Source organism: Leopardus geoffroyi, chromosome D2, assembly GCF_018350155.1.
Source record: "Leopardus geoffroyi isolate Oge1 chromosome D2, O.geoffroyi_Oge1_pat1.0, whole genome shotgun sequence".
NCBI lineage: Eukaryota > Metazoa > Chordata > Mammalia > Carnivora > Felidae > Leopardus > Leopardus geoffroyi.
The window spans coordinates 84,842,543-84,986,721 of record NC_059334.1 but is presented as its reverse complement, the minus strand read 5'-3'; positions in this window follow the sequence as shown (position 1 = coordinate 84,986,721).

Below are 144,179 nucleotides of genomic sequence, written 5' to 3'. Positions count from 1 at the left end.
TCAGTGGCTGGGCGCCTGGGTGGCTCAGTCGCTTGAGTGTCTGAGTGGCTTAGGTCATGATCTCACGATTTGTGAGTTCCAGCCCCGTGTCGGGCTCTGTGCTGACAGCTCGGAGTCTGGAGCTTGCTTTGGACTCTGTGTCTCCCTCTCTCTCTGCCCCTCCCCTGCTCACGCTGTGTTTCTCTCTCTGTTTCAAAAATAAATAAACATTAAAAAAATTAAAGAAAATATCAGTGGCATCCTTTGCACTTACTTGTGTGGCCTTCACTTCTATCATTCGTTTGACTCTTTGCTCTGGACTGTGTTCCTGTTAGAGTTTATCCCATCTTGTGCATTTAAAACGTTTTTAGTGCCTGTATATTTCATTTCTGAGATGGTTATAACTGATTCTCTTTCATATGGATCTATTCTTATATCACTTATTTACTTTTTATTCCTAATTTAAAATTATTTATGGAGATATTGGATGCTTTACTTATTCCTTTAACATTTTAACCATGCTTGTCTTAAAGTTTTTGCTAGGCTTTTCTATAAACTTAGTTCTATCTGGAATGAATTCACACCGTTGTCTTTATTACATGTCTTCCTTTAAGCTTTGTTTTATTTGCTTTGAAATTTTTGTGTGCGGGCTCCTTTTGAGTGAGAGAATTAATTGTTTCTGTCGATTCCATTCTATTCACAGTCTCTCTGTTTCTCGTCTGTCCTCCCTGCGAGGTTTCGTCTGATGCCTGTGCACAGCTCATCGTGCCTTCAATGCCGATAGCAACTTTTGCTCTGCTCCGATACTGGGCATATTGCCGATACAGTCACAAAGCCAGTGAGGGGCAGGACTTGGCCTTGACCTCTTTTTAGTCTCCTTTTGTGGGTGGGGGGAGACGTGGAGTCACTCCCCCCACCACCCTCTCACCTTCAATAGCAGCGATTTTGGCTGTTTGCTTCTGCTGTTGTTGAGAAAGCTCTGTGGTCCCTTTCACCCTATTGGAGTTGCTGCCTGCTTCCGGGTGGGGGGCCCTGTGGGCCGCCAACGCCACTGCCCATGCCGTCTCGAGTGTCTGTTCCGTTCTGTGTCCGTCCAAGGTTTCTCTTGTTTTCCAGCCTGGCTATGTCATCTCGGTTCTGTTTGGAGTATTAACACGCCAGTTTATTTAGTTCTTCGCAGCAGAAGCGACTCTTCAACAGTGGACACTCTATTTGCTCAACTTGCTCTCTTGAGTTTCTTCTTTTCTTTCTCTTTTTTTATTTTTTTTTAATGCTTATTTATTTTTCAGAGAGAGACAGAGCACGAGTGGGGGAGGGACAGAGAGAGGGGGCGACACAGAATCCGAAGCAGGCTCCAGGCTCGGAGCTGTCAGCACAGAGCCCGAAGTGGGGCTCGAACCCACAAACCGTGAGATCATGACCTGAACCGAAGTCAGACGCTTAACCGACTGAGCCACCCGGGTGCCCCCTTATTTATTTTTTTAAATGTCTCTTTGTTTTTGAGAGAGAGAGAGAGAGAAAGAGAGGGGCAGTGAGAGAGGGGGATGGAGGAACTGACCGAAGCAGGCTCTGCACTGACAGCAGCAAGCCCGAGGGGGGGTTCGAACTCACCAACTATGAGACCATGACCTGAGCCGAAGTTGGATGCTCAACCGACTGAGCCACCCAGGTGCCCCAAGACATTTGTCTGAAACAAAAGGACTGTTGAGACAAGACATTTGTCTAAAACAAAAGGATTGTTGAGTATTTTGGGACTGACCCCTGTTCTATTCATGGAGACTCTTCATTAGCCCTTGTTGAGCCCCTATTTTGTGCCTGGAGCTCATCTCAGCTGAGGAGGTGCAGGCAGCTCAGTGACTTGTCCATTTTATCCTGTGAGAGGTTGGTGTAGCTGAGTGGATTCTCAGCCAGGGCCATTCCCAGTAGGCTCAGCTAGGAAAGGAAAATGGTTTTGTCTGGCAGACTGTGGAGGGCGGAAAGGACTGTGTGCATAATGGAAAAGCCGGACTGGAAGCTGGGATTGGGATTCAGGACCCCCATGGGTGAAAGGGCTGGTGTGGGGTCTTGTATGAGCCTCTCTTTCTCTTGTTTGGTTGTTGTCCTCTCTGAACTGAGGGTTTTGTTCTGGGTGCCCCTCTGAAGGTGCCTTCGCTTGTAAGGAGCCAAAGCCTTCTGGGGCACTGAGGGGTACCCTGGACGGGGTGTGCCCTGGGCCCACAGATTCCCGTTCTCACCTGCTGTGGTCATGGAGCCATTTCTGTCTTTTTGGTCTCCAGGGAGGGTTGCCCTGTCTTGACAGTTTTACATTTCACCCTCATCCCCCTTTTAGGATGTAAGGACTGTGGGGGGATCTCTGCTTCTGTTGTCTCCGGCTTATGGGGATTCACTGAGACCCCCGAGAGCAGAAATGGGGGCAGATCAAACTGAGGGGCATTGGGAAGGCTACATTTGGGGGATGTGGTGTGGGTGTGTCCCTCAAGGGTACTTGCATGTATGAGGCTCAAGAAAGGCAATGTCACCTTCACTATTCCAGGCGCACCAGGTGAAGACCAATGCTGAATTCTGCGGTTTAATTTAAAACAGAAAATCTTAGGGTGGCCTAGGCTTTAGGCTGCATGTATTATTATTTTCCAAGACTTTAAAAAAGTGTCTATTTATTTTGAGAGAGTTTATGTATAAATAAATGTTTATTTATTTGTGCATGCACATGAGCAGGGGAGAGGCAGAGAGAGAGGGAGAGAGAGAACCCACGTGGGCTCTGTGCTGTAAGCAAGGAGCCCGACGCGGGGCTTGATCTCAGGAACCTGAGCTGAAATCAAGAGTCGGATGCCTAATCGACTGAGCCACCCGGGCACCCCAGGCTGTGTGTATTGAATTCAGATTCCAGGTTTTGGCATCTTAAACAGGCTGCGTGGGCACGGGACGCAAGTTGGGGGTGTTCGCTCTGTTGGGGCAAAAAGCAGCCGCTGCTGTCTGTGACCCCATGGGGCATGCCAGCCAGGGGGCGCCCCTGTGCCCTTGCCTTCCTTCTGGAGATGCACGCCCTGCGTGGCTGTTCTCTGTGCTTTCTGAGCACAGGCCCCCGTCCCTGGCCACCCAGGGGGCTGAGCACAGGGCCGGAGGCAGCCTGAGGACAGGGCGGGCTGTGGGCAGGGCACGGGGGCTTTGCCAGGCCAGCTCTGTCCTCCTTCACAGGGCGTCTGAGCGCCTTCGAGCAGGCTCTTTGCAAGGCTGGCAGGGAGAGCTGCTCCCCCACGTCTCCTCCAAGGATGGTGCGGGTTATAAATTGTGTAACCCTGCAGAAGAGTTCACTTGATCGCGGTGTTTTACACTTTTCTCTGCAGAACGTTGGTGACTTAATTAACCCACGTGTAGATGTAGCGGCTGAAAGATACATTTCTCGTTGCATCTACAGCTCTTTTTTAGTCATCATACACTTAAATTGCAAATTCTCATGAACTGTAACCCAGTGTCTTATGGCTCTTGATTCTACATTTCCCTGTAGATCTTCTGTCTTTAAATGTGTCAGAGTTAGAGTATGTGGCTGTTAGGAAAAGGTATAGCTATATTAAACCACACGAAAGAAGCTCCATTGCAATAATGTGAGGAATATAGCTTAATGCCCCTAATGACAGACCATTCCAACTTGGGTTTCAAAGCCTGTTGTCCCCCCCCGCCCCGCCATGGTGCCCAGGTATCAGAGACACATCTGGCAGGGGGCACTTATCAGTACACGCACATGCTCATTCTCAAACAGGGTGAGACATTTCACATACTTCCTTGCCTACCCTGTCTTATAAAACTCTTGCTTCCCTCTGCGCAAACCCATTCTTTTCCTCTCCGTCTCCAGGAGACCCTCCACTAATAATTTAGAAAAGGTTATCTTATGACTTAACATTTTTTTTAAATTTAGAAACAATTTGATAGAGAATTCCTGAATTGTGATCAAAACTAGGAATGACTAACTTGTATATGACTGTTTCCCCTTAAGGGAGTTAAGAAGACATTTGCAAGTCCCTTCCCCCATCCTCCCCCCCCCCCAAAACCCCTCCCAATTGATTCTTTTGAGCTCAAAAAGTTGTATCATAAGCACATTTTTTATGGCTAAAAATCGGGGTTTACAAAGGGAAAACGACAAGCCTGTAATTGGCGTACTTGGTATGAAAGTTTGCTTGCATGGAAGAGATTCATGTTTGTAATTTCATTTTAGGAAACCATTCTAAGCATCCGGAGAAACCACGAGAGGGCAAGGGCTGTGGGAACTCTCTTTCCAGAGCCACCTGGTTTCAGATTCACCCATAAAAATGGAACCACATGGAGTTTTATTCCAGCGTTCTGGGATCCATGGACATTTCCACCCTACTGAAGATGGAATTCTAAGTGCAAACATTTGGCAGCTGACATTTTCTGAACACATTCACCATTGTGCTACACTTTTGCTTTTATTTTTGTGTTTGTTTAGTTTTTTTCTTTTTTTTTGGATCTCCACTCTGAGTTCCCAATTAGGCCTGTTTCATGCTTGGCTCCTTTGTACTTGTGTGCGCTACGTGTCGTTGGGGCTTAGCGACAGCCCGAACGCCTCGCGGACACAAGGAAGACAGTGCCGCGAATTAAGCGTGTCTTACATCCCTACCTGGCTGTTTTGTCTGTAGTCTCCTCATTCCTGCGCTCGCTACACCCCCCTCCTTTCTCTCCCCCTCTCTCCCTCTTCTCTCTCTCTCCTGGGTAGGTCACCATCACATTTCATACGCTCAACCTGTTCTCTCTCTGTTCAATGAGGACAGGAGGCAGAGGTCTTTGCTCTGACTGTAGGAAAGTTCTCTTTTGGCTCTAGTGTGTCTTATGAACAGCGCGAAGGGAGTCAAATGAGAGGTAATCTTATTTTCTGTACACATGTGCGCGTCAACGAGTGCTTTGCCCTCTGCCATTCTGTCTGCCCGCCTGCCTCTTTTTGTGTTTCTGCACAGACAGGGTTTTACCGTACGTACGGTTGTGAAAGCTGGCACCCCCTCCCCTGGGCACTCGTCCTGCGAGCCCATTTCTCTGCCGGCTGCACCGTGTGCACAGCAGGGCCGTGGCGTGATTGTCTCTCTTTCAGCCCCTCCTGATGGACACTCAGGTTATTTCTAGCCCTGCACTTCTGGAAAGCTGCTGCCATGGGCATCGGTGCTCGTGATCTGGGTGCATTTGTGAGATGATTTCTGTAGGACATGTTTATACGAACAGGGTAGAGGTCAGGGAGGCATGCAAACCAGTGTCCTGTGAGGAATAAAATTGGGAGCAGACAACCTGCCCTGTGCATTTGAGGAGACGGACATTAGTTGAATTGGGACTATCTCACATAGTCCTCGCCGTGGTCCCACGTAGGCAGATTGTGACAGTGGGGCTGATGCTCAACAGCTTGTGTCAGGCACCGGCTCTTTGGGTCCCGTCTGGAGCTCGTTCTCCTACAAAGCCCATCTTTGCTGACAGCCGGGTGTATTTAAGTGACGTTCTGGTTTAATCACCTGCAACAGCCGACCATGGTCACCTGACAAGGGTAACATCCTGAGCAGCAGCTCCTTGGAAGCTCTCATCCAGGGGATGACCACATTCGGCCATCACTCCTTCTTCTGCTTACATCCTTTGTAGCTTAGGTTTGTCTTTTTTAAACATTTTTATTTATTATTGAGAGACAGAGAGAGACAGACCATTAGCAGGGGAGGGGCAGAGGGAGAGGGAGACACAGAATCCGAAGCAGGCTCCAGGCTCTGAGCTGTCAGCACAGAGCCCGACGCAGAGCTTGAACCCACAAGGTATGAGATCACAACCTGAGCCAAAGTTGGATGCTCAATAGACTGAGCCACCCAGGCGCCCCACTTAGGTTTGTCTTAATGACATGTGCACATGGAGACTGGTCCTGTCCCCGACCTCCTGAGGGCTGGGGTCCCAGGCCCTGGGTGCTCCGTGCTCATCCAGGTGGAGCTCACACACATCACAGTTCTTCTGGCCAGAGATGCCCTTTCCTCTCTGGCTGAGGTCTGGTATCCTGGGTGACTTGGGGATTGAGGCAGTGGGAGTTTTGGGTTTAGAGTGGGTGGGGAGCTTGGGATGAAGGGAGCAAGGAAACATTGTAGGACAGGCAGGCTTGGCACCAGAAATGTGCTGGCGGAGGAAAGGTCTCACGCCTGCTCCAGGGAGGTGGTGTGAGGGACAGGCGGGTGTGGGCACCTCCCTCTAACGTGACCATGGCCACACCTTTAAGGCCAGCCTCCAGCTTAGGAGGATTCCAGAGTCAGGAAACTTCCCGCCCCTGCCCCTCCCGGCCGGTTCGGCCATCCTTATATTCCTTCTGGGATTCCCGAAGTGGAAACAAAGTCCTTCGGAGCATTTCTCCTTAAAGACGAGACTGAGGACAATGAAAGATCGACAGGCTGCTCCCGGTGTAAGACACTCAGGGTGGGTGCCCTGGCAGCAAGGAGATGCAGATGGTGCCCTCCGTCCTACCACCGGCATCCCCGGGGACCTGCTGCCCCATTTGGGTGGCCAGTTCTCCTTCTCGGCCTGCACCCCACAGTCAGCATTCTCAGGTGGGGAGGTCTGAGGAGGGTGGCTGTCCCCACCTGACTTGGAGCCCTCAACTGGTCAGTGGCTCAGGCCAGGGACGGTCACTGGAACGGCCAGCCCTTCAGAGCACTGTGATTTGCCTCACTCAGCTTTTGCCCCAGGTGGCTGGGTGGACACTTTTGTGAAGAAGAAACTGTCCATTGGGAAGCCAGCCCAGGACGAGGTGGTATGTTGATGTGGGTGATGTTGACAGGAGCCACTTAGGGCAATGCCGGTAGCCGGGCGCCCTCCCTGCTCCGCATTCAGCCGAAATAGCCTCAGGTGCCAGGGGCTGAAGGAGACTCATCTCCATTCACTTTACTAGTTTTTATCTGTGCCAACTGTGGGCGAGGCTGGGGTTGTGCAGGTCAGTAAGGCAAGACCTCCACCTGACCAGTCTGCAAGAGAATGTGTGTGGGGCTCAGGTGGGCCCCACGGAGGCCAGGAGGGCATCGAATTGGCCCAGAGGGTGGGCAGTCTTCCCGGGCAGGTGATCCCAAGGTGTGCTTGCTCTCAAAGCTTAAATAGGAGACAGCCCACCTCTCCCAACACTGGAGTCCCTGACAAGACACTCCTTAGAAGGATTGTTGGGTTCTGAGAACTTAGGGCACCAGCCAACAGCACCTGACCAGCACCAACAAAGTAGATGGCACCAAGCTCCAGATGAATGTGCAGAATAACACCAAGAATTAAGGTGGATACGCATTGACCTGTGGGTCCCCCCGACCCCAAACGCTGCTGACTGATGGTGGGGACACCAGGCGTGGTCTCCGAGCGGCATCTGGAGAAGGGAGCTGCTCTAGTGTCTGAAGTCAAACCTTCCCCACAAATAGCTAAGAAAGGCATGATGCATTGCTTCTTGGAGCTCTGCTGGCCGGACGTTGTTGATGACGTAATTTCCGTCTCAGAATGGAGACTGGACTTTGCAGCCTAATGGGCAGAATTCATTTCTCTTTCCTTTCCCCCCCAGATTCATTGTAATCAAGTGTACATATATTTGCCTCTTGTCCTTAAAAAGCTGTTACATTTAAATTTTTTTTTTTTTTTTGCTTTTGTACTGTCGTTTCAAAGAATCAAACAATTTTTAATAATCAGCGTTAGGAGCTTAAGATAACATTGGTTGAATTTTTCACATTCAAAGGCAAGTTTCAACCTTTAATACCCACCAAACTTCAATTAATTTATTTCCTCTTTAAGGACCTAAAGGCAATCTGAATCATTTTTACTGTCATGTAACATCCCCAAACAATATTTTATGAGGCTGAGTTTAGTTTGTGGTTAATAGATTCGGGCTTAGTTAAGGCTTGCACATGGGCACCTCCTTGTTTTAGAAATGTCTGTTTATTATCAGTTTAATGTGGATGAGAGTACTTATTCACTCTTCAGAAACCCTTTATGACTCCTAATTAAAGTCTTTGTCTGAACAGAAAATAATTAATACATAAAATGAAGCCACGGGAAAGAGACAACTGTGAAATAGTTACTTGGTTGTGTGTTGAGCGGTATTTAATCATTAGAGTAACACAGTGTTTGCACTTTTGGAAAGAAAACAAGGCACAGGCTTCATGTTTATTTAACACTTTGACTAGTCCTTCTTGGAGGTATGAAATGAGTCTTCTGGAGCGCCACCACAGTAAATCACGTGTTCTGAAAATTACTGGGTCTTAAACAGTAGTGTCATTTTAAGCCTAAATAGTTTGGTGGTGTTCCCGCGTATAAAAGTGACCTCTTAGAACAACATCGATGGTTTACGCTGAAAGACAAGTTAAGGAAATAAAAATAAGACATAAAATACAGTGCTGCCAGGATGCCATTTCTTTTATTTTGGTTTCGGCTTGAAATCTGACGCTCTTCATGGGCACGGGCATAGTTAGTGCCACCAGAGAGGGGTCTGAGTTTGCGCCTCACAGATAAGCCAGGCCCCTTTGGCCCGTGAAGGCTTCTGGGGAGGGCTGCAGCCTTTTGTGGGCGCTGAGAAGTTGCGGGTCCCCAAAAGGTGGAGATAAGTCTGTATGAAATGAGATCTCATTAGTGGGCATATGAGGGCAGAGTGGAAATTCACAGCACGGTCTTTTCACAGGAACCGTAAATAAAGGTGACTGGCTGGCCCAAGGGATTGGTCACGGGACAAGGAATTTTCACCTCTGGGTCACTGCTTCCAACACACCACGACAGAGACTTTCAGTTCTTGAGTGCGGGGAGGAGCGAGTGGGGAAGGAGTGGGGACTCTCAGCTTGGGTCTGCCTCCGGCATGAGGAATGTGGGTGTCCCGGAGAGAAGGTGGACAGGCCCAGAGGTGGGTGACAGTGGAAGGATGGCCCTGGTACTAGCCTGTGGCCTCTGGCTTGGGTCTGGCTCTGGACAAGTGGGCGTGGGGCCACGGAGGAGGACAAAGGAGGAAGGAGGAAGGCCGGGAGATCTGGACTCCTAGCACTTTGCTCTGGCTTTTCCGAAATGCCTCTGTATTTCACTTGCTCAAGGAGGGGCAGTTCCATATTTTTCAAGAGGCTCAGGGACACTCCTGGCCCGGCCTTTCCAGTGGGTCCTCAGCTGCTACACGTGCTTTGGCTCAGAGCACATGACCAGTTTCTTGAATTTTTATAGAGATTCCTGTCGCCCTCACAGAGCCAAGGGTGAATCCCACCACACTTCTCTCCCCCTCATATGTCAGATATTCATTTCAGAAAACTCGGAACGTACAGAGAAGCAGAAATTGTAAAATAGAAAATGTCAGCGGCGATCCCACGGCCTGGTCACAACCGCCATTCTCATTTTTGTGCATCAGTCTGTCCTCTGGCGATGTTTCTCATATACTTGTGTTCAACCATACATGCTGCTTTATACTTATTAGAACATGATTCTTCAATCTTTTGTTGAGTGTATGTGCCATATTTATGAAACTGATCTCCTACCGTTGGACATTTAGCTGTTTCCAATGTTGTGCCGTCCTAAAGTCCCCAGCTGTCTTTGACTTATCAAGGTGGGCATCTCAGTCTCCTGGGTTTCCCTGGGGAGCCCATCTGTGACACGCCCATCGTGGAATGGGGGTCCCCCATTCATCTGCACTCTACTCAACCTGCCCCTGCAACTCGGAATGGAGTCCTCACTCCTCACCTACACATCCAATTCACCAAGCTTTTCTTCACACCTACCATAAGCAGGACACCTGGCTGAGCATGTGCGGGATGGAGTGAGGATCACCCAGCCCAGGCCATAAGTAGCTTCCGGTGTATAGGGGGGCAGAAGGAAGACAAGACCCATGTCTACCATCCAAACTGACTGCCATAAAGGAGAGGTGAGTCATGTGCTATTGGGTGCAGATGAAGAGGCTACTTGGATTTTGAGATTGAGTGGGAAGGTGTTTTGGACCAGGTGGTAGTTCAACTGAATTTTGAGGAATGGATGAGGGTCAGGTGTCATGAGAGCAGGAGGAAGCGGGAGAGCTCAGGGGGCAAGCTCAAAGGCTGGGATACTCAGACTCATGGGGTGTGTTGTCTGCCGAAGAAGTACAAATGGCACTGGGACCTACTCATCAGTAGGGTTTTCATTGCCATGGTGGGGACAGGAGACTGCTGAAGAGGTAGGGGCATCCTGATTTGAGTTACGAAGGAGCCTGTTGGCCAAAAAAGTACAGAAAAGGAGATGGAATGTTTTGACTGGCCAGGGTATATTTTGTCTCCTCGTTCCCACATCTGGTGAACACAAAGTCAGTGTGTGAATTTCTCTAGGCACCATTAGCCTCTGTCCTAGTTGTGTCACATTCACCACGGCTGGGGGCAGCACTCATCCTGGAGATCACGGACTCTGCTGAGGCCTCTTGTCCCCCTGCTAATGTGATTGAGATAGCCCCTTATTCCCAAAGCCAAGGTTCAAGTTTTTGGCATGGGTCTCAAGCACATCTTTTTCTAGTGACAGTCAGAACATCTCAGGGGCTCCCTCCTAGCATGGAATATGTTTCCTTCTCTCAAGTCCCTAGCTTTGCAAGGACAGCAGGAAATCAAAGGGCTGAGGTTCTGATTCAGATATGAAGGGAGCCTAAAGGGGCCTCTTTTAGCATTTATTAAACCTCTGATGAACAGGCCACTGTAAGTCTAATTATTAATCTTTGGGAAACTTGACCCTGCAATTAACTAAGTAATAATTGCATTGTGGACCATCAAAAACCCCGCATTATTAATGAGCACTTAAGGTCAATATTCGTTCGCTTCACTTTATTGTCTGTGATATTTATCACTTGTAATATGACTTCCTGGTTAATTATACAGAATCATGCAGCATTCACTTTTGATTAATGTGGAAAGTTCATACAGACTTTGTTAAAAAAACATTTATTATGTGTGATGTATTATAATAAACCTTTTTTTCTCTGAGCTTTGTCCTATGTACATATGTTTTCAATATTTAGAAAATTTTCCTGTGTGGAGGAACTTCCTATACATGAAATTGAGAAAATTTAATAAATCATGTTAGCCACCTGCACCATATGTGTTTTTTATTGTGATACGATCTTCTTGTGGGAAGGTTGGGGTCATAACTTATGCAAGATGATAAACACATTTTAACTTGAAGGAACTGCTGTGAAATCGTATTCCAGGCGTCCCTTTATTGCACAGGGGACCACGAGGGGTAGTCGAAGGAGCATGTTCCTGGCGTCTCAAGACTTGGGCCGTAATTAGCTGTGTGACCTTGGGCAACTTACTCTGCATATCGTCATCTCATAAATTAATCTGTGTTCATTGATTAATACCTCCCCAGCCTCCCTCACTGAGTGGGCTGAAGGATCAAAGATTGCAGGCATGTGAGCAGGCTTTGTGCTGTGAAATATGCCACCCCAGGCTGTCCTGTGCGTTTGGGTAGGACCCCCTCCAATTCCTCTTGCAGCCATGGCGTTATCACTTGTCATTTCTGGGCAGACGTTGTTTCCAATTGAGAGCGGCCTTTTTGGTAAAGAACTCTTTGTGGCCTAAGCAAGCTTCTTGGAAGGGGGAGGGAAACCAGGTGGGTGCCTGTTAGGGGCTGAATTGTGCACTGTCCCCCAACCAAATTCACATCTTAAAGTCCTACCAGGGCCTCAGAGTGTTGACTGCATTGGGATATAGGGCGCTTAAAGGGGTGATTAAGGTAAAATGAGGTTGTACGGGTGGGCCATAATCTAGTACTACTAATCCGGCATGGAGGGGGTCCTTGGAAGAGAGGAGATTTGGACACAGGCACACACAGAACAAAGACTATGTGAGGACACAGGGAGGAGGTGCCCGTCTACACGCCAATGAGAGAAGCCAACCTTGAGTTAACACTACATGATGGGAGCCCTAGAAGACCGAGAGAGACATGTGTGTGGAGAACTACCCAAGGGCTGAGGTGCCTGCCCTCTCACTCCAGGGTCTGGACACAGCATTGCCTTGTTTGGCTTTCTTGGCACAAAAGGACTAGCCAGACCAGAGTGAACACCTTTTGGTCCTGCCGGTGGGGAGGGACAGAGAATGTGGCCTCACGGGTTCTCCTAAGCATCCAGTGATGGTACAGTGGAGCTTGGAGGGGAAGGGGTAAGACTACTTCCTGGCCCCACTCTGGGCAAAGGACCAAGCGGTCTTGCTGTCACTCCCCCAACACAGATCACGAGGAGACCCAAACCTTTGGCTCTTGCTTGAGATCCTGTCGATAAAGAGGTGGATTGGCAAAGGGTGGCTGTGTCCTGGGTCAGGCTGGCCATCATGGGTGAGGCCAAAGTCGGTGTCTGGGGCAAATACAGTCTAGATGTTTGATACTTGGCGCACTTTGTGTGCCGGTGTTGGAGGCGGTAGCTCTGATCAACACTGAGCATGGAATGTGTTTTCAGTTCCTGCTCATCTCTGCAAAATGCCCATAGTCCTTCAGGTCCAGGCAGCCCAGAAAAGGGATTCACGTGAAAGTTTTGCAGTCAATGAGAGCAAAGCAGGACTTCCAAACTCTGATGTGCAGCAGCAGGGCTGATGAGGAATGACCACAGCCATGGTTGAAAGGTGTATCACAAGCACATGGTCCAACCTGCAGCCTGACTGGTGCTGTCTCTTGTGTGATGACAGATGTGTATCTTGTGGGAGTGTCTCCCCATCTTTGCAAAGGGGAGGCACTTTGTGCATTTGTGCACCAGCAGGAGATGGGCATGCACATTAAAAAACATACAATTTCTGGGACTTTCAGGTCAGAAGGAATATTCCAGAGCACCATGCCTTGTCGAGATGCGCCAAGAGGTGATCTGCTCCTCTCACCCATCTGCGTGTCGGAGGGTGATGTCATAAGGACACATGAGGAGAACTTACAGTCACCTGGAAAAGCAGGCAATGTGAATTTCGATGTCAGGTCACATGACTTCCCACTGCTGGATGCCATTAGATATGAATGGCAGGGGGCTTGACTGTTTGGACCCATGGTGTGTGTGGCTTTGCCAGCCAGTTAGCTATTGGGCAGTTGCTGTGGGATTAGGGGGAAAACAATAATGTTCCGTTAGAAGCACTTACCATGGAAATCACTCAACAAAAGAGGAAAGTCAGCAAGACTTACTCTAATAGTGGACTGAAGGCTGTGAAGGCTGGGTATTTGTGGGGGACGTATTTCCAAGTGCTTGGCACATGTGGACCTAGAAGGGTTATCTTTAGAAAGAGGAATCTTATTCTGTATGTCAAGTTTTCTTGGGCGAGGAGGTGGGGGGTCATGTGGAGTTACCCCGTGGGATAAAGCCTGACCTGCATCCACTTTCGGCCAACCCCCCCTCCCCCACCCCCCAGTCTACTTTCCTTCCTTCCCTTGGGCTGGGATCTGGTCACCTCACAGATGATGCCCCACCTGTCTCCTGGGGGGCAGCTCAGACCTAAAGGCCAGTCACCAATTTCCCGAGCCATCTTAGCTATGAAATATTCTCTTATTTAAAACATTTTTTTGATAAATTATCTGTCAACAGCAGATGAAGTTAACATTTCTTTTGATCAATAAAACAAATATTGAGGTTACGAGCTAAATGCTATCTAAATTTCTAAAGACTACTGCATACTTCGATGTTCATTCAACTCCAGCCCATCTGCTTTAACAAATTTTGCAGAGCTGTAATAATTATCATTCATAATATATGATGGGTTTGTACGAATTTCTTCCATGTGTGAAACCTATTTAATGTTAACATTCTCAAATTGGAGTTGGTTATAAATAATGCACCAAGAGATGTGAAATGGGGCAAATTATTTCTTTGTGTTGTACCTGTCAGGGCAACGGTTACATTTTTAGTATTTGTGACTAGTTTTGAACAACTTGGACCCAGATTACTTCTATCAAAGGGAGTAGGCTCTTTGTCCCACTTTATGTAAATTAAAAACCTTTAACCAATTTGTGGCCCAAAAAATAAATAGTGTAAAGAGCTGGCAGACAACATTTATTTTGTATGTACATTAATGGGCACTTCCATTTTTCCTGGAGGCCAGAATCCACTTTGAAATTCATGTTTGATAAATTCCCTGGCTTTCTGAGTAATTTAACCGTCTATAGGGCTGCTGATCCTCTGAGTGTATCGCTGAACCGTAGGGACTTGTGTACCATTTCTGCATATCCAAGTTCAAATATATGCTCAAGATTGGTTTAAATTTTAAGTTGTTGATCTTATTTCTGATAGATTTGTTAGCTTATTCTCCATTTCATTTCTGAAACCTGCTCCTAATCCTCAAATACTCTCTTCTTAAACACGTCTTTGCTAAATTCATTGATTGTGGTAGTAAAATGTATATTGAACGGCCGCCCTGCAAGCATGCCGTACCGTGAATATTGCTAGTGCCTTCGCTCAAAGACCGCAACAAGTTTTGATAACCTGGCTGTCAATTATCACCTGCCTTTTAATTTGTTCTTACTCTCGGATAGACTATTAGTTTCCACGTCTGTTGTGGAATTTCTTCGGATTTTTTCACCAGTTCGAAAAGAATTTTACTGATTTTCATGCTACCGGTGATGCCGTATAAAATGTAAGCCCACTTGAAAGTGTTTATGTTTGTTTTTATAATTCTTGACATTTTGTTGATATTATGAATATTGCTTTTTCAAATAATGTTTTAAAAACTCCTTCTTGCTGATCAATAGAAGTCAGCAACTGACTTTTTTTCCTTAGTTCACTTTAAAGGAGATTTTTAGCATTAAGCAAGAGAGTTCCAACAAACGTTGAATTTAAACCATTTGCCATGTTCTGAAACGACTTTCTCTTTTCTGAGTCTCCAAGCACTTTAAAATATATGTATTTTTTGAAGCTGTGACCCTCTCAGTCACCTTGGACTATAGCTTGCATTTGGCTGACAAGGAGATTCTGGGTCAGATGGTCAATGGGTGGCATGTCTAGGGGAGAGCTGGTTCTAGAACCCAGGAATGTCACACTGTGCGTCCCGACTGTGCAGAACAAGGCTTCTTTCTCCCCCAGCTGGATTGCTTTTTCGTGTTGTCTTTCTGAAAACAGCTCTTCCCATGAACTAGGTTTTAACCCACATCACAGGATATCATGTGTACTTCTGAACTCTTTCCTTCTTGCCCTCATCTGTTGGGGCTTCCCCAGCCAGGCCAAGCACACGTGTGGCAGGAGACCCTTTCTCTGCTTCTTTATGGCTCATTTCTTCTCATAAGTCAGCTCAGAATTTTGAGGCCTTACCTCGTTATATTTTTCTTCTCCGTGAGGAAATTAGTCTAAGGGAAAAAAAAAAAATCCATCTGTGTGGCCTGTTCAGCAAGACTTTAGGAACTTCCTCTCCTTAGTTTTCAGGCCCAACCTGACCAGCAGTGCCAGAATTCAAATTTACAGTCTCTGGGGCAACATTTTAATAGAGTTTTTGCTGGTGTTAAAGCTTAACTCTGGTGTTATACTCATACTCTACCATGGAGGTTTAACCACCCAATTTTATTAGCAGCAAAATAAAAGTATCAGGAAAATGAAATCGCAGTGTTTGTGTCTTGGGAGGGAGCAATCTTGCCCCCTTCTCCCACTGGTAATTTATATCTTCCAGGATCATGGTGCACGTAAACTTGGAGAGTGGGAAAAAAAGAAGCCATCTGAGAACATTTCTGACTTAAATGAATTATGTGTAGGGAAAGAATACCCAGCCCATATTATCTTTGCCTTTTAAGGAAAGAAAGCTTTGATATCAGGAGTATTTGAGACCGTTATGCACCCTGGACAAAGATTACTTTAGAGGCTAAATTAATAGATCTGGAACATGGAAATGAGAATAATGAATCTACCTCGTTCTAAAAATTTTTTTTTTCCAAATCATTTCTATTCTAAGCTTTTGGGCCTTCAGAAGAGTTTGGGTCCCATACTCTCCATGCTATTTCAGCGTGCCTTTGCTATACCGATCCCCTTCTGCATTGTAGACTATGTGTTGACCAAGGATGTTGATCTCACCTACGTGGTTTACATTTCCATGCTGTTGGATTCAAAATAGGAAAAGGAAACTGCATCCATGGCTCTTAAGAGGCACTGGATGGTATCGGTTCAATGGTTGAAGATTGGTCAGGGCATAATTTCTCACTTTCAATAGAGATCCCTGGACTCACCCTCAGGGAGCCTGTGCCCTGGCTCTGTCACTAACTTTCCTAAGTCACTTCAAGTTCAGTGACAGTTTCCTTTGTCCGTGATGTGGGGCTAATGATGCCCATGTCCTAGTTCTGTAGGGGGAAGCTGATGAAATAATAGGAGAAAGTGGTTCAAAAAGAATGAAATGTTCAACAGTCGCCCGGCCTCTGGGAAGGGCGTGTCACTGCGGACTTTTCACCTGTTCCAGCACTTTCTCCCCCAGATTGGAAGAAATTATCGGACTGCAAGATAATATGCCAAGCATCCAGTTAAATTTGCCTTTCAGGTGAACAACGGATAAAAATTGTTTGTATAAGTATGTCCTACATATTGCATGGGGTATACTTATACTAAAAAAATATTTGATCTGCGTTTCAGATTTAACTGGGAATCCGATATTTTCAGTGGCTAAGTCTGGCAACCTTCTTGCCTTTGCTCTACAAAGCCTTCCCTTCTCTCTAGGTGTCCCAGCAGGACCCAAGAACCCAGCCATTGGCTGTGGCACAGGATGGGGTGGCACTTGAAGTCAGAAGTCAGGTGTTCAGCTATGGCTATGGCCATGTATGGATCCACATTAGCATGTGATTTTTCTACCTGGGTGTCCAGCAAGTCGCTTGACCCTGTTGAGCTAAGTTTTAGCTTTAAGATGGACATTGGCACTCACTGCACAAGGCTGCAGTGAGGGCCCAACAAGCTGACGTAAGTGTTGGGGAAGCTTAAAGCATCTAGCACAGCAGTACCTTTGCGTGCCTTGCTCTGGGATGCGCAGCTGTCTATTTGATCTCTGTTTTAGGGATGGGTGGCCAGGTGCAATAAGAGGGTGGCTTGCTCAGGCATCTTTTCCAACAGAAAACATTGATACAACCTATTTCCCCCCGATTTAAGATTTTCTTACATCGGCTTCACGTGCATGATCAGAAAAGTGTTTTTATTTGCTTTGTCTGCGGCTTACAAGAGCTGAGTTTCTGGTTCCACTTTGGGAGCAGTCACAAAGGTGCCCGGCCCCTTATGCCTGCGCAAAGGAGTACACGGTTTGTGGGCCTGGCACCTAGAAAAGCCAGTCAGAGCCACCCGTCCCTGGCTGTCACAGTGTCTTACTCCTCCTCAAAAGCAATGAAGCATGCCATCGTCACTTCTAGAAGATGGCGGCAGGGGACCTGCGGGTGGGAGACATCCAGCTCTGGCTGTGTGTTCAGTAGCAGCCGCGGGAGGGCTGATTGGGCCAGGAGCCAACCAGGCAAGATGGCGGCAGGCGTAGCAGGAAGGGCTGGAAGCAGGGCAGATGTGGTGTGGGGCGAGGCTGGGGGCGGCTGGTGCTCCCCACCTGTGGGTTCTGCACTGGGGGTGTGGGGGTGGCCGCCCTCTGCCCTCTCTCCTCACTTGGGCATGTCCCTACCACCTGACACGCTCCGGTCTTTTCCTGGCTTCTTCAAAAGCCGGAGTTAACTTTTACAATTCCTCTCTTTTCCTCTCCACCAAGGCTTGTGTTTTCTCAGCCATTCTGGGCACTTCCCTTTCATTTCCTGGGAAAGGAAAGCTCAATCTGTCTTCTCCCGGCCGCGGTAATCCTCCCTGTCGAGCTGTGACTTGTTCACATCCACCCGTCAGATCCATCTGGTCCAGGCACCTTGTTGACTTTCTTATTGGCTCTTCCTCTCAGCTGCATTTGGCCTTCTGATGCTTTTGAGATTCCTTCTGCTCTGGTGGAGCTATTTGTAAGGTTTCCCCTGGGTCCTCTGAAGCGTCTGCTCTCTTCCCCCTTCTCCACTCTCCTTCCTGCACTCTCTTTGTTTGCCATTGTTATGGCAGGCTTTCCTGGGTAGAAAACCATTTTTCCTTTTCGGCTTAATTTTGCTTTATACTCACAAAAGAGTGCGGTTTTACTGTTCCCCACCCCCTGTGATTGATGGAAAAGGATATTGTACCAATTGATTGAGATAAAAAATTAGTGCTTCGCCATAGGGAAGCCAAATTAGCCATCAGAAGTAGGTGCATAGAGTATTTTAAGAGTTTTCTGATTAATTCTCATGACGTGAGACCTTTTGACACAAAGTTTTATGTGCTGCGATGTGGGAGGGGAAGAAGTGGCAACGGGTTATTACAGATTTTACTTTTACCTTTAGTTGATTTATTGGCCTTCTCTTTTGTGATAGGAAATAAGGACCTGCAGATCTCAGGGTGCCTCCTCTTGGAGAGAACAGTTCCTGTGTGTGCATTTTCCAGAATGCAGGCTCAGAATTTCAGGGACAAAGCCAAAAAGACTCGGAATAGAACTTTAGTCAAAATGCCTACAGTTGTGGAAACAAAACGGCAGAGAGAGGCCCTTCCAACTCAGATAGGTGTCACTCAGCACCTAAAAGTGACAGCTAATCAATTCTTTTATTGCCCATGCAGAAGGAGAAAATCCTAATTTAACAGAGTGTTGATGGCAAATAATTATTAACAAGAAACATTTTTGACAGTGACTCATTTGTTCCTATTTTAAAAACATAAAACCATGTTCTGTTTCTTAAAACCTGTTGTCACGTTCAAGGGTTCCTACTGCATCATTTAAGATTGAGTTTTATTACAATCTGCAGTCCAACCTAGTTTGGTACAGCAGCCGCTGTTTACTTTTCTGTTACAAAACCCAGCAGTCTCCGTTAGGGCATGTTGAAAATTTCCTTGGCTATCCTCTTGAATGCATGCTTTAAAAGTAAGGACTTTGTAAGTTGAAAACATTTGCTGATGGAAAGCAATGTTACATATGTGAGCCTGAATAGACAAACAGATGTATTGAATTCCTAGTTCCAGTTAATAGAGAAGTATTATGATGCCAGCACTGTTTTTATCTCGAAGAAGCTGCAAAAAACTTTGCATTAGTGGAAATATATTTAAATGTTTCTCACTAAAAATGCATATAGATGTGTTTGTGTGTGTGTGTGTGTATACACATTTACTTATTAAACATTTTTTTAATGTGTATTTATTTTTGAGAGAGAGAGAGAGAGATACAGAGAGACAGAGTGTGAGTGGAGGAGTGACAGAGAGAGAGGGAGACACAGAATCCGAAGCGGGCTCCAGGCTCTGATCTGTCAGCACAGAGCCCAATGCGGGGCTCGAACCCATGAACCGCGAGATCATGACCTGAGCCGAAGTCGGACGCTCAACCAACTGAGCCCCCCGGCACCCCCTTCACACACTTACTTATTGAGGTTAGTTTACGAATGCCTTGTATGAAACCACCACAAATTATGTGGAGGGCAAAAGCACGCTAATACGTCTTGGCAATTTGGGAGAAAAAGCTCTACTGATGCTTCTGATTGGAGCTGTTTCTGACGGGTCTCTTTTCCATTTTCCGTTTGTGACGGAAGGTTTGGCAAATCTATGTACGGCACATTTTCACTAATCTGTTAATCAAGTTTCAGTTCGTATGAATCATCTGGAAGCACATCAGACCCCTTGTCCAGCTCTTTGATTTGTAACCGCTCTGATAGCTTTTTATCTCTTCTGCTTTCAGGTTGAACTAGCCCAAGTCGTGAAGGATGCGCTGTGACTTCCTGCCCTTACCATGCGTGGGGGAGCAGGGGTGTGGGGAGCGGCATCGTCCCGCCAGGAGATGCAGCTCTGCAGGTAAGGGGTTGCCAGTTTTTCCGAATCAGAAGGCACTCTTCTGGGACAACCAGGGTGGCATGGGATCGCCCGTTATTTTGCAAGTCTTTCTTGTGGATGTTCTGTGTCTGGGGCCTCTGGCTGTACTGCCTAATGTTCCCAAACACGAATGCAAGTCAGATACACTCTACAGACACGCCAGGGGCACCTGCTTTGAGAGGGGTGATGAACAGATTCACCATGAAACCCTTGCTGTCTGCCTCCAGGTGGAAGGCGGCGGGCTGGCTTTCTCCGAAGACTGCTTCCTCCTGACTTTTGGTTGAATTGTTGCGAGCAAGAGTGGTGCTCATTAGATTGGAGCCGAAAGGGACATGGTGTGGCACACTTTGGAGCGGGTGGTCTGGGCCTGCTGGCCCCAGTCTTGCCCCCAGAATCCCAGGCCCCCAGCCCCCCAGCCCCCGAGCCCAGAGGGGTCCCTGGTGCTGGCCAGCCTGAAGCACGGGGCCCAGCAGGATGGGAGGGAATGACCCCGGAGAGCCAGCAGAAGGGGGCCTGGTGCTGCTATTGTGCGGCCTCCTAGCTCCTCAGTGCCAGAGCCCGGCTTCACTTATCATCCCCGTACGAGGGCAGGAGGGGAGCCGGCCGCTGTGTATCGCTGTGATCCCTCAGGGGTAAATTTTTAGCTGCAGAATTTATGAGTTGCACATTTATTTGATTTGGCTTTTGGTTAATTTTTTTTCTCCTCTTGTCAACCTGACAATATGAGGGCAGACGGATGCAGTCCCTGCAGCGGAGGCAGTAAACGGTGCTCAGGCTGCGGCTTGATAGGGGGCTTCTGGCTTTGCCCCTTCGCTCGCCTTCCCTCCTGCCCTTCTCTCCCCACCGCCGGCTCAGCAAGGCTCATGCGACCAGAACACTCCGCTCTAAATAAATAAATCCTGAAATAAATACGGGTGTGCGTCTCATTAACATTACCTGTCAAATCCCTGAGCACAGGACCCCAAATGGCCCCCTGGGCCTCCCAGTAATTTCTGTAAAGCACATAAAAAAAGATGATCAGTGGGTGTGTTTGTGGAAATCATTAGCAGGGTGGGGGAAGATATGCTTATAAGTCAATAATTCTTTTTGACAGAAACTTAGCCCCGGTTATGTGATGACTCCCCTTAATGGAAGGAAAAGACATATGGTCTGAGTTTTATGACAGATGTCAGGAATCCTGAAAAGTGGCAGAAGGAAGATCTTGGTTATTTTTTTTCCTTTTAACTGACATGGATGTATGGGACATTTTGTCAACTTAATGACTGTTTTCTTTGGTTCTTCTGATCACTCTGTGGCAGGAGAATATAGTGACCCACTTTTCAAAGGATGGTAAATACCGTTGAAGGCAAAATTCATGTTAAAAAGTCTAAGGACCAGATACTCAATCTGAACTCCTAAGAATCACTTAGTATTGGAGTTATGCCGCATTACCTCCACGGCGTGTTAATCTTTGGGGTTTAAAAGTCGGTGCAGTGAGATTCATATTTTAGCCCCGTGCTGAAATTTCTGTAGCTCATCTGTTGTTTATTCTGGAGAACGTGGAGTTAGCAGTTCAACCAGCCGAGGGGTTCTCTGGCTGTTTTGCTTTCTGCGATTTATGAACGTGACCCTCAGCGTGGCACCCTCTAAAAGGTGGGGTCATTGGATCCCAAGAAACACAGTGAGTTGCCAGAGCAGAGAGGTGATATACCGGCTCACGTGAGGCTCTTTATTATTTCTTTGAAGGAGTCACATCAAGTGCAGTACATGTAGAATTGTGTTTCCAGGAGAACAGATTATCGGCCATCAACAGACAAGGGTAGACACTGGGCCCTATATGAGGACACATTCCCAACTTATAAGCACTGGGTTTGATTCGGGAGGAAAGAAGGTAGGGAGTGCAGTACTTTGTAATCATTCGTTAGTCCTGGAAAGGTTCTTGAAGGTACTTGAATTACAAGGGAAAACAGCAGTTATAAAGCAGGCCATCCGCGCAAACAGCATGCTATGGCGGCTCCGGCCTTTGCTTGGGGTCCGTGGTTTCCTGGCCCTTGCCCTGACTTGCCAGCTGAAACGAACCCTACTTGGCATCAAGATGGCCTGGATTTTCTTCTTTCCTGTTTTTCTCTTTGGCACTGAAGCGATCCCAGCAGCTTTCTACCTGGCAACGCCTGCGTCGGTGAAGCGATGACCCCCGGTGTTTGATCAAGACTGGGGGTGTGAGTGCTTCTGGCTGCTTGGCTGGTTGGTGCGCTCACTGACTTGTGCAGACCACGTTTCAAAACTATTTCATTCAACACATCCACTTGTGCCGACTATCCACAGTCTTTTCTTTCTCTGCCTGCTGACCTCACGCCCTGTTCTGGCTCTGCTCACTGTCCTCCAAATGCCTCCTGTCTAACTGTCTCCCCGCATCCTCCTCTCTGACTTCCTTTCCTTGGTCTACCTTCATTCACCCCATTAATTTCCCTTCCTTCTCTGCCTTCTCTTACTGTTTCAATTCCTGTCCCTCACTTCTCTGGAGCAAGGGGGGATCTTTGGGCTTGGATCTGGGCGCCCTCCTGGGGGTGGTGATGGGGGGATCTGAGCTCCCTCCTGGAGGTTGTGGGTGTGGGAGATCTGGGTGCCCTCCTGGCCCGGGAACTCCCTGAGGTGGAGGCAGCTCCTCTGTGCCCCCAGTCGTCTGGGCCAAACCGGACATGGCTTTCCCATTCTGTGGAGAAGCAGGACGTTCTGCAGAGAAGACAATACTTTTCAATTGATTTTGAGCCCCTTCCACGTGTGTTGTTTTCACAAGTGCCGTCTCTAGCGTTTTGAGTATAGAGGTAGCCCTCTTTTTAGCAGCGAACAGTAAGACCGTCAGCACCCCACATTATGGGCTTCTAGTATCAGAATCGGGGTTACCTGGGCCATTTGGAGTAGACAGTTTCAGCTGAAGCTTTCCATTTTTATGTGTGATTGTGCACACGCAACCACAAGTCTGGGGGAGAGTCAGAGTGGGGAAATGTCGTTTAAAATTTTATTTTCTCATTTTATTAGGGTTGCCAGTTCTAGGAAGTTTTTATTTGGCTTTTCGCTCTGCTTATTTAAATGTAATTTAGTGTGCTTTCCCAAAAAGGGCAACTTCTGTTTCCTTTAAATGAATTGTTTAATTGTCTGATGGAATTCTTCGATGAAAACCTTCATATAAGAAATGGCAATATATTTAAATCAATTACACCGTTTCTCCTGTGTTGTTAGAAACCATTTTTGGCCCCTACGGTGTGGATCAGGTTTTCCTCGTTTCCAGGCCAATGCATACATCTTGCCATCATATACATTTTCAGTGAAGAGTGGCTTAAATGATCTGCTTTGTTCACTGCTTAATTATGTTATTTTACTGTTCCTGAAAACCTGACACAAGGCAAATTTACATTACTGTGCTCCTAATTAGCCAATAATCCTCAAGGATTTGAATGATACATACCCCAAGTAATTTCCTTCTTCACGAAATACGAGTTTCCTTGCGTCTGGTTAAGAAGGCAGTACCACAGCAGAAGGCATCTCGGTGATGACAGCCCTCAACATGTCTGTCTCCTGAGTCACACCGCGTTAAAAGCCACATAATGATTTCAGCAGTATCATAAAGCACATCATAGGAAATCAATAAATCCAGTATGCCGTTAGCGAAGATCTGCTCAGTTGTTCATCAGATGGTGAAGATCATCGTAGATGCTGCTTCTAGTTTTTAAATTAAGTCAGCTGTTCCTTTCTTTGCCTGTAATCCACACCCTGCCATATCTGCTTTATGCTTTTGGTTGGAAATGTGTCTATGTCCCCCAACGTAGGACCTACGTGGCCCCACGGGCAGTCTGTTGGCACTGGTGTGTGTTTACCTGAACCCTTCTGTCTCTGGACCTGGGATCATTGTCTCCCCTCAGACTACCATGTCCCCCTTTTCACTCACTGCTTTAGGTCACTACCAATCTCTGCCCCCTATTTCTTTCTTCCTAACAGAACCCTGTTTGGTTCAGTTCTTCTTTTTGTCGTCCTTGGTGAGGTGCTTCATGGGAGGTAGCCTGTATCTCCTTTCCCAGGGGTAGCTTCGGATTGGCCTAGCCACCACTTCTTAAACTGGACCATCATTCATTGTAAGAACTCTTACATCACAGCTCAACACACATGTAAGTAGAAATGCGTATGGAGATATTTATATCTACATCTGAACTCAAATTTCATTAAAAAAAATAAAGAGTTGGGACCTTCTCCATCGGTTTCATTACTTTCATTTTTTGATGCAAGGTCTAAGCCAGTCACGCTCGTTCCATTCACCCCCCTAGTGACTGTTTTAGGTGAAGACATGTGATAACAATGCTGGTCAATGAGAAGCTGGGGGGCTCCCATGAAAGATTTCAACTAATGACGAAGAGACTGTTCCTTCTGCCGGATGTTGGGCTGCTCACGTGTGACCGTGAGGTGGAGACGGGCCAAGGAAGGAGCTACGTCAAGGATGGCAGAGGGGAAGAAGAAAGGCAGCCCAGACGGATCCTCGACTGTGTTGCTGTATCCATCAGTGCTCTGCCAAGCATTTTAGGAACTTGTGTCTTGAGATAACCCCCCCCCCCCACCCCGTTGTTTAAGCCAGTTCAACTGGAGTTTTCTGTTACCTGCAATGAAGAGGTTCCTAACCAATATACTTCCTCACAGTGTCCAGGAATCAACGAATCTGAGCTAGACTCTGTGGTAAGGGATGTTAATGGACTAGTGTAGTCCAATTAAAACAATCAGGCGGACTTGGAAGCCTTTCGTGTCCTGTTAAGTCAACTGAACATTTGTGGCTTTAGTGACCCACGCGGCTGGTCTGACTCCACCGACCACTGGAATTTGCGATTTGACCTTTGTGGTTTTGGCTGTCTGTAGGTGACCTGGAAGGTCCCAGACATTCAGTCATTTATAATTTTGCTGAGCCTCACGTTTGGACTTTGTATGCCATGAAATGGATTTGGTGTGCCATGAATTCTTGACTGATGAGCCAGGGTGACACGCAGCAGCTTTATGATGTAGCTTTGTGGTGTTCCTCCCTCCTTCGTGGACTCATTAATTCTTGAAAAACGACTCAAACTCATTTTCTCATGATAAAGCGTTATGTACCCACCACCGTCCCCACACCGTCCTCACTCACAGTGCTCTTTGTTGATGCTGGAAATGAAGAGGCAGTGAAGAAAGGAGGGAGGAACAGCTAAGGGACTGAGTTCTGGACAAAGTCAAGAGTGAAAGGCAGGGGTTAGGGGCCCAAGCCCAGGCCAAGAAGGAATTCCTTTCAGAACTTACCTGGGGATGAGAAAGAATGTCCTAGAAAATTGTGGGAGCACCCCACCCTGTGACAAGGCTACTCACTGGAGGGGCCTGAGCATCAGCAGAAGTAGGGGGAACCATCTCTGATCGTGCACAGATTCCAGGTGAGCTTGTTGGAATTGGGTCCCTAGATGTGGGCTTGTGAAGGTCTTGGACTGTCCTCCATGAATGTCAGGGGTTTCTAACATGCAGCATGTGGACGTAGATGGTGGAAGACGCTCTGCTTTATAGGAGATGCAAATCCTTCATTGTTGTGAAGTTACAGTGATCATTTCATTTGCAACAGTCTTGTGTAATGTGCATCCTCGTGGGCTTGTATGGACTTTCCACTTGGTCTACTGTGACTCATCTTTGCTCAGGGACTGGGTGCTGGGTATATCAATTTCCATGGGGTCAGTGAATTAAACAATAATTTTTTTTTTATTTTTAAATTTTATTTATTGATTGGTTGATTGATTGATTGATTGAATTTCTATTTCAGTTAGCATGCAGGGCAATCTTGGTTTGAGAAGTAGAATTCAGTGGTTCATACAACACCCAGTGCTCATCCCAACAAGTGCCCTCCTTCATGCCCATCACCCGTCTAGCCCATCCCCCCCACCCACCTCCCTCCATCAATTCACAGTTTATTAAGTGCCTACAGAGTGAGGTGCTTGGTGGGTTCGAAGACACACAGGAATCAGAGGCAGCAAGAGGGGAAGTGAATCCTTTGCCGACAAGCGTGTAGACTGAAGATGTGGACCAAATTCTGGAGGTGGGGCTCCGGCCAGCGCTGGAGCAAAGGCTGAGCATTGCACACCTACTGTGCACTTCGCTGTGCAGCTAGGCGCTAGTCCGTGCTGAGTCTGCCTCCGAGCGCAGGACAGACACAAGGGCTCCGCATTACTGGAGGTGACGTACTGTTTGGAGCCATACCTGTAGTGCAGGTATCTGTTTCAGAGGGGTGAACAGCTGGTGGGAGAGTGCCGGGCACTGGAAGAGGGTGCTTCCAGAAGGTGGGGGCTGTGGAAGAGTCCAGACTGAAGAGCCTTTAGAGGGACGCCCAAAGCCAACGAGATGTGTTGAAAAATGTTTCTCTGTGGTCTGCCAGAGACGGGGGGCTTGGTTTTTTACAGCGAATTCTTAATGCTTCAATCATTTGTGTTGACTTCAGAGTTTTACATCTGGAATTTCTCAATTTGCTTATTAACACAGATATGTAATGCTTTGGTACGATGCCCAAGTTAATTAAAATTAATTAGAAATCGGTTATTTGATTGTGAACAGAAAAATTAGCAGTTGCGTCTGATAAAGGTAAATCTTTTCCTTGAAGAGTCAAAGCAGCTCTCCAAAGCACAGATTCCCCACGGGCACACAACCACCAGGAGAATTTTTGCTTCCTGTTGGGCCCCGACACTGAGACTATATGGTCATGCTTCACCTTCTAGAGGGTGCCCTTCCTCATCCTCGGAGGTGTTGGCCTGTGGGAAGCGGTCAGCTGGGGAGACCTCTTTCATTAAGCTCGGGCACCAATAATTTAAGATTTGTTGAAAATTGTTTTCTTTGATGCCTGTGTGTTGAAATTCCTGAGAAAACCCAGTGTACCCCTTGAGGTGTTACTTATACTGTAAAATCATTTGCTTTGGGGAGTCTTAGTTTACTTATTCACCTTTCTGAACTGAACTGCCAGAATCCAGAGTAGATAACAGTTGAATGTAAAGCGTTTTGTATTTCATCTGAAACTTAGAAATATGTGTGTGTCCCATAAAAAGCTTGGAGTTGTCAGATTTTTGAAGTTTAAATCGTTGTCGCAGGATTGCTTGAATTTTTTTTTTAATCCCTAAAGAAAATAATCCCAGCTAAGATGACTTTTCTCCAGGACTAAATTATAAGTGTCTTTAGGGCAGGAGAAGATCATGGGCTTTTTGCGTATTCCTATGGATTCTAGAATTTTCTATACGTTTGGTTCTATACGTTTGGTTCTTTAGGGCAGGAGAAGATCATGGGCTTTTTGCGTATTCCTATGGATTCTAGAATTTTCTATACGTTTGGTTCTTAGTGATGCGTTGGTTAAAGAATAAATGTGGAGTTCAACATCTCAAACACAAGTTGCTGGCCCTTGTGTGATGGTGACAGGACTTATTATCACCCAGGTGTCCCAGGACCTGAATACCCTGACTTCCAGCCTCGCTCAAGTTCCCGGCACTTCCAAAAGTGACAACATTGTCATTAGGAATTTGAGTTGATTGCAGATGACAACAAACTTAACAGAATGAAACTTTAAAAGTTAAAATTGGCAAAACAATTGCTATTGACTGAAACGGAGAGTGAGTTGGAATTTGGAACTCAATTATCTATAAACGTCGCTGCTGTGGTACCTGAACTATGCAGATGGTAAAAATCTGTGTCTAAAATGTCTTGCAAAACATGGAGGTTTTCAGCATCATTTGGAAACACTCCAAGGGGGCTGACGATGTGTCCGAATGTTTGTACGCAGTCACCGTATAGCTGATGTGCAAAACAAGAAGGGATGGGGCCCGAGGAAAAGCAGGTGAGTGTGATTCAGAACGAAATCCAAACTGTGTGAACGCAACCCTTGGTATAAGGATTATCATTTTTCATTCAAAATTTCGGCAGACAGCGGGCAAAATGTAATCACTTTTCAGCATTACTGTACTGCATAAGCGTATTAGAAAAGCTCTGTGATGGTAATCATGTAGTGAACTTGAAACCACCCCTAATTAAACTGTCTGCATCCCCAAGCATTTTCCTGTAATGATGTCAAACCGTGTAGCAATTAGCTGTACCTCTATGAATGTAAACACTGTTTGTAAATCATATAAACTTAACCTGGTTTGCTTATTGAAAATCTCCTAAAAAGGAATTAATTAGCTTTGTATGTTTTGGAATTGCAATTTATGGGATCATTTTGGAATCTTTCACTGAAATAAATTAATTTTTTTTCCTTGCGATTCGTACAAATGGAATCTCGCTTGCGGGGGCTGCAGGGGATAATACGGCACAGTTTCCTTAATCTTCATTCTGTCTCTGGGATGGCCGGGGAGTGTGGCATTTAGGGACAGGGGTTTACTGAGTTAGCTCGGTTTTAAGCTATTTTTCTCGAGAGGAAGGTATATATCATCTGAAGGCTGCATTTTTCTCCGTGTTTTCCACTTTCTCCAGCTGGTGCAGGATGTTTCAAGGCTCATCTGAATGTGAAGTTTGGGCACCGGAGAACCCTCAGTGGAGCCGCACGTCAGCCTAGAAGACACCAGCCCCAAGCTGTGTGGCCACAGCTCGGGAGCAATCACAGAATTCCAGGGAAGTGGCCAATTCCAGACAAAGAAATTGAACAAACAAAACGGGCAGTCAAGTGTTTTAACTCCGTGATCTTTCCTCCGCCGGCAAGGAGCACAAAAGAAAAGGCGCCAAGTTCACAATTTAGCATGCCTTTGTTACAGTTTTCTTGCGGAAACCTTGGGTCCTGGTGGTGGATGGTTTACCTGAGCCATCAGCTACATAGCACATTTATGGTTATTGTATTTTACAGGTTGATAGATTTTTATATTCTGTCCAAGTCAGGATCTTACACCACCTGGTTTATTATTTAGTAATTTACAGTGCAGTCAGGCATGTTTGGCTTAATGTAGGATAAACTTATAAATCTATTGTTCCTCCGCTTGCCGGGGTTGGTGTGCAATGAACTACAGAGCTGGATGCGTACATACATTTCAGCTCTGCTTTTTTCTTTGATAGGGAAGCAGGCAATAGATAACACAGTGACAGTAGCATCCCAGGGGACGGCAAAATGTGAGAGCTACACCACGTCAGGTTAGTAGGTCATTATTGTATGAGCCGTGAACCATTAATGGACTTCTATGCCCAGCTCAATCTGTGTCAGATTATAGCTCTTGGCAGGAGAATTGTTATCTAATAGCTAACTTTTCTTCCTCACTATCTTCTTATTAGTTCCTCTGATAAAAATGTGCACAGGTATATATTAATAGAGGGCCTCATTGGGGAGAGGCAAGATCTTGGCTATTTCCCCCCATTTCTGCAAACAATGCCTGTATGTCGACTCTGCTCAGGTAGTTCTTTAAGGGGATGCCATTTTTTCCCCAGTTATTTTGGGGCATCTTATAAAATACATAGCCAAATGCACTAATTGGTGCTAATTGATGCAGAAGACTCTGTGATTAATATTTTTTTGTTGATTGTGTCCAATGCAGAAATAGTGGCAGTGAAAGGAAGCAGTGAGGGAATTCGTCCCCTCGGCTCCCACCCTACTCTTCAAACAGTAAGATCCCGGATATGCTTCCACAGTCTGGGAAATAAAGCCCACCCCTTGTTCTTGAAATAATACACCGAAAGCAATGACTACGTGGCACTATATGCATCTTATCAAGTGTAAAAGAGACAAAAAACAAAAACAAAAACAAAAACCCATGCTGTTTATGTGTGGCTGCTGGTAAAAGTATGGATTTTTAGGAAACATATAAAGGATCCTTGGTTTTTGAGTTATAATGGCAAGAAGTTTGTATTGCATATCTGGGGCCTGTGGTAGAATATTTCCACCATCTTTTGGAGAAATAAAGGTCACCACATAGTTTGTTTCTTTCTTATAAGCCTCTTAGCCTCTTGGTTTGGGTGTGCATCTCCAAACAGTCACAGAGATGAGGAATTTCAAGATATTTTCCAGGAAAGATGACCATGTGGGGGACCTTGGGCTAAGATCATGGCCCCAAGTCCCTGGGCAGGGTTATCATTTTTGGAAACTCTCTATCATGTTAGGAATGTGAAAGGATATGGATTACAGATGCTAGGGAGAGTCTTTTCACTGGACGGGCAGAAAGCAGGTAAGCAGAGCTGATGGTCCAAAGAGGGAGACGTGAAGGATGCTGGGAACCCAGCCTTGGTCTGGCTTTGGACCTAAACCATGGGCTGCAGGTGCTGCTGATGAGTGGGCTGGAGGGACCCTGGCCGGAATCCTCCGGCTGCCACGGCTGTCACTTCACAGTGGCTGTGCCAGCAAAGGCCACGGATGGAAGCCACAGCTTTTTCATCCACAGACATGCCTCAGGGCATGGAGCACACCTGAAAGGGCTGTTAAAATGGGCTTCTGGGCATCTGGGTGGTTCAGTCAGTTAAGTGGCTGAATCTTGATCTCAGCTCAGGTCTTGATCTCAGGGTTGTGAGTTCAAGCCCCGCGTTGGGCTCCACACTGGGCATGAAGCCTACTTAAAAGAAAAAAAAAAAAAAGATTGACTTCTAATGATACTGTTTGATAACATTTTCCTCTTTGGCAGAGTATCTCTATAATGATGTTGAGTACTAAATTAATACCCCAATCTATTCTAATCCAAATCCAATTACTCATTCCTGAGTGCATATGTGCATGTGTGCATGAGTATTTATATATAAAGGATATGTTTTCCCAGCCCCCAACCTCCCCACAGATGGGCCTGGGATGCCTGATTCGCATGAGAGGTACCTGTGGGCTCTCTGTATTTTCAGAAGGCCTGCGACTGAACTGCAGGTGTTCTTTTTTACACACCCTTCTCACTCAACTATGGATTTTAGTTTTTTTTATTTATTTATTTTTGAGAGAGAGAGAGAGAGAGAGAGGAGCAGACAGAGGAGGAGAGAGAATTTCAAGCAGGTTCTGATTCCAGCACAGAGACTGATGTGGGGCTTGATCTCACAAACCGTGAAATCATGATGTGAGCCAAAATCAAGAGCTGGACACTTAACCGACTGAACCACCCAGGTGCCCCATCGACTATGGATTTGAGTTTAATAAAATGTACCATGCAGTGCATTACAGAAGTATTCAATGCAATTTTAATCTTGGCCATCTTTTTCTCCCATCTTTATTTTGGTATTGGTGACGCAAACGTCTGTAGGATAAAATGCGTGAAATGTTTTTCATTTAATGATGAATTCCTTATTTGCTTCATAGCTAACAATACTCGTCATAATGTTTATTATAAAAGCTCTAATTAATGAACCAATCTTTATAAAAGCTAAATTTATACCCTAAATCTTTCATTAAAACTATGACAGGTGTGTGAGGAGGCATGTTTTCACTTTGCGATCACCAAGTCTTTGGGAAGACACTTTGATCATGAATAAATTCTGACAAGGGACAAGACAGAACCACTACTCAGCCACTGAAATGGCTAAAATCTTACAAACTGACAAGGGCAAGTGTCGACAAAGACACAGAACAGCTAGAACACTTGCGTTGCCGGTGGAAGACAGAAACGGTACAGCTTGGCGATGTCTTATCAGGTTAAAGATGCAGCCCAGGAACCACACTCCCAGGAAAGAAAATGGAAACACATCTCCACACCAATGACTTGTACATGGCTGTTCATGGCAGTGTCATTCATAATAGCAAATGCACACACATGAAACACTGGAAACAACCAACTGTTCATCAGGACATGAGTGGATCAACACACTCATGTGGTACGTCCATACATACCAGGAAGGAAGTGCTGATGCACAAAACAACGTGGAAGAATCTCGAGAAGCCAGGGAAAGTGAAAGAGGCCAGATACAAAAGAAGAAAGATACATGGCATCATCACTAATACGACGTCACTTCCATGCAATTCTAGGAATGGAACATTGTCAGAAAGCGGGTATGTGGTTGCCAGGAGCAGGGATAGAGGGGTGTGAGGCTGCAGACAGGCAGGAGGGAACTTTCTGGGCTGATGGAAATGTAACAACAGGACTGTGGAAACCTGCCCAAGATCATCCAACTTCCAATTAGAATGGGTGGATTCCCTGACACATAAATCATTCCTCAGAAAGGCTGGTAAAAGTAGACAAGACTGATTATTTAAAATCAAATTCCTCTCTTTAAAAATATGACTTGAAAGCCAGAAGCCATCCTGGGAAAGACTGATGGTGTGTCTAAACTTATCTACGGTGCTGTGATGAAGTTAGAAGACACAGGAAGGGCTGGAGGAAATGATTTTAAGCTATGATTCATTAATTATCTCCATTTTAAAAGTAGTCTTACAAAAAAGAGTTAAATCAGTAGAAAACCATCAGATTAGGCCATTCACTTCACGGAAAAACCATCTGTTGGAAAAAATAACGTTAACTAACATTTGTTGAGCACTTACTGTCCTGACACTATTCGAAATGTTTCATATTTTTAATTGAAATATAATTGACATAATAAGTTGTACATGTTTAAAGTGTAAAATATGATAAGCTTTGACATATATATTCTTGTGAAACCATCACTATAGTCAAGATAATGAATATATCTGTCACCCCCAAATATATCAGCCTCTCCCCAAAAGGCCCCCCTGTGATTCTTCTCTGTTACCTGTCCATGGTACCACCATCCCTGGGCAATCACTGATCTGCTCTCTGTCACGGTATGTCGGTTGCATTTGCTAGAGTTTTCTGTACATGGTATTATACCATATGTACCTTTTGCTTCTCTAGCTTCTTTTACTCAGTGTAATTATTTTGGGATTCTTTCATGTTGTGCATCAACAGTTCCTTTATTTCCTTGAAAGAAATGATTTATTCATTTTGTTGCCGACTAGGATGTCATTGGATGGATGTGCTACGATTTATCTACTCACCTGAGGATGGGAATTTGGGTTGCTTCAGGTTTTTAGCTATTATCAATAGCTGCTGTGAACATTTGTGTACAAGTCTTATAGGAACACATGCTTTTCTTCTGGGTAAATCTGTGGGGGTGTAATGACCAGGTTGTACGGTGGGTGTGGTTTTTGGAGAAGTTGCCTGTTTTCTGAAGTGTTTGTATCGTTTTCCATCTCCACGAGCAGGGCATGAGATGTCCAGTTCGTCCAGAATCCTGGCTCGCGGTAGTCAGCCTTTGAAAATTTAAACACACCGACGTGCACATAGCCGTGAATTATTGTGGCTGTCACTGTGTGAGCACATTTTCATGAGCTTATTTTCAAAAGCATATCGTGAGTGACGTGTCTTTTCAAATCTTTTGCCTAGTTTTAAAAATTGAGTTTCTCCCCCTTATTATTGAGTTTTGAGAGTTCTGTATGTTTTCCAGCTCTACCTGGATAAAGTTCTTCATCAGATATATACTTTGCAAATATTGTCTCCCAGTCCATGGCTTCTCTTCTCATTCACTTGCCAGTGTCTGCTGCAGAACAGAGACTTTTTAATTATTACCAAGTGTATTTTATCAGTTGCTTTCCATGGATCATACTTTTGGTGTAGTCTCTAGGAAATCTTTTGTATCACTCAAGGTCCATCCAATTTTCTCCAGGGTTTTATTCCAGAAATTTCCTGGTTTTGGTTTTTTACATTTCAGCTTTTTCTCCGTTTAGAGGCAATTTTTGTATATAGTGCCTATGGCTGCCCTCCCTCCATGGAACTGTCTCTGCACATTTGTAAACAATTAATTGTCCATTTGTGGGTGGGTCTGTTTCGGGACTCTGTGGCATCGGTAAATCTCCTTGTCAATCTTCATGTCAACACTACACTATCCTGAGTACCACACTTTTAAAATAACCCTTGACATCAATTAGTCTTTGACCTTTGCTATTTTTCAAAGTTGTTTTGGCTCTCTTAGGTCTTTAGCATTTCCATACAAATTTTAGCATTGTCCGTTTAGCTTGCTCATTCCCACAAAAACACCCATGGGAATTTGGGTTGAGTTTGTGCTGAACTCATTGTTCAGTTTGCAGATAGACCATCAGTATTCAGCCACACCAAGTCTTCTGAGCCCCGAGCACGGTGCGTCTCCACATTTGGTTGGGTCTTCCCTCATTTCTCTCGGCCATATTCTGTAGTTTGCAGCGTGCTGGTCTCGTGCATCTTTTCTCAGATTTCTCCCTAAATATTTCATATATTTTGGCACTAAGGTACATGATGCTACTGTTTTTATTTCAAACTCTGACTGTTGATAGAACACGGAACCACAACCGGGTTCTGTTTTCTTGTTTTGCATCCTGCAACCTCGTAAATTCCGCCATTCATTTGAAGAGTGTTTGGTGGAATATACCAGATCGTCTAGGTAGGCACTCTGCAGATAGACAGTTTTGCTTCTTGCCTTTTCTTTTTTAAAGAATAGCTATTTACTTATTTTGAGAGAGAGAGCAAGCAAGTGCATGAGTGTGAACTGGGGAGGGACAGAGAGAGAGAGAGAGAGAGAGAGAATCCCAAGCAGGCTCCCTGCTGTTAGTGCAGAGCCCAACAAGGGACTCAGTCTCATGAACCGTGAGATCATGACCTGAGCCAAAATCAAGAGTTGGATTCTCAACTGACTGAGTCACCCAGGCACCCCTGCCTCTTCCTTTTCAATCTGGAAGACTTTTTTTTTTAATTTTAAGTTTTGAACGTTTCTTTATTTTTGAGAGAGAGAAAGAGAGATACAGACAGAGTGTGAGCAGGTGAGGAGCAGAGAGAGAGGGAGACACAGAATCCGAAGCAGGTTCCAGGCTCTGAGCTGTCAGCACAGAGCCTGACGTGGGGCTCTAACCCATGAACCATAAGATCATGACCTGAGCCGAAGTCGGCCACTTAACTGACTGAACCACCCAGGCGCCCCAATCTGGAAGACTTTTAATTGTTAATTTTTTCCTTGCCTTGCTGCCCTGGGTGGAACCCTGAGTGCGCTGTTGAATGAAGATGCTGGGCATAGATGTCCTTGTCTCATTGCCAGTCAGGAGGGGAGAGAAGGCAATCTTTCACCAAGTGTGATGTCAGCTCCAGGGCATTCATAGATATTCTTTTTCAGGTTTAGGAAATTCTTTCTATTCCATTTTTGCTGAAAATTTTTATCAGATGATCTCATGGTTTTCCCCTTTTTACTTTGTGCATATGGTGAATGGCATTTATTTTCAAGTGTTAAAAATCAACCTTGCATTCATGGGATAAACCCCAATTTGTTATGTTGTGTTATCTTTCTGACACAAGTGTTTACATTTATTATTTCATTTAATTTTATACCAACTCTATTTGGTACAAATACTATTATTATTCCTATTTCTCATATGAGGAAGCTGGGGCAGAGATGGCTTTGTTCCTTGACCAAGTCACGTAGCTAGTAAGAACTTGGATAGATCTGAGCTGGTGATCTACCCCAAAGCCGGAACGATTACATTCCAGGGTGCAAACTAGAATACCGCTGATGAATTTTCATCTGTATACATGGCCCTGATTAGATATCATAACAATACGTGGTATAGGTAAGGAAATAGATAAAACTAGACTTATAAACTTCTAGCAGGAATATGAGTTGATAGAAGCTTCCAGAGGACAGTTTGGCAATGTGTCTCAAAATGTAAACTTTGTGCTACGGAGATAATTCCATGCATGTGCAAAGATGTGTATGCAATGCTTTTCACTGTAACCTAGGAGATATTTTACATTTTGGAACATGTATGGATGAAATACTATGGAACTGTCATAATGATGATTTTTTTCACCTAGGTATTTTTCCACTTTAATAAATGCTATAAAAAAGGGCAGGTTGTAGGTCAGTGTATGTAGGGCAATCCCATTCATATAAAATGAATCTATCTGTTTATACCCATACATAGGGTCAAGAGAGAAGCCTGGAAGGTGCCCCCTCAGTAAGTAAAAACAATACAGTTATTTTTGTATGTTGTGGGGTGGAGGGTGGGACGGGAGTGGTACCAGGGCATCAGGAAATTGATGACTGAGAATCATTGGCACTTGGCTTTAAACCAGTAGAGTCTTTCCAGGGTTCTTGCAACTCTACACCCTTCATGCTAGCAGAGAACTCACTGTTTACAACTGATATCATGGTGGATGTTCATCTGTCTCCTGGGATTTTTCCCCTCTTTCTATTTGCAATAAGGACAATGTGTGCTTTCTTTTCCCCAGTAGCCCCATGTTTCCACATAGCACTCTGCTTTCATTATGTTGACATTCTTCTATGTATTTTGGTTTGAGGAAATCATATTTTGTAGCTGGAGAAGGTGACTCAGTTGGACAACAGCAGAGACCTGAACGCTTCTCATGCTCATGGCCGATTTCCATTGAGAATCTCACGCTTACTTTCTCTTTGGAGCCACAAAATAACGTATTTGTGAAATGCTCACCCACGCTAAGAACAAAGGGAGTTCTGGGCATGCTATGTATGTTTCATTTTTGGGTACTTTAATTCCTTTGCCTCAGTGAGCCATTTGGTTTCTTGAAAATAGGATCAGCACCGTTTAATACCGTGGGGGGCAAAAAATCTTTCCCCAGTCTGCATCTTCCAAATGACTGACTACTCCAGGTCACTCAATTTTTATCAGATTTTGGTATCTGAATTTCCCAACTTTAATCCAAATATGCTAGTTTGTTTACATCCTCTAATAATGGGACAAAGTGGATTCACTGGGTGGAAAAACATGACTGAAAAGATTAGATGGAATTTTCCAGCATGACTCTGGTGACACTTGGGTTCCAGGACGCAGCCTGCAGCTGGCTTTTGCTTGCCGGGGCCTCCCGTGGTGTTCTTCTCATCCTGCCAGTGCCCGTAGGAACGCCATTCATTTGCCTTCATAATTTGAGTGTATGCCTGGGTCTGCCTCTGGATCAAACACAAGCTTCAGGGAAGGGCTTGTGTCTCACTCTCATTTTTCCTCAACACTGAACTGAATGCTGTGCACATCATAGAATTTAAGTAAATGGTTTTGTCAGTGACAGGTGCAGGAAGTAGCCGCCGTTGGCATGAGTCAGCAGAGCATAACCACACTTGGCGTTGGGTCTGCGATCCTCCCCCTACATACTCTTAACTTGTAAAAGATGCAGAAGCATCCGCATCGCTGCAGACGCTCCCTCCTAAGAAGCTGCCAGCAGGGCACAGTCCTTGGGGAGAGAACATCTAGACCTCCCCCCCCCCCCCCCCCCCGCCTTTTAATTCTCTGGTGGTGTAAGAAGGCAGGGTAGCTGAGTATTCAGTGTGCTACACGGGCAGTTCTGGCCTTCACAAGGGGCAATATATTTTTTTTGCCCAGCTTGAGTCTATGCCCTTGGAATGTTTACTACCTGCTATAAATTCCTCTAAATAGAGACCATTTGGCTTAAAAGTATCTTCGTAAAAATGCCAAGCTTATGGGCAGGTTAAGTCAGCCACCTATTGATAACTAGGCACAACCCCAGATCTGGGGTACGTCCTCTACACTTTTTGATCATGAATACCCACCGTCAAAGTTCGGGCATGGCCGTCCAGCACAGGTCTGCTGATTTTAACTACCAGTTATATACGGTTATATATGGTATGATTGCTCTGACACATTATTTATGCTTTGAAACAAATGTGACTTATTAATTAAAATGAGATAAAATAAAAAGAACTGTGATTTCTTTTGTGTTTGTGTTCCCTCCTGGAGAAAAGGGACTGAAGGGCTCCCTGACATCCCAGATCAGCACATCGGATTAAGGCTCTGAGGGATGGGGACATCTTTGCAGCCAGACTTCTGCACCCGGGGAACATTCCTGATGCCCGTGGGCTTGAAGCGGCCCATTTGGTGGCAGCCCCTGGCTCTCTTGGTGACATGGCTCCTATAGGAGCAGGTAGGCCAAGGCCGAGCCATGGATTTCAGAGGGATTCGGGAGCACACTTCTTCCCATGGTGGGGGCCTCACTGATGACCGCTGGGCAGTGACCTGAGCCTGTGTGGCCAGCAGAAGCGATCTGCACTATCCACGCAGACAACAGCCACCAAACCAGTGGCTTGCTTGTGATCAAGACGTGGTCTAGCCTGGCTGGTGGTATAAACACATCTACCTATGTAGGGTTTCTGAGAGGTCATGGACAAATTTTCACAGGTCATGTCAATCGCTGTGTGGGAGTTAGCTCCTTTGAGGAATCCTGGGCTCTGTGCTCCCGTTCTCTGTGAAGAATGTCTCCTCCAAATAAGCCACCTCCTCCTTATTTTTCCTGTTTTATAATCTCTGACTGTTGAAGGTAGGAGTTGACGAGAGCAGGTGCACGTGTACCTGATGACCTCCCATGACCCCACCCCCATCATAGGATTAACGGCAAAGAAGGCGAGATCATGGATTTTCAGCTGTTTGGAAAAAATTTGCTCTCATCCAATGGGGTGGAACTCATTGGCATCTCTTTATTTACCTTTCATGAAATAGGCCTGACGTAACCTCCTTGCCTGTAATTCAAAAGACAGGCTATTGCAGGAATGGGGACTGAAATTTCAAGCCCCAGTCCTGGGGATCTGAGGACCAGTGGTCAGGTCTTCTTGTGCAAGGCTAGAGGCACCCACCATATGGCCTTGATCCGTGTGTGCCAGATAAAGCCCACCTCGAGCCAGGGCCTTTCCCTAGCCCCTGGATTCTGTATGTTTGACACACCCTCCTCACCTACCCCCTGCCTATGTGTGCATTGTTAGGTGTTCAGGTTCCAAGAGATTTATTGCTGCTGCTGCTGGTGCTGACAATGGTTTTTTGGGTGTTATTTGCAGACTCTCGGCCAGGAGAGTGTGGCTCTGTGAGGGTATGTGCATGTTCCACGGGTCCCTCAAGGATGCATATGATTACAGACCTTGTAGTTTGATTCCTAAGGCAGAAGAGTCATTTACAGTATTTTCCCTTCCTCCTGGAATTAATACCTCTTAAGTTGTTTAAAGAAATAGAGCACAGTCACCCTTTGAACAGGGTTATAATAACATGATCTTTAGAAGTTAAAAAACAGCTGGTTCTACTCGAATTCTAAATATATTAAAATAAACTTTGAAGTAAATAATCTTGAGTTTCTGTTTTCATAAATTACAGTGATAACATGTAAATTTCTCCATTCAGCTATCTTGACACAAGCCCTTTTGTGCTTCCCTCTTCCAAACTGTGAACCTATTACAGATTCTTTCAAATAAATTGTAAATATACTTCTCTTTAAAAATAGAGGCAATAAATCCGGCTGTATTTAGCTAATATAATCACGTGGCCTGAAAATGTGCAATGCCTAATATGGGCTACAAAAAAAAAAAATGTAGCCAAGTTGTTCCTCTCCCCTCCCCCTGCCCCCACTTCTCTCTCCTTTAAAAAAGGCAACATTAACTGTTTCACAAAAAGTTATTTGTTTCCTCTGGAAGCCCAGCCAGTGAGCTTTGGGGGATTAGGGATACATTTCACCTATAGGTTACATGAGCTTTTGTTATTTGTTTTCATACAAAATAAACCGCAGAGCTCTTGCTAATGTACAATTGTGCAGAGTTTTGGTGGGAATATTTCAAAAGTAGTGTGTATTTTCCCCTGATTATTTCCCCAGGTCCTTAGGGATACAATCCAATAGTGGGGTATTCCCTTAGGAAAATATGTTTCATTTATAAACTTTTTTTTCCCCTACAAAATGAAAACAGTTTTGGCTTAGCACACTGTTCTGGTCAAATTACGTGGCCAAATTCCATGGAAATGATGAGGGGTGACATTCAGACAAAGCCGCCGTTGGGCTCCAGGGATCTCGCGGGTAAGAGGACTCCCTTACAGACTTTTCACCCTGCCGCTGGTCCCCGCGATGTACCAATATTTAAATCTTTGAGTGTTTCAGATTGAGCGTACAACATATAAAGATACATAAAGTTGCAACGAGCAGAGCCTAATAGCTTTTTTAGACTCTAGAGAGATACAAAAAGACACAAATATAGATAAATGATCAAAAAGGAATAATTGCTCTACCAGCCCTTTGGGCTGCAGTATTTAACATATATCCCTTTTGCTCCCGGTACGCGTGGTTCTAGAATGTAAAAAGTAATTGCATTTTCCATTCTTCTTCCCTCTTCAATATACAAGCACCTCTAGAAACCTACTTGTAGAATATTATGTAGGTTTCTCTGCCTCATTTAGCTCCTTTTCTCTTAGGAAAACACATTATGACTTTGTACAAGCCTTGATCGATTTCTTAAGAGGCCTTATCTGATTGCTTTTATATTCTATTGATTTTTCTGAATTAAGTTTTATGGCCCTCAATTATTTTCTTGTATGATTGTTCACATCTACGTATGGTGTACCATATAATTACACAGTAGCGTGATTATGTTCTAGTTGATAATCCCATTTTAATATACGGCACTTTCCCTTTTTATGGAGATTATCTTCCATATGCAGACTGATCTGTTGAATTCCGTGCAATGAAGATAAACCCAAATCACAGAAGCACTTGCTCACTGTAGAGGCCACTATCACGCATTTGTGACATCTTGACAGAAGCGTTTATTGCAAAGTGCGGTGAACATCAGCTTCATTAGGAAAGCGTTTAACAATCATAGGAGATGATTTTTATAAACCTGCTGTTCAGCTGACTGGGGGATACCACTATCACAGCACAATTAAGTTTCAAATGGGTTTTGAACACTGATGGCTAATATAATTCAGCCCTAGCAGTAGACTGTTGCATTATACAATCATTTATCATTTGTGGGGAAATTCTGACAGTGCTGGAACGTGGGGGCCTCGATTAAACTGTCTCCTTTTACATAGTCTTCTGGAAACGAGCAGTCTCCTTCAGGTGATGTCTGAAGAAGAAGTTAAGACAAAAACAATTGGTTGAAGAGAAGTTTAATCAATTTATTACGCGAGTCAAGTGCTAGAAGATATTTTTCTTATACAGTACATGTCTATCAAAGCTGTCATAAGAGACACCACGAAGGCCGGAACGCTTTATGGCAAATAGATCACTGCTATTGTTCTAGGCGTTTGGAACCTTTTATGAATATAAATGTATGGGAGAGAGCATCACAGGATCTGTTTGCCCTCCTAAAATAATTTATATTCTGTACAGCACATGGCTGACTGATTTCCTCCTAACATTACAAACTGGTTGTGTTATTTCATATTGCTGAAATTTGTATTATTATTTTTTACATAAGAGAAGTCTTTTGATCTGCATTTATTAAGGACAAAGAGATGCCCAAGCTTAACCCAATCTGACATAAATGCTGCAATATGTTCATTTTCTTCCACTACAAATTCAATACATTCATATTCAGACTCCTTTATCTAATAGTGCTTATTAGATTGTTTTGGCTACAGCTGCAAAGCAATATATCACTGAAAAATAATAGGTATGTCTTTTTCAGACGATGATGTGATTTGCTTTAGCTACGCTAGCATGAAAATCTGTGCCATTTATTAATAAAAGACTATGTTAGATGAACTAACCTGCTTGACAGTTCTGAGAACAAAAGAGCTAATTTCTCTTTTGTTTGTTAGAAACACTTCGGCGCTATAATAGGGTTACGAAGGGTCAGAGAGCGCCGAGGCTCGGAACTGCTTCCTGCTTAATGATTTGTTTTACAGCATCTAATAAATTTTCAAACACGCATCAACATATTACTGATAAAGAATCTGGGGATGCAAACACAGATGATCTCTGGCTTAAGATGTGATCAAATTTTTATTGTTGAGTCAAGAGTCCAACTTTTTTTTTTCCTTTCTAATTTTTAACAAGAAGGCTCTAAGGATTGGTGTTCAGAGGACTTACGTGAAGTTCAAGGCTTCTCAAAGTCTTGGAGCTTGTGGTTTGTAGCTAGACAGCTGCAGGTTAATGGTTACAGGAATTCTCCAGTCTTGTCAAATATCTAAGCCTCATGCCTAATATGATGTATAGTACCACTACCTTCTAGAAAAAAAAAAGGAAGTCTTACTTTTTTCATTGTAAGTAGAGCGACGATTTATAAAGAGACATTGTTTTCTTGGCTGGGAGAAGTCACACGACTTCCCAGAAGGAGATGTCTGTGGGAGGTGTTACAGGATTGTTACTGTTTAATTCCTTCAAGGGAATCGCACTCGGGCCTTGCATTTGGGGGTGAACCCAGGACTTGCAGTGGTCCTCGGTTGTTCATTTCTTGAGTTGCTATGACTTCATTCTCCTTTGCTGGGTACAGAGGAAATTCCTACTGATACAGCACTTTTAAGACGGCGTTTATCTGCTGCATACACAGCGAGGGTTTGAAGATTGCTGCGTCTGCCAGTGGAGGCCCCTTATCTCACCAGGAGCATGCTATCTGCTACCAAAGAAGGCACTTGTTTTTTTTTTTTTTTTTTTTTTTCATGTGGTAGGAAGTTTAGCATAATGTTTAGTGAAACTCTACTCTAAAAATATTATTTCCAGCGCACCTGGGTGGCTCGGTCGGTTGAGCGTCTGACTTTGGCTCGGGTCATGATCTCACGGTTCGTGAGTTTGAGCCCTGTGTGGGGCTCTGTGCTGGAAGAATGTCAGCGAGAATGTCCAGAGCCTCTGGAGCCTCTGGAGAATGTCCAGAGCCTCCTCTGGACCCCCTGTCCCCCTCTCTGCCCATCCTCCCTGAAATGTCAGGGAATGTGCTGGAAATCCTACCCTAGCTAGGAGTTGGCACAACATCCCAGTGTGTGCCTGGCATGCACATGGTTACAGGAAAGAATACCATTTCTTTTTAAATTTTTTTTGGACAAATATTTAGTTTCCTCACTTCTCATGTGCATGATGGAAGGTGACTCTGCTCTCCCCCCAAATAAAAATAAACACTTAAAAAATGTATTATTTCCAAACATCTCAGAAACAAAAGTGAGCATCTTCAGAAAGAAATTCTTGTCTAGGTTAAGCTTGGAAGCCAGATCCTATGCATCCTTTATGGTTGTGGGGTCACACAGCTGCCCAGAGGCTGGTGACAAATGGGGATCTCCAGGAGGAGCTGTGCCCATGGTGTTAATATTAAGTACACTTAGGCACATACTGATAATGAAATACTAAGTAAGGAAAACAGTTGCTTAAGAATGTATCCTTTCTATCAACAACAGCTGTGTAATTTCCTTAAAAAAAATCTGAACGCAATGCTTTCTTATTTTCCAAGGATTGCATGAAACGCCCCACGAGGCGATGTAGAAATGTCAGGGAATGTGCTGGAAATCCTACCCTAGCTAGGAGTTGGCACAACATCCCAGTGTGTGCCTGGCATGCACATGGTTACAGGAAGGAATACTGTTTCTTTTTAATTTTTTTTTTGGACAAATATTTAGTTTCCTCACTTCTCATGTGCATGATGGAAGGTGACTAGTGATCTAATTCAATTTTTCTTTATAGGAGATGCAATCAAATGAGGCTTTTGCCTTGGTGACTCCAAAGAACGGCCAAAGCGCATTGGTCCTCAGCGGAGGTAATGGGAAGAACGCGGTGGTGGCTTTGGTTTAGTTTCTCAAGTGTCTTGACATCTAAATTTTCAGGGCAAGTGTGTTTGTCTTCAGTAAGCAGTAATTGTGCAGTTCATTGTGTGCAGGCGACAAGTGAGAAGGTCCCTTCTAACATGTAGGTGTTTTTAATCTGTTTCTAATGAAAGCTCCAGAAATATTTGCAGATGAAGGAGGCAGAGGAGCTTGTGTGAGTTCCAGAAAGCATCTCTGAGAACTGAGCCATGGCAGGCAGCACTGGCATGGTTTTCAGAAAGACCCGAGATGTAAGGAAGGTGATCGTGCCCACGATGTTGTGAAGGGGAAGAGAGAAGAGTCATCAGCATGTTCTGCCTCAACTCAAACATTTATTGTTTCTTTACGATGACATCGAATTTGGTGATGCAGACTGTGTTAGAACTTAACCTGGAGGATGTTGCCGGGGACACGAATTCAGGCTGTAGGTTGTTGGTTTCATGAGATCCCAAGCAGAGCTGAGGAGCTGGGACACAGTCCACAGGATTCCACGGATTGAACATCCCTAGGCCGGTAGTGAAGACGCCTCACCCAAAGCCCCGGGATCCTGCCCTGCTCTCCGTACGGTCATTAGCCTGTGGACAGCTGCTGGTGTCACTGTTCAGGGGCTGGTCTGAGAGTAGGTCTGAAGAGCCCATGAGGAGCCCAGTGTGAGCCTGGCCGATGGAATGATCCACTCCCAGGCAGGGGTGGGGGAAGACTGTGCCTCCTGGCAAAGGCTTCTGACAGGACTGACACAGAGCCAGAAGCTGGAGCAGCCACATATTTGAAATATATGAAATATAGACTTGGCTCCCATTTATGGTGGAGAATATTTTATTACTAGATCATTTTTCTTTAAAAGAAAATACATGTGTTAGAGGCCCTGTTTGAATCCATCTACTAATGTGTGTGTGTGTGTTTCCTTTTAGAGGTTATGTATTGCTGGGGTTGGCAAAAAAACTAATATTTTAATTATTTGTATCATAAAATTAGTATACTTTGTTATGGAAATGAGTGTTTTATTCAAGTCTGTCAACACTGTAAATTATTGAAACTTAAAAATACAACTGTAGTGTCATGTTTGACTAAGCGCTAAACTTAACATGCATTGGTACTATACCCAACTGGTTTCTAAGTGATGCAGTCCTACTTTTTTCGTTTTTTAGAAGTGTTCATTTATTTTTGAGAGAGAGACAGGGAGAGAGAGTGGGGGGAAGGGCAGAGAGAGGGAGACAGAGATGTGAGGCAGGTTCCCAGCTGTCAGCATAGAGCCCGATGAGGGGCCTGAACTCATGAGCCGTGAGATCATGACCTGAGCCGAAGTCAGGTGCTTAACCGGCTGAGCCACCCAGGGGCCCCTCCTACCTTTTTCATGTAAAGATAAATTATGGATACTGTCATTCTAGGAATCAGAAGTTACTAGTAGTTAAAGCATAGAACAGTTTTTTTAGAGAGAGAAAAAGTTAAAGTGAAGTATTCCACATGAAAATGTTTGAAAGAAACATAAAACTTAGGAAAAAATACGAGGAAAAGTTAGGGGTGATGTCAGATAAATCCTGATGATCAAAGAAATATTTACAACGCAGCAAAATACTTGGCTTTAAATAGAATGACATAAGAAAAAACACCTAAGGAAGATTATGAATATCTTTCCAAATCACTCACTATTCTTTGCATAGCATTTAATGAATAAACAGTACCTCAGTGAATGAACAGGCATAGTTTTTGTGTCCATCCTACACTACTGGGCTTTCGGAATCTTTCCAACTTTGGTCTGTCCTAAATAATGCTGCAGTGAACATGTGTGTAGTTATTTTTTGTAATTAGTTACTTCCTTAAAGCAAATTCCTATAAGTAAACCTGCTGGCTAAAGACAAGAAATGGTTTCAGATCTTTTGTTGGATGCAAGTGACACGGTGTCATCTACTGAGTAGAACATTTCCCCCATTTTATCTTAGCGTCATCTCTGCCAGAAAGCCCGCCAATATAAACGTGTGCTTCTGTCTCTGCACGCTCTGTTCTATTCCACTGATCTGCTTGCCTTTCCATGTGCACCAGAGTAAGTGAGGTTAGCTTGAGAAAAGTCTTGATAGCTGGTGGAATACGTTTGCCAGTCTAGTTTTTCTCCTCAAGACTGTCTTGGCTTTCCTTGACCTTCTGCCTTTCCATTTAAATATTAGAGGGGCACCTGGGTGGCTCAGTCTGTTAAGCACCCGACTTCGGCTCACAGCATGATCTCATGGCTCATGGGTTTGAGCCCCCCATCCGGCTCTGTGCTGACAGCTTGGAGCCTGGAGCCTGTTTTGAATTCTGTGTCTCCCTCTCTCTCTGCCCCTCACACCCTCACACTCTGTCTCTCTTTCAAAAATAAATAAACATTAAAAAAATTAAAAAATAAATATTAGAATTAGCCTGTCAGTTTTCACACACAAAAAAGTTCTGATTTTTGATTGGAAAAATACTGAATCTATAGGCCAATTTAGGGTGAATTTATAACTTTATCATACTGAATAGTCAAAGTTCTTCATTTATGTAGGTATTTTAAAATTTCTCTCAATGTTTTGTAATTTTCAGTATACAAATATTGCACATATTTTGTTAGATTTACTTCTTAATGTTTTCATATTAATTCATGCTGTTTTAAGAAATATCTTTAAAAATTTTTGTTTTCTTGGGGCGCCTGGGTGGTTCACTCAATTAAGATTCCAACTCTTGGTTATAGCTCAGGTCATGATCTCATGGTTCATGGGTTCAAGCCCCACATCAGGCTCAGAGCTGGCAGCACAGGGCCTGCTTGGGATTCTCTCTGTCCCTCTCTCTCTCTGCCCCTCCCCTGCTCATGTGCTCTCTCTCTCAAAATAAATAAATAAACTTAAAAAAATTTTGTTTTCTAATTGTTTTCTGAGTATACTGAAATATGTTTGATTTTTTATTGGTTGAAACATGTAAAATTGCCAATATTCAATTCAAAAATGGCAATTTCATATGACTCAATCTATTACATTGGCCTTGCCCAATCCTTAAGTAATACTAATAGTTTATTTATAGATCCAAGCCATTTTAGTCATTCTGATAGGTGAGAGTTGGTATCTCATTGTGGTTTTGATTTGTATTTCCCTGATGATGAGTGATGTTGAGCATCTTTTCATGTGTCTGTTAGCCATGTAGATGTAGAATAGAGAACCCAGAAATGGACCCACAAATATATGGCCAACTAGTCTTTGACAAAGCAGGAAAGAATATCCAATGGAAAAAGATAATCTCTTTAGCAAATGGTGCTGGGAGAACTGGACAGTGACATGCAGAAGAATGAAATTGGGCCACTTTCTTATATCACACACAGAAATAAATTCAAAACGGATGAAAGACCTAAATGTGAGACAGGAAGCCATCAAATCCTAGAGGAGAAAACAGGCAGCAACATTTTTGACCTTGGCCACAGCAACTTCTTACTTGATGTGCCTCTGGAGGTAAGGGAAATAAAAGCAAAAATGAGCTATTGGAAACTCATCAAGATAAAAAGCTTCTTCACAGCAAACAATCAACAAAACTAAAAGGCAACTGATGGAATGAGAGAAGATATTTGCAAATGACATATTGAATAAAGAGGCAGTATCCAAAAATCTGTAAAGAACTTACCAAACTCAACACCCCATAATCTAATGAAGAAATGGGCAGAAGACATGAATAGACACTTATTCCAAACAGCATGTTTAAAAAATTTCTTATTTATTTTGAGAGAGAGAAAAAGAGGGGGCAGTGGGGAAGGGCAGAGAGAGGAGAAAGAATCTCAAGCAGGCTCCACACTGATAATGGGGCTTGAACCCACGAATCTTAAGATCACGATCTGAGCTGAAATCAAGAGCTGATTGCTTAATTTACTGAGCCACCCAGGCACCCTGGTGATGTTGAGCATCTTGTTATGTGTTTTTTGCCAACCTTACATTTTCTTGGGTGAAGTGTCCATACCTTTGGCTTATTTTTAAACTGAGCTGTTTGTTTTCTTATTGTTAAATTTTGGGCATTCTCAATATATTTGAGATACAAGTCCTTTGCCAGATGTGTGACTTGAAATATTCCTTCCTGATCTGTGGCTTCTTTTTTTAATTTTTTTTTAACATTTATTTATTTTTGGGAGACAGAGACAGTATGAGCAGGGGAGGTGCAGAGAGAGAGAGGGAGACACAGAATACGAAGCAGGCTCCAGGCTCTGAGCTGTCAGCAAAGAGCCCGACACGGGGCTCGAACCCACGGACCATGAGATCATGACCTGAGCTGAAGTTGGATGCTTAACTGACTGAGCCACCCAGGCGCTCCTCCATGGCTTCTTTTTTTTATACTCTCAGTAATCTCTCTCACAGAAGGATTGTTTGGGGTAAGTGTTGATAATATAATTCTACTTTTTAACATGCAGAAATACAAGGGTGCCTGGGTGGCTCAGTTGGATTTGACTCTTACTTTTGGCTCAGGTCATGATCTCACAGTTTGTGGGCTTGAGCTCTGTGTTGGTCTCTATGCTGACAGCAGAACCTGCTTGGGATCTTCTCTCTCTCTTCTTCTCTCTCTGCACCTCCCCCACTCATTCTCTCTCTCTCTCTCTCAATATATAAATAAACAAAAAATAAAATTAAATTAAGAAATACAAAGCAGCTAAAATGGCCAAAACAATTTGGAAAAGAACAAAGTTGGAGGACTTGATTTTAAGAATTATTATAATTAAAATAGCGTGGTATTGGAAAAAGAATAGACCATGCAGACCAACAAAACAGAATAGAGAGGCTGGAAATAATGCCATATGAATAGAGTCAACTGATTTTTGACAAAGGTGCAAAGGCAGTTCAATGGAAAAAGAGAGCCTTAAAAAATAGCACTGAAAGATATCTGTAGATAATCCTGTTGGGAATTTGACAGCACTGCATTTAACCTATAGGTTAAGTTGGGAAGAACCAACATTTGAACACCATCAAGGCTTCCAATCCATGAACATGGGATATCTGTCCATTAATTTAGGTCTTCTTTGACTTCTTTCATTAGTGTTTTGTACTGTTCAACACACAGAACCTGCAAAGATCTTGTTAGATTTATAATTAATTTGCTATTATAAATGGTATTTAAATTTTTTGATTTCCAATTGTTTATTAATAGTAGAATTATGATTGAGTTTTGTATGCCAACTTAATTGTTTGCTGAACTCATTCATTATTTCTAGGAGCTTCTTTCGTAGATTCCTTGCTACTTTTTTTGCATAGACAATTGTGTCATCCGTGAATGGAGATAGTTTTTTCCTTTTCACCTGATCTATATCCCTTTCATCTCTTTTTCTTGCCTTATCGCACTAAATCTTCCAGTACAATGTTGAACGGGAGTGGTGAGAGGAAGCATGCTTTCCCTCTTCCCAATCTTAGGGGGAAACATTCAATTTTTCACCATGTTAGCTGTAGGTTTTTTTAAAAAAAATTTTATTGACTTATTTATTTACTTATTTATTTATTTAGTGTGTGTGTGTGTGTGTGAGAGAGAGAGAGAGAGAGAGAGAGAACATGAGAGAACAGGGGAGGGGCAGAGAGAGAGAGAGAGAGAGAGAGAAAGAGAGAGAATCCCAAGCAGGCTCTGTGTTTTCAGTTCAGAGCCCAACGCAGGACTTGATCCCACTACCATGAGATCATGACCTGAGCTGAAACCAAGAATAAGATGCTCAACCAACTGAGCCACCCAGGTGCTGCAGCTGTAGGGTTTTTTGGAAAAAAAAAATATTTGTTATTTGTTTTGCTTTTTATATGCTTTTTATTCCTTTAATGAAGCTCTCTCTCTTCTATGCCTAGTTTGCTGAAACTATTTATCAGGAATGTATATTGTCTTTTCCAAGAGCATTTTGGCATCTTTTGAGATGATCATGTGATGGCTTTAGTCTCAGTGTCTGTTTTCTGATTCAGACTCAATCTTGGATCCACACCATTGCCCAGCAATGTGCCTTTCTTGATTCTCTGGTCCCTCTCTGCTGAAAGTGTGGGCTCAGTGTGACTCTGCCCCTTCCCAGGGAGGAGAGTTTGCTCTCATTTGCTTCCCCCATCACTGTGGCAGCTTGTACCCTTCCCCAACCAATTAGAACTCCTATTCTTGGTGGAAACAGAAGAGAATGATCTTGGAGACGCTTCTTGTCCCTTTGTATTTCTACTGTTCTCTTGCCCCAGGTTTGCACACAATGGTCACTTTTAAGAGCTTGTTAAGTCCTTTGTTGTGTGATGAAAGAGCCCATGAGAGGGTGTGCACTCCTACCTGCGCTATGCAGCCCCTGGGGAGCCATACTGTCCTACTGGGGAGTCATTGGCCAATCTACAGAAAGACCTTCACTCATTGTCACCTGCTCTAGCTCAGCCCTTTTCCCCAGTGTCTATTCTAACTGGCCTGGGGAGTGCAGATTGGCACCTCTTCTCTCCCTGCAGGCACCATCCCACCTTAGGTTTTGGCTCAGTTAATTGTTCTGTGACTTCTGCTCTCTGATGGGTTCAAAAAAATTGTGGATTTAAAGTTAGTCTGTATTTTTTGTTAAAAAGTGTGGGAACAATGCTCCTTCCAGCTCTCTGTGTCTCAGGACAGAAGCTGTGGATCTTGTTGACAAAAGGGCTTGTCTTTAAATTATGATTGCATGTAAATTGTGTCAAATGGTTTTTCTACATCTCTTGAAGTAATCGTATGTGTGTGTGTAATTCACCACATAAACAAAATAAAGGATAAAATAACATGAAAAAATATATAGTATATTTATTTAAAATTTGGAAACAATTTTGAAATGATAACACACTTGCAGAAAATATTGGGAGTACAAAGAACTTGCTTTTTCTAAGGCATTTGCAAATAAATTGTTGACATGTTCCCCCCATTTTCCCTAAATACTTTTCAAACATATTTCTATAACAAGGACATTCTTCTATGAAACCATCTAAATCAAGATATCAACATTGATCTAGACTACATCTAATCCTCAGACCCTATTCAAGTTTTCCCAATTGTCTCAACAATATCTTTATAGCAAAAGCGTCCTTACAGGATCACCTGTTACATTTAGTTGTATGTTTTTCTATTTCTTTTGCTCTGGAAGTATTCCCCAGTCTTTCCATGACTTCTTGACTTTGACACTTTGGGAGATTACAGCCCGTTTGTTTTGTAGTGTCCCCCAATCTGGATTTGCCTAATATTTTCTTGCAATTAGATTGAAGTTCTGTTTCCTTTGTGGGAGTCTCCTGTGTTCTCACCCTGTCATATCAGGTGGCACATGATTCCACTTTGTTTCATTATTAATGATGTTTACTTTGACTACTTGATGACGATGGTGTCTGCCAGGTTTATCCACTGGAAACTTGCTAATTCTCCTTTGTGATTAATATTATTTTTGTGGGGAGGTACTTTGAAACCATGTATATCTTGTTCCTCATCAAGTTTTACACTAATTACTTAAATTAGTTTCTGAAAGGACTCGTGTTTCCTACTCCTCTCAATGGACCTCAGTCTGTTATGATCATCATTCACCTCAATGCTCAGATTGTCCCCAGTCTGTCCAGTGGGAGCTCATTTAAGCTGACTTGGGTGTCTGTTGGCTTGACACCACTCTTTTTTGAGCGTTTTCTTGCTTTCTGGCATAACAGTTTCAGGCTCATCTTGTGTTTACCCTGCTCAAGACCTAGAATGAGCTATTTCTCAGGACTTCTCATTTCTTTTAGTGGAAAGTGGTATTTAGAGGCTAAGGTCTCCTGCTGGATGTGCTTATTGCTGTTGGGGTGTCACTGCCCCCTAGCTCTCTCAAACAGAGCTAGGTGACAAGTATACACTGAAGGTACATATGTATATATGTGCATGTGTGTGCGTCTATATATGCATACACACAAGCATTTGTACGTACATTCATCGGATATGTATTTAATCCATTCATCTACCTGTCTGTCTACCCATCTATCTCTCTATCCACCTGTTATCTACATATTTAATCTTTACCCAAAACCACTGATTCACACTGATACATTCCTTTCTAAACCAACACCACAGTGTTCTTACTTTTCTGCATTCCCATGGTTGTAACTCTCTTCTTCAACCCTGAAAGAACTTTGGCTGTTTCTACCCTTGATGTTTTTTTGTTTGCTCAATCCATAGGATATAACTGATCTCCTGGCTCTGCCACCACTCTCTCCCCTGCCAGAATGTACTCTTTACCCTGCCGGTGCTCCAGGCCATCTGTCTCAGCAGATGCCTCCTTCACTGATGTCCTTCTCTAGTGCACTGTGGGACCCCCTCTGCCTTCTACCAAATACCTTCCTTGCTCTACCAAATGGTGTAGGACTGAGTTATTCAGGAAGGGAGCCGGGAAAGCAGAAGCAGAAACACATTCATTGATTTTAAATCCATACATGCCTAGAATAAACCCAACTTAGGTTTCATGAATTTTCCTTTTGGCATTTTTCTGCATTATTTTTGCTAATATCTTTAGTATTTCTGTGTCTCTTGGGAACAGTTGGCCAGTAGCTTTTCTTTCTTACAACATCCCTATCAGGCTTTGGCATGAAGGTCAAAATGGTCTCATAAGATGAGTTGGGAAGTGTCTTACCTTTTTCTGGTCTCTGGAAAATTTTCTATAAGATTGGTGTTATCTTCTCCCCAAAACAGTGAGAAGAATTCATTATTGAAACCATCTTGACCTGGAGATTTTGGGGGAGAGGGGAAATTTAAATTACAAATTAAATTTCTTTAGTAAATGTGTGGCTCTTCATATTTCTATTTCTTCTTTTATCAGCAAATTGCATTTTTATTGGGAGTATTTTTCTATATCATAATTTCCAAATTAATTTGTATAAAATTATTCATAATGTTCCCTCATCATCTTTTTAACATCTATAGTCTGTGTGGTGATGTTCCATTTTTTAATTCCTCATTTTGATAATCTGTGTTCCCTCTTTTCTAGAACAATGCTTTTAAGGAGTTGCCAGTTTTCTTAGATTTTAAAGGAACCATTTTTGGCTTTGATTTTTCTCTTCTGTCAAGCTGATTTGCATTTAAAAATATTTTTCCTAATTTTTTCTTTTACTTTTCTCTTATTCTTCTTTTTCTAACTACCTGAGATGCATAATTAAATCTTTTATTTTAAGCCTTTTAATTTATTTATATAAGCATTTAAGGCTATTAATTGCCCTCTAAGCATGCCTTTAGCTGCATCCTGTAAGATTATATTGTATTGCATGTTTTTATCCTTTAATGCAAAATATTTGATAATTTCCATTATTATGTGTTCTTGTATCTATTGGGTATTTAAAAATGTATTTCTGACTTTCCAATTAATTGAGGAGTTCCTGGCTATATTTTTGTTATTTCTCAGTTATTTCTTCTGTGCCCAGAGGATATACTCTGAATGATTTCAATCCTTGTAACTTTGTTGAGACTTGCTTTATAGTCCAGGATATGGCCAATCACCATGCTGCTTATATTTGTCTCTTCTGGAATTTTAGTTGTGAGTATTGGATCTTTGTTCTATGTCTTTATACCCATCATTTTCTCCCTGATTCTTGTCAGGCTTCATCCTTTCCTTCTATTTCTTTTTGTGTGGAGCTTCTCTAATTTATCCTATGTGTTATAGCAAATTTTATGCACTTTCCATGTGATTTTTACAGCTTCTAAAAAGTGTTTAAATGGGACTATTGGATTATTAGTTTTTTAGTAGTATTTATTCTCATATGTAGCTCTTTTCCCTTTTTCTCATGGTTTTCCCTTTCTTAGTCGGTTGTCTTATCTTGTATTTGCCTGTGAAGAATGCGAATGATTTTACTCTAGTTGTCCTCACTCTTCATATACTCTCTCCTGCCCTCAATCATAAAAACATCAACCTTTTTGTAGTTTATAGACAATTAAAAAGTAGAATATATGTGGAAGTGCTACAGATAGCAAAGCACCATATAATTTAAAGGTGAGAGTATTCATCACAGCAGTGCTCTGCCACAAGTTAGTAAGTCTTGAAAATCTGCAGACTCAGGGGAAACTAGAAAAGACACTAAAGCTACAAATGATATATGACCTAAGATGTCTTATAATAGTATACATTTTTAGATATACTTGGAACTTAAACACAAAAGAAAACTTCAGGCTTAAAAATCTAGGTCTTGCTCACTGGATTTTAGCAAAGGGTGGGGTTTTGAGTGAGACAGTGTTCTTTCTGGAGGACAGCCTCCCTTTGTCTCTTTGTTGTTCTTTCATGGAAAATACTGATGATCGTGTACTTGATTAACGGAGGGCCAATAAGATTTCCCTGTTACCTGACAACAAGTGTATGTTCATGCTCTGAAAGTGGATGGTAGATCAGTTGGGAATATTAACAGCGACATTGGTTAGCTGAGTCATTTAAGCAAGAAAGGCACTCATCTCCCAACTAGGGATTGTTGGAGGAGGGGCTCTCCTTTGCTTCATTAGCCCCCAAATGCCACCAAAAGACCATAACCGGTCTTACTTTCTGCCCTTATTCATAGCGTCTTCCATTACTTGCTAACTTGTGGTTGTTGGAATCCCTCCTGCTTATAAGGTAGGAAGAATTGGGGTGGGACTGAGTGACTACCCACTTCTCTTATCTGAAAACAAAATCATTCTCAGTGCCTCTCTCCCTGTCCCCAGCAAGCAGGCTTCCTCTTACAACTCCTGGCCCACCAGGCTCATGGATCTCCCTGGTTGCAAGGGAAAGGGAAGTTGTTGATTGGGTAGCTGTGTTCGTCAGGCAGACACTGATGGTGGTATGCCCCTGCCTTCCATCCGGGCTGGGATGCTTCCTGGTTCAGGTAATTAGCAGGACACATGTTATCACCATGTTATCCCGTGAAGTTGGAGATCTGTCCTTTAACTTGAAATGGTGTGTGCTGCCATGCATCAAGTGGCCATTCTGCTCCTGGCTGGAGGCATGGAGTCTGCCCTGGGTGCCCACTTCACCACCTGTTTCTGTAGACTTTCTGCGTGGCTCCTATGAGGTGGGGCTGTGCCCGACCCGGAGTTCCACACTACTGTCTTGCAGGGGAGGGGGAATTGGTGAGGAAGGGAAGGGTGAGGTGTGGCTGCCCTAGTCCATGTGATGGATGGGGCCCACACAGACTCTGCGCAGGAATCCGAGGGCTCTCAGGTCCAGGTTAAGGAACCATGGGGGACATTTTAGGAGACAGAGCATTTTCAAAATTTTAATTGTCTTTCTCTTATTTCAGTCTATTACACAAAGCCTTCCTTTCTGTTTCCACCCCAGATGTTCTCATTTAAAAAAAAAATTATGTCAATTATGATTTAAAAAATTAGGTTGCAAATAAATAAATAAATAAATAAATAAATAAAATCCCTTGTCATATCGTGTGCAACTGTCTGTCTACGCTTTTCAATATATTATCTAAGGCTCCTTTCTAAGTCCACTCGGTTTCATATTTTCTCAATTAATTTCTATTTAGATAAAATCCTGTCAGTTGTCAAGATTACAAGCAAGAGTAGGTTGTGAATAAATAATAACAGTCCTTGTCATATTCTGTGCAGCTGTCTGCATGTCTCCCCACCCCAAAATTGAACCCGGGCCCTGCTCATGGTGGCTGTTCAGTAAATATGCTCAGGTGACTCTGTGGCTGAGAAATCTGAGAAGACCTGACCATACCACCCGGCATTGTTACCATCCTGCATCTGTTTCCTAGGCTTTCTAGAAGTAGGAAATACTGAAAGGGAACACAGAGTGTGGCAAACGTGTTGTATTAGCCTCGACAAGGGACATCTTGAAGGCGAACTCTGCTTAGTGCTTGACTGACTTCTAGAATAGGGTACTGACACCTTTTTGAGTTTGGGAATCAGCAGGAGGAATCAGATAAAGGATAATTGGGCTGCCCTTCTTGCTTCAGAAAATTCCCAGTAAAATCAGTGTCACTGTCACTGAGAAAGATTCTGGAGGAAGGGCTCCTTTTGAGGACAGCCTTCAGATGAGGGGAGTAAGACCCCATGGTCCCTAGTGTCCACTTAAAGTCATGGCTGAGTGTTAACAGGAAGCTTTATTGCTTGGCCAGTGACCAGTGATTGTTATGATATATAAAGGGAAGGTTGAAATGTGACGTCTCATAGAATGAATGGACTGTGATACCCTGAGGTGAGCCCTGGTTAAGATGGGAGCCCTTAGGGTTTCTCTGGCCCATCGTCTAGTATTTCCCTTTTCTCAACCAGCTGTTCCAATGGAGATTCTAACCAATTAATTCCCTTAAAATACCTAAATGCTTTAACATATGGCATCTTCAGTGTTATGTGTTTTAACGGACGATGGAATAAAAGATCTCAAATTTCTCCAGATTCAAAGGAGTGAGGTCTGATGGTGGAATCTTGTGTGGGCAGAGTAGAGATTTGGGGGTCATTATTCAATCCCATACAAAGAGCTGTCTAATTCACTCAGAAGCCTCCCTTGAACAAAAAATAGCCTGTGCTAAGCACCTTCCTGTATGAGACATGGATGCATTTATCATGTATGTGGTCTAAGTTCCTCATTTGGGGACCCAGGTGTCTCCTGCAGTCCTTGCAACAATGCGGACAGTCACATCTGATGGTGGCCTTAGCTTACCTTGGAACCGTCCTTGCCAGAGAATGGAACACCTGATATATATACATATATATAATTTTATTTATTTATGTGTTTATTTTTCAGTCCCATTAGATCCCACAGGGGGAGGAACCATCCTTTCCTTCCTGGGCGTTCCTGTGGCTCAGGTGCAGTGCTTGGCACAAAGCAGATGCTAAAACCTGTGGTCCCCACCTGCGGATATTACAGTCAACATTTATTGTCCTGGCAACTCCCCTTTCCCCTTGTCTTCTTATGAAAGGGACATCTCTGTTTGCACTGTCTTTATTCCCTCCCTTCTTCCCTCCTTGCACTGAGTCATTCATTCATTCATTTCTTTTTTTTTTTTTTTTAATTTTTTTTTTCAACATTTATTTATTTTTGGGACAGAGAGAGACAGAGCATGAACGGGGGAGGGGCAGAGAGAGAGGGAGACACAGAATCGGAAACAGGCTCCAGGCTCTGAGCCATCAGCCCAGAGCCTGACGCGGGGCTCGAACTCACGGACTGCGAGATCGTGACCTGGCTGAAGTCGGACGTTTAACCGACTGCGCCACCCAGGCGCCCCTCATTCATTTCTTTAATGGGTTTGTTACCAAGTGGTCCAGGCACCAGTTCCCAGGTTTGCTTGTTACTAATTGTGTGTTCTTTGACAATAATAGCTTGTAAAAATACTGACTCCTTTTTAAGTGACAATCATCTCCCAGGCTGTGAGTTAAGTGTTAAGCTTGGTTCTTCATCTGTAAATGAAGATGCTAATAACAATCTCTCAGGTTTCAAGGATAAAATATAGTGATCTATGCAAATTGCCCAGCACAGAACTTGGCATGTCGGAAAGTGTTTCATAAAAGGAGGCTATCGCCTTGATGAAAATCTACGGGGTGTCTGCTCTGTGCCTGCTCTTGTACCCCGTACCCCAACACATCAGGACTGTCAGTGGGGTTTTTGATGGAGTTGACCTGTATCTGGCATGCTGGACCAGGAGAATCAAATTCTGTGCTGAGCCCTACTGGAATCTTGTTCACAAATGTGTTAGGAAGCTTCCAGGCACCAGGTCTTTTTCCCCAGGTGTTGCCAGGGAGTTATAATTGTCTCCTTTTTGAAATGAAAAACGTACTCAAACTTAATATTCAGCTGTGACTATTGGAGGGACTTTCAAGGTACTGAGAAATTAGTCTCTCTATCACACTGAGACTTCCTTAATTTTATAGGAGATGAAGGAAACATTTAAGCCCTTGTAAGCAGTGCTATTTTGAAACCATGGAAGGTTATCGTGTTCAAGCTTTTTTCTGTATTCTGATGGTGGTCTTTGTTTTCCTACATGATCATTGCTAATATTTTCTGGTTGACTGAAATCAGAGATGGACTTCTCTATGGTCCTTCTTCAAAATCACACCAAGTAATAAAAGGACAGAGAATTCGAAGATGTTTATAAAATAAACGATGAATAGCTCAGGGACGCCTAGAATTGTTTTTATCATCATCACCGTCTTCAAAACGCTTGATTGCTTTGGTCTTTAGATTCCAAATGGTCTGCCATGCTTCTTAATCATGTGGCGATATCGTGACGCTTCTGCAGACTCATGCGGTCATAAGTTTGATTTGTGCCAGTCACCCATCCATGATTTGACTCCCCTCAGCAGTGTTTCTGCTAAGTGCCTCATAGCTGCATGATGATTGACAGCATGGTCACTGGAGTCAGACGGCTTGTGTGGCCTACCAGCTGGGTGACTTTAGGAAGGTCGTGTAACCTCTCTGTGCCTATTTTTTCTCGTCTGTAAAATGAGGATCATAAGAGTCCCTGCCTCTTATGGTTTTATACAAATTAAATACATTAATATTTGTAACGCCCCCAAGGGCAGTGCTTGGGAAATACAAAGTATGTACGGCCTTTGCTTGGACGTCTCCATTGGCAGACTCTGCTGTCTGGAAAGAGGAAATCTTGGATGCTAGATGCTCCTCTGTGTACTCCACAGAAGTAAGTCTCCTCCCTTGTCTTTCTCCCCAGTGGCCCTGGTTCTCCTCTGTGAGGCTGCAGAACAAATGTGGTGGGTCCTGTCCATGCCAACCCTTTGTTTATATAAAGATGGGGAGCTTCTCTTTAGCCACCAGCGTGACATTCTGAAAGTCCACCAGCCTGGATCTGTCACAAAGCATGGTGCTGGCTGCAGGGTCGTTTGGGAGCGGGAACAGACAGGAGCAGACAGGATGTGCTGTCCCCCTCATGCCGCCCTCTGGCTTTCTCTCAGGTAGCTTCATGGCACAGCAGCTTTGGGGCAGCGATGTGGCAGCTGGGGTTTGGGGTGTTTGTTTGTTCCTCCAGTGGACTTAATCTCTATTCATTTTATCGTCGATCTCATTGGCTGCTTTCTTTCTCTAGAACTAAGACCGTGAGCAGTTGGAACAAGGTAATTATTTCACCACCAAATAATTCAACATTATTATTTTTTTTTTTTGCACCATACCATCTGTGAGATGACTTTCAGTCTCAAACGTCACACGCCGGTCAAAACTTCTAAAGTGTTAAGAGCAAATAAATGGCACGAGTTTATATTCCTCCCTCCTTCACCAGTTATATTCTTACACACCTATTTATAATTACTTTACATTTGCGTATATACAATTAATCATCGTCATTAGTTATATCACTACGTTATAATTATCTGAAATAAAGCACAAATTACATTACTTACTTTGAGTTAAGTTTCAATTCAGCTTGTCTGCCATAACCTGGTTTTCAGAGTCATGGGTTATAAGGAGTTAAGACCCTCAGCCAAAAAGAATTTGCTTATGTGCTGGGAGCTGGGGTGATGTCTACCCTCTTCTTCACCAGGGCTTGCCTGCCCTGTCTTTCTAGAACATCATGGATCCATTCCTCCTGTTCCGTGTTAGTGCTTTCATCCTAGTTAGGGTCCTTGTTATTTCCTTCCTAATAATCGTCAGCTCACATGCCACCTCTTTCATGAAACTGTCCCCTGTGGTCCAGATGGAATTAATCTCCCCTGACTTTGTATTTCTGTAGTATTTTGTGTCTCTATTGTATTAGATTTCTTTTTCTGCTTTGTTATAGTTATTACCATCTGTTCTCCCCAGTTGGGTGGTAAGATTCTTGGAGATGGGAACAAAGTCTCCTTGTTCCAGATGCATCCCCTCCCCTCCCCCCCACACCTGGCACAATGACTGCTCAGGAAGGAGGTAGTCGATAGGACTCTCGGAGGTCACTTGCTCCAGCCCCTGCCTTCAGGTATCAGTGGTGTGTTTTTATAAGTGAGCCACATGAGCAACTCCAAGAAGCCAGCTGACCTGCCCATTGCAGAGTTAACCAGCAGCAGAGAATTATGGAGAAGTGTAGGCTTCACCTCATTTATCTTCTGCTTGCACGTTTTAGGGTAATTTTCAACTATCAAGTCTTTGCAACTCCCAGACATCCCGGCTGCTGCCATGTAGACCTACTTCTTGTGCATCTGGTAAAAAAATTAAAAAAAAAAATAAAAATTGATGGGTACTTGGTGTTGAACTTCTCATCTACAATACCTCACTAAGACACAACAACATAATCACCCGTGGGCCCAACGTGAGTGACAGCTGCATCAGGACTTTAATCAGCAGTGGTGGGTGAAGGTACCTGTGGTCATGGTGATTATTAACTTACGTTTGACACACTTGAACAAGAATAAGCTCCCAGTTTGTCTTCCCTTCAACCACCGAGACTGTAATTTCATCATTTCCGACCTCTCCTCGGGAAGGACACTCTCGGTGTGTCACTCCCAGTCATATGGACCCTCTCATTAGTACATGATTGCCATCAGGCCTTCTGGGAAGGCTCTTTGCCTTGTCTGCTGTGCTCCTTCCTTTCTTCCGGTGTCTTTGATCATGGCACGTGTCATCTGTCCTGGAATGTGCAGACATCCTGATACTTCAGACCACAGCATGTATTTCTGGGTGAGGCCATGTAGACCCCAAGGGCCCGGCTGTGTGCACGGCACTCTTTTCGGTGACGAGATTTCTCGGATGAGTGGTAGATCTGGAAATTGCAGTAATGACTCATCTTGGTGAAGTCCGTTTCGGCTCCAGCCTCCTTTGCTTTGGACATGTTATCTGCAGCTTTAGAACTCCCACTAAAGGAGCAGAATTATCTAAATTTCCGTTTGACATTTTCCTTTACAATTGTTTTGACATCTCCATTTATAAATTTCTTTTCTTGTTAAAGCTAGATTGGAAAAGTGAATTTCTAGACAAGTCTTGCCTGGCTCAAAGCCTGAGGGCTGGCGCTCAGCTGGTTTAATTGGGGAGCATCTAATCCAGTTATCATCCATCAGTAAGGACAATTCCAAAGGGCTCTCTCCCAGGCAGGCTCTGGCATCCTCCTTTCTGCTGATTTTCATGAGAGCCCAAGTTAGGTCACATGCCCGAGTTCCACTTGGTCCTAAACTCCCTCTTGCCCCCCAGACCTTGGGAACACTTCTGTTTATGTGATGAGCGTTCCCCTGCAGGACAGCTCAGAAATACCCAGTGTCTACACAGGGTGGCCTCTGTCTACACACTAGAGACAGAACAAATCAATGTGCTTCTGTCCAGGTCACAGACACCCTGATTCCGATTATCAGATAGTAACAACTGTATCGGCTGGTTTAATTTTCTTCCAGTGAATCAATTACATTTAAGACTTGCTGATATCACCTGGGCAACTGGTTTATTCTTTCTGTTGAGTAGTTAGAATTCTGTTTTGCTTCATTTTAAGTGCATTCTCCTCTGCTATGATAGGATGATTACACTTTCCTAAAAAGCTGTTTTCATAAAAATTTTCATTCCAGGAATAAATATTTCAATGGGGGAAGGCAGGTAAGGGCTAGATTTGAGCTTACAGTAGCAAAATGATTTTTTTCCTGCAGGAATTTCAAAATAAAATAGATTCTTATTGCTATAAGTGTATTTAGACAAAACAAAGGCAAACACTTCCTTATTTCTTTTCAATCTTAAAAAAAATTTTTTTGATGTTTATTTTTGAGATAGAGAAAGAGTGTGAGCGGGGAGGGCAGAGAGACTGAAAGAGACACCGAATCTGAAACAGGCTCCAGGATCCGAGCTGTCAGCACAGAGCCTGATGCAGGGCTTGAACTCATGAACTGCAAGATCGTGACCTGAGCTGAAGTCGGACGCTCAATCGACTGAGCCACCCAGGCGCCCCTTAGATCTCTTCTTGAGAAGGGTATTCTTCTACAGCAAGACTCGCTGTGGCCCCCACGCTCCCTACATGCAAGCACACATGTGCATTCTCTGCTATAGCATGTGGCCGCATGTGCTGTCTCTCCATACGTGACCCATCTATCTGGTGTGAGCATCAGCTCCGAGAGATGTTTTGCCGGGTAATATATAAACTAGTTTCAACTGTTTCCAATATGTTTTCATCTTTAGTGTTGTCCCTGGCCTGTTATAAGGCAATTATTTTGAAAGACAACTTGAACTTTTACCAGTAGTTAAAAGTTTTTATTATTATGTAAAATTTCAAATGCATAGAAAATAAATAGGATAGTGCAATGGATCTTGACATACCCATGACCCAGTTTTGACGATCACGAACATCCTGCCATCTTGTCACACCTGAACCCCTGCTTGCTCTGTAACCCCTCTTTATTATTGTTGTTCTCAGTCGGCTTCTCCCCTAAGCTTTCATGAGGAATGGCTGACATAGAATATTGTATAAATTCAAGGTGTACCATGTGATGATCTGATATGTGTAGATAGTATGAGAAGTTTACCACAGTAGAGGGGGTTAGCACATTCTTTACCTCTCACAACGACCATGCTGTTGTTAGGGTGCGAACACTTATGATCTACTTTCCTGGCAACTTTCAAGGACACAATACAGTATTGCTAACTACAGCCACCATGCTGTACATTAGATCCTTGGAACTTAATCATCTTATAAGTGAAAGTTCATGCTAATTGACCAGTATTTCCCAATTTCTTCCCCCAAATCTCTAAGTCCTGGGGAACCACCGGTCTACTCTGTTTCTATGAGCTCTACATTTTCAGATTTTTTGTGAAAGGGTGGAGGTTGGGGTCTCGTACACCACCATTGTGGTGACGTCTGAACCTCATAATTCTTTTTTCTAAATTTTTTTAAATGTTTATTTATGTTTGAGAGAGAGAGAGAGAGAGAGAGCATGAGCAAGTGGGGGAGGGGCAGAGAGAGAGGGAGACACAGAATCTGAAACAGGCTCCAGGCTCTGAGCCTGACGCAGGGCTCGAACTCACAAACCGCAAGATTATCACCTGAGCCAAAGTTGGATGCTCAACCGACTGAGCCACCCAGGCACCCCTTTTCTTTCTATACCTTGTTTGCTGAGAGTTTTAATCTACAATATGTATTGGATTTTGTCAAATGTTTTTCAGTATTCATGAGAGGACCATAATTTTTCTTTCTCATTCTATTAATACAGTTAATGACATCTTACCGATTTCCAAATGTTAAACCAGACTTCCTCTTCTGGAATAAACCCCATTAGGTCATAATACATTGTTAATTTGTGTAATATGATATTTAATTTACTAACATTTTGTTAAGAATTTTTCATCCTTATTAATGGGGAATATCAGCCCATATTTTACTTCATAATGTCTTTGTATTGTTTTCTTTTTAAGAGTTTAATTAGTATGAATTCAATTTCTTTCATGGAGATAGACTCTTCAGAATTTCTATTTCATTCAGTGTCTGTTTCATTATTGGCAAAATAGTTACTTATAACATTTCTTTATTATTTCCTTAACATTTATAGGATTTTTACCATGTTACTTCTTTTATTTATGATAAGGGTAAATTGTTTTAGTTTTTGTTTTCTCTTTTTTCCTTGATCAGTCTTGTGATGAGTTTATAAATTTTACTAACCTTCTCAAAGAACTAATTTTTTGTTAATGTTTATTCATTTTTGAGAGAGAAACAGAGAGAGCATAAGCAGGGAGAGGCAGAGAGAGAGGAAGACACCAAATCTGAAGCAGGCTCCAGGCTCCTAGCTGTCAGCACAGAGCCTGATGCAGGGCTTGAATTCATGAACCACGAGATCATGACCTGAGCTGAAGTTGGATGCTCAACCGACTGAGCCACCCAGTTGCCCCTCTAAGAACTAATTTTTAACCTTGTTAATTCTCTTTTGTTTCTTCTGTTTTCCATTTTATTGATCTTTGTTCTTATCTTTTATTTTATTGTTAGTCCAGAGCTTTATTTTATTTTATTTTTTATTTAAATTCAAATAAGTTAACATACAGTGCAGTCTTGGCTTCAGGAGTAGAACCCAGTGACTCATCTCTTATATAACACCCAGTGCTCATCCCCAAAAGTGCTCTCCTCAATGCCCATCACTCATTTAACCCATCTTCCCACCCACCTCCCTTCCAGAAACCATCAGTGTGTTCTCTGAATTTATGAGTCTCTTATGGTTTACCTCCCTCTCTGTTTCTATTTTATTTTTCCTTCCCTTCCCTATGTTCATCTGTTGTGTTTCTCAAATTCCACATGAGTAAAATCATATGATATCATATGTGGGATTTTTTTTTCTTACCTTTAGAATTTTCTTCTTAAAACTTACTTTAATTTTAGGTTACTCAACGTTTGGTGGCTTTTTAACATAGAAACTCAGAATTTTAAAGCCCCTTTAAAAAATCTTTCTAATATCAGCCTTTAAAGGTATAAAACTCCTTCTTATTTCTGTTTTGGTGACAAGTCATAAATTTGATTTCTTGTATTTTCATTATCATTTAATTTGAAAGGTTTTCTAATTTCCCTTTTGATTTTTTCTTTGAACTATAGGTTATGTAGAAATGTACTGTTCAATTTCCAAATATTTGGGGCTTTAAAAAGATATCTTACTATTGGGTGTTTTGAATATAATTCCATTGTGGTGAGAAAATATACTGTGTGATTTTCATCTTTTCAGATTTATTAAGCCTTGTTTGTACCCCAGTACATGGTCTATCTTGTTGAACATTATATCTGCAGTTGAAAGAATTCTGTTGTATTGGGTATACTGATCATAAATGTTAATCTGTAGGGGCGCCTGGATGGCTCAGTTGGTTAAGCATCTCAACCTGACTCTCCGGCTCAAGTCAGGATCTCACGGTTTGTGGGTTTTAGCCCCGCCTCGGGCTCTGTGCTGACAGCTGGGATCCTGCAGCCTGCTTTGAATTCTGTGTGTCCCTCTTTCTGCTTCTCCCTGTTTGCATTCTGTTTCTCTCTCTCAAAAATAAATAAACATCAAAAAATAAAATAAAAAAAAAAGAATGTGAATCTGTAGACTTTACATATGAGGTCAATTTACTGATTGAATTTTTGTTTAGTTGTTCTATGCATTGCTGGTCAGAGGCTGTGGACATCCATATAATGGTTGATTTGCCTATTTCTCTCTTTTTTCTGTTAGTTTTTTTTCATGTATTTGAAGGCCTGTCATTGGGAAATACACATTTATAATTGTTATGTCCTCCTGACAGAGTGACCTTTTTATCATTATAAAATGTCCTCCTTAATCTCTGGTACTGCTACTTTGTTTAAAGTCTATTTGCTGATGTCAATAAGTAATATATAGTAAAGGGTACCTAATGTGGTTAGCTGATTTTTTTTAATGTTTACAGTTTGTGTGGCTTATGTTTTCCTATTTTTAATTTCAGTTATTTGTGTCTTCATCTTTATAATGCATCTGTTCTAGACATAATATAGTTGAGCCTAAGTGATTTTTCATTCCCTGTCTTACAGTATCAGCTTTTTAGTTGGAGTTTTAGTCCATTTACATTTACTGTGACTAGTATGAGGTTGTATTTAGGTCTTCCATTTGCTGTACTTTTCCTATTTGTTCCATATGTTTTGAGGAAAATGTGGGAGCAAATGTATATTGAATTATAGGTTGGGTGGTGGAAAGACAACAGATTATGGGTTTAGCTCATATATTCTCCATGAAATGTGTGGTGGGGTCGTCAGGGAGGAACAGTGTGAAGGAAAAAAAGTGTCATAAGCTTGAGGAGAAAAGAGAAGATATGAAATTTATTGTGATGAGTGAGAAAGTGAACATTCTAGAGGACTAAGTTATGGGATATATTGATTGCCTATTCATTCATTCCTTCATCATGCATTGACTCAACAAATATTTGAGTGTCTCCTGTGTGGGCAAAAAAGGCATGATCTCTGCTCCTGTGAAGCTATGAGACTGTACTGTTGATAGATATTGGTCAAATAATCACAGTGACACATACATGACTATAAGCTAGGAAACAAGTGTTGTGAGATAATAGAAATGATTGATTCTACAAGAACGTATAACAGAGGAACTTGACCTTGTGTAGGTGTAAGAAATAATTTATCAGAGCCAATGGCCCTTGAGTTGAGATTTAAAGTCCAAGTAGGTTAAATGAGGCAATGGATGTGGGAGGTCGTGTTCAGACAAAGCAGTGTAGGCCGGTGCTCGATGCTGGAAACAGGATAGCTGTGTAGTGGTGTGGCTGGAGTGTAGAGAGCAAGACGGGGCATGGAGATCATGTGGGTGGCAGTGCAGGGACAGAAAGTGCAGGGGCTTTTCACATTGTGATTAAGATTAGGTCTAACAGCAATGAATTTGAAATGAAACCAGGCAGTTTTTTGGGCGATGTCCTTAAATCATCAAAACTTTCTTTGATGTAAGTTACATAGAACAGATGAAATTGGGCTAAAAGAATTATCAGAGCAATATACAAATGAGATATTGCCAAATTTTCTTGCATTCAATTTTATTTCTATTTGAGGGAAAAATAGGTAATTAGTGAGCACCAGGCGTTGCTTCCAGGTTTCAAAGTGGCTTCCATCCAGCCACAGGGAGGCTCCGGCAGAAAACCAGATGTTCGAATAAAGACCTAAGTGGACAACTATGGACGATGCACATTACATAAATATGTGATGGAAATCTTTCATGGTATGTAGAAATAACATCAGCAACTTTGAAATATTTGTATGAATGCTTCCATTCTTCCAGAGGCACTGAAGGGAGGAGTTTAAATGCATTTCTTGGGCATGTTTGTGCATTTCTACTTACAGTGTGAGCCAGTACACGTGTAAAATTAGAATAATGAGATTATTTACTCGGCAGACATTTGCTGAGTGCCTTCCAGGTGTAACCATTGTACTTGCCACCTTGGACGTGGCGGAAAAGGACTTGGAGATGACTCCGACAAAGAATCTTCCCTCTGCAGGAAGGTCAGACATCCCAAGAGGCAATCATGGCAGGGGGGAGAAGGGGAGGGCCAGAGAGGAGGTTCAAGTGGACCATGGAGGACAGAGGAAGAAAAGCATTTCTTCGGAGCTCAAGGGATACTTGAGATTTCTGTTTCCTCTTTTTTTCTTTGCACATTTAAAAATTCTTTTTACAATGCACTTGTGGTTTTCTTATAAGCATGAAAAACAGATCAATCATAGAAGGCAAGCACACTTAACATAATATCTACCCTCTTAGCACATTGTTAAGTGTACTATATAGTATCGTTATCTCCAAACACATGTGCATTAAACAACTACAGCTTTTTGAACGGCAATCATATCTCAAAAAAAAAAAAATTAACAAAAAGCAAGCACAATTTGTTATCTCTGGTTTTTATATGTTTTTGTTCAACAAATGCTTATGAAACAAGTATTAAATGCGGTGTCCTGTCCTACATGACGATACTCATTCCCCTTTAACAGGAAGAAAACAGGTCATGAGGATTTGGGAAAAGAGAAATTGTGCCCACGGCAGTTTCTGTCGTGGTTTTGAGTCATCTCAGAGAAAAACCTGAGCGCAGTGCCCTTGGATACTTCTTCAGTCAAAGAGGCTCCCACAGAAATATTGATATTCACTAAAGCCTGTTCTGTTTGCCTTTCTCTGTTAAGAGTTAAAAACTTGGAGAAGCAGTATATGCCTGGGAAACTCCGCAGACAAATTCTTGAGTTGGAAATGCACTCTACTAAATTCTTTAACACAAAAAATAATGCTTTAAATTGTACTTTGGACATGATATGTCCACTTTTTTGGCTCAACAAACAAACCCGAAATTGTTTTTAGCTTTCTGCTCTGGCATTCACAAAGTTTTGCCTAAAACCCTTGGAGATTTGCTGAAAAAGATTTATTTATGTGCATTCTGAAGAGCATGCCAAAATCCCGCTGCTTCGTGTTTTTCAAGATTCTTTTAAATTAAAAAGCGAGTGCATGCACGAGGGTAAAATGCCAGTTTAGTTATTGTGCACAGTAAATGTGCTTATTTCCAGGAGGGGAGTCAAGGTGGCGTGGTGAGGTGAATGTCCAGTCAAATGAGTTCTGTCTTTGCAGAGCCGAAGAATTTATTTTACTCCTTCCAAAGTCACTGTCTCTATTTAATGAGAAACCATACAAATGTAAAAGTCTGTCCTTTTGGGGGCTACCTTTAACTGACACCAAGTCCTATCAGTTGATTACCCCCCCTCCGCCCCTGCCCCTGAGTCACCTAACTCACCCACAAACACAACACTACAATGGTGAAAAAGTGATGTGACTTCCTAATTAAGGACGTTTCGGATCTTTTGCAGTTCAATTGAACAGTCGGGATCAAAAGAATGAATATTTGCCCAGAAACATTAAAAAACACACCAAAACCCCTAAGTGCTGTTTTTTGTTCCAGAAGAAGTTTATTCATTAAAAAAAAAAGCACTTTTATACAAACATATAACACAATATATGCATCTTTATGCATTGTTCCCTAATTGAAATACGATTTATACAGTGATACAGATTAGCATCAAATATCCAAATGGCATTTGGGTCTAGAAAAATGGTGTATAAATAATTTTCCAAAGTGCAGACAAAAAGAAAAGAATAATAACTTTTGTTTAGCTTTACTGTAATGCCAGTGACAGATCCTTGGAAACCAACGACTGTTTTGCCTCCATATGCGTTTGCAGCCAAGTTGAAATCCCTCGTGCCCTCCCCAGAGCCCTGATCTGATTGCCCGACCCCTATGACTGATAGTCCCTTTGGTAACAAAATTTCCCCCGTGTTTATCTCGTATAACCCTCTCCTAATCACTGCACTTTATTTATTTATTTACGCATGCTTATGAATATATATCACTTTGGAAGGAAACGCATGGAGGGAGAGTAAGTTCTCGAAGAGCGGAGAAACCAAAGACTGCTTATTTTCATTCCATCTTGATTCTCACCCTGTGGCAGTCAAGTGTGAACCCGTAAGCTAAGGCTCAGGGGCAAGACCGGAGGCGGTGCCATAAGCCTGGGATGCTTTTCTTATTACAAAGTGTGATGCAAGTCACAGTGTAGTAATCAGGACGGCCTTGGTCAGGGGTAAAGTTGCTCTAAATACATACAGAGCGGCCAAAGAGCTGAAAACCAGTGAAAATGACTCTTTAAAGACTTTCTCCTTTGCTATTCCATAAAAAAGGCATCAGGAAATGTAAATATAAATATAAATATAAATATATATATTTATATATATAAAATATATATATTTTTTATATATAAAAAATATATAAAATATATAAATATATATATAAATATAAATATATATATATAATATATATATTTATATATATATAATATATTTATAAATATAAATATATATATATATATATTGGTAGCACTATGAAGTATACAGAAGGTTAAAGAATCAATAAGATACTAAGAAAAATGAGACCTGGTAGTTTGCACGTCTCTAGTGAGCCTCCACGTCCTTCACATTTTGCATCAGAGGAAGATTCAGATGTGCTCCACGTGGCAGATCGTGGAAGAATGCGTATTCCCTTCTCCGACCTCCAGGTTAGTGCAATTGAAGAAAGTGTGATGATTAATTGTACACGCGTTTAAGAAGCAGCTGTGACCACCACCCTCAGTGTGCGAGCCCCACACCTGTACGCATCTCTGCAGTGGGCTCTTTCCCACCATCCCACTGCCTCAGAGAGTCCCAGAGAAGGACTCTGATTGGCTCTTCCCCACTGAACACGAGGGAGCATCCATTCATCAAGGCTCTGGGCTCTATCTTTTCTACGTCCTCAGTCCTGGCACCTAATTATCTCCTCTTTTCTATTCTGTGTCGTCCCCGTCCTCTCTGCTAGATCCTTCCCATTCTCACTCAGCCACTCTCTTTCTTCCAATTTGAAAGACTCCCCTGTACACATGCCCACCCATTACAACAAAAGGGAACAACCCTCCCAGGGCCCCATGTGAAGCAAATTATGTTTTCGTTGAAGATGGGCTGTGAGGAAGTTCAGGAAGCAACTTGAAGTGAAGAATTAATGAAGTTAAGAACAAAAACTCAAGTCCTGTGTATAAATAGAGCCTAACGGAAGGTACGGGGTGAGATTGCAAACGTGTGGTAAAGAACGCGGTGGAGCATGTCAGGCGTTCTCTGTTATGAGGCTCCTCTTTGGTAAGTCGACCTCTGCTAGCTTCGTTTCTAGAATGGACATTTTCTGGCTGGCGTGAGCAGGTCCAGCTCTGGCCACATGACCACCACACAGTGGGTGCAGGTTCCCGTGAGAACCGCTAGGCTTCCCATGAGAAGTAGGGCACAGGGTGGGCTCTGGATCTGACAGGAGAAAGATGCATCTGGGGGGCACCTAGGTGGCTCAGTCGATTTGAGTGTCTGACTTCAGCTCAGGTCCTGATCTCACAGTGTGTGAGTTGGAGCCCCGTGTCGGGCTCTGTGCTGACAGCTCAGAGCCTGGAGCTGCTTCAGATTTTCTCTCTCTCTCTCTCTCTCTCTTTCTGCCCCTCCCCCCTCTCAAAAATAAACATTAAAAAAAATAAAAGGAGAAAATATCTAGTATGAGTTTCTTGCTTAACTAGTCTGATACACATTTAACTCTTGACTGCATGAGCTATAAACAGTTGGCTTTTAATTTATTACCCAAAGCAGACATTTTTGGCATGGTGGAGTAGGCACAAAACAGAAGTATCCTGGACACTTGGGGCACAGGATCGCCCTGGCCAGGAGGGAGGCGGTGAGGGAGCTTCTGTCCAGGGGGGACCAGCAAAGCGGGCCTGGGGCTGAAGGAAGGTCCTGACGGGGATGAATAGGGAAGAGGTCCATGGAAAAGGATTCTGGCTCCTTTTCCCAAGCCGACTGCTGCGGGCGACCCCAGTGCTGATTTAAAGGGTCAGGGTAAGGAAATGGAAGACCATTCCCTCTGGGCCCAGTTATATCTTTAGCGATTGTTCTTGTCCAAAAATAACAGTTCCCTCACTGTGAGTCACACATCGCCAAGAGGTTTTGCCTTCGTGACTCCCTCATAAAGATTTCCAAATAGCCTCGCAGCAATTTTCAAAGGAGACACACTGTGCACCCTCCCTCCCCAAACAAGAGACGGAACAGTGTGAGGGGGAAGAGCCCTGAAGTGGGGGTTGGCTTATTGTCAGCCTTCTTGCCACCGGCTTGCCCTGTATCCTGTCTAGCTAGCCTTGCGTCCTTCATGAAGTGGGCTTTAATGCAGGAGCCTGGCCTGGCTCCTCCCACTCTGACATGCTGGGGTTCTGGAATGCTAAGTGTAAGACACCATCTTTACAGCAAAGACATTAGGGGCCACTTGGGGGGAAATGTGGCAGATGCGGGAAGTAACCACAAACATAGCAAGTGTGATAGAGTGCCATGCCTGTGTGGACAATAAACTCGGAAGTGGCTCAGGGAGTCTGGAGGCTGCAACCCCCACGAAGTCTAGAGAGACTCAGAGGTGACGACAGACCACAGAGCTTTATGGGGACCACAGGGACCAATGATCAATCATCAAGGTTCATACCTGCTTGTGTTTGAGCATTCCAGTGATGATGGCAGGGGGTGGGCTGCAGGAGAAGAATGGCTTGAGCACAGGGACAAATGGGAGTCCCCTTGGTGGTGATGCGCTGTGCTTGGATCTCGAGTGGGTCCACGGGCCCTGGCAGCAGTGTGGTGTGGACTATGTCAGGACATGGAGAGCCAGCCAGCGGGGAGGCAGTTAGGGGACCCCAGGATGCAGCCCCCAGGCAGCGCCTGGCTCTGGGCTCCCCGAGGACGGCTGGGCGCCCAGTACCGGATGGCACATGGCCCACTGGGGGCCATTCGGACCAGAACCATTTTGGACCAGCCTCTCTAGCACCACTTTTCACAGAAGGCTCTGTTGCGAAAGGTGATTTTTTCCTTCTGGAGTTGAAAGGCTCCTCTGCATATGAAAGAGATGTTCCAGGATAGAGCTACTTTGGCTAAATTTATTTCATAGGAGGTCAAAGGAAAGACATTGAACGCCTTGCATATCCTATTAGATGAAAAGCTGCATGTTAATGACCTAGGAAATGACAGAAGAATATCTTAATCTGGTAAATTTTATTCTACACATTATGTCATATTTGATTTAAAGGGTCAAAAGGTCGATTTGGGGCTAAAAATGGAAATCAGCACCTGCACCCCCACACAGAATCACTGGGGTAGGTGTGACACTAGAAGAGGCGTTTTTGGAAACCACTGACTTCTGGAAACCCCTTCCGTCCCTGCTCAGTCAGGCCGGCTCCGGCTCCGTCATTCATTTCCAGGCACCTACCTTGGGATCTTTGGAGTCCAAGAGCTCCTCCCCTCACTCACCATCTCCTTGTCCAGTGCAGAACACGAGCACCCGTCTCCTGCCCTCCCATCACTGGCAACCCAGTGTCAGTCGTGCTCACCTGACGCTGAAATCATTACAAGGCTGTCACAGTTGGTTCCTCCCCCCCCCCCCCCAAACTTCTTTCTCCTTCCATTCATCTCCCTCACCTTTTCGGATTAACAGTGCTAAAATATTGCTTAAATTTCTCTCTCTTTTTTGGAACTCCTGATTAACTTTTGAGATCAAATTAAAACTCCAGCCTATAATGGAAGGTACTTCACATAGTGCTGCAATCTATGCAACACCTTAACCCTTTACTATCCCTTTTGCTTGAAATAAATGATCCACCTGCATGAGGCCACGCCCTCTGACCTCAGGTGCCTGGTGCCTTCCAACCCAGGCAGCTCTGGAGCCCCTCCAAGTCCTGCCCGATGCCCTTGTGCTCACTTTCTCTGAGCAGCACCCAACCTTGCAGGCAGTCAGCAAGGACTCCTCCAGCGCATCCCCTGTGGAGGAATCCTTCTGGAACTTTCTCTGCCACTCAGTCATTCCTCCTCATCACCACGTTTTGTTTTCATTTTATGAATGTTTTACTTTCCCAGTTTAGATTGTGAGTATTTTGAATAGGTGTAACGTCTTAACTCTTTAACCACAATGGCTATTAATTCTAAAAAAAAAAGCACCTTTCTGACTTATTCCAGGCCAGCAGCTATGCTTGGCGTAACAAAAGAACTTCACTGTCATTTCCGTGGAATTAGAGATTTATTAAATATGGAATGTATAAAATGTCAGAGGCTATTAGCACTTAAATGTATAGCACAACACTGCACTATTAAAGGACTTATAAAATATTCTCATGGAAAGTTCTGGAAAATGGATTTGTTTTATACAATTCTCGCATTTCAGTGTGTGCATTCATTGATCTCTTGGCGTTTAACAATTCTTCCAATATTCCAGAAAAAGGACATCACTCAAATGAGACAGCCTATGTTCAAGTGTTTTGTAAACTCAAAGCACCAGAAACAGATGAGGGATTATTGTTCTTCATGACAAAATTTCCTGACATTAAGTAATAACCTGAGAGAGAAGGACAGAGTGAAACAATTATATAACGTCATTCGGACAGCAAGAGCGCATCTTTGCTGGCTGGAGAAGCAGAGAACACCATGCTTTTCTCTCTTTTCAAAAATTCTCCTCCCTTCTGGCAAAGACGACTCTTGCCAAAAATCATGATTTGTGTGAGAGCAAGGTATTTGTTATCATGGCCCCATTGCATGTCTACGGGAGACTGGAACTCATTTCCATGGCTGTTGGCAGGCCTCTCAGTACTGCTACATTTTGGGAAGTTCACTGCATTTTGCATTAAACTGGCAAAGCGAGTTGTTGGGGACCACTCTTTTTTATTCATTGTTGAAAAAGTTGAAGTTCGTTGTTTGCTTAATACTCCAGGCTGATGAGGCATTTCATTATCTTACCAGTAATACACTCTAGAAAATGGAATCATTAGAGAACAGAAGTCACTGAAATATAAACATGTGAATAATTTACACTTTCAACTGGTGTTAAATAAAAGGTTTTAATCTAGACAGAGATCTGACAATAAATATTCATTTCTAATTTCCAATGAGTAAACTTTATCTCTTTTTAAAAGACTTTCCATTTGATTTTTTTTTTTTCCTGGAAGATAATGGCAAATTTGACACGGGCACATTTGGGAATAAAATTTCCCTCTGGTCAACACAGCCATGAAGAGTTATTATGAAAATCCAAATTTGAAATAATTGCAAACATTGTAATGAGTAGCCATTTTAGGAGTCTTATGTACGCTTGCCCTCAGAGGTTTACCTTCCTGGTATCGTTTTCCTGGGGGACGTGAAAAGGAGGCGGAGGAGACGAACTGCCTTTCAACGTGAACAATTTGTTGGATGGTCGCCAGCCTGGCTGGAGGCTCGCCCCAGAGACAGAAGTCAGCCTTTATTTTACCAGCCGGTGTCCGTGCAGGCCTTGACATTCAGGCAGGGAGTGTGGTCTAAAAAAAAAAAAAAAAAAAAAAAAAAAAAGGTTTGAGAGACACCAAGTCACCACTAACTCGAGGGCTGCTTTGCTTCCCAGGCTGATACGGGTCCGTGACCGTCCCCGTGACCATCCCCGTGACCATCCTTTGCTGTGACAGACACCCATGCTGCCTTTCTTTTGCAGGCATTGTAGGACAAGGCCAAGCCTGTTATTTCCTTTTTCTTTTCCTTCTTCTTTGTAATGGCTTTCTTGAGACACAATTTACATACCATAAAATGTACTCATTCTAAGGACCCAGTTATCTGTTAGTGCATTTAGAAAGTTGCCGAACCTCCCCCATTACCTAATTGGAGGACATTTCCATCTGCCCAAAGAGGAAGCTTGTGTTCCTCTGCAGTCACCCCCATCCCCATTTACCCTTCTGGCTACCTGAAGGCTTGCAACCTGCCTTGCTGGTTGCTTGTACTCTGTAGGAAATTGTCCACTGAGTGAACGTGAGTCCATGAACCTCTTTATGGATTTCAGAGCCTTACGGGACATCCGAGATGAAATGTGCCAACGAGGCTCATTTAGTCTAAACTTGTCATTTTATAGTTGAGGAGACTGACTAGCGGTCCACACGCGGTCAGTGAGGGTTAATGAGGGTCTGGGATTCAAGGTTAGGTGACCATGGTTCCAACCCCAGAGCAGGCCTGGGTTCTAGCAGAGATATTCTGAGTCGAGGCGTCAAGATGAACCCTTAAAGCCAAAGCCTGAGAGGTGATTTACCGACAACTGTGATTTTAGGTGCGATCCGTGTGGTTCAGTTCCTTACCGCGGCTCCTCCCCACAGACACGGCGCGGGGTCTCGGGTGACTAGGGGTGCTCCTGCCTCACTTGTACTCACCACTGACTTTATGGGCGCAAAGTTGGCATCCACTGCTGCCCCGTTGAGTCTCCTCTCTTGTCCTCTGCTCTTTATTTTTGGAAGTACCTTGATTTTGTGTCTCCCTTCCACTCAGGATTAGCTTCCTGTTTGCTTGGGAACAGGCCCCCTCAGGTCGCCTATACTTGCTTGAGGACAAGCCGACAGGACAGGCACCTTCCATGCCCCCTGGAGCGTTCTCAGGGCAGACCGCGGTTCAGGTCGGATACAAAAGAGGCACATACTTCTTCTTTGGGTCTTTTCTACTTAAGTGGATGGTGGTTGCTTCGATGGTCCAACGTGTTTTCATTATTTGATTCACAGACTTTTTTTTTTTTTTTTTTTTTTTTTTTAAATTTTTTTTTCAACGTTTATTTATTTTTGGGACAGAGAGAGACAGAGCATGAACAGGGGAGGGGCAGAGAGAGAGGGAGGCACAGAATCGGAAACAGGCTCCAGGCTCTGAGCCATCAGCCCAGAGCCCGACGCGGGGCTCGAACTCACGGACCGCGAGATCGTGACCTGGCTGAAGTCGGACGCTTAACCGACTGCGCCACCCAGGCGCCCCTTCACAGACTTTTTATAGTCAAAACTATGCAGGATGAATTTTCCAAATAATTTCTTTTTCTGCTATGCAAACTTCTGTTCATATTCCAATACCAGATTATAAACAGATACAGTTTCTTAGAACATCTCCAAAGGGGCCATTTACAAGATCCTACTCAAAAAGCAATGTGTTATTACAAAGAATTATGCCATTTTCGAAGATATTTTAGACCAGTGGATCAAATCCTTATATATTTCTCCTGATTAAATTCTGCTGATTAAATCAGTTGTGATTTATCTGAAGATTATGAACATAAACCATAAAATAAAAAAGATCCTTGATTTGAAAATTGGTCATTAATATCATATTCTCTAAATTCCCCATTGATATTTCATTTCAGTGAATAAATATGTTTGATCTTTGTCTTTGTACTGAAAATCTATTTTATCTTTTATCTTATCCAGCCAAGGAAATATAAAAGTGTGTTGATCTTACAACTATATGTAGCAATCAATAGTAATCTTACATATTAGCCATAATCAGCACAATTAGTGAAAAAGAAGTTCCTATTCACAAAGACAACCTAGAATATAAAGTACTTAGGAAAAATATTAAGAGGAATAAATTAGAACCGAAGAAAGAAAACCACAAAATTTTGGTAGGAAAGGTAACAATAAGGTTTGAACAAATAAAGAGACATAGAATGTTCTGGATGGAAAGACTTAATATGGTGATTGTTATATGTAAGTTTTTTGTACTTTCTTTTTCTTTTTCTCTTTTCTTTTAAGTAGGCTCCATGCCCAGCGTGGAACCTGACACGGGGCTTGAACTCACGACCCTGAGATCAAGACTCAGACGCTTAACAAAGCGAGCCACCCAGGCACCACTAGTTTTTTGTGTTTTCCTCAGTAAGTTACGGAATATCAAAATTTTTTAGAGCACAGTTCATTCCATCAATATTTAAAAGTCCATCAGGCTGTGGCATTGGAGACATGGCCCCATTGTGGTTTTGGATCTCTCTAAGGTGCTTTCTGGGACCCAAATCAACTAGATAGAGTAGTGAAGGCTACAAAACTACAGACAACAACACCTCAGTGACCAGGAGACTGCTACGAAACCCCAGCACAAGGACATGTGGCCAAACCACCCTCCCCTCAGCCAAGGCTGTGGGGGATTAATTGTTCAATTGTGAGGTCATGCCTCTGTGATTCGTGGAAACTAAACCTTTCCCCCAAACGATGTGTCTCACTCTGAACATGCAGTTCTAGCCACGATGGCCAGACTGGTGGCTCCCTGAGGCTGAGTTGCTGGTGAGAGCGGAGATGACCATCAGGGCTCTGCTGCATCAGGCGTGCGGCACAGGCTGGCCCTGGGGCATCTCCGAGCTGGTGGCAGAAGCTTGCTTGTGCAGGGATGGAGTCAGATGCCGCACGGAGCAGGGCATCGCAATGAGGGAAGGGGAAGAGAAGATTCCTGCAGCATGGAGGGACAGCCTAGGGGAGCCTCTCCCAGCAGATAGTCTAACAACCAAACCCAAAGTCTACAGGTGAGAAGCTTCTTGAGAGTAAGGCCTGTAGGGCCGTAGGAAACCCAGAACTGGAAGAAGAAATATTCTTAATGTGGAGAAGAGTGGTTGGTTACACAGATACCATGTTTTGAGCCATCCGGTTCCCTGAGATAAAGGGGGACTTTAGTCCACATACCAGAAAGGGCAGTGACACTTGAGCAAATGGACCCAGGGCACCAGGGCACCAGGGAGGTGATGGAGAGATGACCGGGAGACCGAGGGAAGTGGAGACCCTCACTGACTACACCGCACCTGTTTGCTAGAAGTGAAGTGTCACCTGTGATGGGTAAATCAAGTAGTGAAATCTTACGGATGTGAGGAGTAAGGATTAACACAGATACCTGGGTCTGATAATTTGGTGGTGGGGAAGAGGCCCAGGAAAAGGGAAGAGTTACTAGTTACTAGTTAGTGTCTGTTTTTGTAACCCAGAACCATTCTTAATCTGGATTTTGGGAGCAACGTAGCCTGCCTGAAAATTATTTGATTTTCTCCCTTCTCCCTTGGATGGTACCGGCTATGCGTCAGTTTAGATGCTTTAGAGATGTCTGTTTTTGAAATCTATGCTAGATGCTCGATTCTCTCACAAAATCTGATATTTGACATTGTCTATTTATTTAGGCTGTACTGAGATTGACTGACTAGGGTATCATGCAGACATCACCAACAAACGAAACACTAGAAGAAAACTGTGAGTTTTCCTAAGTGCCAAAATGAATTTACCAAAATTCTGGTACATGATACCAGAATAGTGAAGGAAACGATTCCATAGAGAAAGACTTTGTATGCACATGTGTGTATATCATAATACACTTAACATGCATGTGCCTACAGACATTCAAACATACCTGTATATAATATTACATGAAACAATAGGAAAGCATACTGTCACATCAGTACGTGTGGATGCTTTTAAACTCACTCATTAAAAGGGAAAGATGTCTGATTGGCTCACAAAGCAAAGTATAACTCAAAGCTGCATCCAAAAGAGATGCCTAAAACAAAGTACGTGGGAAAGACCAATAAAAGGCAGGTAAGGACACAAATACCGACCGAAATAAAGCAGATGCTACAATTTGATGATAGACAAGGTAGAATTCAGGCCAACAGAGCTTACATGGAAAAGAAAGGATATTTTATACTGTGGATGGCCACAGTTCACAACGAAGACATAAAAATTATTAGTATTGATGCATTCGATTACACAGAAGCAAGCTTCACGTCACGGAAAGAATGCGAGAGAAAAGAAGAAATAAACAAAAATGTGCTAGAATGGCAGAAACAGGCCAAGGGTGTTGGACAATTGACCCTTTCAGGCCTGGGCAGACTGAGACAACAGTCAGTATGGATAATTCTTGTCCACCTTGTTTAAGTAGAGGGCTTATGCAGTGGAGTGAATAAGGTAGGCTTTGTGGATACATTTCAAATTTCGTACCACTGTAATAGAGAGCATGCCTTCTTTTCAAGTACAAATTCACACACAAAAATGGCCATATGTTAGGCTGTAAAGCAAACCTCAATAAATTCCAAAAAAATATAAGCAACATAAACCACCCTCCCTGACTACATGCAATAAAACTAGGAATTAATAAGAAAATAAAAAAAACAAAAAGGCACTTCCACCTGGAAAAACAAAACTGTCTATTTAACAGCTCTTGGGTCAAAGGGGAAATAAACACAATTGCAGAATTTCTAAGACTATTCGAAGGGAAGCAGTATTCAGGGTCTATGAGATCTAGCCAAACTAAGGTGTGGAGGAACTTCTATCGTGAGGTACCTCTATCGCCAAAGATGAAAATAAACAGCTTATAGATACCACTCAAAAGCTGGCCAGGTATGACATGGACGGGAATGCCCAGCACAGGTGACAAGGACAGAATTGCATGAAGGCGTATGCGGTCCCGTGTATGAGCCGAGAAGGTGTCCAGCTCCTGCTCCCAGGTACAGTTTACCCAGTGCAGGAGATATCCATGCCGGGACACTGGCAGGACTGGTGGGAAGTGGGTTACGCATATTTGGTTGCTTTTCAGTTACTTTTGTAGACGATGGTGGGTTCTGGTTTTCTCCATTCCTGTGGTCAATTGTCAAATTTTCAGAATAAAAAAAAAATCCACAAGTGACCATTTTGTCAGCGTTTAAGTTTTTTTGCTGCAAAGTTACATACACTGTAGTACCTTGAAAGTTGGTACCATGGATGATGCCCTTGGATGATTCTATGTCTCCTCTCCTTTCACTTGACCGGACTTAACAAAACCTTGGCAATTTTGATGATCTTTTCAAAGAACGCTTGTTTCTGTCCAAAGTTACTCTTTGTGTTGACATGTTTCATACTTTCCTAATTACTCAGCCTTTCCTTTTGGTGGCAGAAAAGAGAACAAGAAACCCATATAAATGGACTTACACTACGACATACCAATAACCAGGACATACCCGCCTCCTTCCTCCCTCCAGAGGTAGTCCCTTCCCTGACTTTAGTGAAAATAATGTCCTTGCTTAGGTCTTCATTCCTAGGCAAAACTCGTTGAGCTTTTCTTAATTTTGAAATTTGAAATGTTGGATTGGAATCATACTGAATATATTCTTTCTTCCCTCTCTGGCCTCTTCCACTCAGCAAGGTATGTGAAATATACCCATGTCGGGGTGTAGAGCTGTTCTTGGTTCGCTCTGATACCACGTAGTCTTGCACTGTAACATTTGCAAGTTATTTATCTTTTTTCCTATTGATGAGTATTTGGCTGTTTCAGCTTTTGACTACTAAAATCGCACAAACTGTGCATATTCTTGCTCACATCCTGGTGTGCACGATTCTCTGGAGCACACATCTCAGGGAGGAACTGCTGAATCATAGGGCATTGCTTGAATCTGAATTTACCAAATTCCACTCGATTGAATTCCAAGAACGTCCCACCATGGGTGGGCCTTGGACCTTGATTTCTGTCCCCCTTGACCTGGAGGGCCACCCAAACTGTCAAACCAATTAGGGTAAAAGTAAACTTGGTTCTTTGGGCTCAGTTTACTTCTTTCAGATCTCTCTCTTAGATTTTGGGTGGTATTACCTTATGATATTGACAGCTTTTTCATGTGTGTTAAAAGGAGTGTTAAAATTACTCATCACTCCAAGTTGTTTTCAGGGGAAGATTTATTCCAAATAACTTAGTGTGTGATTTTAGACATGGGGGGGGGGGGCTCTGATTTCTGTCATGAATTATTTCCTCATATTTACTTGAGATTTTTGAGTATTGTCAAATGGAATACTTAGTTAATTCACTTTTAGATTTTCTTATATTCTAGAAGTCCCCCAAAGCTCTCAATTTTCCTCTGAGGACTTCTTTGCCTGTGCCCCGGCTTTTAACATGGAATGCTCTCATTTTTAAACATTTTTAAATTTCAGTTTTTATTGTCTCTTGCATTCATAAGTTATCCAGAGGTTCTGGTCCACGTTTTTGAGTGGACTGACATTTTGGGAACATCCCTTGGTCATTAGTTTCCAGTTTCATTGCTTTGGTCTCTGTGATTTCTATATACTTGTGTGGAATCTTTTGAATTTTCTTTACACACTAAAACTTGGGCATATTTTTTAAAATAAATATTCCACAAATGTTTGACAGCCACTTCTCCATTTATTGTGGGCAAAGCTCTCTTTCTGCCTTTTCATCAAGGTTTTAAGTTGTTATTTTCATCTTCTGTCTCCTTATTCACGTTCCCCTTTGTAATTTTTAAAGAGGTCACTTAAAATCTCACTCTGTGTCTGTGAACAAGCTAGTTTCTTCTATTTTTTCCTGGTTTTTAAAAATATATTTAATAAATTCTATTTTGTGGTATTTATTTATTATATATATTTCTTTCTATATTCTGGTGTTATGTTGTTCAATGTATGGGATTCCATGTTATTAGTCAAAGGATATACTTTTATATAAAAATATGATTCCTTGTCTTAAGTGTCCTCTCTGTCCTGATGTTTTTGTTCTAAGTTTCAGCTTCCCCAAATATGACAAGACTTTCTTTTGTGATTTCTATTTCTCCATCTTCTAGGCTTTGTTGCTGTATGTATGATGTGGTACCATATTATATTGTTTGCACTATGCTTTTACCATTAAAAAAAATCATGCCATCTATGGCTATATTATGAAAGTAATTTTTTCTAAAAAAGGAATTATTTCTTTTTGATTATTTTTCTTACCATTATTTCTTCTCTATACTAACTTCCTCTTTATTAATTTATTTTTCAAATTTGCCTGTGTAAACATCCAAGGTTAGCAAACCTGAGTCACCGAATGGCTGATACGTTTATTTTGACATACGGATGACTGATATTTAGGCTAGGTATGAAATTCTAGGTGAGAATTCCTTTTCCTCGTCCTGGAAACACTACTCCCTTATCTTCGAGGGCCTATTTTTGCAGGTCAGAGAGCTGATGCCAAGCTGATGTTTTGTTTCCTGTAGATAATCTGCCTTTTCCTCTCTGGACACTTTGAGGATGAATCTAGGAATGGGTCATTTTTCATTCTTTTTGCACAGCACTTAGTAAACCCTTTGAATATGACAAAACAAAACAAAACAAAAAACCCTCAAGACACTTTTCCACATAAGGAGAATTGCTTCAGTAATGCTTTGTTTATTTTCTCCCCACCAATATCTTTGTTTTGTCCGGAAAACTTTGTTGGATGGGTATTGGAACTTACGAGTCTGTCATAATAAGCCTCTGTCTTTCTGGATTGAGTTTTGGGAGACCCCCAGTCTTCCCCCTGTCTAATTTGTTATTCAGCTTTGTCTATTTATTCTTTTTGTTGAGATTTTCACCCTGAAAATCATATTTTTAATGTTCAAAAATGGTATTAGAGTCCATTCTAAATGAATCAACAGGTATCCTTTCATATTTCAGAGCTCATTAACTTGACTTGTTTCAGAATTTTCTTATATTTTCCTTTTTACTCTTCTTTTACCCTCTGGCTCTTTCAGGCTGGTTTCCTTCAATGTACGATGATTCTTCACCATTCATTTCATAGATGAGACTGTAAGCCAGATGTTATTGATGACTGTGCTATGTTTCCTCCGTCACCTTCGCAGTGAAAGCCAATTCTGATCTTGGAAGCCTTGGCTGTGGAAAGGCTGTTTTTGCGAAGAAGTGGACACTGGGAGAGCTGCTCATTTGGGCAACTTGGGAGAGTAGCCTTTAAATAATTTCTGGGCTGGCCATCCATGACTTGATCATCTTACTATTCTATCTTGGGGTCGTATGGTGTTCTCCTGGGAAAATTCTTTTCATGACCACACTTTTTATTTTTGTCTGTCTGGTGTTGCTAGTACTTCAACTTATTGGTGATCAATTTCCATGTGCTCTGAATTTTCCAGAATTTCCTTCCTGTTTCTATCTATTGATGGGGTACTTATCTTCCAGTATTATAATGGATTAAAATTCAGTGATTTCAATAGGGTTTGGAGAGCCATGAGAGAATAATATAACTTCAGCCTGCCATCACAATCCGAGTCCTGTTTTGTAATTTTTAAATAAAGAACGTCTATTCTGTTAGTAAAGCAGAAATACAAAACAAAATTGTAAGACAGACTTGCCCTTATACATCATGTCATGTATTATTTTTTTAAATCTTTTTAGAGGAAAACGATTTTTTTGCATACTTCTCTATTTCTTTTTCCTGAATTATGCCTGTGAATTGGACAATTTACTATTTTTTTTAAATTGTTTCCTGCTCCCTTCCATTTTTAATTTTCCATGTGCACTTATGTTTGGAAACTTTTAAGATAGAGATTTTTTTTTGGAACCTCAACCACATAACTGACAATATAGTAGATTCATATCATTCTTGCATAATAATTTGTAATTTATGTATAAGATAAATGGATTAATTTTCACAGAAAAGAAAAAACTATTCTGTCTTAATTTTGTGAGCCAAGTTAGCATGGAATTCCAGCTTTTTTTTTTTTTTTTTGTAAAGATGATTTTACCAAACCTCAGCTTAGTAAAAAGTGGATGAAAGTATGTATTTATCAAGGAATCTTGGTAAGGCAACACCATCTCTAGATAATGATGTTAAAGTATTGAAAGTGTGTTTGGATTGGTGTTTCTGTGTCTAGGCTGCTGGAGAAAATCCCAGAACCCTGCAGATGATGACCAGGATAAATTTATGTCACTGACCAGGCTCAGAACTGCATAATGTCACAGCTTATGTCCCTCTTGACTGTCCCAAACCACAATTTGAAATGTTCTCCACTTTTCTCAAATTGTCCTTTTCGTATTGACTAATAAAATCACTAAGTATTTAGAATATCAACCATGACCATATTAGTTACAATCCTTTTCTAGGTTTGCCTCTTATTTAAAAAAAATATTTTAAATCATCACATTTCCTACTTTCTTTCTGATCTTGCCCCCATTATTTTGGTGGTTTTTTTTCATTCGTTCATTCATGCATTCATTCAGAAAGGCAGACATGATTCTCTTGTCTTTGAATGCACAGTCTACAAATATATTTAAAACATTTTGTTATTAACACTTTGCATATTTATTTTTTATTTACTTACTGGGTTACTTTTATTGGGAATTTATTTTGTCATATCATGTGAGGTATGTCCATTTTTTTAACACATGGACATTTCTGCCCAAACTACTAAATATATCTATTATACACACATTCCTGTCCCATAGTTAGTAATTCTCCCTTGTAAGTGAAAAAGTCATTAGTTAAATGGGATTTTTTGACAGGGAAATTTCCCCATACGGCTCTTCCCCTCTCACATCTTAGTTCTTCCCATTTATTTCTAATACAGGTTTTGGAACGATTCTGAGAGGGGTCAATGCAATGCCTCTCCCTCCGCCCCCTCCCTGCCTCTCCCCCCACCCCAGCCCAAGGTGGCTACGACTGTGTTTCTGTGTCTTTTAAATTAATTGGGAAAAAATATTCATCTTTTCCATATTCGGCCTTCCTATCAATGGCCATGATATATTTCTATAAAATGTCTTTCTGTCTCTCGGGAAATACTTGTGGTTTTCCTGTTGCAAATTCTGTGCAATTTTTGTTAGGATTCATCCTTGTATTTTATGTTCTTGTTTGCTATTATAGGAGTAATTTTCTCCCAATCTATTTTCCAATAAGTTAGAGATTAATTTTTCTACATTTAACTTGTTTCTGGCTACTTTGTCCTCAAATTAATGTTAAGCTTTCTATGTATGGGAAATATATATGTATACATATTTACATTTCAACATGTCATTGCATTGGGAAAATCTGATAGAACCATTTTATTTTTATTTTATTTTATTTTTTTTTTAAATTTTTTTCAACGTTTATTTATTTTTGGGACAGAGAGAGACAGAGCATGAACGGGGGAGGGGCAGAGAGAGAGGGAGACACAGAATTGGAAACAGGCTCCAGGCTCTGAGCCATCAGCCCAGAGCCTGACGCGGGGCTCAAACTCACGGACCGCGAGATCGTGACCTGGCTGAAGTCGGACGCTTAACCGACTGCGCCACCCAGGCGCCCCTGATAGAACCATTTTAAACAGTCAGTCATAATAGACATCTTTGCTTTATTTCTAATTTTAACAATAATAAAGTTAATATTTGTCCATAGCTTCACTTTTATCACCTAAAATGGAGATTATAATACCTACCTGGTTCACATAGTTAAGAAACAGAAGTAATACAATGACTGTAAAACACTATACAGAAATTAGGTGGCCATGTTATTTATTACTAAGGTAGACTAAATTAGTATTCTTAATGTGAGGATCAGAAGGCATTCATTTCCTTAAAAAGTACTTGCTTCTCATTTTCACGGATAAACTAAAGATTAATACTGACTCTCGAGATGGAGTTTCTTTCCTCCTCTGTTAACTGTTTGCAAGGGAGTCATTCTTAGGTAGGCATAGAAAACCGGTGCAAGAAACACAGACTTACTAAAATATCCTCTGATCTTATCATCTAAATTCAAGTTCACCTTAGATTTCAAGCCTCACCATCTTTGTTTGGGAAGTATATTTAGGTGAGTAACAACGAAAGGGGTTACTTGGGATCTTACCTGGTGCTCAGTCCCTGCAGAGTCATTTCTACCTTTGACCTAAGGCTGGGAAATTGTGGCTGATCAGGGCCCGGTTCCTCCGGCCCCCCACCCATGTTTCATGCTGGGGGAACCTAGAAGGAGATGCTGTGTGGATGTAGCTGACCTCTCCTCTGTAATTTCATTATTGGAGATGCCACGCCCAAGGAGAGGTGCCTTGCCCTTTGGGTGGACCAGCACACCACAGGTGGGTGGGGTGGCGCCTCCTCCTGGGACCCACTCACACCTCTAATCCATCCACGGGCAGCTGAATGGACTTCCCCAGAATTGCCTGCAACTTCCCCTCTGATTAGGCTTCTGAGCCACTTGTTAGATTGCCTTGCTCTTCTTAATGCAATTTTTCAGGGACTCAACGTATTTGTTCTTGAGCAATTTGGACACCAGTCCATGTTTGTAAAGAAAATACTCCCAGGAAAAGTCTCTGGAGAGGTATCTAGTGCGTGACCATTTGATGATAAAATGGGGATGGTGGCCATCAAGGGCTCATGCATTTAGTTTCCTGCCACCTTAGCAATCTCATTGGATGCCACTTTCCATGTTGGTAAGCGGATTTTTCCCCTGCTTCAAAATGAGGACCGAGCTCCCCAGCTTCTTGGTTGAACCAGTAAAGCTGGCAACAATAAAAAGAAACAATGCATAATGTTCATTATACTGCTGTGTGGGGAGTATGTTTAAGACTTGGGCTCTAAATGGTTTTTAATCCCAGGATGCACTGATTGTGATAATGTGAGGAGGCAAACCGGCCGTCTGTTATAAAATCATTGCAAATAGGAGCAGAATAAAAAATGGTTAAAGGGATCTTGTTACAGATTCTGTTTATTCCGTAAGGATTTGAGGAAAGCAAAGAGGCAATGATTCTGTTTGGGACTTGTTCTTGAAAGATTACCTTTTATGGAGGTAAGTCAAAAGGTTAAAGAAGTAAACAGAATTTAAATACAGCCAGTTTTAGTAATTTTTCTATTGTTTGACTTCACGGCTTTGTAACATAATAATAATAATAATAAAAAAAAAAGCAACCTGCAGTGTCTAACCAAGGACGAAAGAATTCTTAAGATACAAAAGCTGTAAAATCTTTGTAGGGCTCGTCTATAAAATACCATTTTGATTTTAGGTCTAGAGAAGTGTTATAGATCTCAAATTAAAATAAATCTCTAAAAGTCCAATAGTGATTTCTGCCAGCTTGTGCCTGTAATGGACGACATTACACCATCTCAGGAAGCTTTGATTAAGGAATTGAGGGAGAAGGTTAGAGTGATTCTGGACTTTATTTTGGCACCTTGCAGAGCCCAGTGTTACCACAATTATTGGTTTTCTGAAATATGTCCCTATGCATTATTCTGATCAGATTACTTGCATTGCAGAATTCTCTGGTGAATAACGGGACAATAGCACAAAATAAATCTCTCTCTGAAATTTAATCTTCGTGTCTGTACACTGTTAAAGAGAACATCTACAGTCCTCCGATAAGAGGTTGTATATCTTCCCTAACTGAAGTGGGGTTTGTTCTTTAATTATCCGTAATGGAAATTCACAAACAGGCAAATGACCACATCACCGGTGTTTATGTTTAGGACATGGTGTTGAAACACAGCTCCTGTTCTCACAAGCCCCGCGTGATGACATCCTAATTCCTTTTGTAAAAATGCCACCGTAGATTGGGCCCAGTGGTTTACCCAAAGTATTACCCTTTCTCCTCCAAGAAGCTTCTAGTTAAATCTTTTGAAAGTCTTCCTCCAGAGTAAAGGGGTGGCCGACTACAAAGACCCATCCCTGGTAATTTTGCAGTTTTTCCTTTGAGAGGCTGTCCTCATCGAAAGGGGATAAACAGACCTGCCTTTAGCTGTTGAATGTCTCCCAGGGAGTGGGGAGCATGTCCAGCGGGAAAATACAAGATGTATAGACAAGTGCTCGCCTCTTGCTCCGTGAGCTGGGGGTTCATTCATGTCGAAATGAGCGGCGGAGGGGAAGTCAGGCTTGACACCCTGTGAAAACAAGGACCCGTGCTCCGAGCTGAAGCCCTCCTCAAGCAGGACTTCATAACATCTCTCTTTATAATAGTTGGGGGAAAAAATGCCACGGGGACATTCAAATATCAAGCCAGGAGTTCAGCTGTGACTGCCTCTTGTTTATAAGGAAACATCACATCTTGAAGTCATTTTTTCCTCTCTTTCTAGAAATCCTATTGTCAGAATGTTGCCAGCCCTCCTGATTTGGGTGTGTACCTCTTGGAACAGATCATATCCTGGGGAAGTATCCAGGAAATGTTTATTCTTTATTTCAGAATTAGTTTTTTTTTTTTTTAAAAAGCATAAAAGAAAGACACGCTTATTATTCAAGGAAGCAAAGAATACAAAATATGTTAAACTAAAAGTTAACCAGCCCCACCCCTGCCACCGGCCCATTTCCCCTTGTCCTGGCCTCTCCTCTGGTCCAGGTCTGACTTTCTGCTGTCCCCTCCCAGGCAGTGGCTGGGCACGTACGCAAGAGTCGCCTTTTATATACATGGGCTCCGTTTCCTTCACTTAACAGATCTCAGACATGTTTTTCATTGCTATACATAAGTGGAAGCTGATGAAACTTAATCCTGCTTAGTATTCCAGAAACAAAGTCGTCTAACTTGTCCTCAGCTGATAGATGTTGACGCTGTTTCCATTCTCCCATTATTGCAAACAAAAGGAAGGCAAGAACAAGGACGCTGCTTTAGAGCATAAGCCATGATGTGAAAGAGACTCCGTTCCCATCCTGGCTTTTCTGCTCACTTGCCACGCTACTTAGCCTCTCTGAAACGGTTTCCTCATCTGTAAAATTGGAGAAAAAGAAACCTACATCATATATTTGTTGAGAGAATTAAAACAATGCACAGAGAGAGCAAAGACCAAGGCTTTGCATACAGAATGCTTTCTCTGTATTTTATCTGGAATAAACACTCCTCGGTGTGTGTGTGTGTGTGTGTGTGTGTGTGTGAAAGAGAGACAGAGAGAGACAGAAAGGAGATAGAGAGAGATGGAGAGAGAGACTGAAAGAAACAGAGACAGAGAGAGAAGACAGAGAGAGGGAGAGAGAGAGGGAGGTCAAACTGGAGAGGAGACAGAGGCTGTCTAGTACTTACAAAGATTAAATTTCATTTTGGTTCTTCTAGTGGGCACTTTTATAACAAAAAAAATTGCTTGCCTTTCTAGTTCTTGATCAATCAGTGTCAAATAACACTGATCTGCCCCAACCTATGAGATGACGAGAGGTGGGGAAATATGTGGCCTTACCTTTTTTCCTTTCCCATCTCTGGATTTTTGCTAGTTATATTTTAATTTTAATATTGTTGTTTCTTTTAAAATATGCACTTTCTGCTTTTTCTTCACAATTCTTGCAATTGCTTTATCCTGGTTCTATAGCTGGATACGCTCACTGTCTGCTACCTGTTCTGTTCACTTGCAGTCCTAATTTCCTGACTTATTTGCCTAGATTGCATCCAGCCACGTTTCCCACGAGAGGCTCCTGTGTGTGTTGTCTTCCCGGCAGTGATTGGCATTGAGCTCCCCGTTTCCTGCTTCTGTCCTGTCTTGTCCCCAGACCGTGGTGGGCGTGGGGCTTCCCCACTGCTTATGTCCAGCATCCACACGTAGTCGGGACTCACTCAGAGAACTTTAGGATGGAAAAATGAATGAGTGAATGAATGAATCAATGAGTCAGTGAATGGAGGAATGAGTGAGTGGAACAACCACATCTACGTTGGATCCGATGGGTCTACATTGGAATCCTCCAATCTTTTCTACGTCTCTATCACCTTTCCCTTACGACCCTTTACTTTCCCACCTCATTTGTTGGAATGTTCCACAGGCTTGTCCGTGTTCCTATGTTCTCGACATTGTCCAAATTCATGCTGTTTTAAGAGGTTTCACTTCTGTAAAAGTGAGTCCTGTTAGTTTAACGTGTACCCACTTCTCATTCTTTATTTTCATCTTTATTTGTGATGTTCTGTCTCTTACCCCATATAGCTCTTCTCTTCCATATTCCATTCTCTCTTAGGGTTACCCAAGAATGTAAAGAAATGTGTGCCTGCAAGTGTTTTCGCCTGGTTTTAGAGCAATTCTTTGAAAGCATGACCTCCGTCAGCCTTTTTCTAGACATGTTCCATTTTTCATGTGGGTCTTATCTTCATTAAACCTTCGAGTGAGGACGGTTCTGGGGGACCCCACCATCTACTCAAAGATAAGAGGGGCTGCACCTCGGAGGCGAGCTAGTGAGCTGGTGGCTGTTGTGCGTGCTCTTTGTCCAGAGCTGGGATTTCTTCACCTGCCCCGTTCCTCACTTCGGTGCGTCCAGGAATGCACACAGTTAAGCGCACATTGTATCTATATCTAAATCTAAATCTATATCTATATCTATATCTATATCTATATCTATATCTATATCTATATCTGTATCTGTATCTATATCTATATCTATATCTATATCTATATCTATCTATATCATCTATCTATATATCGATATCATCGATATCATCGATATCTATATGTATGTATATCTAGATCTAGATCTAGATATTGTTGTTTTTTGTCATTTAGTTAGTATCAGCTCATCTCTGGTAAGTAGCTGCAAAACTGATTGTCACTTTCCCCTCCCCCCTATGTCCTACCTCAGCTTCATGCTTCTTCTCAAGTCGGCCCTCAAGAGCTAATAGTGTTTTCCAGATTACCCATCCTCAGCTTGGCCTTCCTTCCATCCTGTTTCTTTCCAGAGTGTTCCAGACCCTCTCACTTTTTGTGATACCTGACCGCTGCCCCGGCTCTGCAGGGAGGTGTGGTGACTCTGAGTGTCTAGCCCAGACGTGGCCATGGGTTTCTCCGACCCATAATCTATTCCTTGCAGTTGCCATCATGTTCTACCTTCCATGAAACTTATTTATTTTCCGTAAGTTTTGCTTTTTTGGTGGGTTTCCGACAAGGAACCTGACTTCACCCTTTTTTACTGGGGCAACTTTGACAAAGTGGAGGGAAGTCCAGTTGGCTGTTGGGTTGGACCCAATGATGGAACTGTGCCCAGTCAAAATACACCTCATGCTAGATCCGTATGTCCCCGAGTGGTTCTTATATGATTTTGCCAAAATTGGAAAGAAGTTACAGCCAGCACGCGTATAGTGTTTATAATGATTTGTTTTGAGTAACTTGCTGGTGTTTCAGGATTCAGCAAATGCTGATAATTTGTGAGTAACTGCTGGAGGCAGAGAAAACCAACATTTAATGGATACCTACTAGGTGATGATTGCTTTACATCTGTTATCATTCAATTTAATCGTCACAACACCCCTACTCGCTGGGTATGATTGTCTCCATTTTGTGCACCAGGAAGCATGCTGGAGGATGCGTTCCTACTGGGATCCTGTCTGAAGCAACTGCTAGTTCCATTGCACCCTGAGGTCTGACACGCCTCTATTGCTGCTTCTTGCCCTTCTCGGCAGCGTTTGCCCTTCCTGGGGTCCACGTGAATGAAAGATTTGCCATCGTGTTCGTCTTTATGAATGTGTTAACACGGAGGTTACCCCGTGATCTTATCTAAGGGTTGAGAGTATGGATGGAAAGGGTTAGGACAGCAGTTAAGACAGGTGGTGCACCTCATGTACCTGTTTCCTCCTGGTTAAAGCTGCCGGGCTACAGACAGTGCTGTGCTGGGGGCGTACAGGCACCTCATACCTTTTAAAGCCCCTTTCAAGTCTCCCCATAGGGTGAATCAGGGACTCTTTGGGACCTTGGACCACTATCATCTTAACTGGCTCAGCTCCCCAGCATACACACATGTGCTAGAGGTCACGGGTGTTCAGTAAATGTTGCTTGAGTGAGTGAGTGAATGAATGAGTGATAGGCAGTGGCTTTTAAATCACCACACGTACCCTTGAAGAACAACTTACTCTCTCATAATTCTACCGCCCTTCACTCTACAGTTAGAGATTCATCCCTTTTGCTCAGATTTATTCCAAGTGTCCATCACAGATGCGGTACTGTGTCTTTCTGCAAAGAACAGATACTCTGTGAAAAGCCAATGTCTAAAACCTGCTTTGTTATGGTTTCTTATGTGTCAGATTACCCACCCCCCGCTGAGAATTTCTTTTACTTGATTGGAAGAGTTACAGGAGGTGCAAGAGTTGAAGGCGATAGTAGATTCTAGGAGGCAGTGAAATGCCTCATTCTAATCTCTGGAAACTGGATATGTTATGTTCTGCGGTGGAGGGGAAATACGGTTGCCTGTGGAATGAAGGTTGCTCATCAGCTTACCCTTATGCAGGGGGGTTGTGCTGGATTAACTGGGCGGGCCCGGTGACATCACGCGTCTTCAAATGTGGGAGAGGAAGGCAGGAAAGTGAGTCAGGGTGATGTGATGTGAGAAGGACTCAGCTCACTGTTGTTCGCCTCGAGGATGGAGGAAGGAGCCAAGAACGCCTGCCTTCGTTGTCTCCCAGTGACACCCACAGCAGACTTCCGCCCTGTACAGCTGTGAAGTAATATGTCCGTGTTGCTCGAGGCCCTTAAGTTTGTGTAATTTATTAGAGCACCGATGGGAAACTGACCCATAAGTTAACACAGTTTGAAAGGCTGGCGTTGCCGTGGAGTTGCCCACCTCCACTTCACCATCTGGAACAAAGGCCGGTTGGCATCTTCTCTTGCTGGTCTGAATTGTGAGTGAGTTATCTGGGTCCGCTGGCGGAGGGTGGCGAACATCAGCTCTGCAGCCTGGGTGGGTCAGTCATCGGGCTCTTTGAGAAGCTGGAAGAGGAAACACAGGTGAGCTCATTTATGACTACCTAATCTCCAAAAAAATCACCCAAAAACTATTTGGAAGAGTTTGAGGAAGCAACGATTGGATAAGCATTCAGAAAATGCCTCCTTTGGTCCCTCATTTGCGAATCTGCAGGCATTTTAAAGTCTGCTCTGAACGTGGAACGCAGTTTATTGAAATTCCTGACACAGCTGCAGAAGTGTATTAGTGTTTTTGTTTTGGTTCCAAAGTTTCTTCTTGATGAGATAATCATGGTAGCAACTCAGCTGAAGGAAAGCCCATGAGCCTGTGCATGCATGCATGCGCGCGCGTGCACACACACACACACACACACACACAAGTTCATAGGCATGTGTACACACAGAATTCTAACACTTTCCCATCGCTTTGTTCAGCAACAGGTGAACTGGATGGATGTTCAGATATGTATTGCTGAAACTGTGCTCAGTAATTCAGTTGACTAACAGTGTCCTGTCTTAAATATTTTTAAAAATTCAGACTTATAGTTCTCATTATTTTTTTGGTGGGGGGAGAGGGTGCAAGTGAGTGAGGGGCAGAGAGAGGGGGGAAGACACAGAGAGACTGAGAAGCGGGGCTCACCTGAAGCGGGACTTGTGCTCACTCGATGTGGGACTGGAACTCATGAACTGTGAGATCATGAACTGAGCCGATGTCAGATGCTCCAGGACTGAGCCACACAGGCGCCCAGACAACCTTTAGTTCTTATTGTGTGATGGATGAGGTGCTAAACAAGTTACATGTGTCATCTCATTTAATCCATAAAATTGTGTAAAATACAAATATTATACCCATTTTAAAGATGAGTGAGGAAGTAGGTTAGAGTCTAAGTAAAGTTATGCAGCTTGTATGTCATGGATCTAGTCCTCCAACACAGGTCTGTGTGACCCCAAATATGAGCTCATAGTGGTTACGTGCTCCTATGGCCAGGTAGCTGGGTCTGCACCTTGGCTCTGATGCATGATTACGGGCAAGTCGCTTAATCTTACTGTGTTCTAGTTTCTTTGGGAAAATGGATTCTCACCATAACCCCAAAATGTCAGTAGGACAGCAATTATTGTGCTTTTGGTTAAAACCGGGGAAACCGAGGGCTAAATTGACTTGACCAAAATTATACAACTGTCAAGCAGGAGAGGCAGATCTGTTTCCAGATCTAATGATAATTCTGCTTCATCGTCATCCATCCATGTATATCCATCCATCCACCCATCCATCCATCCATCCATCCACCTCCATCCATCCTTCCATCCACATCCATCCATCTATCCACATCCATCCATCCATCCATCCATCCACCCATCCATCCATCCATCTTTCCATACACCATCATTTATTACTCAAAGTGGATGAAAGAATGCAGGGACCAAATACTTTAAAAATAAATGTGGAAATGAACATATTTATTGAATCTTGGCTCAAGGAATTCTTTCTTATAAGATTATAATGGCTTGATTTGATTATATTCTCCTGGGATTATTTTTACCTTTAATTTGTCTGTGACCTTGGTCACTCTCACATTTTTTCTTAAAATTATCCAGGAAGATGTATTTTTTTAATGTAATACTATGAGGCCTTAATGCTTACCACTGATGGTGTGAAATGAATTTTAGCATGTAAGGAACTTTAAAATATGTTAATACTGATATGTAGTATAATGAATTTAGTAAAAAAAAAAATGTGCAATGAGCATAGCTAACTGACGGTTTTGGCAATTGTCACTTGGGCTGAGGCTAATGTTCCCCTTTGGAGGCAATGTGGAGGTCCCAGCCCTCTGTCTGACTGCACAGATGCCAAATGGATGCTGTGGATATGACACCACCACCCTGAAGCACACACAGGGAAACCCCAGATAGACTTGGGGACAGAAGAGAGGTGCTAACAGACTTGAACGGTCTGTCATGGTAAGAGGAGGCAGGACAGGCAGGGACTAGAGAGAGCCCCCCTTTAATAAGGATGCCTCCTGGCCTTTGCTTGAAAAAGTCCTCACTCTATTTGTGTTTTGAGAGCTTTCTGGATGAAATCTCCAAACTGGGAGATTGTATGCATGATTACAGCCGGCTTTGCAAATTAGCATATCTTGCAGACATATTAGCTCATTTGAACAACCTACATTCATCCCGAGAAGGCAGCTTAAGCTGACATCAGTATTCCATGTGCGGGACAAGTGAAGGTGGGGACGGGAAGGCAGAGGGAGGGCTCTGGCCACTGGCGGGGGGTGGGATTCTTCTCCTTGTATAGACGACCTGGCTACGAACTCGTCTGAAGAACCCACTGACATATTTTGAACATTATGAAGGCACCCTTGAAAGACTTGATAAAAGGTATTCATGAGTGTTTCCCCACGTGACAGGAGTGGTGTCATCACCTCCAGGATCCGACCACATTATTTATTCAGAGGGGCAGATGCCGAAGGTTGTGCCTTAAACCCCAAGTTATTTATGCCGTTTTGTTAAGAATTCTCGGTATTCACCATTACCACGGTGCATTGGTTAAATATTTCTGAGAATGTGAAAATGAGATCGATTTTTTCGGTACTTATGTTCAGAATGAAAACTGGAATAGCCTGGAAGACAGGAATACATCTTAGGGCACGGCTTCTCCAAGTGGGGTCCCCAGAGCAGCAATGGCAGCCACACATGAGAGTTTAACAGAAGCTCAGGTTCTCAGACTTTGCCGCAGCCTGCTGACTCGGCAACTCCCGCGGGGGCGGCCAGAGAGCCCTTCTCTCGTGACCCATTGCAACCAGGTCCATTCTCTTTACTGAGGACCTCATTTTCGAGTACGTGTTTTAGAGAAATTATTTAGCTGCATCACTACCTTTTTTTTTTTTATTTTTAAGCTTAATCTTAAAAGGTAGTCAACTTGTTTTATTTTCATTATGTTCATTTTACACATATCTTGTGTTTGTGATGAGCTTCAGTGTTTCGGTAATGGTAGCAGTAATAGCTTCATTCAAGGAAAAACAAAGATTCCAAAAAAGAAAGCCATAGGTTAGGTCAAGTTGTAGTGGTACCGTTAGTACTATTTGTGTCTCCCTCCCTCCCCCCTTCCTTCCCTCCTCCCTCCTTCCCTCCTCCCTCCTTCCCTCCCTTCCTTCCTTCCTTCCTTCCCTCCTTCCCTCTTCCCCTTCTTCCTTTCCTTCCTTCTTTCCTTCTTTCCGTCCTTCCTTCCTTCCTTCCTTCTTTCCCTCTTTCCCTCCTCCCTTCCTTTCCTCCCTCCCACCTTCCTGCCTTCCTTCCTTCCTTCCTTCCTTCCCTCCTTCCCTCTTCCCTTTCTTCTTTTCCTTCCTTCTTTCCTTCTTTCCCTCCTTCCTTCCTTCCCTCCTTCCCTTTCCCTCCTCCCTTCCTTTCCTCCCTCCCACCTTCCTGCCTTCCTTCCTTCCTTCCCTCTTTCCCTCCTTCCTTCCTTCCTTCCCTCCTTCCCTCTTCCCCTTCTTCCTTTCCTTCCTTCTTTCCTCCTTTCCCTCCTTCCTTCCTTCCCTCCTTCCCTCTTTCCCTCCTCCCTTCCTTTCCTCCTTCCTTCCTTCCTTCCTTCCTTCCCTCCTTTAGAGGGAGCATACACACAACCACAGGAGAAGGTGAGAGAGGGAATCCCACGTAGGCTCCACAGAGCCCAACTAGAGACTCGATCTCACGAACCCTGAGATCACGACCTGAGTTGAAATCAAGAGTCAGATGCTTCACCTACTGAGCTGCCCAGGCATGGTAGTGATGAGTCTTCCTCTGAGTCTTCCTCTTTTTAACATTTTCTATTGTGAGTATATACTACCTTGGTCGTTAGAAAACAGTGTGTTGTAAATCCAAGGAAATCAATAGGCTGGGAGGCGTGCTGGGTGTGGGTGCACAAAGAGGGGATTCAATGTTGGTGGGAAGCAGAAGCTTCCATTATTTTCTCCGTTTTTGTAGTCAATGTTGGACTCCATTACTGATGGCCTTTTAGCATAAAAAGTGCAACGTGCTGACCACAGGGTATCATGATTGCCTCAGAATTTGCTGGAAACAAGCATCCTAAAAGCCATATTGCTAGAGAGGATTTTTTAAAAATGTCACTTATTTCCTTGTAAACCTCCCTGCAGTAAGATCCTCGCTAGAGAGACGCTGTTCTAGGTTTGGATGAGTGCTTGGAGGCACAAGGCCACCTCAGTGACCATACAGATCTGTCCCGTCAACCTACCCCCCCCATGTCCCTTGCGCTGTGCCTTTGTAGCAAATGGCTTTCTCTTTCCCAACCCCTGGTGGTCATGGCTCTGTTTCCTGGCCCCCCAACCCTGCCTTCCCTGGGACACCATGTAACCCATCTCACACGATGGGACTCTGGGCCTGGCTTCTTTCACTGGTGTTTGCCATGCATCCATACGGTGACACGTATCAGAACCTGCTTTCTTTTTATTATATGGATGGACCGCAGTTTGCTTTCCCATTGGGCTGTTTTCAGTTTGGGGTGATTATAAATAAAACCGTTCAGGATTTCAAGGTACAGATTTTTGTGTGTGTGAACATAAGTTTCATTTTTCTTGAATAAAAATCTAGCATTGGGCTACATAGGTCAGATGGTGGGTTATGGTTAACTGTATAAGCGACAGCAGCCTGTTCTCCAAAGTGACTTGTTTTGCACCCCCACCAGCAATGAATGAGAGCTGCAGGCATCCTCAGCTCCATCAGCACCAGGCATTGCCAGTATTTTTTATTTTGGCCATCCTAATAGGGGTATAGCAGTTTTAATTCACATTTCCCTGATGGCTAAAGATATTGATCTCTTCATATGTTTATAGCCATTTGTGTCTTTTTTTTTAATTATTTTTTTAATGTATTTTTAATTTATTTTTGAGACAGAGAGACCCATGAGCAGGGGAGGGGCAGAGAGAGAGGGAGACACAGAATCCGAAGCAGGTTCCAGGATCTGAGCTGTCAGCACAGAGCCCGACGCAGGGGGACTGTGAGATCATGACCTGAGCCGAAGTCGGACGCTCAACTGACTGAGCCACCCAGGTGCCCCTTGTGTGTCTTTTTTTAAAATTTAATATTTTTTTTAGAGAGAGAGAGCATGTAAGTGGGGGAGAGGGGCAGAGAGAGAGAGAGAGAGAAAGAGAGATTGGGAGAATCCCAAGCAGGCTTTATGCTTAACGTGGAGCCTGATGTGGGGCTTAATCCCTTGACTCTGGAATCATGACCTGGGCCAAAATTAAGAGTCAGATGCTCAACCAACCGAGCTATCCAGTGCCCCCCCCCACCTCACATTTGTGTATCTTCTTTAGTTAGATGTCTGTTCAAATTTTTGCCCATTTTTTACTGAGTTGTTTGTTTTATTATTGTTGAATTTTGAGAGTTCTTGGTATATTCTGGATCTAAGTACTTTACCAGGTATGTAATTTGCAAATATTTTCTCCGAGTTGATGGTTTATCCTCTTATTCTGTTACGATAGGGAGGAGTTAATGTGTATTATTTGAGGTCTTTGCATGTCCTTTTTGGAGATAAACTAAAGACCACCCAAATGAGAACAAACAGAGGGTGTTTGCTCAGAGTTTGCCACAGTGAGGGTCTCAGCCTCCATCACTTGCATTTGTCAGAGACTCAGAGGCAGCCAGGGGAGAGGAAAGTTTATAGCAACAAAGGGATGGCGTCAGGTGGGCCTGCCTGGCTGCCGCCGGCCTAGAAAGCTGGAGGTGGCCTTCTAGAAGCACCGCATCCTACATGATTCACTTGGGGGCGTGTGTGGCTTCCTCTGGTTGGTCCTGAGCTGGGGCAGGAACAAAAAGCAGGGGAGCCGGTACATCCTGACCATGTCCCTGTTCAAAGGGGAGGTTCAAAGAGGAGGGAGGTCCCCCCGTCAGTACTCTGGTGGCCAGAGTGTCTGTGAGAGCCCCCGATCGTTTCCCTGCAGGTCCAGGTGCCCTGGCAGCCCGGGGCTGGCCTCCTGTGCAGAGGAGCCCAGAGCCTGGCAGATGGGAGGCAAGAGAGGTTTGCCTTTCCTTCGCTGGGCACTGGCCAGGTGGGTGGAGGTCTGCTGACCTTGTTTCTTGTGAAGCTGCCACCACTCCTGCTGGAGCCCCACTGGGTGGGCACTGGGTGGGCTCAGTTTTGCCCCAGCTGGGTGGCAGCAGGGACTATGCCGCCTTGGGGGCGAGGAGTACTGTCCGCAGTGCTGGGATGTGGCTGTGAGCATCCCGTGCCTTGCATGCACTGGTCACTTGCTGCGGTCCCCGCAGGCATCCTGTGTGCAGCCGGATGCCCTGTCACCTTTGTCCGATGGGCTGTGGCCACCTGTGACCGCAGTCGCTCATCGTTTGGTTGAGGGAACCAGGCTCTGGAGGCTGGCAAGACGCCACTACCTTCTTGCGTCTGAAGGGCATCCTTCAGCCGGGACTCCAGTGTCACAGAGGATCGGAGGGAATGGATGCCACCTGGCTGCCCGCAGGAAGGCTGGGGGCGAGTGAGGTTTCCAGAGGGGCTCCAGGGCAGAGCCAAAGGCCCTGGCCAGTTCCTCTTTCCTTCTGTCCCCACCAGGGTCAGTATGGCCACCCCATCTTTCTTTTGTGTATCATTTCTCCAGGGAGATTTTGGGGTGCTTGGGCATATTCCGCCGGTGGGTTAAATGAATATAGTCTGACTCTTCATGTGACTTTTAGGGAAAAAAATGTAAAAAAAAAAATAAAAAAAATTCTTAACATTTGTTTACTTTTAAGGGAGAGCATGTGTGCACGTGCAAGGGAGGAACAGAGAGAGGGGGACAGAGGATCCCAAGTGGGCTCCATGCTGACGGCAGAGAGCCTGATGTATGGCTTGAGCTCCCGAACTGCGAGATCATGATCTGAGCCGAAGTTGGACACCTAATCTACTGAGCCTCCCAGGTGCCCCCTAGGGAAGTACTTCTTTAGCTTAAGAGTTTGATACCTTCCAAAATGTAAATCATTTAGGAAGATTATACTAAGCTGTTTACACCATAGTATGAATGAGCACCAAGACTTTTCCCAAAGGAAGTTTTTAGCGGGTATAGGCTGTGGAGGAAAGGGGTGAGCACAGAGCTGGGCAGGTGGGATGCGACTGGTGTGGCCCATGTTCCTGGGCAGAGCCCTGCCCAGCTTCATCCATCAGTCAGGAGCTGGTGTGAGTCCTGGAAGGGGAAGCTTAAGATGTTTGGATCTATGTGTGATCTTTGTAAAAGGGGCCTTCACTTGTTTGCTCTAAGAAAGATCCCCTTTGTGGGGCACTTAGGTGGCTCAGTCAGTTGAGCGTCTGACTTCGGCTCAGGTCATGATCTCATGGTTTACGAGTTCAAGTCTCACATTGGGCTCTCTCTGCTGTCAGCACGAAGCCTGCTTCAGGTCCTCTCTCTCTCTCTCTCTCTCTCTGCCCCTCCCCTACTTGTCCTCTCTCTCACAAAATAAATAAACCTTAAAGAAAAAAAAAGTCCCTTTGTGGGGAGAAGGGGATAGGGGATAAGGAACAGGTCTACAACTCTCTACTTCCCGCTCTGGTTATCTTATAAAAGAAGGGACATCGAACCCCGCCCCTTCTAGTTTTGAGGTCTATAGTAAGTACCCTTGCAGCCAACACAACAATGCATCGTCCTCCAGGTTTTCTCTCTGCAAATGTCACTGTCCAGAGTTACTTCTCGAAGTGCGTATTTTGTTGATCTGGAAGGTGTTTGTCACCAGGCAAACAACTCAAAAGAAACCTTTACTGGTAGACATGGCTTGTCTCAGTCTCATCCACTTGCCCTTGTAGTTCATTTGGTGCTAAAATTGCTATGAGGAGCTCCAGGTGCTGAATTCTGTGGACACCGTTCCTGGTTTTGTTGAAATCAGGGGCCTTCGTGCCCAGGACAAATGTCAGTGGTCCCTAAGCCACGGACCCCCGCCCTCCGCCCACCAGTTCCACAGAAGGCACAGAAATCTAAGCCACACGCTCCACGACTTATAAGAAAAATGATGCATATTTGAGAGGTGGGCATAGAACCCTGGAAGGTTTTATTTCTTAAAAAAAAAAAAAAACAAAAACCTCATATTCTTAGAGGAGAGACTGAAGTGCTTTTTTTTTTTTTTAATTATAGGAGGTTTTTATTTTTCTCTTTAAACCTTTTATTTTCTGAATTTTATACCTTATTCATGTAGATAAATTCCAGTATCGTTAACACGTGGTGTTACATTAGTCTCAAGTGTGAAATATAGTGATTCAACACTTCTATACATTACTCAGTGCTCATCACCATTAATGACACGTGGACCATTTTAGGGACAGAGTGACCACCTTTCAAACAGCTCAACAAATGTTAACAAATGCAAACCGTTAAAAGTTGGCGAACCTGGGTATGAGTAAGGGCATGTTCGCTGCACTACTCTTCCAACTTTGCTTTATGTTCGAAAATCTTCAGAATAAAAAACGGGTGGGGGGGAATAGACAAGACGAAACGGTGTACAGAAGTCTCGAAGTACAGAAGTCCTACTTTGGACTTAGGGGTCTTGGACAAGGATGCACATCAGGGTCCCCAGGAGCTGGCGGGTGGGGGTGAGCGGCCTGTGGACACCTTTCCCCAGGGAGTCAGTGCGGAGGGCGCTGCGGGCAGAGGGAGACGCTGAGTCTGGAGACAGGACGCAGACAGGCATGGGGTCCCGATGGGACCTTTGTTACTGTTTCCTTAGGTAGAAGAGGACAAGCCAGCCCCTTCCTCACCAGAATCAAAGCCAAACCTGCCGGGCCCAGTGTTTGCGGACACGGTGTCTGTCCAAGCAGCTTCCTAATGACCGCTCCAGTCCTGATCCCTGTGATTCTGGATGCTGTGCGTGGACCTCACGTCTTCTGAGCCCTCTGTCCCAAGTGGGGCTTCCTCCTCTGGAACACAGCGTTTCTTCCCCTGCTTCATTTGCAAAGCTGCTGGGGCCACAGTGAACTATTATTTAACAGACAGCTGACGCCTGACGAACTCACCTCTCTGTAGAGATCTCTGCGTATTTCCCAGTCCCTGTGCCTCCTGTTCTGGGAGGTTCGGTTCATCTATTTGGGTTGATTCAAGGTTGTTTTGGGAAATGAGCCCAGATCTAGGACAGGACAGTCTCGCTGTGTTCACGGGCAGGCCTGGCTTATTGCTAAACTCCTCCGTGAGAGAGACCTGCCTAACTCAGCTTTCTGTGGTTTTCTCTCACCTCTGGTAAGAGGGATGAATGTGGATAGAAGCAGGCAGAGTGTACAGATTAAGGATGCGTCATCCTAAGCTGTTTGCAAATAGGAGGCGCGTTATTCATGGTGGTGGTGGTGCTACGAATATTCTCAGTCTTGCCGGGACTGCGTATTTACTGTGCACGTTTAGAGAGTCTTTTACAGAGCTCATTTGAAGGGAGGGAAAAGATGAGTCACGGGAAGAAACCCTGGCCCTAAGAGACAGACCCTCTGAAATATCATCCTCTATGTGCGTCCGGCCGGCTGCTTCTGCCGTGTGCCCGATAATAATTAAAATGTGTTCCTTCTGAGAAAAACTCCCTGCTCTTCTGAAATCTCTAGTTCTGGAGGCACCACCTGATCTCATATGCCAACTGTTCTGGATGATGCAGAAATGCCGCTTGGAACACCACGTCGGGGGAGACTTCCGCTGTAGGACTCCTAACAGGGCCAGCTGGCTGAGGCTGGGGCACCCGGGCAGGACTGATGTCCCCATGGATAAGCATCTCCCAAGGCAATGTTCTTTCTCCTCCATCCCGAGACCCCAAGCTGCTAGTGGGTCTCCACGACCCACGCAGCCGACCGAGCTGCCCTCAGCTGGGCGACACAGCAGGCCTGCCACCGTGGACACGTGGCCCAGCGCTAACAGTCTCCTTGCCTGCAGCCTCTGACTTTGCCTTGCTGGGAAGAGTGGTGCCTCCGGCACACCTTCCGGTCCCCGGTGTTCCTGCCTTGTGCCTCTGTGTGACCCCCGCCGGCGGGCCCTGGTGGAAGGTTGGGTGCACCGGGACCGCACAGGAAAGGGGCCCCTCGAGGGCTTGAGTAGGAGGAACAGGAGCCCGTCCCACCTCACCCCCCGGCCAGACACCTCCAGTCACGGTTTAAGGAAAATAAAAGAAGGTCTCCAAGAACGTGGCACCGCTGCGCGCATTTTAAAGGCGCTCACATCTCACCCGGAACCCTGGCAGGAGCAGAAGCCCTGAATTCATGCTTTGCCTCTGATCACGGGGATCCATGGAGGTGTGCAGGCTTTACATTTTGCCTTTTCTCATTGCCAGCTCTCCTGCATGGGATGGGGTCTTGTCGTTGTGTGTTTTGCTCGCTTGTTTATTGTTAATTCCTCACAGGGGATGTTGCTCTTCTGGGCGGTCCGTCCGAGGGCAATCCAGGTGGCAGGTGGCAAGGTGACTGCCTGGGGCGTTGCACAGCACCTGCTGGCCTGACGGGACCCAAAGTGGGCGGGTGGGGGGTGGTTTGTAGTGGGCGTTAGTGAATGAACGATCCCACAGCGCAGCAGAGACAGACGTTAACGGCTTCTCGTGACTCCCTGTGCTTATGTGCATGTATCTCCTCTCCCTGTAGATCTTCTCTTTGGCTGGATGGCTACTTTGACTGCCAGATTCAAAAAGAAAAAGCCCATAAAATTCACAAATGCGCAGTCACATGTGTGGTTTTTGTTTGGCTGCATCTAGAGAGTGACTTAAATGTGGGCACTGGGGCCTGTCTCTGTTTTTGATGGTTTAAGACTCAGACATGCCCAGATTTCCAGTGCACAGAAAGGTCCCAATTCAATGTATAGAACAAAGGTTCTGGAATTTCGGCTAATGAAAATGATGCATCCCCATGTACATTTTGTTTTTGTTTATCTATTTATTTATTTATATTTATTTATTTTTTTAAATGAAATTTATTGTCAGATTGGTTTCCATACAACACCCAGGGCTCATCCCAACAGGTGTCCTCCTCAATGCCCATCACCCACTTTCCCCTCCCTCCCACCCCCCCATCAACCCTCAGTTTATTCTCAGTTTTTAAGAGTCTCTTATGGTTTGCCTCCTTCCCTCTCTGTAACTTTTTCCTCCCTTCCTCTCCCCTCCCCAACATGTCTTCTGTTAAGTTTCTCAGGATCCACATAAGAGTGAAAACATATGGTATCTGTCTTTCTCTGTCTGACTTATTTCACTTAACATAATACCCTCCAGTTCCATCCACGTTGCTACAAAAGGCCATATTTCATTCTTTCTCATTGCCAAGTAGTATTCCCTTGTGTATATAAACCACAATTTCTTTATTCATTCATCAGTTGATGGGCATTTAGGCTCTTCCCATAAGTTGGCTATTGTTGAAAGTGCTGCTGTAAACATTGGGATACAAGTGCCCCTATGCATCAACACTCCTGTATCCCATGGGTAAATTCCTAGCAGTGTTATTGCTGTCATAGGGTAGATCTATTTTTAATTTTTTGAGTAACCTCCACACTGTTTCCCAGAGCGGCTGCACCAGTTTGCATTCCTACCAACTGTGCAGGAGGGTTCCCGTTTCTCCACATCCTCTCCAGCATCTATAGTCTCCTGATTTGTTCCTTTTAGCCACTCTGACCAGCATGAGGTGATATCTCATTGTAGTTTTGATTTGTGTTTCCCTGATGAGGAGTGGCATTGAGCATCTTTTCATGTGCCTGTTGGCCATCTGGATGTCTTCTTTAGAGAAGTGTCTATTCATGTTTTCTGCCCATTTCTTCACTGGACTATTTGCTTTTCGGTGTGGAGTTTGGTGAGCTCTTTATAGATTTTGGATACCAGCCCTTTGTCCCATATGTCATTTGCAAATACCTTTTCCGATTCCATTGGTTGCCTTTTAGTTTTGTCGATTGTTTCCTTTGCAGTGCAGAAGCTTTTTATCTTCATGAGGTCCCAATAGTTCATTTTTCCTTTTAATTCCCTTGCCTTTGGGGATGTGTTGAGTAAGAAGTCACTGTGGCTGAGGTCAGAGAGGTTTTTTCCTGCTTTCTCCTCTAGGGTTTTGATGGTTTCCCATCTCACATTCAGGTCCTTTATCCATTTTGAGTTTATTTTTGTGAATGGTGTAAGAAAGTGGTCTAGTTTCATTCTTCTGCATGTTGCTCTTCAGTTCTCCCAGCATCATTTGTTAAAGAGACTGTCTTTTTTCCATTGGATATTCTTTCTTGCTTTGTCAAAGATTATTTGGCCATACTTTTGTGGGTCCAATTCTGGAGTCTCTATTCTATTCCATTGGTCTATGTGTCTGTTTTTGTGCCAATACCATGCTGTCTTGATGATTATAGCTTTGTAGTAGAGGCTAAAGTCTGGGATTGTGATGCCTCCCGCTTTGGTCGTCTTCTTCAATATTACTTTGGCTATTCAGGGTCTTTTGTGGTTCCATACAAATTTTAGGATTGCTTGTTCTAGCTTTGAGAAGAATGCTGGTGCAATTTTGATTGGGATTGCATTGAATGTGTAGATAGCTTTGGGTAGTATTGACATTTTAACAACATTTATTCTTCCAACCCATGAGCATGGGATGTTTTTCCATTTCTTTATATCTTCTTCAATTTCCTTCATAAGGCATCAAAATTGGCAAAGATGAAGTCAAGCTTTCACTTTTTGCAGATGATATGTTATTATACATGGAAAACCCGACAGACTCCACTAAAAGTCTGCTAGAAATGATACATGAATTCAGCAAAGTCACAGGATACAAAATCAATGTAAAGAAATCAGTTGCATTCTTATACACTAATAATGAAGCAACAGAAAGACAAATAAAGAAACTGATCCAATTCACAATTGCACCAAGAATCATCAAATACTGAGGAACAAACCTAACCAAGGATGTAAAAGATCTGTATGCTGAAAACTATGGAAACCCAATGCACATTTCAAAGCGTTGTGTCTTCCTTTCCACAAGCACACTTACTCTGCAGGCCATTGGCGGTATTATTAACGGAGGGACCTGGTCTTAACAGTAACTAACAACTTAACAGTGGCAGCTGGGCCTTTTGTTAGGTCAGCTTTGGACACTTTCCGTTTTCATCCCTGCAAATTCCAAACTAGACAGTGCTGCAGTGAGGTTGTTGCAATGGGCCATGCATTGCTTCTGGCTAGGGTTCAGTTGTAGAAAGCCCAGTGATCTCTGGGCTTGCAGATCCCTGTGACCTGCATGCGGTCTGGTCACCGGGTGCCAGTTCGGTTCGACAGTTGCGGAAAGGTGCCTTTTCTCCCCAAGGACTTCCGGGGGCCCTACATGCTGGGCTGGTGTGCCCCAGTCATTTACAAATAGATCAAATCTTCCAGTTTGGGAAAAGAGTGCCAAACCCGATGTGTGGTTGCCTTTGGATCGGAATGTAATTTAACACACCCTGTTTCTATATCTACATGTGGTTTTAAAACATGCTCTCTAAAGCATGTCATTAGTTTCTCTTGTGCAATACAGTGCAAGAAAGCATCAATTGTTTGGAAAGAGTCAAACTTCTGTTGAATGAGCTGTTTATCCTACAGTTTGGTCTTACTGAGAATTTTAACATTTCTTTCCTTCATATGGAACATGCATTCTAGTTCTAAAGTGACAGACTAGAGCCATTCAAAATACCGAATATATCCCTCAGTGAGGTCGTTTCAATGAGCAGACGATGGCCTTTAATGGCGTGTCAGAAAAGTTTTTATTTCATCTTTCACTTTGAACCCTCCATGAGGACCTCACTGTTCCACTGCTCTGTGTTGGATCATATTCACAATCTTACTATTTTCTTTAACCTCGAGTCAAGGCCAGAGATCTGTGAGTCCCCGGGAACGAAGCAACTTGTGTGAAGCAGGCTTCTGATGTGACCTCTCGCTTGCCCCACCAAGGTGGACTTCTATACTTCCTCACTAATCTGTATTGTCTGCATCGTCACTCACAAGATAATGATTCTTCTCAAGATGTCCCTGCTGACTCTGAGCTGCCTGTGGGGCTGGGGGTCTTCACGCAGCCTGGGGCCCGCGTGCCTCCCTCCCAGCACTGCCAGAGAGGTGCAGTGAGACACTGCAGGGCACAGGGGTGGTAAGTGCACTGATGCTGCATGCATGACATCCATGAGTGCGACTGTGAAGGAATTTCCCACACAGCCCACTCTTCTCGTTCTCCAACCATGATATCTGTCGTTAAGCAGTGGCCAGATTTACAGGACTCTTACTACGAGGGTGACTTGACCTCTTTCTGCCGGAAGCTGTGATCCTGAATGCTGCTTTTGTGGTTTTGGTGTCTTCCTCCTTCGATGCCTCAGTGCCACTAACTGAGAATCCTCATGAGACACTGGATGTAGTGTTGTGCGATCGGCAGGTCGGTAAAGGTCAGTTTTCAGACAATCCTCCTCCTCCTCCTAATAGCGCTCGACTGCTTTTGGAATCTTGATACAAATCATCGTCTGGACTTGCACGGGGGTCCTGTCCTCTATTAACATCTTCATGTTGGAGGATTCAGGCTTTTATTTCCTATTAAAAATTAAAAAAAAGACTAGTTAATAAAAATACTATTTATTTTTTAAAACAAAGTAAATTCAGTTTTATTTTATGTTTATTAAATATTAAAAATAGTGATTCATTATGAAAAGTTTTTAAAACAATTTAACTTTTGGGCCCTGGATCCATTTTGAGTCGTAGGGAGACACACAGCATGGTTGTCGGGACAAACATGTATGTGGTACACGTAAGCGACATTGTGAAAACATCCTAGGCCAGATGTGGTGCCATTCCCTGGGTGTTAGCAGAGAGCCAACCAGTGAGGTTCCTTGCGTCCTTGCACTTTAAGAAAACACCAGTTGGTAAGAATTTGACGAGATTTCCGTGATGATCATAATCAATATGACATTTCAAATTTGTAAAGTGGGTGTGCATTAAATAGGTCAGTCACTTCTTCCTCTTAAAGCACGGACCGTCAGCATATCACCTGATAGCACGAACACAGACTTCACATTTGTTAGAGCTCATCAATCCTCCTGGCACCTCCTCGAAAGCCAGTATTATCACCATTTATAGATAAGGACCATCGGTCCTGCTGGTGATCACAGGGCAGGGAAGGGCTGAGCGTTGCCTGCCTGGACATGTTGCCTGCTCCCAGAATCCTTAGCAGATGTAGAGGTCTGGAGAGGAAGACACAGGAAGGAGTCCTGGGTCTTAGGAGAAAAGTCGCGATGTGCCCCTGGGCTTGCCCTTCTCCTCTGTAGCCTGGAGGGGGATAGGAAAAGTGGGCTGGATCAGCACTGCTCAAATGCAGCCAGGAATAGGCCCCAGGTGTGTGTTGACCTTGGCTGTCCATCCCACCCAGACAGCAGAAACCCTCTGAAAATGTGTCTTTCTTCCAAAAGTTCGTGCGATTTTGTTTTCCAGTGTGCGAGTTATCCTCGTGGTTTCAAGGTTAAGACATTTTACATGACAGCAGATTAAAATGAGTGCTTTTAGAAACTGCATTGTGGTCACGCCAGTTATTTCTGGGGTACAAACCTAGTAGCCTCAAACCCGTAATTCTGTAATTCTGCCTCAGAGTTTAAGAAGGTAAAAAAAAAAAAAATCAGCAACAAAAACCAATTAACTTCATCTTTAATATCATGGGAGTGGAATGGGCCACTGGCCGACTTTTCCTGGTTGGTCTGGGACTTTTGGGTGTTAGCATAAATGTCTCAAGTCCCAGAAAACCAGGGAGGCTGCTCAGCCCAGCCGACAGGTGTCAGGAGAGCCCCTCCCCACGTACAGGGTAGAATTAATTGTTCTGTGTGACTGTTACCCCTTACGCTTGGCTCAGAGCTCAGGTAGGGGTCTTGTCTTCATCTCCCAGTGGGGACGTGCTGGGAGGCTAGTCTGGAAGGCAGGTAGTCGGGGGAGACACACGAATGCATGCTGATGAATAGGTTTGGGCCCAATACAAGGAATAAATTGCTCATTTTTGAGTTGAATAAATATAGTTCATTCCAGGCCAAGCTGCTTCTGCCGTGCTGTCGGGCCTATTAAAATTTGGATTATCGTTGGTCTACAGCAGCTTTCACTTTTCCGGTTACCTTTTTCTAATATTTTAATGTTTAGCATTCATAAATCTACAGCTCTTGCCTACTCATGATGGCTCCTGTCTTTCTCTTTTGTGCGTTCCCTGCCTGCCCTATTTAGATTATTTTAGCAACTCTTCACACTTCTGCCCCCTCTGTGCGTCCTTGCGTGGATGAAGGAGAAACCAGGACGTCAGAAGTCACCAGATGTTGTGCCATCAGTGTGACTGCTTCCTTGGGCAGAAGCGTGGGGACTCCTTAACCCCCACGGTCCCCACCCCAGCCTTCTTCTACCCTAATCTCATTTCCTTCCAGAGGATGAAACCTACTTGTAGTCCATAAACGTGGAAGGGTTGAAACTTCTGTTCATGTTGCTGGTCTTTTTCCAGAGTCTCCTCTATTTCTTTTCTCAGGTGCAGGCATGAAACCATGCCGCCGGGCCGTCCATTTCTTTGAATCCTACCTCGCTTCACCGGGGAAAACTTGAGGTGGGAAGCCATTTGGTGATCTTTTCGGTAAACGCGGCAAAAAGGAAGGAAAAAAAGAACAATGCCTAATAGATCCAACTTCTGAGTCCAAGCAGACAGTTTAACCCTTGGGTCATCGTGTTTGTATTTCACTTATTGGATTGTTAATAGATTTTCTTCATTTGTGTGAGACGTTGCAAATGATGTGCGGAGGCCGGCCGGACCCTCCAGCGCTGAGACCCGAGGTCCACCTGTAAGGAGGTGGTGTTAAAAGCTGCTGGAGTTGCTGCCTCCTGACAACACGCAGCTGCAGACTAGCAATCGTAATCCTCGGGTGGCAGTTTTAATTATCGGCCCCGGCGATACCATCAGCAAGTGTGTAATTACGTGTCAGTTTCCTGGCTGTTGGGTATGAAGCGTGGAACCAGTGAGATGATGATTGTGAGGACAGTAGACTCATATTTAAACAATTCAAAATGTGTAACTGGCAGTGTCATTAAACAGAGAGAGTCTGACCCCAGCTGTCACTTACTTTTCCTTATGCAGATTTGTTCCTGCTGTCTGTCAAAAGAACTCCGTGGCTGAAATGGGACAGAGGAGGTGACATAATTCTCAGAGCAAAGAGGGCTGCTCTCCTCAACTCCGCAGAGGTGTCCTTAAGCCTAAACACCCACGACCGCTGGAACCGTACATAAACCTCGACCGCTGCAGGAAATTGTATACACTTTTGCTGAAGGATACACAAAAGCAAAATATTAAACAGACATCCTGGCTTTAAAAAAATGTTAATAAAACCTGCCCCATTACCATGCACTTAAAGTGTAAGTGCCAGGGTAATTAGAAGGGCTCATTTTTGAAAAAGAAAACGAGGTGATCCTTTTAGCTTTTGACTCGGATTTTGAGTCCAAGGGGTGCCTGGGTGGCTCAGTCAGTTAAGCGTTGATTTCGGCTCAGGTCATGATCTTACGGTTCGTGGGTTCAAGCCCTGCGTTGGGCTCTGTGCAGACAGTGCAGAACCTGCTTGGGATTCTCTTGCCCTCTCTCTCTTTCCCTCCCCTACTCTCTCTCTCTCTCAACATAAATAAATAAACTTAAAAAAAAATAAAATTTTGAGTCCAAGATGGGAAAAAAGAAGTGGAGCTCATTTTGGAAAGTACTCGATACCAACAACGAGAAATGTGACTGGATACCATTATTACCTGGATTTAAACTTCAGTCTGGCTTGGGTTGTAAGTTGTTATGGCCTCAGATGTTTTGGACCCAACTGAGAAAACCGAAGCACGAATGCTGAATAAACGAGGGTGAAAATAGACACCAGTGGCTCTTTAAGAAAGCTAAGTTAGGAAGGGAGGGATTTTCGCATTTCTGCAGATATAACGACACGGCTGGGCAGCCCACTGACCACACACCCACGGGGCATGGGAGGAACGCACATTTGCTTTCAAACGTCTGCATTTACCTGAAAAGGAGCCAGGTAACCAAGGGTTAAGTCTGCATGCATGCAAAAATAAATGAAAGGCGCGTTTATAAAATGAACTGTGGAGGTTAAGTGTGGGGGTTAAACTAACACAATGAACTGTAAACACAAAGAAAAATGTTTCTTTAATTTTTAAAATGTTTTCATTTCTCATAATAAACTGAACTTGCAATTGCATACAAACAACATTATTTCATACCCCGAAGACACTGCAATTTAAAGCTTTTGGAACTCAAATGGATTCTAGAAGCAATGCTGTGACTATAGAGGGGCTTTGGCAATTGTGATCTTCTGAAGGGCATCAAATCGCACCTCTCGCAGCACATTTGAAAGTAAATACGCGCTCATGAACGCACACAGGTAGGAGGCATTTAAAACAGGGTCAACTTTGCATGTATTTCTAGTTTCAAAGGCAAAGTTACTGATTTCCTCACAGGCTAATGGAAGCCATATTAATTGCCATGGTACATTCAGATTGAAAGTAATAAATAGACACATATTAAATCCTCTAAGGATTAATTTGTATTTTATCAGCTGTGAAAAGGGCAATTTTTTACATATCTAGACTTAAGAGGTAGCCTTATTAGCCGTTCATTGGAAAACAAATTCTGCATATATTTTGTAGCAAGGTTTAAAGAGAATCATTTTTTTTTCCTCCCTCAAAAGTAGTACAGTGCAGCTAGGGAAGCAATTAGTGTTTATATCCTAGACAAACATGGTTTTGGAATTTTCCGGCTTATAAATATTTGTACGACTGGTTAAAGCAAAGGTATGATAGAAATGGCACGCCGTTGTATAATTTGATTGTATCGGACACACAGGGGCTTCAGGGGTTTCAAACTACTGTGTGTGCTTGTTGTGTAAAATGCCCACCTATGGCGACCATCCGTGTTTATCTTCCCGTAGAGGACGTCACTGGATGCCCCACCAGGCTAGTTGGGTTGGCAGTGGAGCCGGATGTAGGAGGCACTGTGTTCCCTTTGGACACCCAGCGATGCTGGTGGGGTGGCATCGGTGAGTTTCACCTGTGCCTTCCTCGGGTGTGGCCGATGGCTCCCTGGCTCTCTGTATCTTACGGAAGTGGGACCTTGCGGGAAGAGCCCTCTCTCCTCTGTCTAAGCGAGGGGAAAATGTGTTTCAATAAATCTGTATTTATGATTATGCTTTCCTTTGGAAAAGGGACTTGTTTCAATGGTGCTTATCATATTTCCACCCAAGATATGTTAAGTGGTCCAGTTAAATCAAGGAACCTGGAGGGAGAAAAAATTGTCCTCTGCAATATGCTTCCTCGAATGGGTTGTCTTGTGTGATTTGAAAGGTCCCTGGAGAGAACACTCCCACAACTTCTTCTGGAAGTCTGTTCTGCAATCTAATAGATCTTATTGTCAAATGCTTTGTTAAACTTTTACTGGAATATGTGGATTGCACTCGGCACTGGTGAATCTTGAAATTCTATCAGGGAGGCACAATCAAATTGGTCTCCCATGACTTGTTCTTTGGTTGACAAGGAATGGGCTCCCCTCTGCTCCTGGCATTTTCCAGGGAGGGGAGCAACGGGGCCGCCATGCCTTCCTATCCCATAAGTCTCCATGTCAGTACCATTGCCCGTCTCGTCAAGGAGAAGAGGCTGTCTTAGGGAACCTGGCCAGCGATTTCGTTTTCAATATTGAAAAGTCGTGCCATGTGAATTTCAACTCACAGAAATGGTATGCGCTCACCATCTTGCGTAGAAATCCCTGATGGGGGAAGCTGTGTGCATTCTCTGGAGATGAGCTTTTGTGCTGGGGTTCATGTGGTCCGGCCCACTTTTTCGCTTGCAGGTGATTTTGTGCGGCCGAGCTCTTTTAAATGACTTTCCCTCTGCCTCTTAGTTTGCTTCTGAACCGAAAAGTTTTTATGTGCAAATGAATAGCTCCTCTGTATGGCCCTCCCAGGGATCTTGCTGCTTCCCCCAAACTCCCTCACTCTGGAAGCTCTCATGGCCTTTTGACTAATGAGGTGACCTTAAGAGAAGTCCTTTCCTGAATGTTCGGTGTGACTGGCCACTGTGGTGACAAGTGTGAATTGCATACAGAGCACATGGTCTCAAACAGTTGCTTCTGATGTCACTGCTTTGCCAGTAAGCCTGTCCTGTTTAGGCTCAGGACCCAGATAATTTATATTACCATATATTCACGGGATTCAAGCTAAGTGTTAACTGCCCATTATCACCTGTCACCACACAGTTAATAGTTACCAAATACTGATGATTTTAGCTATAGGTACTTTACCGTCCTCTGTAAAGAGAACATGGGTTTAGAATTAATGAATTGAAACGCTGTGTCTTTGAGGCAAATCCCATATTTGACCCATTTGACCCACTGGTTCCCTAGAAGATTTATTTGTTAAATGAAAGAATGAAAAGAAAAGCAAAGAAAAAAGAAAGAAAAAAAAACTCACCAATTGTTCTATAAACTCTAGAGTTCCTAAAATATCCATCGTCTTCTAGATGGTTCTCAAAGTGTGCCCAGCAATGGCAGTGCTACCTGGGGCTTGTTCCCAAAGAACAATCTCAGGGTTCCCCCAGACCAAGAGTTGGTGAAGCATTATTCCAGTGCCTCCCCGGGTGACCTCCTTCAGCCCCACCCGGCCTCGGCCTCACTGGCCAGTGGGAGCTCCTGGCTCCCTCAAGTCTAGAGAGCAATTCATGCTGTAAATGGTTTTATCCTGGGGCTTCTCAAAGGTCTCCTTTGGGCTGGGGGATTGGGGCAAAGCCAGACTGTGAGGATTGGGAGTAAAATCCTCCAGCCTTAGGCTTCACTCGGAATCTCTTGCCTCCTCCTGGCATGTGAACTATGCTGTTCCCTCAGGAAGGCAGGAGTGGTGTGGATGTGTGTGTGTCATAGCTGGAAGCTTCTCTGAGAAGGAATTCCTTCCCACTGCCTGGAAGGCGCCAAAGGTCAGGACCTTGTCTCTCCTCTCTCATTTGCACTCCCTGGCCTCCCCTGTCTCCACCTGGGCCGGGTGGAGAACGCCTTCTGGCATTCTCAGGAACATGGCTCTTCCTGCACGTGGCATCCCCAGCAGGAGGAGGAACCAGAAGGGTGTCCAGGGGCAAGGTGACTCCAGCCCAGGCCGTCCCTGGAAGCCCTGGCAGGACAGGTGACTCTTGAGGTCTCCTTAGCAGTTGTAGGACCCTATGTGGGGTCCCAACTGAGAAGTGGCTTCATGGTGGTGCATTTCATCTCATACGTTAGTATTCTGTGGGAATAATAGCTAACCCTGTTGGAGTAGGTCGTGATGAAATTTCCGGGCTGAATGTCCTCACTGGGGTCTGTCGACTTACTCCATGAACTTGCTGAGAATTGCTAAGACAAGTACATGTGAAGAATATTACCAGTGATGTCACGAGAGTGTCACTGTCGACATCTAAAACAATATTTCCCCTGTGTGAGCCGTTCAAAGCTCCCTGAAAACCAGCCACCAGCCAGGAGGGTGACACTTGTGTCCCAGGGGCCCCTGCCACCTGCAGGCCTCCAGAGCTCAGGAAATGGATGTTTTGAACCCTTGAAATACATGATCAACTTTTCATCTAAAGCATGTCATTGTAAGGGACAGACAGTCGTGCATAGGATAGCAGGTGTTTTGAGTTTCATATTCTTTTCTTTTTTTAAATTTCTCTATCAAATAAGATAGTTAGTATCCAGTCTATTTAATTGATGGGATGGAGCTGGGTTCATTTTGTGATGATTTGCACATCATCCTTCTTTATTACCCTTCGGGTTTTGCTCAGCATACCATGCGCTTCCTCAGAGGACAGAGACAGATAACTACCGCTTGCAAGGACAAGGTGTGAGTTGAATACATCTTAAACACTACGTTCCGTGACTGCAGTCCACATTTTTAAATATGAGCAATTACACACCAAAGTGACAAGAGAAACACGCTTTCTAAAGACACAGTTAGTGCGTTTCTATGGCAAGTGCAATATTTAGAGAGAAATATTCTTTCCCCAAACTTTACCAATTTGGAAAGAAATAAAATAATTGTTGCCCTGGAAATCACGCCCCGAGTATATATCATCACCTAAGTATTGCTGGAAGTTTTCCTCCAACTTGAGTGAGTCTTAGCTTTGTTAGTAGTTTATAATTTATGACAGTTCTGCGATTTAATATTTTTTTCCTTGTTTACAAGGAGAATTCATCCTTTTCACAGAAAACTCTCGAAGTCCAGCAAAATATCATGAAGACGCAAATGCCCTCAATCCTACCTGTCGGAGGTTCTCCAGTGAAAGGCTGTATTTTTGGCTAATAGGATAAGCTTTTAAAGTTTCAAAAACAGAGTCTTAAACTAGTACAGTCTTTATTCTCTCATCTTAAGGTATTTGTAACTTTATTTTAAAAGCTTTCCATATAATCAATGAAGTGCCCAGGATTTGCTGGGAATCCCTTTATTCATACATCTTTAAAATCACTGAAAGGCCTGAATTTAAGCTCTGTCTGAGTGCTGACATCATTTCTTATTTCATCAGGAAATCTGTCTGTGTGGAGCTTGCATTTGGGGCTGATTTATCAGGGCCAGATGAAGTAGGGTGTAGGAACTCAGGCCTGCCCCCTGGAGAAAAGGCACAATGGTGTGGCTGGGTAGGACTGAGGTTCACAGCCCTGGGGGACCTGTGTCACGGGCAGCGTGAGGTGCAATGGACCTCCCTGCCAGACCGGTCACGACCACGGTCAACTGACAGGTGGCTGCGTCTGCCTGTTGACCCCACACTTACACCTTCTCAGGTAAGGGTTTGCCACATAATTGTATGCATTTTGGTTCCTACTAAGTTTGGAAAGAATTGTAGCTGGCTCCCAGGCAAAAACATTGGTTTGTTTCTCAAGGAAACTTGCAGAAGCAACTTGGATGAAACAGACTCCTTTAAATCTGTTTGAATCTTGGGGCGCCTGGGTGGCTCAGTCGGTTGAGCGGCTGACTTTGTCTCAGGTCATGATCTCGCGATTTGTGAGTTCCAGCCCTGCGTGGGGCTTTGTGCTGACAGCTCGGAGCCTGGAGCCTGCTTTGGATTCTGTGTCTCCCCCTCTCTCTCTCTCCGTGTCTCCCCCACTAGTACTCTCTCTCTCTCTGTCTCTCAAAAATAAGTAAACATTAAAAAACAAATTTAAAACTTTTAATCTATTTAATCAGCCAATGAAAGCCTATCTCATGAGTTTTGGGGGATTCTGCTAAATCTCAGAACTCATCACCTGACACAAAGAATCAAGTTCAGAGGAAGGCTGTGCTGAGGCTGGGCACACGGGGCTGTCACATGTTTAGAAGAAGAGTCAGGGCAGCCCCGGCCCCCCCAGGAGGCTTGTTCTGTGTCGCAGCTGTGAGAACTGTTGTGGGCCTGGTGTGGGCTGCACATCACTGCCTCCTAAATACACGTGTGTTCAAAAACTCTTGGGCGAGTCCCCATGTTCCCTCTGGCCTTCCGAGGTGCACACTTGGGCTCAGGAAGGTGCACAGAAGGAGGACCAGCGTCAGTGCTCGGGGTCTGGAGCACCAGCCTCATACCGTTTCTCTTCTTAGGGGCAGGAGTGCACACTCCCTGTGGTGGGTCTTCAGCAGGGAGTGTTAGGTCAGGGATGCCAACCCCCCTCCCCCAGCAAGCAGAGCAGGGAAGGACGGTGGCCACCGCAGGGCCATCCACGCTTCAGAGAGGCCACAGTGTGGCTCAAATCTGTGCACCAGCCTCCTGCGCGTGGGCAAGCGTGGGAGGGAGGAGGCGTGAAGGCATGCTCCCATGTCGCAGGGTGTTGATTGTGGACCCGACTTGGTACCGCGTTTAGACCACAGCGTCAGGACATTCAGGAGGGGACAGACTCGAGGCAGCAGGTGTGGGTGCGACATGGTAGTTGGAGAGCGGGGCCCCAAGGCAGGCGGAAGCAAGCGGGTTTATGTGACTTGAAGGAAAGAAAGCTGAGAGGCAAACACAGGAAGAAGCTCAGGAGCAAACAGGAGGGGTGTGTGCGCGCACGTGTGTGTGCATGTGCATACGTGCGTGCATGTACATGTGCGTGTGTTTATGTGTGTGTGTGCACTTGCGTGTGAGTATGTGTGAAAGGAGATTTTTCACAGAAATTGGAACAATTTCTTAAGAAAAGTTAGGTGTTGCTCTCATAATTTCTTCGCCATCCTTCAAGAAGGATATATATTGCTTTTAAAAGAAGTGTGTAGCCAAAAGATGTCTATTAAAGATTACTTGTGCATTTGTTTCCTCTCGTATTTCACTCTCCTCCCTTCAGATAGGAGTCAGGAGCCCGCGCTCGGAGGCCACCCCCCCGTCGGGTAACAACCTGCGTCACATGCTCGTAAACCTCCATCAAGCCTTCTGGTCCACTTCTCTGTGCTTCTCAGGTTTAATTTGCTCTAAAGGAAGAATCAGGTCTCCCAGGCAGATACGGACCTCACGTGTGCCTCTGACATCGTCCGTTAGGAATCCCGTTGGGTAAACGTGACTCAGTCACTTTTAGTGACTCCTGTACGACTGTTCCATGGGCCCCAGTGTCGTCCCAGCACTGCGATCTATAAGGCGTTACTCCCTGTGGCTTCAGGGCTTTGAGTTAGATGGTGAATCAAACGCTGGGCTGGGGGCCATCCATCCCCCCGTCTATGTTTGACTTGCGGACACGGAGTCGCTAGCAGCCCTGGGCTGACTCTCCATCTGTTAGGGGCAAGGTTTAGGATTAAACTAACCGACCTGTCTTCCTGTTCATACTCCTGAGCTCTGACTCACTTCAGTTCTCTTCCCTTGCACCGTCCGTGTCTGCAGGGTCCCTCGGCACAGCCTGCAGACGGGGAAACTGCATCACACGGCCTCTGTGCTCACGGCACTGCTTGGAGCATCACTTCAGGACTCTGCTCTAGAACCCGGGACAAGTTCTGCCTTCAGGGACCCTGCCGGTTCCAAAAATTTGGACTCTGGTTCAATTGAGTTCCCTATCACCGAGGAGCAAATGCCCACCTCCTAATACACTCTCTTGGATTTCAATCTTGTACAAGTTCTCCGCTCGAATCAGTCTCGATGCACAGTTAGCGATGATTCTGTTAAGATTTGATTGACGTCTAATTTCAATGTTTTATGACCATAAACTTGATAAACTGTCATGAAGGGTAACACCTTTTGTTATTCATAGTTAAGCTCTCCCCTAATCTGCTTAAGAAAGCAGTGTGTTTGGTTTTCTTGGTGGTTATCACAGTAAATTGTAAATCGAGGCAGCTGTTTAACAAAGGAGGTACATTTACTGTTGGGTCACTGAACAGTTTGTGGCATCATGAAAGAAGCCACAGAGAGAGAAAGAAAGGCTTACGAAGGACGACCTGCCGTGGGTCCTCTTGTTTGCAAGTGACTGAGTCCCCTGTCACGACTCCCTATACACAAGCAGGACTTGGCTGGGACTGGTCCAGGAATATGGCTGCATCAGAGACTGAATGTGTAGTGCTGAAAACCTATTTGTTTTTTTTCATCTCTGGGTTCTGTTTTCTTCAACAATGTTAGCGTCATTCCTTCCCCCTGCCCTGCCCCAACAGAAAAGATGGCCATGCATACCGTGGTCAAGGAATGGGACGTTCAGCTAACGTCCCAGAGACAGCTCTGACCTGAGGGACGTGTGTGCCGTGACCACCACAGGACCAGTTACACAGCTGCAAGATGTGCTCTGACGGTCTGGGCCCAGGTCGGGGGCCATCCCTGTGCTGGGATGGCATGGTCAGCCCTACTGGCCATGGAATAGATTCCACCAGATGAGGAGTCCTGTTCTCTGGGCTGACGGGAAAAGTCGAGGTGCAAATAACTCTCTAGGCATCAAAGACCAGGAGAGACAGTCTTCATACCTCTGAAGAGCTAGACATGGGAAACACAAAGATTTCAACTCTGTTTCTTTCATTAAGTAGGTATATTTCACAAGCTTTTATTTGAATGTCTCTGTGTCTTGTGACTTGCAGTAGTACCTTTATTTACCTAAATTCCAGACACACTTGGTTGCATTATACCACGTTTCACCTTGGCTGATGGCACCTATTCACTAACCCCTCATTGGAGCTAGCCAATAATAATCGGATATGTTCTAACTCTCGAGAAAATCATGTTTTCCCTCATGAAATCTTGGGATGTGAAATTGTTATGTTTGCCATTATAGACTGAACACAACCCCAGGTTAACTCAACAGGTAAATCTCCCTGCTTCTCTGGTTCACCCAATATTAACTTGATATCAGATCAAAGGATTCCTTAGCACTGGTTAAGAATTATTTTGGTTTCTGGGTATTTCCAGAATCCACTGCCTTCTGGGGCTCACACCTGTGCATGTGGAAACACATACATAAATACTTGTGCATCTGTGTTCTGGTGAACTTCAAAAGGGATTTGACAATGTTTATGTCTTCCTAGCATTTTTTGTTTGTTTCAGAATTCTGCAACGTTATGATTTTTTCCCTCCTGCTATACAGAAGAGATCGGTTTCCCTTCCCCTGCCCGTGAGCTGGATTAATAGTTAATGAAGCCTTGGGAGGAGGAACAAAGTCTGTGGGGTGTGATCAGAGATTAGTCTTTTAAAACACAGCTAAACATTTTGTCCCGGTTTAGCTGCTCACTGGCCTCCTGCTGGGCCTCCTGCAGAGACGGTGGTGTTAGAGCACAGATCCCCTGCCCTGGGCAGCGGAGCCGAGATTCCTGGTGGCTGGGTGGACCCAGACGGTGCTGGGGATGGGTAGCCTTCCTGTGCTAGAGCCTTCCGCTGATCAGATGGTGGCCAAGACTGTCCTTCTCAGGGGCTGCACTTTGCCTTCCTGCCATGGGAAAGTGGGGCATGGGCCTACCCAAAAGAGGCAGATGAGATGGGGAGTTCGTAAAAACATCTTCCTGATGGAAAGTCACTGGAGGAGCCTGGGGGTGGGCGGAAGTGACCCTGACAGTAGCAGGGCAGCTTGGAGAACATTGACCTTCCAGAGACAGAGACCCCAGTAGGGTCGGAGTGAAGGGTATGGTGTCAAAACCAACACAGAAAGGTCCTTGAACTTGCACCTTACAACTTGAGAGGATTCGGTGTGGATGTGGGTGTGGTAGCCTTCACACTAGCTGTTGGGAGGGACGTTCTAGGATTCAGTGCTCCTTCGTTAGTGGACACCCTGAGACATGGGCTCCGCAAAGGACCCGGTTCAATCTCCAGGCAGTTGAGCCCAGGAGAAGCAGGGGGTCTCTCCTTTCCCTGTGTGATATTCAGCTGCAAAGAATGCCAGGCTGCCATCTTGCCAGGAAGCTGATGGTGCGGGAGAGATGCCAGGAGAGCCACAGGGGGTCTGATGCAGCTCTGGCTCCTTTGTGCAGAAAAAGGGGTTCCCTGGTAGGACCTGGGGGTTCCAGGATGAACCTTCTCTCCAGAACACCAGGAACAGGAAACACAAGGGCATTCTCCCAGCAGGGGGTCTGACATGGTGCAGATGCCTCTGTGTTTAGGGAAAACTCCATAGCCTCTATTTTCGTGTTCCCGGACAGGAGGGTTTGATGCTATCCACCGGGGAGGAAGCGATGTTCTGAAGGAAACCCGGGTGCTGTTGCGAAGGGCACGGACAGTGGGCAGCCAAGAGCCCCAAACATCCACCCTATGACACTTGGAAGTGTTTTTTCCTTCAGGTCCCTCTGGAAGGGATTACTTTTCCTGGAATCCTTTGTTGTTGTATGTTTTCCCTTTGCATTTTGCTTTGGACGCACAGTAGGGATGGCTTTAGATGCAGAGGGCCTGAAGTGCTGGAAACAAAGCCATCACCCAAATGGCACGTTGCACGTTCCCAGCAAGTGCCTGGAGCTGGCTCAGAGGCTTAGCTCAGCACATGATTTGCTGAAAGAACACAGGTGTCATGCGGTGGCTGGCTGGCTTCTCTATTCGTGCTTTGCCCCAGCCAGGCTGACTCAGCTGGAGAAAGGTAGCCACGTCCTGGGAAGCCACAGCAGGTCGACGTTGATTTCTGGGTAGAGTAACTTTCCAGCATCACTCTTGTAGGCTGGAACCGCCTATGAAGGTTGACTTCCACTCCTTGCTAGGAAGTGGCATCACCGTTTACTACTGTTCAAAGAGCGGAATGTGCCGCTGGGATCTGTGTGGCTTTGGGTGAGGGTTCAACTTTTTCTGTTTCCTCCTCTACAACGTGAACAGTTGACATGGGGAGGAGGTGGTGCTGTCTCACCCGGCCTCCCTGGCTCTTCTCCCTGGGCACCGGGGACGGATGGACAGATTGGAGAAGACAAGGCCCCAAGGGGTAATCAAGCAGTCAATCCCACTGGAGAAGGGGGAATGAGAAACTTTGTTTGCAAGCAAACCCAGACACACTGAACTCCACCCAGTGATGCAGCTGTAGGAGAAGTCAGTGGAGCTGCTTCTTGGGGTGCAGGTGAAAATAAAGACGAACGTGTCGACCTTTCATCTGCCATGCATATGAAGGGCACGTGTGCGTGCCCGCAGATGAGGGAACAAGACGGACATTAAATCATTGGCCTCTAGTTGAACTTGCAAATATTTTTAATTTTAGAAGTATTTAAGCCAGTGACTTTCATAAATGAAGTTACGACAGCTTGACGGAATAGAGACGTCGCCGAACAGGACAAATATTTTCATAATGGTTTTGCTGTTTTCATTCCTTTAAATATCAAGTAATAATATTTTTAATGTTTTTGTAAACATGAGATGTTTTAATGCTTGAAAAATTGTATCTCATAAATAAGCTTTATTATCTGTCAAAAAGGATGAAAATATAACTTTACATTTCTGTTTTAAAGTAATTTTAGTGCCTATTAGCTATAAAGTAACAGTTATATATAATTTAGAGTATGTAGTCACTCGAAACAACTTGACATTTTCACACAAACAGAGAACCGTAATAATAGTCTTGGGATTTCATTGGAAGTATGCACCACTACAGGATATTAAAATAACTTATGGTGCACTGTAATTCTTGTTTTGTATTTGTCCAAGTAGTTGTGAAGCAGGCTATAAAGTAGTAAAATAAAAACCTAAGCTCCAACTCTAGCTAAGCTACATTCTTAAAGTTACAGTCATCTTTTCAAATTAAGTGTGATTAACCTAGCTGACATTTCTTGCTGACATCTTTGACTTTTTCTTTCCTGATAATATTTTGTTTCAATGGCCAATTCTATTTATCTTAGCTTATTATTCGAGACACCATAATTGCTTGAAGATAAAAAATGCTGATGTGGTCTGCACTAGTGATTCTTCTCGTAATGGACAAAAAGGAAATTACTTGTTGCTTTTGGGGGGCTGTGCACATGGAAGAAGTTTTGGCTCTGGCTGAAACAAACACACAACAAGCAAACAAAAACAAAGGCGGAGCTCGTAATGGTGGGTTTGTCCCTCGTTTTAATTTGAGCTTATAAACAAGATTCTAGGTGGTTGACCCGCATGTGGCTGAAATCATTTCACAAAAGAACATGGGGTATGCATAAAAGCGAGGTAAGAGAACATGAAATCCTATTCTGCTGATTTAAAGGACAGATATTTGGATGCAGCCTGGTCTAAGGTCTATCTTTGAGAAATCTGCGAGAGGAGTATTTTGAGACTACTGTAAACCAGATGTAAGGACAATATTTAACCTACTTAAGAGAGAAAACCATTTACTGCATCATTTATAGAGCTGACATATAATTATGCTTGCCTCATTAAAGCATGCCCAACATTACCCTCTTTCTGGCAATGTGTATCCCCGTATGCCCTTGGATAGAATGAAAAGGCATTTCTTTAAAATACTTCTTAATTGTACTTTTGCGTTAATTTTGATTGGCCTTTTGCCCACTGGTAAGGTCTCAGTATCATTCGCAGGGGCCACACAATAAATGAAAATTCTTTCATGATAACTAACCCTATACTTCAATATTATTCCTGAGAGAGAGGCCAAGAAAAAAAAATAATTTTTGTGTGGTTAAAGATGGGCGCCATTTATAATCTACATATTGCAATTAAAACCACTCAAGGATTTGACTTCCGTTAATTTTAATTGAAGTGGTATGTGGGTAGGGATTAGGTGAATGCGCAGATGTGCACAAAAATTAATATGAACCTGGAGAAATGTCTTTTCTCCATAAAAGGACTGACCAAATGTTCACAGATGGAATTTGAGAGGACCCTTATTGAATAAACCAGTAGGGCTCACTTGGGTCATTTCTGTAGCAATTCCATATACTTTATGTTGGAAAAGACATGCCCCTTTCTTTTTCTTTATAAATTATTCTCATGCCTGATCAGTTAATGTCTTTAATTTGCATTAGTGCACCTAAATGAAAGTAAAAACAAATTAGTCCTATAAAGGTACTTTATAGATGATGGTTTGAGGAGGTTGGCAATTCTCAGCTAACAGATATTAATTAGGAATATTAACTACAGAAGTCTCTCGTGTCAACTGACACGTTGGGATAAAAGTAAAACAGGAAGGAAAAGAACGGGAAACAGTGTTTGGAGCTGTTTGTAACTTTTCAAACGTAAGACGGTATGAAGAACTTGGAAGTGTGAGGCAAGAAAACTGAAAAACAAAACTAAACAGAACATGTATTTCTTTCTGATGTTTCCAAAAACTAGTGTGGTGACTGTCTCAGATCGGGTGTGCAGCAAAACATTGTAATAAACAAAGAAAGATGGATTTGTATATTGCATTTTTAATTTCAACACAGATTTTTCAACACCTCTAAATAAATAACAAAGCAATGCTATACACGCTCAAAAGCATACTGCCTTAAATTTCAATAATAATAACTTAAAAATTTTTTTTAACGTTTATTTATTTTTGGGACAGAGAGAGACAGAGCATGAATGGGGGAGGGGCAGAGAGAGAGGGAGGCACAGAATCGGAAGCAGGCTCCAGGCTCTGAGCCATCAGCCCAGAGCCCGACGTGGGGCTCGAACTCGCGGACCGCGAGATCGTGACCTGAGCTGAAGTCGGACACTTAACCGACTGAGCCACCCAGGCGCCCCAATAATAATAACTTTAAAGCACCATGTATCATTCTCTGCAGCATCCCATATAAAGAAGAGTGGCAAAAACCGAAAATTGAAACAAAATCCCACAATAGCCAATGTGCAAGGATTTTAATTCTTAAAGTAGGTCTGATAAAAATTTGAATATAGGGAAATACACCACCAGATAGAAGCTTAATAAAGATTATTATTAATAGCTTTCTGTAGGGAGATGCACTTTGATATCTGCCCTTCCTTCCTTCCGGTAATTCATTCATAAAGCACATGAAACCTTCACTGCAGAGGGGGGCCCTTTGCCTGGATAAGTTCCCAGGCCCAGCATGTGGAAGGAGACTGCGCTCTGTATGGAGGCTTTGAGATCTGCCCTGTCCACCTGTCAGGAGGGCACCCTCCCTCCTTGTCCCTTGGAGAGTCCATCAGTCCAGAAGCAGGTAGCCTTACCTTAATAAGATCATCCATGTTGTACTTGCAATTCTTTAAAAGGCATTTTTTTAATGTTTATTTATTTATTGCAAGAGAGCGAGTGTGTGAGTGTGTGAGTGGGGGAGGGGGGCAGAGGGAGAGAGAGAAAATAGAGAGAGAGAGAGAGAGAGAGAGGGAGAGAGAGAATCCCAAGCAGGCTCTGTGCTGTTAGTGCAGAGCCCGACGTGGTGCTTGATCTCACGAGCCCTGAGACCATGACCTGAGCTGAAATCAAGAGTTGATGCTTAACCACTGAGAACCCAGGTGCTCCTAAAAGGTATTTTCTAGAATCCCTGATGCAGGCCTGGGTAAGGTGACAAGGCTGTGGTCACATTGCACTACCTGAAGACTTTGGAAGGAGGAATCAGTCTAAACTTTCTGACTCCCTGGCCAATGCTCAGGCTATCGGGCTAATTAACTTATCTGTTAAAGATTACATTTTCTCTTCCCAAAATGTAGGCGGTTCTGATAAATCTAGACATACTTGACATAATTATGAAGAGTTTCAAATATCTCTTTTATAAATTTCACAATTCTCCCAAATTCTCCAGCTGAAATATCATTAACTTATGCACCGGGGTCTGAGTTGGTGGATTTGACGTTGTTGAAGATGATGAATTGAATTCCGAAGGGATCATGGAAGTCAGAAAAATCCAAAAACGGTTCATCATTTCTACCCATATATTTTACTAATTGGATGAATGTTTTAATTTGATTTTTTTTCTGTCATAGAAAAGTGATCCGACGGAGACCCTCCTGATATCCCTGCTGTCTGCCAGGACTTGGGTGGTCCTTGTCTCACACCTCCAGGAAATGAGCGAACCAGTTTTGTCCAGGCGAATGAGTGAACTCCAATTCTGGGTCACGGAATCCGGGCGATTTATAGTAAATTCGGGTCCCTGCTGTACTCAACTCACTCATCTTGTAAGAGCTGTGGCCCTCGGCACTCTCTTCTGCAGGGGACACACGGCCCATGATATCACTACATGTGTTCATGACTTGAGTTGCAACAGTCCCTTTTGTCAAGATAACATCAGACTCTGAGAGGAGTAATAGCTATAATTTTAACATGTTCCTGTTTGTATGAATAATCACACCATTTGAAGACTTTAGCCACTGTCTTGATGACAACTTATGTACAGCTGTTGTCCCCATCCAACACGACAGGCTGCTGTGGCCTCAGACAGATGACAGAGACAGGTAATCAGGGTCAGTGAAGGCCAGCCAGATGGCTGGGAATGTCCTTCATCCCAATTCTGGAAGGGAGGTGATATCTCTACTTCTTAATTTGAATATTGAGGAGTGGGAAGAGACCACCTACTGTGAAACATTTATTGTGTTCCTTATTGTCTCCTGTTTAAAAATCCCAGTAAAGCAATTCTGAGATTCAGCACTAGCTCCTAAGAGACTTTTGTATTACCTTTTCTCAGGAAAGAGAAGAATTGCATAGGTGCATGCTATGTGCTCTCCTTGGCTGCTGGAATCTCACAGTTAAATTTATTGCTCTGTGTCAGTATAACAGTTACAATAAGCTTGGTTGTGCTGCAGTAACAAACAGCCCCCCAATTTTAAAGCCTTAAAACAACTGAGGTGTATTTCTTTTTTAAAAAATGTTTATTTATTTTGAGAGAGAGAGAGAGAGAGAGAGAGAGAGAGAGAATGTGTGCACATAAGCAGGGGGAGGGGTGGAAAGAAAGGAGAGAGAGCATCCGAAGCAGGCTCCGCACTGTCAGTGCAGAGCTTGACGTGGGGCTCAGTCTCACAAACTGTGAGATCAAGAGTCAGACGTTTAATGGACTGAGCCACCCAGGCACCATGAGGTGTATTTCTTGCTAATGTTGTTTGCCTCTCCAAGGCTGGTGGGGAGCCAGGCTGACATGGCAGCTTCTCTCTGGGATGCCGTCTGCTCTCCTCTCATGGCAGAGGGAAGGAGAGAACTTGGTGAAGCACGCCCTCAGTCTTGAGGCTTTTGTTGGAAGTGACATGTCCCTTTTGTTAATATTTCATAAGATTCTGCTAACATTTCACATTTCAAGGGGGAGAGGGCATGTGGTCCTACCATGTGGTTGGAAGGAGAAGGAGAGGAAGCAACCATGTTCCCAAGCAGCATAAGGTCTGCAGCAGGCAGAAAGTTCTCTCGCTGCCTTTCTGGTGCAATAGCCTCACCCTGTCATTAAGCTCGATATCAACTTGGACTTTTTAATTTAAATGTCACATTTCAGATGGTATTTGATGTTATAGGTTGCCTTAGATATTTTGAAGCTATGCCACAGAAATTATTAAACTTAGTAAATAGAACCATACTAACGACATTAAATTAACCTAGTCACTCATTCACTCATTTATTTACTCCAGCTCTCACCTCAGAACACCTCTTCCTTCATTTCTATAAAAGAGAATCCTATGGTTCTTGTAGCTTCATTCCAATTTTATCTCCAAATGCTGTTTTGGTTTGATTTTTGACCAGCTCCTCAAGGTGGAGGTGAGCCCTAGGACCCTCGTACCAAGACCCTCGTTCATGCCAAGGAGGCCTGGACTTCACCACTGAGCACGATCATGCCATGCATTGGGAAAGGTGCTAACCCGTGCCCCTTCTCTATCCTCCTCTTTGGTATAGTACCTTGTGAAAATCAGTTTGAGAAAAATTCCGTATTTGTTCGGAGAGATTAATGACGTAAAGAAAGAGATGAACTTTATGGCATATGGGCATCAGTTGGATTTTTTGCAAGATAGAGAATATCTTTCAAGGTCAGTTGAAGTGTGTGTGTGTGTGTGTGTGTGCACGCATGCGTGCATGTGAGCCACGTGTCAACAGGGATATGATAATGAGCAGGACAGACAGAGCTGGTACCTCAGGGAGCTTATCGTACCGGGAGACCCAAGTAAATAAGCAATTAACACGCCTCCTGCAAAGCTGGCAATTTCCAGGCCTGCCCAGATGTGGGCTCAGGAAGGCAGCTAGGGCTGGAGAGGACCCAGAGGTGGACAGAGTTAGCCATGCACAGGGCTCGGGCGCAGGGAGGGCCTGCCACCGCAGAAGCATGGTTCATTCGGGAGGAAGAAATGCTCTGCGCAGACTCCTAGTTACAAAGAAGAACATTACGCAGCCAGGGAAGAAAGCAGTAATTACTCCCCGCAGGACTGATGGACCCACAAAGGAGATAGCAGCCTATGGGCATAGGAAACAGTCCTGGAGACACCCAGCTCTTCTGTGTATAAGCTGTGTGATGCGGACAAGTTACTCAACCCCTCTGTGCTTTGTGCTTTCCTTTCTTCTTCTTTCTTTCTTTCTTTTATTATTATTATTATTATTATTTTAATGTTTGTTCATTTTTGAGAGAGAGACACACACAGAATGTGAACAGGGGAGGGGCAGAGAGGGAGGGAGACACAGAATTGAAAGCAGGCTCCAGGCTCCCAGCTGTCGCACAGAGCCTGAAGTGGGGCTTGAACTCATGAACTGCGAGATCATGACCTGAACCTGAGCCATGCAGGCGCCCCATTGTCTCTTCCTTTTTGAAATGGGAATCATAAGAGTACAGAGTACAGGTCGCCAGGAGGATTCAGTGAGTCAGTGTAGGCAGAGGGCTTAGCCCAGTGTCTAGGGCAGAGCAAGTACTTGACTCGGGCCAGTCTCCACTGTGTAGCACACCCAAGGGCAGTTACGAATTCACATGAGAATCAGCTTGGGCAGGTGTGGGTGATGCTGACCATTTTCCCCTCAGGAACACAGGCCGCGCACAAAGTACCACTGTTTGAAAAGCTTCCAACTGGTTACATTTCCCAGAATTCTGTCCAGGTTAGGAATATTTGAAAAAAAAATTTTAATATGAAATTTATTGTCAAATTGGTTTCCATACAACACCCAGTGCTCATCCCAACAGGTGCCCTCCTCAATGGCCATCATCCATTTTCCCCTCCCTCCCACCCCCCATCAACCCTCAGTTTATTCTCAGTTTTTAAGAGTCTCTTATGGTTTGGCTCCCTCCCTCTCTAACTTTTTTTTTTCCTTCCCCTCTTGATGACAAAAAAATTGCCACAAAAATGAAGTGTTTTTTTCTCTATATAAAAGTAAATATATATATATATATTTCTATATAAGATATATATATATATACTTCTATATATCTCTATATAAAGAAATATATATTTCTGTATACTATAAGGAAATATATATTTCTATATATGTCTAGGTAAAAGTAAATCATGTTCACTGTAAAAGTTTTGAAAGTCACAGAAGACAGGACGTCAGCCTGAGACACCCTCGTAGTCTCTTTTCAAGGCATGAGTGTGGTCACTACTTTACTGAAGTGCAATCGTATTTTTTGTTCTGTTTTCTAGGTGCATCTACACCTAAAGGCAGATTGTGACCATTGGCCCACGGGGGTTAATATTCTTAACATAAATCTAAAAGACAGAATAGATGCTAGCCTATCAGAGACAAGTGACAATATTCATGTAAGCAGCCCCAATTGGACATTTTTTTGCCATTATAAACATTATTGTGGGGAACGACAAGGTGGATAATTAGTCGCAACTGCCTTTGCATTTCCCTCAGGAAGACTTAGAGGGGGATGTCCCTGGTCAAAGGTTGTGCCCAATTTAAAACATTTTATAAAATTGCATTTCAGAAAGATTGTGCACAAAATAGTACTTGTGAGGAGTGCACGCGAGACCTGTTTCACCTCACTCTCCACCACACTGGGCATTTCGTGCACTTTAGTTTCTGTAGAGTTGATGTCAGAGAAATGATGCTTTATTGTTATTTTAATTTGCGTTTCTTTGATTACAAGAGGCAGAACTTTTTATTACCACGTATTACTGGTTCTTCAGCATTTTTCTCTTACAACTGGTTTGATTCTGGCCTATTTACCTCATGGGGGTGTTAATTTTTTTTGTTATTATTTTGTAAGAGTCTTTATAGATTAATGATGCATGCTTACCATACATCTTGTGAGTGCTTTTCCCTTTGTTGTAGCATTCATTTTATTTCTTGTATATAAAATTTGTGTGTTTAAGACTATCCCTATTTTATTTTATTTATTTTATTTTTTAATGTTTATTTATTCTTGAGAGAGAGAGACAGAGTGTGAGTGGGGGAGGGTCAGAGAGAGAGAGAGGGAGACACAGAATTGGAAACAGGCTCCAGGCTCCAGGCTGTCAGCACAGAGCCCACCATGGGGCTCAAACCCACGAACCGTGAGATCATGACCTGAGCTGAAGTCGGACGCCCAACCGACTGAGCCACCCAGGGGCCCCAAAACTATCCCCATCTTAAATGAGTGTTCCTCTGTTTACACAATCTTGTATGCTGTCTTTCCTGGTCCCGTTTCAGATACTGACTCGCCTCCCTCTTCCTATGTGGTGGGTTTGTTTGTTTTGTTTTGTTTTGTTTTGTATTTTACTTTAACAAATCCAACAGGAATGAATTTTAATGCTTTCTGAGAAGGGGGATTTGACTTATTAGTTTCTTTTCTCATTAGTCATTTGAACTTAAGCCATTTATTAAGACTTTCTCCTCTGCTTTGAAATCCTACCTTCCTTCTGCGGAAGTCCCATGTGCTCTGGGCCAAGGTGGCAATTTTGGCACCCCAATCAGTCTGTTCAACAGGCACAGTCCTGTTTCATCTGATGCAAGTTTACAACTCATCCTCACAAGTTCCTCTCATTCTGCCCGAAACATTTTCTGATTGTTCCTGCTTACTCATTTCCTAGGTTAGTTTCAGAACCATTTTATGAGAAAGAAAAATCCCATTTGGGGTATGAATTAGTTTGGGAAGATCGGACATATTGTCATACTTACATCATTAATGTTTCTACTAATGAGCATGACAAGACTCTTGAGTTAGGTCTCCCTGTTTGACCCTCCATCGAATTTGCAATTGACTTTGAACATTTTTGTTAAAATGGCTCTTTGGTTCCTCTTGTGAATGCACTCCTTGTTATGATATATTCTATCTTTTTATTGCTCCAATAAAGGAAAAGAGCTAAGTGTTCTACGCTTGTTTCTATCTCACTATTTCTGGCTTATCTAATTTGTTGTAAACTTACTGTGCAGCTCATTACTTTTCCTCCTAATATAGACGATCCATGAATAATGATATTTTTGTCTTATCTTTTCCAACATTTATACCTGTTTTTTTCTGGACTTATGAATTGTCCAGAAAGGAATCTAATTTTGAATTTTTAAAGATATTTATTTACAATTTTATCAGGAAGGATGTTAATGTACATTTCTATTAGGTCAAGGAAATATCTTTTTGCTTCTGTTTCATCCATGTATTTTAAGGCCATTATTGAAATAAAGAGAGTTTTCTCTTTTGATCTGTTGACACCGTTAATTATATTACCAGGTTTTCTGGGATTAAACCATCTTTGCCTTCCTGGAATAACTACAGTTTGGTCATTTCCACAATGTGTTTATTTTTCATTTCATTTAGATTTTCAAAGCTATTATCGTAGGTTTCTACATGGAATGTTCTTTTATTGTTCTTACAAAGTCTTATTTGTGGTGATCTCCTGTCACCTTTCAAAAGTGATGCATTTGTGGTTTCTCTATTTTATCAGTGCTTTGTATTTTTAATTTTTGTTATTAAATTAAAGCAAGTAAGACAACCTAAAAGTATCAGAAGAAAGAGTTAAGTAGTTTTCTGGACCCCCTTTCCATTCCCCACTCCTCTCATTAGCCAATCCCGGTAATCAGTGTCATTTCATGGTAATGTGGACTATCTTCATAAACATGTCCTCACACATCCATGATATACATCTATCTATCTATCTATCTATCTATCTATATATATATCTTGGTTTTGCTTTATTTTGTCTTACAAAAATAGGATCATGCTGTAATTTAATTTTTGTAGGCTTATGATGCATCATGAGTATCTCCTGGGCTAATGTACCATTCAAAACACATTCCATAAGAACATCATTTAATTTTCCATAGCGTTTATTTAAGCATGCCTCTGCTGATGGACATCAGGTTGTTTTCCATTCTCTCTCTCTTCTTTTTTACTTTAAAGAAAGCTGCACAATTATGCAGATAAATATGCTTTTTTTTTTTTTTTTTGCTAGCACCAAATGTTCCAGATATTCATGATTGGTACCAGTGAGAAGGCTGGGAAAGAGGATGGGATCACTTCTTTGCTTCACTTTGCATGACCTTGACCACCTATTGACTAGTTCCATGAATTTCCTCTTCCGTTAACTGTTGATCCAGATGTTTGTCTATTTCTGTACTTGATCTTCACTTTTCTAGTTATAAATTTATAGATTTTAGTAACTCAGGGATATTGATATTTGTTTATCAGATGGGTGGTCGGAGAACTCAGTCTTATGTATTTCCATTTGGTTTGTGGTATCTTAGGGCATACTGTATAAAAAATATTTACCAGGTGAAATTTGTCCCGTCTTTCCTTTATTGCTTCTGGATTTGCAGTCTTACTTGGGAAAGTTTTTCCAATCTCACTGCTATTTAAATAGTCTCCTAAAACTTAGTATAACATTTGATACATTGATTTATTCATTCATTCCCAAATGACACTGGTCAAGCCAATCTATCTGCTATATGTTGTTTTAAATTATTATTTTTTAAACATTTATTTATTTTTAAGAGACAGAGAGACAAAGCACAAGAAGAGGAGGGGCAGAAAGAGAGAGACACAGAATCTGAAGCAGGCTCCAGGCTCTGAGCCGTCAGCACAGAGCTCTATGTAGGGCTTGAACCCATGAACCATGAGATCATGACCTGAGCCAAAGTCGGACACTTAAGTGACTGAGCCACCCAGGTGCCCCCACTTTATGTCGTTTTAAATTAAATTTGAGATGGATTACAATGAAAAACAAAAACAGTCTTCACAAAGAACTAGATTTGGGATTCACCGTATCAATTTTATGTTTTAATTCATTTCTTTTGGTTTCAAACTTAAAGGTTTAAATCATCATATTTTATTAACTTTTTAAAAAGTGTTTATTTATTTTTGACAGAGAGAGAGAGAGAGAGGGAGAGAGAGAGAGAGAGAGAGCATGAGCAGGGGAGGAGCTGAGAGAGAGGGAGACACAGAATCAGAAGCAGACTCCAGAGTCTGAGCTGTCAGCACAGAACCCGACATGGGGCTCAAACTCACAGACCGAGAGACCATGACCTGAACCGAAGTCGGATGCTCAACCAACTGAGCCACCCAGGCGCCCCTTATTAACTTTTTAAGTAATGAAATTATTAGGCTCTGAATTGATGTAGGAAGTGCCTCAATCAATGAAAAATAACTTGGTGGGACTATATTTTTAGGTCACCACTTTTTCCCCCTCTGACATCTGTAGATGCTGCTCCCTGGTCTGGCATTTCATGTCCCAAAGGAAGGATTCCAGGCCATCTTTCACTGGTTCCGTGCAGGCAAACTCCGGGCTGTCTCACCGACAGCAAGACCTCATCTCTTCTTCATATTTTCCATCACTTTCTAGGGAAGATGGTTGTATACCTCTCATCTGTGGCTTTTTCCTGAACACTGTGGACTTTTGCAGTCCATGAACCCAGGTTGCTCTTGATGTTTTGCTTCTGGAAAGTCACCTGTTTGATAATTGCTTCTGTTCTTTGACGGGATGGGGGCACACGAGGTCCTTCTAGACTACCAGTTTACTTCTACGTGTTCAGAGTCTGTCTTCCGTTCTCATGTCTCAGGTTCTCTTTTTGAAACCATTATTTCGTTTCTTTCTCCTTTTCCTCTGTTGATGAGAATCTCAGATCTGTATGCCTGATTAATGGTTACATTTCTGTTGTTCAGTCTACAACGTGGACTTGAATCTCGTTGACGCATTTTCAATCTTTGTTGTTTCTCTCTCTGTACTCATTTTGCTCTCTGTTCATCTCTTCCTTTCATTTTGTTTTCTAGTCTCTCTCGTTTTGATCTCCGTCCTTTCTCACTGAAGATCCTATTCAGCCTCTCTGAGTATGCTAAATAGTTCCTGGAGCTTACGTCTCATGTTTGTTGCAGTTCACATGCAGGACGTTCTTCCTCTGTGTTGAGAACGACATTCACATTGTCGTCGTATTGTGCTGTCTTTTTGAAGTTGCTTCCTGTTGTAGTTTTCCTTTTTATTCATTCTTGAAAAAAAGATGAAACACAAGAAAGAAAGAGCTCCCAATGCGGGTGTTTGAGCTTCCCTGAAGTGGGGGCTGAGCCAGGTGATGTGCTGCTCAGGGAGAGGGAGGAGGCGGTGCCCAGGGCCCCCTCAGCTCTTCAGCGTCCAGAAAACTCCTGACCCACTGCAAATCCCCTCTTCCAACCTGGTGTGCCAAACGGACAAGACCCAGAAAACCTGATCCCAGCTCTTCCTGCCCCGCCTGCCCCGTGTTTCCTAGACCAGGATACAGGGCACAAAAGTGGGCTCCATAGACTGTCCTGTCTTTTCTGGGAATCCCTGTCTGGCTTCCCTTCATGACTTCCGGTGGGGGTAGTGGGTGGGGTCTCCTCCCCCTGGGCACAGCTGGTCTCACCAATCACAGTCTGAGTTGGTTAGGAGGCCAAGGGGGGTTTGACTGTTTAATTTTTAAAATAGTTCTCCCTTTGCCTCACAGTTTGTGGAAGTTTTGCCTTGATTCTGCCTTTAAGCTCTTAATCAATCTTAATTTTCAGTGGTGGGGCTGTGATTTTAGCACAGGTGTGCCTCGTTTTATTGTACCTTGCTTTATTGCACACCCCACCCCAGATAGTGTGTGTTTCACAACTTGAAGGTCTATTGAACCCTTCCCACCCCCCCCCCCCCCCCCGCCAGATAGTGTGTGTTTCACAACTTGAAGGTCTATTGAACCCTTCCCACCCCCACCCCCCGCCAGATAGTGTGTGTTTCACAACTTGAAGGTCTGTGGTGACCCTTCCCACTGCCCCTCCCTGCCAGATAGTGTGTGTTTCACAACTTGAAGGTCTATTGAACCCTTCCCAACACCCCCCCCCCCCCCCCCCCGCCAGATAGTGTGTGTTTCACAACTTGAAGGTCTGTGGTGACGCGCTCTCTGGCGAGTCTATCGGCCCCATTTTTCCAACAGTACTTGCTCATCTTGTGTCTCTGTGTCACACTTTGGTAATTCTTCCAATATTTCCGATTTCTTTCATTATTATTATATTTGTCAAGGTGACCTGTGATCCGTGATTAGGACTCACTGCAAGTTTGGATAATGGTGAGCACTTTTTAGCAATAAAGTATTTTTAAAATAAGGTTTGTCGGGGCGCCTGGGTGGCGCAGTCGGTTAAGCGTCCGACTTCAGCCAGGTCACGATCTCGCGGTCCGCCAGTTCGAGCCCCGCGTCAGGCTCTGGGCTGATGGCTCGGAGCCTGGAGCCTGTTTCCGATTCTGTGTCTCCCTCTCTCTCTGCCCCTCCCCCGTTCATGCTCTGTCTCTCTCTGTCCCAGAAATAAATAAACGTTGAAAAAAAAATTAAAAATAAAATAAAATAAAATAAAATAAAATAAAATAAGGTTTGTCATTTTTTTAGACCCAAAGCCATTGCACATTTAATAGACTGCTATTTAGTGTAAACACAACTTTTATATGCACTTGGAAGCCCCAAAATTCATCTGACCCGCTTTATTGCAGTGGTCTGGAACTAGACCGAGGTATATCTGATGTATGTCTGTAGTATTTTAATATCACCTTGTAAGTATCATCGTAGGTATAAATCATTTATTTAACAAATTTTTTTTTTAAGAACTCATCATGTTCTAGTTTATGGGAGTATATTCTTTTCAAGACAGGATTAAAGATAGATACGGGCTATGTCAGGATTGCCAGCTAGGCTGCACATTAAATCGAGGGTGAGCTAGTGGTTTATTTAAAACACCTAAAATGTTACCTGCAATATAGTAGATGCCAAATATTCTTTTTTTCTCTCTCCTACCTACCCCTCTGTCTTAATGTGAAGGAGCCACACTCTGCATTCTGTTTGCTTGCTCATAACCAGAGAGGTAGAAGGCAGTGTGATACCCCGCGGGAAGACATTACAGGTGCATGGATGCGGGGGGTGAATGCAGGGCACATATTCCGATGCCAACAACTGGTGATTCCATCTGTAGGAGAAAACTCTTGATGTGACTGCACTAAGTTGATCCATACATCTGAAATCTTCATTGAAAATAACAATAGTCTCATAATTATTTTAGACAAAAGGGAGAAAATAAAGCAAATGATTCCCAATTTTGACATCAAAAAGTTTCAAGACGACAGAACCCAAAGTTCGTTTTGTCTAAATAAAGGATGAGTGTGCCAGTCGAGGGTACAAGTCCTGGGAATAGAAAAGTAAGCAGGCCGGCTGTCAGCTTAAATACGATAAGAGAATCCATGTTTTTAAAGATATGGCGTTGTAGTTCTTAAAGGTAGTGGTTAGATAAAGGAAAGGATGGGAGCAAACCCAGCTCCCTTTGGGATTCCCGATGACAGTGTAACTGATGACTCCAGATGACAGTGTTGAGGAAGAATGGAAAGAAATTATATTAACAAACTGTTGTTGATGGTTATAATAAGATTTAAGCAACCAAATAACCGAACCTGAAAGACCGACATATTTTTCAAGATGATTTAGAAGGATGCTAACGTGGAAGATGTCAAAAGCCACAATTATGTCTGAACTCATTTCAGGAATGGATTCCTGGCATCAGATGCACTCAGCGTGTTATCACGTCTTGATGAGGGCATTTTAGTACAGGACCAAAATTGGACTAAACTCCTAAAACACATCGTTGTCTTTCGGATGTATTTCTTCCGTATCACTATCATCAATTTGAACTAGATTAGAAATTTTTTTTTATAATAGGGATTAGCAGTTTTTAAAAATCCAATATACTTAAAAGAAACTATTTTTAGAAAGCTTGCAGTTATCTACGGGATAGATGTGTTTATGTTACTTTAAATAACACAAACTAAAAACATTTAGAACGCTTAAAATATCTTAACTTTAGGTGGTTAAGATTCAAAGGCAAAAATATGGAATCATACTTTCTGGCTATTATTTCCTTTTTAAAATAGCTATAGATATGGATTAAATCCATAAATATAAGAAAGGCATATGTCTCCTATGTTCTGTTTGTGCCTTGGATGATAGCTGAGAAAACTCTTTTGTTCCTAAATTAGAAATGTTGCCTTGTTTCTTGATTAATCTTTGTTGTTATCAGCCTTGAAAATGACAGGAATTGTGAAATTGGAATATTTTCTGAGGTTTTATTAAACTGTTTTAATTTATGTCATTACATTTCTCTTAAATTCAATCTTCTAACCATGTAGTTCTTGAAAATCAATTGTTTGGCTCAGGGTTTCTTATCCTCGGCACTTTGGACATTTTGGGCCAGATACTTCTTTATTGTGGGGCCATCGCATACATTGTGGGGTGCTGAACAGCATCCCTGGCCTCCATCCATAGATGCCAGTACCAGTTCTCCCCTCCCCACCCCTTCACCCAAGTGTGACAACAAAAATGTCACCAGATATTGCCAGATGTCCCCAGAAGGACAAAATCACTGCCCGTTTCACATCACTGGGGGAATTACTATTCTTGAAATAAATATACAAGTTGTCCTTTACTCTTGGTATGAGCCTAGACAGTGCTGGACGTTCATGGTCTTACTGTGTGGAGAACGTTTTCTGACAAATGTGTCTGCCACAATATTTTCCTTCTCCACTAATTTTCCCTCACTTTTTGAAAATTTTTGTAACTGTAACTAGGTATAATTTCCTATTTATAGAGAATTGCAAAAATAGTATGAAGAACTCCCATGTACCATTTACACAGTTGTTGATTGCTAACATTTTTCCCTATTTGAATTTTTCTCTCTCTTGTATATATACATATACACACACTCACGTGTGTATACTTATATATGTGTACACACATGTATATATATATATATGTAGGTGTATATACACATATATTCACACATATACATATATATTTGCACACACATGTGTAGACACATACATGCATATATACAAACACACACAAAATTATTTTACTGAAAGAATCGGGGTAAATGGCAAATAGCATGCTTTCTTGATTCCTAAATATTTTAAAGTATGTTACCTAAGGAGAAGGGTGATGAATGTTAATTTAAAATATACTCAGGCAAAAACTTGAGAAAGACCATAGTATAAATCATCAGACAGAAGCTATAGGGTTTGGTGAAGGAGGGAGGGGAGAGAGTTTGGAAATTGGCTATCTCTCGAATTTGCTTGATGAATTGCCTAATGCAAATTCATTCACCTTCAGAGTTTCCTTTGCAAGTGCACGCAATCTGGAGATGTTGGTTGTGCCCTGTTTCTCTTAAGAGTCGACTAGGAAATAGTTTGACCAGGGAACTTCCCCCCTGTGGTGCTTGGAAAGGCATCACACTGGACCCACCTTCTGTGCTGCTGAAAAAAGGAGCCGAGTGGAGGCAGCAGAAATGACAAAGTGCAGGGGCAGCCTGGCCTCTGCCGCCCGGCTTGGAGCTCCCTGAACTTGGCACCGTGATTGACTTCTTTGGGGGCTCAGAGCGTGGAGGGGAGAGGCCCAGCAGGAGTGCGCGCCTCACTAATTGCATTACGATTGCATGAGATATTGCAAGGTTTACTATGAACTCTTGGCTGGAGAACACAGGCTGGTGAGCTCCGGGAGCAGTTGGCAGCAGGAGAGGAAAAAAACGACAATCATTTGAAGAGTCAGCACTGTGGTGAAGCCAGAGTGTGCGCTCTTGGCCCGGCACACTCTGACTTCTGGCTGAGGTGCACGCTCAGCAAATGAATCGCACTGGTGAAAACGTTGGCAGGTTCCGGGAGGTATCTTCTCCTTCTTTTGTCTGGTTTTGATTGCAATAGTTTGGGAAGCTGGCAAACAGTTTGGTTTTGTTCTGAATATGTTGGCCAGGAGCCTAAGCCATTTCTTTCCTTCTAAGTGTTTGGAACTTAGACCAATCGGCTAGTTGATCAAGATAATTTATCAAGCCAGAACCACAATAAAAGATATTAAGTTTTCAAGGCTGGCTTTTGATCTGATTATTAGACCAACTATTACAAATGGCAAAGGGGGCAGGAAGATGTCCCCTTGGAATCTCCTCGTAACACCACCTTGTTTATTTCAGACTACATGCACATTGGCGCTTCTCACTGGCAGCCCCGGGTTTCTAAATAAGAGTTTAATTCACTTTGACTAATGACCAAAAACTTGTCTAAGCTAGAGAACTTTTCTTATTACATCTCTATATAAATATACAGAGAACAAACCCTCTTGGGTACCGTGGGAGAAGGGCTCTATGTCACCATGCATATGGCAACATGTTGGCTCTTCCTACAAGCCAGTGGAACACTTGCATGACCTTTGGCCGTGCTCCAAGGAAAAATCCAGAATGGCTGATCTTTAGACCCAAGTGAACTTCTCGTTTCACTTGAACATTTACCTCATACCTTGAGAGATTATTTCAGTGCCAACAAATTTTCACAGTGACTGTGATCAATTTCATAATGGACTGAAGATAGGCTAATGCTTTAAATGTTTACTCTGAGACAAAAAGCCAACATTGACGCTGTCTTGTAAAAAAAAATGAAGAAACTTGTGTGGGTCCATAACAGTCTCTGATTACTTCATGGATGGAAAAATATCTCAAGGTCTTGCCAATGAACCAGATGCACTCTTGTTGAATTTATGTACATTTTGGGAAAGAGAATAAAAACTTTGATTATTCTGAAAATGAGAAACAACCACTAAGTTGCTAAACTCTCAGATAAACATCATTTTCATTGTTAATTTATTCACTTATTTAAAATATTTAATCAGGAAAAAAAGTTAACATCCCACATACCTACAGTGATGGCCTAGGGAAAAGACAGAAAAAAATAGCAATACTCTGGGATCTAATGTGTATACTGTTAATGCAAGTATTATATTCGCATAAAAGTTTTTTATTGCTCTAAGTTGATATTAACTCTTTAGCTATGTTACAACCAGCTTCAATTGAATTAATGAATTTTCTAAATGATCAATGCAGTAAGCAGTTATGTCTCTAAAGAGACAAAATGTTAGTAAAATAATTGCCTAATGGCACTTTATGTCAATTATTTCATTTGTATTTAATTAAAAGCAGTCAAAACAGTTGGCTGAGGTATAAAAATTCCCTTAGCTCTATAATTTTTAAATTGCCTTAAGAGTTTTTGTTGCTGGATATATAGTTGGCCTTTTGAAATAATCTGGAATGTATTTTACAAGCCAACTACCACCAATAATGTTTCTGTTGTTATTTCTTTGGGGGAAACAACTTCATAGGATGGCAAACAGCATGATTCATTGACATGGTCATATGACTAGACTTGGGGTCAGATTATCACAGAGCCTTGGGTTGCAGGTGGGCTCTGCGGAACATTCTCAGGTTGATGCCAAGTGGCAGAGTCAGGTTAGCGTGCTGGCATTTTTAGAAGGTAATATGGCAAAATGGGTCTGTTGGAAACTAGAGAAGAAAGAGGAGATAAGAACAAGAATCACCTCTATTGAGCACAGAGAAAATGGCCAAGGGTATTAGAATAACTTTTACCAGGGCAGAAGACTGAACATTTCCCTCATTTAAAAGAAAAACATTTTTTTTAAGGTTTATTTATTTTTGAGAGACAGAGAGAGACAAAGCGCGAGCAGGGGAGGGGCAGAGAGAGAGAGAGAGAGAGAGACAGAATCTGAAGCAGGCTCCGGGCTCTGAGCTGTCAGCACAGAGCCCGGCGAAGGGCTTGAACTCACGGACCATGAGATCATGACCCGAACTGAGGTCGGACACTTAACTGACTGAGCCACCCCAGCGCCCCTGCATTTTCCTCATTTATTGAAAGTGATCTCTTATTGAAGCACCGAAGACTTTAGGTCATTCCTATTGGCCCTTGTTCTTTTTCTTCATGTACCACCCTTATGTAAGAGGGAACATTTCAGGTCCAGATGAATGATGCAACCTGCTGTAACCAATACCCCTATACTGCCAGTGGTTTTGTGTGATAAAAGGTGCTTTTTTTCTCAAGTCACTTTCTGATGCAGTTGGTTGGACTTCCAAACAGCTACCCACCAAATGGTGACTCAGAGACCCAGGAGGCTTTAATCCTGTGTATCCTTCAGATCACAGCTGCCTTGGCATCATCTACAGGCTGGAGGGGAAAGAGCTGGGGTAGAAGTGGGACGGGGAAGATGGGGAGGAGATTGAGTGGGAAGGCACTCTGTATTGTAACTGCTTTGGTCTAGAGGTGACAAACCTCATGGATGCTCAACTTCCATTGACCAGAACTAGTGACCTCATCATTCCAGTTGCAAAGGAAGCTCAGAGTTTTAGAGGAACACATGCCTAGTGGTGATTATTCACAGTCTCTGCCATTATGGGCAACCAAAATTAATGATTTAGGACTTTACTATATGTTGTAGACTGACCACTTTACTATTATTTAGATTTCCTAATAATGTATGAGAAGTAAATAAGTCACACATGAAAAGTGATCAAAATGGGATCATGAATCTTCCTTAACCTGCTAGAGAATCTACATATATCACCTAATGGTGATGTTCAAAGTCTTTCTCCTGAGATTGGGGAAACGACTAGAACGTCTGTCGTCACCACTTGTTTTTAACACTATATCAGAAGCCCTAATCAGTGTGATAAACGCCCAAGGATTGGGAAGGAAGAACTAAAACTGACAGTATGTGAAGATGATATGATTGTGTGTGTGGAGAATCCGAAAGAAGTTACTACTAATTTAGAATTAATAAGTGAATTCGGAAAGATTCTATCAGAGTCCTGTCAATATACACAAATCAACTGTATATTCAGACACTAGCAACGTAAATAGAAAACAAAGTTTAAAACGCATACAGTTTGTAAAAGGTTTCTATGCCAGGCCCAAAATGGTCACAAGTATCATAGTTTAAGGCAACACTTATTTATTATCTCACACTTTCTGTGAGTCAAAATCTGGGTACGACTTCCTAAACTGCAGTCAAGGTGTCAGCCAGGGCTGGGGTCTCCTAGAGGCCCACTGGGCAAGGGTCCACTTTCAAGCCCACTCAAATTATTGACAGAATTAATTTCTTTGAGGCCATAGAACTCACAGAAGCTTGCTTCTTCAAAGCCAGCAAGGAAGCGAGCGAGCAAGAGACTCTGGTGTTAGTGGACCAGAAGGTGGGGCTTCCTTCACGGAGATATCTGAAATGTAGCTCATCCATGAGGGTGACATTCCAAAAGCTTTGCCATGATCTGCTGGTTAGAAGCAAGTCATGGGTCACACTCAAGGTGAACAGGGAGGTGGGTGTCATGACACCTGCCTTAAACTTTGTCTGTCAAACCATTAAACTGTATTAAAAGCCCCAGCTGCGTAGAAATAAGCATAACCAATGATGTTCAAGACTTCTATGCAGAAATTTAATAGTGCTTTTGAAAATGTAAGGGAGACTTAACTAATCAGAGGGATATGTCATGTTTATAGATTAAAAGACTCAATGTCTTAAAGATGTCCATTTTCCCCACATTGACCTAAAGATCCAATGCGGTCACAAAGTTTCAGTAGTTTTAATTTACTTTTTGAAATCAACAAATGGAATAAAACATTTTATATTAAAGGGGCATCTGGGTGGCTCAGTCAGTTGACCTCTGACTTCAGCTCAGCTCATGATCTCATAGTTTGTTGAGTTCGAGTCCCACATCGGGCTTGCTGCTGTCAACATGGAGCTTGCTTGGAATCCTCTATCCCCCCTGCCCCGCCCCTCCTTTGATCACACACACACACACACACACACACAGACACACACACACACACTCTCTCTCTGTCTCTCTTTCTCTCAAAAATAAATAAATCTTTAAAAATTTATATTAAAATGCAAAGGACCAACAATAAAAAAGTTAATTTTTGTTATACCAGAAAAAAAACATATTTCTATACTTCAGCAATAAAAAATGGAACATAAAATTTTAAAACAGTATATATATAACCTAATAGCATCAAAAACATCAACTACCTGGGGCGCCTGGGTGGCTCAGTCGGTTAAGCTTCTGACCTTAGCTAGGGTCATGATCTCACGGTTCATGAGTTTGAGCCCCACATCGGGCTCTGTGCTGACAGCTCAGAGCCTGGAGCCTGCTTTAGATTCTTGTCTCCCTCTTTCTCTTCCTCTCCCCCATTCATGCTCTGCCTCTCAGTCTCTCAAAAATAAGTATTTAAAATTTTTTTTTAATTAAGATTTTTTGTTTATACATGCAACAAATGACTCATATCCAAAATATATAAAGAATTGACACAAATCAATAAAAAGAGCTTATCAATCCATTCAACAATTGGGCAAAAGACATGGCCAGGCACCTTGCAAGAGAGAATATTCAGATGAAAGGGGGCTCGTCTTCACTGGTCAATAGGGAAATGAAGAGTAAACCATAAGGTGTTCATCATGTTATGATAAGGTAGCCACCAGGGAAATAAAGAGGAAAACCTTGACCCATTTATCGAAATGACTGAAGGAAAAGAAAGAGTCACATGTTGAAGAGTCTGTACAGCAACAGGAGGGAGATATACAGCCACTTTGGAAAGCTGATTGGCAACATCTACACAATTGAAACCCATCAGTGGAACCTCTAGGCATATATCCAACAGAAATGGGTCCTATAAATGTGTCCAAATGAAAGACATGTACAAGGATTTCTCAGCAGCATATATGTAATAGCCCCCAACCAGAGACAACCAATACGTCCATCACTAAAAACATATGGAGCATCACAAACATCTGGAGGAATGAAATGACCCCCCACAAAAGACAACTCACCAAATCATTCCAGTAATTTAACAAATGCATCATTTCTATACTATTTGCTCTTCATGGGGGAAAAAGGTTTGTGTCTGGGAAGTAATGAATTGATTTCCTCTGGTCATAAGCATTTGTAATCTGGATGTTGGCTACCTGAGTAGATCCACAGGTTTCCTTCCTGAGTAGATCCTGAGTTTCCTTCAGTTGTATGCTTATGATTTGGGTGTACATCTGTATGTATGTACTATTTTAATGTAATTTCTGGAAATAAGTGGCCAGGCACATAAAGAGTTTTATAAACCAAAAAACTCTTTATATAAGTGTGTTACTGTCCTTTAAACAATCCCAGCATTGATGAATTTCACCTTTAATTGGAGACCCTTGTGCATTTTCTGTCTTTTCATAAGAGGGTGCCAATCCTGCATCCATTTAATGCATTGGGTGGCTGTAAGTTGGACCAGGTCCATGTGGTAGGCGTGACTTCACCTGCAGCCCTCAGCACCCCTCCTCTAGTGACAGCTTTTACCAAGATAAAATTCACAAACCATAAAAGTCATCCTTTTAAAATGTTCAAGTTATTGGCTTTTGTATATTTACAGAGTTGCACAACCATCACACTTACCTCCTTTAGAACATTTTCATTGTCCCATTAGCACTTACTCTCATTCCCTCCTCTGTCCAGCCTCTGGGAACAAATAGCTTGCCCTCTGTTTTACGTATTCATCTATTCTGGACATTTCATAGAGATGGGACCATATAACACTTGGTATTTGTGACTGACTTCTTTCACTTAGTATCACATTTCCAAGTTCATCCATGTTGTTGCGTGTATCAATACTTCACTCCTTTCTATGGTCCAATAATATTTCATTTGTAGATATACCATATTTTGCTTATCCATTTTTCAGTTGGTGAACACTGGCTTTCCATTTTTTGGAGATTATGAATAATGCTCTGAACATGCATGTGTAGGCTTTTGTGTGGACACGTGGTTTCAATTTTCTTGGGTCCATGCCTAACAGTAGAATTGCCGGGTCATGTGGTACTTTACTCTATGTTTAATAGTTTGAGGAGCTACCAAACTGTTTTCCAACCTGGCTGCATCATTTTATTATCTGGCCAGAAAATTCTGAGGGTTATAATTTCTCCATATCCTTGTCTTCTTATCATATGGATCCTCCATATCCAGCCTTGCCCCCTACCCCATTCTGTCTGTCTATCTATCTATCTATCATCTATCTGTCTATCTATCTACCTATCTATCATCTAATCTATCATCTATCATGTGAAGTGGTATGTCACTGGGGGTTTTATTTGCATTTCCTTGAAAGCTAATAATGTTAAGAATATATTCATGTGCCTGTTGGACATTTGTATATCTTCTTTGGATAAATGTCTGTTCAGATTCTTTGTCCGTTTTTAAACTGGGTTATTTTTTATTGTTGCATTGTAAAAGTTCTTTATATATTCTGGAAACAAGTCCCTTATGAGATATATAGTTTGCAAATATTTTCTCCCATCCTTGGGAGAAATCTTTTTGCCTTCTTGCAGGCATCCACAGAAGCACAAAAAGTTTTAATTTTTATGAAGTCCAAATTACTTATTTTTCTTTTTGTCTCTTGTGCTTTTAGTGTCCTATATAAAAACATGTAACCTAATCCAAGGTCACAAAGACTAGTTTTCTTTTAAGAGTTTTATTGTTTTAGCTCTTACATTTATGTCTGTGGTCCCTTTTGAGTCACTTTTAGTGTATGGTGATGGGTGGGGGGGAGGTCCATGGTCATTCTTGTGTGTCACCACCCACTTTTCCCAACATCATTTACAGAAATTGTTTGTCTTTCTACTTCGAATGATCTTTGCGCTCTTGTTGCAAATCGATTGACCATACATGTAAGCCTTTATTTCTGGACTCTTTGTTCTGTTCTGTTAATCTATGTCTCTCCTTATGCCACACTACACTGTCTTGATTACTGTATTTTGTAGTAAGTTTTGAAACAAGGCAGTGAATCTTCCAACTTTCTTTCTCATTTTCAAGATTGCCTTAACTATTCTGGATCCCTTGTTTTTCCATATGAATTTTAGGATCAGCTAGTCGACTTCTAGAATTTTTGTTTGTTTCCAGGTTTTATTTAAATTCTAGTTAGTTAAGGGGCACCTGTGTGGCTCTGTGCTGACAGCTCAGAGCCTGGAGCCTGCTTCAGATTCTGTGTCTCCCTCTCTCTCTGTCCCACCCTGTTTGCGCTCTGTCTCTATCTCTCTCTCTCTCAAAAATAAACATTAAAAAATTAAAAAAAAAACTAGATAGTTAACATAGAGTGTAATATTCATTTCAGGAGTCGAATTTAGTGATTCATCCCTTACATGCAACACCCAGCACTCATCACAAGTGTCCTCCTTAATACCCATCACCCATCTAGCCCAACCCCCACCCACCTCCTCTCCAGCAACCTTCAGTTTGTTCTCTATTGTTAAGAGTCTCTTATGGTTTGCTTCCCCTCCCTTTCCTTTCCCCTATGTTCATCTGTTTTGTTTTAAATTTCACATATGAGTGAAATCATGTGGTATTTGTCTTTCTCTACTGACTTACTTCGCTTAGCATAATACACTCTAGCTCCATCCACATCGTTACAAATGGAGAGATTTCATTCTTTTTGATCGCCAAGTAGTATTCCATTGTGTGTGTGTGTGTGTATGTATATATGTATATGTATATACCACATCTTCTGCATTCATTCATCAGTCGATGGACATTTGGGCTCTTTCAATAAT